Source organism: Amblyomma maculatum, chromosome 2, assembly GCF_055883805.1.
Source record: "Amblyomma maculatum isolate TAMU_Amacu chromosome 2, ASM5588380v1, whole genome shotgun sequence".
Taxonomy (NCBI): Eukaryota; Metazoa; Arthropoda; class Arachnida; order Ixodida; family Ixodidae; genus Amblyomma; species Amblyomma maculatum.
The window spans coordinates 40,130,626-40,274,804 of NC_139345.1; the positions used below are offsets into that span (position 1 = coordinate 40,130,626).

The following is a 144,179-nucleotide window of genomic DNA, read 5'->3' on the forward strand; positions in this document are numbered from 1 at the left end:
ACGTATCTGTGGTCATCTGAAGGAAGGCAATTCAAAGTAGCTTCGACGTCCTCGAGCCTTCTTTCGTCAACCAAACGGTCAAGCTCATCAATAGGATTTGAAAGAAGCTGGGTAGGTTTCTCGCTTGTACGGCTAATTCCAAGTAAGGCATTTACAATTTCAGCATAACAATTTCCTGTCTTTGGGGGCTTCGCTAAGTTGTAAAATGCCAGGGCATTAATTACTGTCACTAAAAAATTGAGCCGGCGTGGGATGATCGTTGCAGCCATTAAATTGCCTCACGATGCCGAAGAGGTTTTCTAGTTTGTCTTGGCTTAGTCTCGACGTGATAATATGTAAAGCCGCATTTTGCAGATAAGTATAGTCAGCGAGGTCGACTGTGGACTGCAAAGTTACCCGAAGGCCTTCCGCGGTGCTGTTGCTTAGGAAACCATGCTTTGAGTGTATTTCGAGAAGGGAAGGGTTCGAATAGGGAAGGCAGCAGAAAGAGCGCGCAATGAGCAAGAAGAAAGAACGAAAGGAAGGAAAAGAGCATTCAGTAAAAGAAGGGGGGGGGGGGGGGGGGAGTCATACGAGACGGACGTCGGAACTGTTACTGTGCTCTCTGCAAACATGTGTTTTCCTGCTTGACCAATCATCGCTATTCGCTCAACAACGTGCCATAGTACAACAGCCAGAGAAGCAACGCGATGCAACAAAATTCACGCAGGAAACGAGCCGCAGAAGCAGACGCCCCAAGCGTTTCCTCTGCGGCGCGCGCGCTTGTGATGCGCTCCTACGGCTGACAGCGCCACCTACGCTTTTCATCGCTCCGGCGACCACGTCGCTCCCATTGCCGCGCGCCGAAGACGGCACACTTCCCAATTCTAGAACACTATAATGACGTCGAAAGAAGGGGGACATTCAAACGACAAAAAAGTAAGATTAGCGGAATCAATCTTAATCCATTTTAACTCAGAAGAATTACCGGAAAGCATCATTTACTTCGGAATACTATTCCCAGTGATTCCGTTTGTACCCAAAGTCGAAGCATGTACTAACTGCAGAAGGGTCGGACACCGTAGAGACGTATGCCCGGAGCCCTGGAAGAATATCTGCCCCTATTGCGGAGAACCGCATTCGATGAAAACAAAATGCATCCCGGTCTGCATCATCTGCGGCGGAAAACATCAAAGCGGAGATCGCGAGTGTAAGAAAAGATTCGAAAAGAATCCGAGACACTACTGGAGCAGGAAAGAAAGGCAATCCAGATCCACTGCCAAGAGCGACGCGAAGTCACCGAGGGACCGTTCAGATTCGTTCCCACTTCCGGACCGAAACGGATCAACTAGCAACAGAGGCTGCAGCAACAGCAGCAGCAGCCACCGCGAAAGGACGCCTAGCCCGGGGGCAAGCATCCTTAAACAGGTGAGCTGGGCAAATACGGCCTCCCACAGTCAGTCAAACCAAAACCTAGCGCAAGAGCGGCAGGTCCTCCATTCTAAATTTAATGAACTTTCAAAGAAAATGAGCATAATTGAAAAAGAAAATATACGACTCAAAAAAGAAAATGACGGTCTTAGGAACGCTATGCAACAAAAAGGAAAGGCGTCTTAAAACACTAACGCGTCAGAGGAAACGATCACTCCAGTTCCCACTACGGAACAAGAGGGTCCAAACCCTAGACAGAAACGAGCAGTAGCTGGTCACCAGCCCACTGTCGCGGAAACTGTTGAGCAACCCACACTTCAGCGCTCTGAGAAACTAGAGGCAGTAACAAATAACCGCTTTGAAAAGTTATAAGCAATACTTGAGTCCATAATAACCACGCAAAAAGACTTAAACCAAAAATTCGCCATTATAGACAACATCCTGCAAGATATTCTCCCAAGAATTCCCCCAAAAGTTCAGAGGCAAACACCAGAGCTACAACAGCCTCATGGCCCCGCCTAACTATATAAGGGTATGAACTGCCGATCATTTTTCAAAAAGAAAGGCGAGTTACTTCTTCACATGCAAAAGACAGAGAAAACGCCAGATATTATCGCACTACAAGAATGCAGGTGCGATCGACCGTAGCTGCCGGGCTTTATAGGTCTTCAAACCGCTCCACGTCCAAAAGGACCCGTATACCGCCACGCTAGTCCACAGAAATTTAACGGTCATAAACCACAAGCTCGAAAACGTGGATATTGACTGCATACTGCTAGAAATTATCCCTTCGAAAAGGAACAAGGCGCCTTTATTCGTGCTTAATCTATACAGTAACCCAAGAGCTGGCTATCCACCAATTCAGAGAGTCATCGTTCAAGCCCTTAACATAGCCAAACACAACCCCTTAATCGTGGTGGGAGACTTTAATGCTCCCTATGTAGAATGGGGGCATGCCAAGACCACAGCTAAAGGGAGATCCTTAATGAACCTCTTCCAGCAACGAGGTTTCACACAATATACGGATGCCCTACAGCCTACTAGGATTGGAAACAGCGTCAACAGAGACATGTGTCCGGACATTACGGCCGGAAAAAACCTACCGAATGTTAGATGGTCTAACACTAGGCAAAATTTAGGAAGTGACCACTACATCATCGAATCGGAAATTCAGATTGGAAGTTTCAAAGGTCGACCTAAAAAGCATAAAATCACAGATTGGGACAAATTCAGAGAGCATAGGAAAAACTACGATTCTGATCCTATAAGTGACATCCAGGAATGGACATCCACTCTCCTAAAGGATGTAGGTACGAACACGACAGAAATAGAAAATGAACTCGAAGTAAGCAACATTGACAATCGCTTACTTCACATGTGGGAAGCTAGGCACAGTATGGAAAAGAGATGGGCTATGCAAAAACACAACAAAAAGCTTATAGGGTCAAAATAGCCAACCTAAACAAGAAAATTCAAGATCATGCGTCCCAGTTGGCTCAGAAACAGTGGCATCAAATATGCGACAACTTTAATGGAAACATGGGTACGCGAGATGCGTGGAATTTACTGCGACATCTTCTCGATCCCGAATCCAGCAAAGAAGTTAAGAAGCAAAAATACAAAGACTCCTTCACGTTAATGACCTCACGAACGAAGAAATCATTAACGCTCTTAAGGCTCGCTATTTCAACATCTCTCGTGACAAAGAACCCTTTCCGGAATATAAAGGCAACCCGAACCCTCAAACAGACTCCAACATAACGGAAGCGGAAGTTCGAGCAGCTATTCATAAAATCCGCACGCCCTCGGCACCCGGCGCGGATGGGGTCACAAATACTATGCTGAGAAACCTAGATGAAAACTCTATTTCCCAACTTACCAACTTCGCCAACGAATGTTGGAATAAAGGATCCTTACCGGAAACGCGGAAGCATGCCAAGGTAACTTTTATTCCGAAACCAGGGAAAAAACTTTCAACAGAAAACCTGAGACCGATATCTCTCACCTCGTGGCTAGGTAAATTATTCGAGCACGTAGCCCTGGCAAGGCTTCAGTCGTACATGGACGAGTGGGATCTGTACCCTCATACTATGTTGGGATACAGACCCCTTTTATACACACAGGACACAATGTTAAGGATTAAGCACGAAATCTTGGCACCTGAGATGAATAACAGATTAAGAGCCATATTAGCTCTTGACCTCACAAAAGCCTTCGATAATGTGAACCACAAAGCTATCATGGATGCCCTATCCGAGCTGCAGGTAGGCGCCAGGATGTATAATTATATCAAGGCCTTCTTAACATGTAGGACAGCAGAAATTCAATTAGGATCTATACATTCCAACAAATTCCAACTAGGGGACAGGGACACGCCGCAAGGTTCAGTACTGTCCCCATTTCTCTTTAATATCACTTTAATAAATTTGGCACGCAAATTGGAACAAATCCCAGATCTAGAACACTCTTTCTATCCCGACGATATTACTCTATGGACAACGAAGGGTCACGCCGGCACAATTGAGGACACGCTGCAGCAAGCAGCAGATGCGGTAGTGGAGGAGACTGAGAAAATTGGCTTGGAATGCTCATCTCAAAAATCGGAACATTTAGTCATTAAACCAAAACGATATACAAAAAACATTAACACAAACATCAATATATACATGGATGGTTTCACTATCCCGAGAGTAGAAAAGTTAACCATACTGAGTATGTACATTCAATCAAATGTCAAAAACACGAATTTAATCCAAAAAGTAATGGCAGAAACATGGATTTAATCCAAAAACTCCGAACGATAAGTAATCAAACATCTCGCCTTATTCGGAGGATATCAAACAAAGAAAGAGGGATGAAAGAAAGCGAGACACTAAAACTTGTGCAAGCATTCGTTCTCAGCCGCATTATATATTCCACGCCCTACTTATTCCTACAGGCCAAGGAAAAAGAAGCGATCGATTCCATTATTCGGCAGTCCTTCAAAACAGCACTCGGTCTGCCCATTTGCACGGCTACCGAGAAACTCATGCAACTGGGGATACGTAACACACTGGAAGAAATGATCGAAGCACACCTCACGGCGCAGTACGAGCGGTTGACCGCAACATCGACCGGAAGACAGATACTGCAAAAGACCGACATACACTACGAGGGCAGATACTCACAGGTAACGTCGGTTCCCCGTCCAATACACAAAATACTGGTAGTCCCTCCACTACCTAAGAACATGCACCCGGAGTTTCACCTGCAGCGTCGAGTAGCAAGAGCCCAATCATTAGAGAAATACTATTCCAGTCTACCAAATACGACATATGTTGACGCAGCAGAATACGGGAATAAGAGAGAATATGCCCTGGCACTAGTCGATCACAAGTATCGCTTACAAAATTCAGCGACGATAAAGGAAGTACGAACGCCAGAGGAGGAAGAAGAGGCGGCTGTCTCTGGCGATTGTCACGACGGACTCCAAACACATTTTTAGCGACTCAAAAACAGCCATTAGAAATTTCGCAAAAGGTAGAATTCATCAACCAGCAGCCAAAATTTTGAAATTTTTTGATTACTCTAAAAACGCACGTTCGATCAAAATTTTGTCGGTCCCCGCACACGCGGGTCATCCTGGAAACGAGGCGGCGCACCAGTATGCCCGAGGATTCTTCGTAGGCCAGGAGGTGCATTACCCCGAACTAAGATCGGCTCGCGAGAGAGACCCTACGTACAGAGGAATTACGAATTGGTATAAAAACAACAGACTGAAATATCCGGAGCCCCATTATACACTCAGCAAATCACAACAAACACTACTTAGAAAACTTCAAACAAATACGTGCTTTAATCCGTATAAGCTAGCACAATGATATCCAGGCGAATACAGCCCCTCATGTTCACTTTGCGGTGACCAGAGGGCAGATCTCGAACACATCATGTTTAAATGTGAAAGCATGCATCCGCCGGAGGGCCTGCAGATTACCAATTCGGAACAGTGGGAGGCCGCATTGCTTAGCTCTGATCCAAGCCGGCAACACGCCATCACGGCTTGGGCCAAGGAGGTCGTCGAGCGCCATCGGGCGATGATCACCCCTGGGGCGGCTTGAGGAGAAGCGAACTCCCACGAAGAAAGAATTTCCCAATTCTCCTCAATAAAGTTTCCTCCTCCTCCTCCTCCTCCAGCGGAAGAGAGAGAAATTTAATGACAAAATGCCCTGCTAAAAAAATAAAAAAAAAATAAAGAAAATTTCTGTAAGACAAACTGCAGTGAGCGAACTAAATTAAAGGATGAAGAGCAAAGAAAAGATAACGAGGGAGAATCGGGAGAAACCAGCCAGAATTATTTCATCAACACTAACGCCTAATTAATAAGTTATCTATAATACAGTCAAATCGACATTATCAATTGTATTATGTCACCTACAGTGAATTCTGGCCCATCCCCCACTGTGGGTATGTGCGATAGATAACGAAGGAGAAGAAGGAGAAGTTCCACGAGCTAAAGAAGAACCAGACAGAAGAAGCAAAACGCGACACGGAGAGAGACACCGGGCTTCACGAGCGCAGCATTCCTCGCACCGAGACAGCCTGCAAGCGACGCCGACTTGGAGGCGGACTTCGCGGACGACGGCAGGGCGTGGACGCCGCTAGCCGCATTGCGCCATGTCGCTGCCCGAAGATCGAGAGGAGTGGAAGACGCGAAACCAGTTCACCTTCACTCTGATCACCCTCGTTCTCGGCGCCAGCAACGTGTGCAGGTTTCCCTACCTGGTCTACGAGAACGGAGGACGTGAGCGAAGCACTCAATGTTGTGATTTTATAAGAGAATGCGCATGTCTGAATGAGCTCATATTCATGTCTTTTCGGCAGCCCACCACCCCTCAACCCTCATCTTCAATTTTTATTCTTCAAATGCCGCCACATTGCTGAAATTACAATAGCGTTGCCCATCTACAAGAGTGGGTAACATATTCTGGGAAACTTGCGAATTGAATATAGGAGACAACACCCCTCATCGTACTTTCTTCCGCATGCATATAATAGGTCTTTACAGCAGTAGCTGTATTAGGATGATGTTTGTCGTCGTTGCACATCGTAACTGAAACAATGGCATTTTCGGAGCCAATAATGGTGCTCTTTCTAACTGGGCGGCCCTGTGAGAACGTTGTCACGCGATAATTTGTGATTTGTGACAGTCTAGTACAGGCTGGCTTGGTAGTGGAGAATTTATATGTCAAACGGGAGAGTGGGTAAATATAGCAATTCATCATCATCAGCCTGATTATACCCACTGCAGGGCGAAGGCCTCTCCCATATTTCCCCACTTAACCCGGTTCTGTGCTAGCTGTATCCACTTGACCCCTGCGAACTTCTTAATCTCATCCGCCCACCTAACTTTCTGCCTCCCCCTGCTACGCTTTCCTTCCCTTGGAATCCAGTTTGTTACCCTCAGCGACCATCGGTTATTCTCTCTTCGCACTACATGTCCTGCCCATGTCCATTTCTTCTTCTTAATTTCCACTAGAATGTCGTTAACTTGAGTTATTTCTCTGACCCACTCTGCACGCTTTCTATCTCTTAATGTTACCCCTACCATTTTTCGTTCCATAGCCCTCTGGGTTGTCCTCAACTTAGGTAGAACTCTCTTGGTTAGCTTCCACGTTTCAGCCCCATAGGTGAGTACAGGCAAGATGCAACTGTTGTATACTTTCCTCTAGAGCGATACCGGTAAGCTGCTAGTCATAATCTATTAACCCTAAGTTAACAGTGCGATCTTCTGTTCTGGTCATCATCTAGTCCCTAGGTTATCTTTTTTTATACCCAGTTATGTCTTCACGTGAACATAAGGCATATTTATTTATTTATTTATTTATTTATTTATTTATTTATTTATTTATTTATTTATTTATTTATTTATTTATTTATTTATTTATTTATTTATTTATTTATTTATTTCCAATACCTTAAAGACCCCAGGAGTACGGGGTTTTACATGAGGGGTGGGCTTGACAGTATTGTCGAGATTAACAAAAAAATGTTTCAATGGTGATTCTGAAATGGCTTGGGTTAGAGTGAGCGACGATGTCAGCGGGAAGATCGTTCCAGTCAATGGCTGTCCTAACAAAAAATGAGTTGAGGTGCGTTGTCGTTCGGGCATATGGAGGATAAACAGCCAAGGTGTGGCTGATGCGACTGGATGTTCGATGAATCGGCATGATGACTGCTACGTGCTAGATGATAAGGCATGATAAAATTTATGAAATAAACAGAGTCTAGATATTTTGCGGCGTGCTTGCAAGCTTGGGAGACCGGCATTAGCTTTTAGATTAGTGGCGCTAGTATTACGAGAATATTCAGAGAAAATAAATCTAGCTGCACGGTTTTGTGTTAATTCAATGATAGATATCAAGTTTTGAAGATGCGGGTCCCATAATGCGCATGCGTACTCCAATTTGGGCCTTACAAGGGTTACATAAGCCAGATGTTTAACAGAAGAAGGTGCCTGAGCTAGGTTACGCCGAAGAAAGCCAAGTGTGCGGTTAGCATCGTTAGTAACGGATGTAACGTGAGAATGCCATGTAAGGTCACTGGAAATTGTGACACCTAAATATTTCAAAAAAAAAAGATACCGAGGAGATAGTAGTTCCGTTTAGTAAGTAGTTGTACGAAGAATAGTGTTGGCGTCTGTGGAAGGTAATTAGGGCCGTTTTGTTAACATTTAGGGTCATTAACCAATTTCGACACCATTGCTCGACTTTTGCCAGATCGGCCTGAAGAGCCAAATTATCAGTAGGGTTATGTATGGGACGGTAAATGACACAGTCATCGGCAAAAAGGCGGATATTAGAAGAGATGGAGTTGGGTAGGTCATTAATATAAATAAGGAAAAGAAGAGGACCAAGTACGGTACCTTGGGGTACACCGGAGAGAACAGGGGTGAGGCTGGAAGCGTAATCGTTAGCGAGAACAAACTGGGAGCGGTTAGTAAGGAAATCTTCGATACAAACAAATACAGATGCATTTAAGTTAATTCTTGACAGTTTTAGTAATAGTCGCTGGTGGGGAACCTTATCAAATGCTTTTTCGAAATCTAAGAAGAGTGCATCAGTAGGAATATTAAGGTCTAAGTTGGAACTAATGTCGTTTAAGAACAATGCAAGTTGCGTGCCACAAGAAAGGCCTTTCTGAAAACCGTGCTGATTGGGATGGAAAAATTTGATTCATGTTAGGAAGTTGACATGTGAGTAAATAACGTGTTCCATGATTTTAGAACATACGCTTGTGAGAGAAATGGGGCGAAAAGTGTTCAACATTCGCCCCCATTTCAACAAAACTTTCAACTAAAATAAATTATGCGTAATGTTAATGATGCTGTGGATGTGCACACGGTCTAGTGCAAGTCTATTGGAAGTCACAGCCATATACACTTAAATTTCTCAAAGAAGACCGCTTTGTTTCCGGAAAAGTAGATGTTACAGTATCTACTTTTCCAGTCAGGAGGGGCCTTTAATAAGCACCAGTAGAAGTGGCTCCCGGCAAGGTTCGGTGCAATGCTTGTCATCACTGACGCCACAGTAGTCCTGCCACAGCCCCTGCACTGTGTAACCTTGCGCATTTTCCAGAGTGCATTCTATGTCGGGGCCGGAGGCGGGAAACGCTTTTGTTCATCTGTGCCTCGCATTTGCCAGAGCGAGTACGCTGAGATCCCTTCTTCATCTCCGCAGTGATATTTGTGGTAGTGTACGCGTTCCTGGTGGCTGCGGTGGGAATGCCCATGCTTTACCTGGAGGTCTTCTTGGGCCAATTCTCCGGATGGTCTGTTCCCAAGAGCTTCGGTGGATTCCCCATGGCCAAAGGTGCGCCCTGTCAGCCCGGTTGCTTCTCTCCGACATATTCTGGGCAGCTTTCAACGTACATTTCTGACTCGTCTGGCTCCAGAATAATCACGCAAAAAACACAATGATAGCTTGCAGGACACTTATATGAGCGTGTGACTCGCATGTTGTGGTGTGAAGCTACTTTTTTCGCTGATACTATGTTCTTTAATTTTATCGCGAGGTCGAGCTAGTGAATGTAAATACGGACTTTCTCAGTATTGCAGTGATATTTTCAAGTGAACTTGTTTCGAAAGTGAACATTGGGTCATGAACTGTCGACGCACCGCGCGGTAAAAATGACACGCGTTGGACATCTCTACATGTTCAAGAGGGAAGGGCACTTTATTCTTGTATCTCTTTGGCGGTCTATCCGCACATCGTAACTCGTAATGCAATATCCTTCCGTCACTGTTACCATACTGTGGAACTTTGCCCGTGTTTGAAAGCTTCACCTTATAACAGAGTGTGTATTGAAAATATATGCAGCAACGAACTGTACATGAGCAGTGCACCCAGAAATGACCGCTTTTTCCTACCCTTAATTACTACTCTCGCCCACACTTGGGGTCTTCGAGCCCTCCTGTAATAAATTCATTCATTGGGGGCTATCCAGTGACCTGAAAGCATGCGAAATGGCTAGTATTTCGCAGATCCATTCCAATTGTGATGTAGTTGTGTACTCAAAAACAAATTTAACTCGAGTAAATCCAGTTTAGCGGCTGAATTTCTATGGCACTCTTTTTCTCTTTTAACTCGTTTCTTCTACATTTCCCACAGTTTTCTTTTTAACGCGATAGTGTTAAAGGTCCCGTTACTCAGAAAACCCGGTGTCGGCGTTATATGAGCGAAAATCACGGGCATGGCGTGGCAGGGAGTAGCTGGCATCAGACATGGCTATGCACTGATTCTTCGATGGTTTGTGTGACTTAACGAGACCGCATGATATCCGAAAGTTGGCAGGAGCTGCCAATTTGGGTTGAGTGCAGTTCCACTGCTCTCGGATGCCAAGTCAGGCGCCATAGCCTCTCCCCATTCATTCCCTGTACGCTTACCTCGTGCTCCTAGCGGCGGCTAGGCTGGGCTACAACTAATGAGGAAAGTTTAGCGTGAATTAAAAAGTAAAAAATCAACAACAGACAGACAGACAGACAGACAGACAGACAGACAGACAGACAGACAGACAGACAGACAGACAGACAGACAGACAGACAGACAGACAGACAGACAGACAGACAGACAGACAGACAGACAGACAGACAGACAGACAGACAGACAGACAGACAGACAGACAGACAGACAGACAGACAGACAGACAGACAGACAGACAGACAGACAGACAGACAGACAGACAGACAGACAGACAGACAGACAGACAGACAGACAGACAGACAGACAGACAGACAGACAGACAGACAGACAGACAGACAGACAGACAGACAGACAGACAGACAGACAGACAGACAGACAGACAGACAGACAGACAGACAGACAGACAGACAGACAGACAGACAGACAGACAGACAGACAGACAGACAGACAGACAGACAGACAGACAGACAGACAGACAGACAGACAGACAGACAGACAGACAGACAGACAGACAGACAGACAGGCAGGCAGGCAGGCAGGCAGGCAGGCAGGCAGGCAGGCAGGCAGGCAGGCAGGCAGGCAGGCAGGCAGAGTGATACAAAGAATTGTGATTTGCATTTTTTCTTTAGATTTATAGGATTCGGCTGAATTTCACTTCGCAAGTTCAGGTTGTTATCGTCTCTGAACAGGCGGTTCGAGGAAGCTGCATGATAATAGCAATGACTTAGAGCAATGATCCCCAATAAGACTGCCCGACCGCGGCCCTTTCGCTGTCGAAGCCTAGCACGAAACATGGCAGAACTGAGATTTTCTTGTAAAGCGCCCACTTTTTTTTTTGCCCTTGGGTGGTTGACTGACAAACATCCTTTTTTTACCACGCACCTAATTCCTCCTATAGTTCTTTAATTCCTAATAAGTGCGCATATCGACCAGGGGAAGCGATGTGGCCAGTCAAAACTCCTAACGGTACGGCGACGGGTGCAGGCATCGGCTGGACTATGGCGTACGTGGCGGTGCTGTCGAGCATTCGCAATACACCCATTGTGGCCTATACCCTCATCTACCTGACCGAATGCTTCTTGTATGAGCTTCCCTGGAACTCGTGTCCCGTTTCCGGAGTCGCTGTCCACCATACAACAACGAACACCTCCTCTCCATCATCGCCCTCCGGCACCCTCAGTACCGACGACAGCTGCTACGAGATGAGGCCAGGCCTGGTCAGTGACACCCTTGTAATATTTGATGTGCAGGCAGCCAGGGATCGCTGTAAAAGTAAGGGTACACCAAGCATGCATGGTACACCTCTGTACGCGTGGATATACACTTGCAACCTTTACTCACCGCAGTGATTCACTGGCTATTGCGTTCGGCAACGGTCATGGTTTCAATGCTGACCTCGGTGGCTTTATTTCGAGAAGAATGAAATACATAACGATCTTGAGCTGTGATTTTTGTGGATGTTAAAAGGCTCCAGGCAGTCGGAATGAATCCGAAGCACTCCACAATAGGGAGGACACAAATATGATCGATTGTTCAATCAATCAATCAATCAATCAATCAATCAATCAATCAATCAATCAATCAATCAATCAATCAATCAATCAATCAATCAATCAATACATCTATCATCATCTCTCAGACTATTCCCACTTGCAGGGCCAAGGCCCCTCCCATATTTCTCCTATTAGCTCGGTCCTGTCGTAGCTGCACCAAGCTTCTTACCTCGTTTTCCTTTTGTTGGAATCCAAACCGTTTACTTTAAGGTGGGTCACGGCCGGTCTCGAGGGAGAGCGCGTTTCTAAAGAGCGCGCGCTCTCTCCCTCAAGACCGGCCGTGGGTGGGTTCAGACGGGAGGACCGGAGCGCGGATGGTCCGCGCGCGTCATCGCTACCCGCGCCCCACGTGACGCCGACGTCACTGCTCTGAGCGACGGCGAAAGAGCGGCGTGGCCGTCCGGGGCCCCGGATCGCGGAGCGGACTGAATATGCCAACCGTCTCTTTCAGTCCGCGCGGACCGAGATTGTTTTCGCTCTTTTTACTTTATCACTGCCACCTCCGCGTTGCTATGCCCGCGCTTTTCGTCCCGTATTCAGTTCGAGCGGGGCATTGTTTGTTATGCATGATGCGCTGCGTCGTTCGCTCTGTGTTCGCTGCAGTGCATCGTTTTTTGTGCGTTTGTGCTTGTGGGTGTGCCAGAGTTGTAGCTTTACTCGGTTTTTAGAGCTGATTATGGGTAAAGTAGCGAAAAAAGTGCTCAGTGATGAAGCGACAGTCACGTTTTTAGCGCTCGTAGAGAGCTGCTCACCGATATGGAATATTGAGGATGCTTGCAATAAAGAACGCTTGCAATAAATGAACGCTTTTAACGCTTCCTCGTCGTCATGCACACTCCACGTAGAACAGCCAGAGCAGCGAGATGATGGTTTCGCTCGGCGTCCATGTTGAAACTCTCGGTAGAAAGGTATTCGGCAGCGCGCACGAACAGCGGGGGAGGAGGGTACACGCGGATAGTCCGCTGGCTCCGTGTGAATGCTCGACGGCCGGATGGACACGGTGACGCGTGGTCACGTGGCAGCAGATCCGTGCTGACGCGCGCGGACCGTTCGTGCTCCGGTCCTTTCCTCTGAACTATAGAGGAAGGAAAGTTGTTTCCTTCCTCCATGGTCTGAACCCACCTCAGACGGGAGGACCGGAGCGCGGATGGTCCGCGCGCGTCATCGCTACCCGCGCTCCACGTGACGCCGACGTCACTGCTCTGAGCGACGGCGGGCGAGCGGCGTGGCCGTCCGGGCGGCGCGGACTGAATATGCCAAGCGCCTTTTTCAGTCCGCGCGGACCGGGTGTCCGCCGAGGACCGAGATTGTTTTTGCTCTTTTTGCTTTATCGCTGCTACCTCCGCGTTGCTACGCCCGCGCTTTTCGTATCGTATTCAGTTCGAGCGGCGTATTGTTCGTTGTGCATGCGCTGCGTCGTTCGCTCTGTGTTCGCTGCAGTGCATCGTTTTTTGTGTTTGTGCTTGTGGGTGTGCCAGAGTTGTAGCTTTACTCAGCTTCTAGTGCTTTATTATGAGTGAAGTAGCGAAAAAAGCGCTCAGTGATGAAGCGACAGTCACGTCTTTAGCGCTCGTTGAGAGCTGCCCACCGATATAAAATATTGACGATGCTTGCAATAAATGAACGCTTTTTCGCTTCCTCTTCGTCCTCGCACACTTCACGTAGAACAGCCAGAGCAGCGAGACGACGGTTTCGCTCGGCGTCCATGTTGAAACTCGGTAGAAAGGTTATCGGCAGCGCGCCGCCACCGATGGGGAGGAGGGTACACGCGGATGGTCCGCTGGCTTCGTGTGAATGCTCGACGGCCGGATCGACGCACGGACGCGTGGTCACGTGGCACCAGATCCGTGCTGACGCGCGCGGACCATCCGCGCTCCGGTCCATTCGTCTGAACCCACCTCTAGCGACCATCGCCTATCCTCTCCTCGCACTACCTGTCCTGCCCATGCCCATTTCTTCTTGACTTCCACTAGAATGTCTAACTCGAGTTATTTCTCTGACCCACTCAAAACGCTTCCTATCTGTTAAAGTTACATCTACCATTTTTCTTTCTACAGTCATTGTTAGCTTCCATTTTTCAGCCCCATAGGTGAGTACCGGTAAGATGCAACCATCTATATATATATGGGACTGATCATTGGGTCCTTACTTTAAATACATGTAAGGCAAACACGGAGAAATAAACATTTGAATGCTCTGTTCAGCTACTGATCGAAATGCAGCCACCGCGGTCCGAATCAATCAATGTATCGATGCGATCAGTGAATGGATCGATTGACCGAAGCGTATATCCATATACCAATTGACCAGTTGACTGGCGGATTGCCCAAAGTGTGAATGGCTGACGTGGCTCGATCCCTGTCAAGGCAGCAAATAATATGGAGGGTGCTCTAGGCCGCTCCATCTTCGTCCTTCCCCGCCGGTGCAGTACCCGTGCGTGCGTTTGAACGCGACCTTGGCGAGGCGATACTCGTTGGCCAACTACACGGGCGAAGGTGCACTGGCCGTGCAAACGGATGGCGGCAAGGCGGTGGCCGTGCCCATGACCGAATACGAGGCGCTGCGCCACAACTGCACCAATGGCACCCTCTCGTCCCAAGAGTACCATTTCCGGTATGGCCCGCGTTCTAACAAAGTGTTAGGGCTGGATTGTGGCTGTGGCTCTTTGAAATTTCGTGTTCAGTGACGATGCTGATGAATGATGTATAATGGTTGAGAATCTCCAAGCTGCTGTTACACCAATTGACAACGGCCTTACGAACTGAAATTATTTTGCTTATAATTTAACCTGCTAGCACCAATATGTGGCTAGTTGCGCGAAATGCATAACGGCTTTGTTCATGGTGTCGTGACGCTGGGGCTACGTCGACCCGGCCTTCACTTGGTAGCGTGCAGAGACTCGGGGTTGAAGAAGGACTGAATCTTCGAAGTTGGTAAAATATATACAAGCAGGTTTAATGGCACTTTGAGAAAACTTATTTACAAGATTATTTACACGAAAAAGAAGGGTACATCAGCAATATGACAAGCGTTAAGAGTTCATAGCGAGAAGCGACTGGATGAGCCGTTTACCCAGGGCTCAGAGCGACATTTCGTGCTCTGCAGCGTCCTTAAAACCCCCTATGTCCAGCCCCTCTCTGAAGATGCTGACCAACCAAATCCAGGGCACGCCCCTCAGATATCGGCATCCAATCGAACACATCACTGCACTGATGGTCTGAAGCACTGACTGGTCCGGCATTAATTCGTTGGGCGTGATCACTTGTTGGCGGGAAAAGCTTGGGAACGGCGAGGAGAGGAGGTACATTTCTATTCTTCAGCAAAGAAACCACAGGCTGGTTCTGACAAGTGGGTTTACTTCTCAGAAACCCAAGTGCACGTGGGCGCCGCATACGCTCCCAGCATTGTCCGTTTTCGACAATTGCAAATCTTTCCTGCATTCCTGGGAAATCACTTAATGGCTGTATGCGTCATGCTCCTTTCTTGTCCTGCACGTCAGCGGACATGTCACTCTGTCGTCTCCTTTGGAAAGTAGACATTCCTCACTGGACGATAGGGCTTCTCGACTGGAAGGGTGAACAAAAGAAAGAAAGCACTTCCTGCATTTCCCGCAGGGGGACGTTTCTTTGTGTTTTTCCAGACGTTCTCTTGACAGGGTCAATTTGGCATTTGCAGGCCTCCACAAAGCAAAACAGGCTTACAAAACAGGATTCCTGGAAACAGGCTCACTTATAGAGCCATTGGACCATCACCACATATCCACAACACGTATCCATGCCCACAGGCGAACAATAGAGCGCGCAAATGCGGATGCACGGTCGTAACAGCCTCCTCCCCCGCCAGAAGAGTCACGGAGGGCAGCAGTCGCCGCTGCTGCATGAAGAGACGACTTAATGGCCTGCACGTGAACGCTTGAAGCTCGCTGTTGCTTGTCGCGTTGTCTTGATTGTTGTAGGCCAAATTGCTCGAGCTCTCTGAAACTCAACCACATGTCTAAACAAGCACTCGGCTCCCGTCTGAAGAGACCAGGTCAAAAGAAAACTGCCATTGTTGTTCGAGAAAAGCCCACTCTCAAGACGTTCAGGACCCACGTATTCCTAGAAAACCAAACGTGCTGCTTTACATAGCCACACATATACAAGCGCACGAAAAAAAAAAAAAAAAAACCTGATTATCAATTTGGATACATGGTGAGGAACATCTCGGACCGCTTAGAAACAGCGGCTAAGCGCGTCCGCATTCCCATTTAACTTCCCCTTTTTGTATCTTATTTCAAAATTGTACTGCTGTAAAATCAAGCTCCACCTAAGAAGGCGACTGTTCTTCGATGTCGCAGTTTGCAGCCAAGCCAGGGGACAATGGTCCGTCTCTACGGTGAATTTGGTCCCTCCAAGATAGCACTGCAATTTTTGAATGGCCCATACAATGCAAGCGCACTCTTTCTCTGACGCGCAATAAGCCCTCTCTCTAGAACTCAGTTTTCTGCTCAGGTAGAGCACTGGGTGCTCATTACCGTCGTCATCTCTCTGGCAGAGAACAGCACCTAGCCCTCGATCACTGGCATCACACTGGACCGTGAATTCTCGGTCATAGTCTGGAGCTCGCAATACCGGACGGCTAATCAGCACAGCCTTCAGGTTTACGAAGGAGGCTTCCTTTTGTTCGTCCCAGACTACATTTGTCGGTTCTGTCTTGCGGAGAGCGTCGGTCAGAGGGCTGGCCAAAGCTGAATAGTTAGGGATGTAGTGATTGTAGTACCCAGTCAGACCCAGGAATGCTCGAATTTCCGTCTTCGTGCTCGGCCGCGGGTAGTCTGCTACCGCAGAAATCTTAATCTCGCTGGGTTTCCTGAAACCTTGACCTACATTGTGACCCAAGTAGTCCACGGTCGCCCTTGCCAGGCAACATTTCTCGGCCTTTACGGTTAGTCCAGCTTGACGCAAAAGGCTCAGTACAGCTCTTAGATGTACCATATGGTCCGCCCATGAGTCGGAAAAAACCGCAATGTACTCTAAATAAGGCACCGCGAATGTTTCACACCCCTTTAAAACCCTATCCATGAGTCGGGAAAAACAAAATGGAGCATTTTTGAGCCCGAAACTCATCATTGTTGGCTGGTAGCTGCCCGTCGGAGTGACGAAAGCCGCGTATCTGCTGGCGCGTTCAGTGAGCGGTACTTGCCAGTATCCTCGAGTAAGGTCCAGCGTAGTCACATATGCCGCTCTACTGACCTGTTCTACTCTCTCCTCAATATTCGGAATAGGATACACTTGATCCCTGGTGAGAGAATTTAGCTTTCGGTAGTCTACCACAGGCCTAGGGTCTTTACCTGGAGCTTCTACTAAGATCATAGGCGAAGCATAATCGCTTTCCGAGTGTTTTATTACTCCCAATTCCAGCATGCGAGTTACTTCCCTATCCAGAATTTCTCTTTGCCTTGGAGAGAATCGGTAGCACCTTGATCGCACTGGCACGTCTGAAGTCAGCTCAATATCGTGCTCAGTCAAATCAGTCCTGCCTGGCCTGTCCACGAAGCAGGCCTCAAACTCTGTTATTATCTCGCCCAGATCGGACAGCTGGGATTTCTTTAGTTCTCCTATCTGCTCCGTCCTTTTGAGAAGCTCCTGTATCTTAGGATCATTGGCTTGCTCCATAGCTAAGTCCTCTCGAGTTCCACTTAAAAGTCTCGTGAGATTACTAGACACTGGCGGCAAGAGGTTACTTTCAAGAACGTCCTCATTCCGTGTCTTATCAAGCTCACTTTCATGTTGACTTATCTGAGATGCCTCGCTCTCAAAGTTTTCTGGCCCGCTATCTTCTACATCGACCACTGTTTTAACTGCCGTTTCCTCCACTGTGGAATTTTCTGGTATGAGCAGTGTAGCTAGTTCTCGCGCCTTTGAACGTGTTAAGGCTTGCACAACTCTGTCTCCGAACAGGATGCCCCTCTTTCGCAGTAGCATGTCCGATTTGTTGGAAAACAAATACGGATAGCTTTTAGGAAGCTTTCCTGAAACAGCAGCCTCGGTTGTTAACTCGCCGAAAGGGCCCTCGATGACCACGTTCGCGATTGGCAAGCACACACTCTGTTCCTCCACTACCTGGCGGATCCATGCACACTGTCCTGTATAGTCGGAAGGCGACACATACGCCGGATGGACAACATCCATCGTTGCGGCCGAATCGCGCAGTACCTTGCAAGGCTTCCCGTTGACTACTAGGTCATGCAGGTAGGGTTCCAAAAGCTGCATATTTTCATCGCAGTCACTGACATACGAGAAAACAATCTTTTCTTTCCGGCAGTTGACGGCAATGTGACCCTGCTCATTACACCTAAAGCATGTGAGCGGCTTCCTAGCCTCAAACTTTTTCTTTGTGTTCTGCGCGTTGGTCACTTCCCCATTTTTCTCACTGCCGTCCTTTCTAGGGCGTTTGCCTGAAGAAGCCTTCCTTTCTTCGTTTGCAAATCTAGCAAAGTGCCTTTTCTGACGGTTATTCACACTCAACTTGGGATTGCGGAGCCTATCCACTGCTGGGTTGCTGAATTGTCGGCGCGAAGCATACTCCTCAATGAGTTCGGCAGCTTCAGTTGCCGACTTAATGTCGCCTCGGTCCTGTAACCAATTTCTTTCTGTTTCTGGGAGGCAGTCATAAAACTGCTCCAAAAGAATTCGCTCGACTACAGCGTCCCTATCACTGTAGGAATCAGTGCTCTTTAGCCACTCGCCCAAATTGACTCTTAAATTGTACAGGAATTCAGGGTAACTCTCGTCCCTGGTCTTACAAGCTTTCCGAAAACGTTGTCTGAACGCCTCGGCGCTAAGCCTATACTTTCTCAGAAGGCAAGCTTTGACCTTCTCGTAGTTGTCCGCGTCCTCCTTGCTTAGCCGCGCGACAACCTCCGCTGCCTCGCAGGGCAGAACCGTCAATAATCTCTGAGACCAAGTGTCTCGCTGGAAGGACAGTTTTTCGCAGGTTCGCTCAAAGTTAGCCAGATACAGACCGATATCCCCTGATATCACATATGGCTGCATGTACTTTGACATCTTGAAATCTGCCTCCTTGTTGAGAAGAGGCACCGCTAGCTGGGGACAATTGCCCGACCTCTTGCTCAACTCTAGTTCTAATTTCCGGAGCTCAATTTCTAGCTCCAGCCTTTTTGCTTCTCTTTCAATTTCACGCTTCTTTTCCTCTTTTTCCCGCTCTTTCTGCTGTCTGAGCTGTTCCTTTTTTTGACCGATGAGGTTCCATGCTTCACTGAGCTCCTCATCATCGGCTCCCAAATCTGTGATTGCCTTTATAATCAAGGGTTTTCGTGCCAAACCACTTGTATCAATTCCCAATTCCTCACACAATTGCAACAGTTCCGGTTTCTGCAGCTTTTGTAGGTCCATGATCGCTCCGAGTGTCGGCTACTTCCAAAACAACTGTGCAAACTACCAAACCTAAAGGCGTTTCCACACTCTTTTTACCAGTTCTAAAATCTAACCCTGTTCTAGAACCTGGTCCACATCAGAAGAAAAGCCAAGCACTCACCCACACATGCGATCGATGTTCCGAGCTGCTCTCTTGTTGGCCGATTGTTGCGCCTGCTTGTTACTTGAGATGCCACCTCCGATCACCAGATGTTGTGGCTTGTAGATTCTGATCCACCTCGAATCACCAGATGTTGTAGCTTGTAGATCCAGATCCCACCTCCAGTCATCAGATGTTGTGGCTTGTAGATTCAGATCCCACCTCGAATCACCAGATGTTGTAGCTTGTAGATACAGATCCCACCGCTGCCACCAGTTGTCGTGACGCTGGGGCTACGTCGACCCGGCCTTCACTTGGTAGCGTGCAGAGACTCGGGGTTGAAGAAGGACTGAATCTTCGAAGTTGGTAAAATATATACAAGCATGTTTAATGGCACTTTGAGAAAACTTATTTACAAGATTATTTACACGAAAAAGAAGGGTACATCAGCAATATGACAAGCGTTAAGAGTTCATAGCGAGAAGCGACTGGATGAGCCGTTTACCCAGGGCTCAGAGCGACATTTCGTGCTCTGCAGCGTCCTTAAAACCCCCTATGTCCAGCCCCTCTCTGAAGATGCTGACCAACCAAATCCAGGGCACGCCCCTCAGATATCGGCATCCAATCGAACACATCACTGCACTGATGGTCTGAAGCACTGACTGGTCCGGCATTAATTCGTTGGGCGTGATCACTTGTTGGCGGGAAAAGCTTGGGAACGGCGAGGAGAGGAGGTACATTTCTATTCTTCAGCAAAGAAACCACAGGCTGGTTCTGACAAGTGGGTTTACTTCTCAGAAACCCAAGTGCACGTGGGCGCCGCATACGCTCCCAGCATTGTCCGTTTTCGACAATTGCAAATCTTTCCTGCATTCCTGGGAAATCACTTAATGGCTGTATGCGTCATGCTCCTTTCTTGTCCTGCACGTCAGCGGACATGTCACTCTGTCGTCTCCTTTGGAAAGTAGACATTCCTCACTGGACGATAGGGCTTCTCGACTGGAAGGGTGAACAAAAGAAAGAAAGCACTTCCTGCATTTCCCGCAGGGGGACGTTTCTTTGTGTTTTTCCAGACGTTCTCTTGACAGGGTCAATTTGGCATTTGCAGGCCTCCACAAAGCAAAACAGGCTTACAAAACAGGATTCCTGGAAACAGGCTCACTTATAGAGCCATTGGACCATCACCACATATCCACAACACGTATCCATGCCCACAGGCGAACAATAGAGCGCGCAAATGCGGATGCACGGTCGTAACAATGGTAAATATCTCTCGCAGCGTATGTGTAGCCTTCCTGTAAAGTAAACAGTTCAAGGCACTTGCTTCTAAGCATTTTAATGAGGTTCTTGTATCTTCCTTGGGAAGCCTAGCTGTGCAGGGGTTCCATTCAAAAGATATGGAACGCTGGGGATGCATAACGAGCCAGACAGCATGATCCAAAAGTAAAACCTTTGAATTCACTACTTTTGACAAAGGCTGCACAGTTTCCTCAGCACGAAGCCAGAATTCGTAACCTTTCAAGGCTAATCTGCTACCTATATAAGAAACACTTCTGCGGTATTGCTTGACGTGGTATATACACACATTCGACTTAAAGCAAAAAGACCGGGCTTTCGGTCTATTGTCTTGCTGCGAGATTCCACGTCTCATGTGATGAATTCAAGTATGAATATTCATCGCTATACAAATGCTCTAGACCTAAATGGCTAGGGAAGACGGGGACCTCATCCTCGTTTATTTGAAGCGTTTCGAAGTGCTTCCAAATTATAACACGCTGTTATCCATCAACCAATTATGATGATATAGCCAAGTTGTATGGACGCTCAGTTATTAACAGGCAGCTTTGCCCAGACTGCCTCATCTCTTTTTGAAACCGCTGGCTGAGCAGCTTAGTATACCTTTGTCGATGTTCCGGAGCTCTTACTCGCTTTACTTTAGTTTAGTGTATCCGTATACGCAATCTAATCTGTACTCTGACGAAAACCTTGCACGGCTGTGGTGGGCCTTCGTACTAGGTCAGTTCACCAAAGGTACTTGTGCGTTCTGCGGCAGGAAGGAGGTGCTGCGCCTGAGCTCCAGCATCGACGAGGCGGGCACTCTCCAAGCGGGCGTGGCTGTCGCCATGATTTTATGCGGGTTCTTTGTCTTCCTGGCCATTTCCAAGAGCCTACAATCTCTAGGAAAGGCAAGTGAAGATGTGCGCGCTCGCTTTCTTCGCCAGTGTTGAGATCCATGCGTAGAGCAGGAGTTCGTTGTCGCCTAGCATTGTGCCTGCATGCCTTTCTTTTGCCAGATCTTAGTACAGCTGTTTTTACATGTTCAAAAACCAGATAATCTGAAACCTCATAAAACGAACCATAAACCATTAATGACAGAGTGACACAGCAAATCAGTGTCTCCAACTGCTAGTCTTGGAGTCAATTAAGCAAAATTACAAAAAGCTTCCATATGCTTTTGCCCCACGCCACCGGCACAGTCTTGAACGAGGCTCCACACATTGTAGTGCTGCAGGTATCGCGGATTCATATAACAGTTTCCTCCCAAACGTCCAAAGATCGTGCCAGCAGATTTCATGGTGCAATAACCGAAATCTTTATTCTCAAAGCACGCGTATCGTGCAATTTTCGCCCTCCTTCCGACACCTGTATTCCGCACAAAACCAAACATGTCATCTGCTAAGGCTATTAATTTTCTGTGATACAGAGAAATGTTAATGGCTGATCATCTATACTTGCGCTTGTTTTACACGCTGATTCAAGCAAAAACCGCTGTACGCTGTTCCTTATCGGGGCGCATAACGCTTCGGTCGTTGATGCGTACACTGGGAATGAATGACTCTGCCGTTTTACCAACCTCTATAGCGCAAACGCACCGTCTCGCATCATGCAAACGTAACCTGCTGAGCAAGGGCTATAAGTGCAGTATTTTAGCTCTCATATTGCATGGTTTTTATACACATTTTGTGTCAGAATGCCCTGCCGGAAAGTATGCATGAGTTCATCTGTCCCTGTTTTAAGCTTGCTTATATTAAGTCATGAATCAGTCTGTCCAGAAGTTGGTCAGGTTCTCGAAAACGTTTAATTAGTTGTCCAATAGCAGATGATGAATTCGAGTCAAGTGGTTATAGTAAATTCAGGGTATATTAGTTAATCAAAAAACGAGCACCTGAATACTACAAAAATGGCAGTGGATACGCTAGTGGCACTGTCACATTTATTCTCTCTCTCTCTCTCTCTCTCGAGTCCTATACATAAAGAGGGCAGTGAAATTTATACTCGATTACTCACATGCCGCTCCATATAAGAAACATGCTTGAAAGCATCAGCCGGTGCCACAGAAAACGTGCAGTGCCTTAGACCTGCCCATAGGAACTGTATTATGTGGCACTGAAAGTGAACTTACTATATACGGCACTAAAATATTGAGCTCATTGCTGCGGGCTACACCGGGGATGGCAGATCATCGTAAATCCCCCACATTTACGGCGCCAGTCTAACGCAGCCCGATTCAAATTCAGTTGTCCCCCCCCACCCGCATGAATTCGCTTTAAGTCGTTATTCACTGCCGTCAACTTCCGAGACAGTGCAGAATTTGCAGATTCTGATCACACATAAAGACACTGCTAGAAGGTCATGCAACCACACATGAAACTCGGTCGACGTAAGGCGTTCAACGATTGCGGAATGAGAATGTCACGCGTTCATCCAGGAGGGACATTAATACTAAACACTTCGGCAAGAAGTGTATCCGAAAGGTGTATAGTCTAGCAGTACTGTGTTTACAGCGGTTCCCCGCACTACTATTGAACAGCCCCACATTCGGCAGCTCGCGTGTTTCCGGCACTTGCAGAGGTGTAGGACAATTATGAGGGACACTTAAGCTCCGCCTTTAAGGGTATGACGCGATAGCGTGTCTACTATAGCCCACATACAAAGCCCCGTTGTAGCCGAGCCGTGTGAACGTGCCTGCGTGGCCTAGGGGTAACTGCAAGGATCCTGACAAGCTTATTCTGATATCACCCTCGCGTATGAAAGGAAAGACCCGAGTTGGCCGCTCTTGCCAAACGTAACGTCAGACATCCTTACGTTCAGTCCGTGATCGGCCATGTCAGCTGCCAGCTACCAACTGCTAGCGCCATGATCGTGATTTTTCGCTCACAACAGCGATGCCGACGCCGGATTTTCTGGTTGACGGGCCTTTAAGGTTACGCGTTAAATTGCAAATGGTTTTATACCGAGGCGGGAAGGAACTCCTAACAGGTGGGAGCTTTACTAAACCTGCGAGCGTCCTATCTATATACATTTTGTCACTCCTCTGTCTCTCAGACTTGTCCGTCTAGGCTGCCCGGGCCTTGCCAAATGCCTATAGTCTTGGCGCGCGGACAGAGGCTCGACTCAGAGTAGCTTGTCCTATCTTCTTCCTTCGCAGCTGTCAATGGGTATCGTGTACTCGTCCGCTCTGCTGATGTGCGTGCTGTGCGCTGCCGCAATTGGCCAGGACGGTGCATCGCTCGGCCTGTGGGCCGGCTTCAAGCTGGACCCCTGGAAGCTCTTTGACGTCAAGGTGCGCGCCCTCAGTCAAATGCGATGCACTGCATGACTGTGTTAAATGTGCGGTGCAAGACCTGCAGTTTACATGAGCATAGGCAGACCAGCCCAAAATTTACTCTTGGTGTGTCTGCAATCAAGACGCAGCGGTGACTTTCGGCTACTACCTTCTCGAACGAGTCAAAGAAGGTAACGAAGATAACTGCGTGCACGCCATGTGGGCAGTACAAAGCAGCTAACCTCCGAAGCTATGCCTTCAAGACACTATTCTTTTGTTTCTCTTTTATAGCGGGGGTTCATTTCAATTTTTGCTGATGATTTCTGATGATTTTTGCTGATGATATATATTTGCTGATGATTTCAGCTGATTCTGAAGAAATGCAATGCACTGTACCTCACTGGGAGTTCCCTAAGGGCCAAGGATTTTACGCCTTCATCCTCGAGACATGAATTCGCCGACATTTCACCTCTAGAAATCCGTAGGAATCTTGCGCTTCTTTATTTCGTTTCTGAACAAATTCAGCAAACAACTAATCCCGAGCACCTAGCCTTGCGCAAAAATGATCAGCAATAGACTTGCACGTCGTTAGCAGATCGAATCACTCCTTACAACCGATCTTCGCAAATACAAAATGATTTGTGCAAAGGCTTTTACACCTACGATTCCTGATTGCAATGAGAAAGCGTTGTTAAATCCTGAAGCTTTGGCCAATCACTAAACCAATATCTGCTCGGTTTCATCACATGATACACTGATTTCTGGTGTGCTTGCTCCTTTTTAATGGTGTGTTGGTTACTTTGATGTATCAGATTATCAACTGTCAGCTAAAATTTCGTGATAAGGGAGTCGAAATTATACATTAACTGAAATGAAAATTTGTCAGACCCTCGTCCAAGAGGATGCAGTCGCGATGGGTTGGCCTTTGGGGCCTCGAAATCAAGAGGCTCGACACCAGAATTCGGCAGCTATTCCACGGATGTTCAACGTGTTCAGCCTGCTACGAACCGTGATTTGTCACGGATTTTTTAAAATACCTTGAAGCAGCATCGCACGATATCTGCATTTCGCAGCAACAGTGTGACGCATGCAGTACACTTTGTGCAGAATTCAAACCGTCCACATCCTTTTCAGCGAAGCGCGTTCTTCAGAGCGACCATGGCAATCTTCCGCCAGCGCACCACCCGCCCCTTTTGAACGCGCAGTTTTTACTTACATACTTCTACCCAACGACTAATGCTTCATATGACCGTCGACGCCTTTCCACTTCGCAGACTTGGCACTCGGCATCGCGGCAAATGTTCTACAGCTTGAGCCTCTCGATTGGCGCCGTTACGTGTTTTGCCAGCTATAGTGACTTCCAGGCCAACGTTTTCAAGTAAGAAACAGCGATGCAAACGAGTAGAACGTGTGATAAACTGGAATAGCGGAGCAATTATTTTTGGTATGCACTGAAGCGTAGCCATAAATACGGCTACAAAAAAAGAAAGAGCTATGCAACTTTCACGGCAACTTCAAAGTTGAAGAAAAATTCGTCCTCTTCCGGAGTTCGAATTAAGCCGGGACCACCGTTTCGCCGGGGCATTCGATCTACGAAGGGTTAGGTAAAGTGCATACCATTGCTGCAAAACCTTAAAAAGCATCTGTTTAGCAGTTAGTGATTAAATTTACCCATTTAAGCAGGCTCACCGAGGGCACACAGGGCAGACTACAAAGAGAGGCTCCAAAGGAATTATTTTTTGTTTTCAGTTTTTTTCTCCTAAGATTACAAGAAGGAGAGACCAGCTTCGCTTTCTTAAATCGGGCATGTTTCGCATAGTGAACAAAATTAAGGCGAGAGGAATGCCACTGTTATTGCCCTTACGAAAATGAGTTTTGAGCTTCTCGTTGGGTTCTAATTCTTTCTCAGCGAGGAGCGAGGAACTCATGACAAATACAACGCTCATACGTTTTATAAGTACATGCTTAATAGTTCCGAAACAACCGAGCTGTATGCACTAATTACAGACTCTTCATATAGAGTGGGGTTTATTTCTACTCCGTACTATATGGCCAGAAAAAGTAATGCTTCAATGGGCTTCCAAGCGATGCTTTAATTTAAGCTATAATTAGTTGTTTCTAGACATATGATTGGCACAAAAGTGAAGTGGTGCGACGAAGCGACGACGAAGTATACTGGCACCAGCTACAAGACAGGTTGTCGCCATTACCGTTATGTGTGTTTCGTCCTCGTTTCTGAGTTTTCGGTTCGTTTTTATGCAGGACAGAGACAAGATGGTGAGGGAGAAATCGTTTGGACGAGGCGGCGAATTCACGCGTGATCCATCACTGGGGATGAGCTCAGGAAAACAGTATACAATTGCGTAATTTAAAGCCGATATCGATTGCGTCATCCCAAAATGTTGCTCTGCATATTGAAATTTTTGTTATTTAGATTACATTTGGTCATTCTTAATTTGAAGCGTCTTGACTATGACGCAAAATACATAAACATAGAGAGCAGACAGCGTGTAACCTGCCCTCTTGCCCGGGTCCATGTCTTTTTGAGCTATAATCAAGATGACTTTGTATTGTAGGTATCACTGGCCGTACGTAAAGTGAGAATTTATTCACTCGCGTTTAGCGCACTGCGCGTTGAGACGCGCTCCAATAACGATGTCTCCTGGAATTTATTTTCTATGCGGCAACGAAAGCAACGCGGTGAAGGCCAGCCTGGCAGACTTTGGGTACAGCATGCTGGCCACCGTCTTCGTATTCTGCCTCTACGGCAGCCTGGCCCGGTCGTCCCACATGGAAATCGGCGACGTGGTCACCTACGGCGAGTGCACATATGAGTTTGGCACCATTTTAGCACGAATTACATGCGCGCAAAGTATCGCATTTAGGTCCCTAATTAGAGTAAAATAGCGCATTGCGGGGCATGAGCTATTGTTGGCGACTGATGTTTGTAAAAGTTATATAACTAGTATGTTATTATAACTTCCTTGGTTCTTTTGCGCTGGAATGACGGGCCTCTGCTTTAGAATCGGACATTCGATGCTGTGTATCTGTGGTATTTCTTTCTCCTACGTAAATGTGTTGCTTTTGTATCTTGGCTTTGAACAAAATTTGTGCTTATATTTTATGCGCTTAATTAAACTTGTAAAGTCAGTGCACAGAACAGTGCATACTCTTGTCTGTGGCCATGCTATACATATAACGGCATGTAAATAGATACCGCACCCTCCGGAGGTACAGCAAAGCGACGGTCAGCCTTTTTAATACTGACAACTGCCGTTTTATGGCGATTTATGATGTCACTATATGACTGTTACCCATTGACATCGCGAAGAGCGGTCTACTGCAGAACTTTTCAAAATCCTGAAGTATTTTACGCCGTAAGATAGCCTCAATAATTCGCTGATAGAAAAATAAACCTATTATAGGTGGCGCGCTTTGTTTACAGAAAGTAGCGATAGTGTTTTAAAGGACACGATTTTCGTATATACGTGGCTTGGGTGGTGCCTCTGAAAGAAGCTTCATTTTGGGTCATTAGGTAAGATTACGAAACATGATCAGAATTGAAAGCCGAACTTCCCATCTGCCTTCCGCTCTTCTGCGGCTTGGCTTGAAGGGCACAAACACAGGACAGACCAGTGCCTGATCTCTTCTTTCTGTCTTTTTACGAACATGGCCCCCAACGTGATTCCACGACGCAGGCCTTGACTTTGCTTTTGTCGGGTTCCCGGAGGCGATCAGCTCTCGGTCCAACCAGCGGCTCTGGTGCTTCACGTTCTACCTCGCGCTGCTCATCCTCAACGTGGGGTCGCAGGTATGCGCTGGCATGATCATGGGAAAGCCCCACAGGCTGTTGCATAAAAATGCATCTCGTTTAGTATTGTCGGAAAGATGTAGCGCGGTGTATAATTCCTATTTTAACAAATATATGAGCCTAGCTCGAGGGCTCCCCATTTTCGATCCTCATATCCCCCGTGAGCATAACACCCGCCCGTGATGGCATATCCTCAAGTGGCACATACCAGAGTACGGCCTTTCTCCGAATCGCACCATTTTCATGATCGTACCTAGCCGCATCCTTCGCCTAAGCGGGAGCTCCTAGAGGAGGTCCCAAACACCACCCACATTCTTTGTAGAAAACTGTCTGTACTTCTTAGCAGCACTTTTAGCTGGGCGAATTGGTGCATATTCGGGAAGACATATGAGCGCGAAAAAGGTATACGGACGTACAAAAGGACTAGACGAGTGCCAACTTTCGCGCGTTGTGTTACCTTTGTACGTCTGAGTGCCTTTCTGCGCTCCTTTCTGCGCACGGCATATGTCCCGAGGGCGACAGTTATACATGTCACGTTGGAATAGAGTAGAACGATTGTGAAGTTTTTTGACTGGTTTCATTTGTAACTTTGATTTAGCTGCACTGCCGAGGTATTTAGAAATGCGCTAGTAACCTGCTGCGCTCGTCGGCCATGGCAAGCAGCCGACTAGAACATACAAAATTTACAAGGGGAGGAAGAAAGGCACCCATAGCTATTGTTTTGACAAAATGACTTCTCTTCATCCAAACGAAGACTGAGGCTTTTCTTCCTTTGTTCTTTTCGTACTGCAGGTAATTCTGACACACCACTTCACTATTTTCGGATGTGGTTAATTAAGAACACGAGAGACATGCTGGTGGTATATATGGGAAGTTTGGCATCCAAGGTGCAGAAATAGTTACCGCCAAGCCATCGTACCACACGCGATATCATCAACCGCAACAGCCGCTACTATTTTTCATAACTGGAGCTTCAAAGCCTCATTGTATAATTTTGTGTAAGCAGGAACATCATTTATGTACTACCAATGATTATAGTGTGCTTTTTGCACCGTATTTGATTATATTTGCTTGTACTTAAACAAACCATTAGATAATAGTGCATAACTAGAAGTCATCTATTTCTGTAATGCCAATTGCTTTGCTCGACTGTTAATTTTTGCATTTTTTGATGCAACCACTCCCCTCTACACTGCCTCTGGTTCTGAGGTTGTACAAAAATATAAAATAAACTGCAAGAAAATTGCGTTAGGTTGGGTCAGACGCTCGCAAGAATGGTGCCCTGGAGACCTGGATACATTCAATACACGGCCGTACCAGCTTTGGAGGAATTTAGCTTCTGTAATTTCTGTTTAACAATGTTAGCTCTTCTGGCTAAATTCTCATAAATGTGGTACCAGCAGTGCAGCCTTCACAGCCTCTGGAATGCGTTCCATTGGGAGCACTTCTGCACGCCAAGGTTTATCGCTGTTATAGTGTCGATATCTGCAAGTCTACAGCGGGACGCTCATCGGTAAAAATGTCCTTCAAGTGTACTAACCTAGCACCTCCCACCACCACCAGCCCCTGCAGCGCCTTCCAAGTACCGGGTGAAGACTTTTACGAGCATAGGTAGCCTCGGCCGCCAGCTATTCAGAAACTAACGCGCGATCCCTCGCGTTGTTAACCCTTAACGGTGCTGAGATAATAATGCAAAATCATTTCTTGCCACGTGAGTGGAGCCATCGGAGTGCATCATCACGAGCTGTGGACAGGATGTGTAGATAGAGCGTGCCCATTTTCTGCTGTCAATAATTAATAAGAAAACAAATTGGCTCTGGTTTGACCAATGGACATCTCGAGTAGAATTGCGGAAGCAACATCTGCGGCGAACGCGGCGGCGGCACCTCGTGAGTCACCGCGCCGCGGAGAAGTCGGCGGTGGCCCCGGCGCGGCTCTCCAGCTGTGCTCTGTTTGACGTCACTCGCTCCTCGCGTATGCGCAGCTTGGCTCATCGGGGGCTCCGCGAAATGGCTCAGCGACCAGCGTAGTGTTGCTTCCGCAACAAAAAGTGTGTCCTCGCCAGGACTCGAACCACCATTCTTCCGTGCCCCAGTCGAGTGCGCTAACCAACCACTACTCTATGCCGACATCACACGAGTGTGTCCATACTCCTTGTCTAGCGTAAGGACTCTTTAAAACGTTGCGGGAAAGGGAAAAAGTATAAGGATGATAATAGGAGTAAAAGTGTGTACTTATGTAAAAAAAGAATAAAAAGTCAGGAACTAAAGTACAATAAAACAAAATATATAACAATAATAAACAAATACGAAGTGAACTAAAGATCAGAAATTGGGAAAAATTAAGAGCGCTAATTAAAAAGTAAAGTAAAGTAGAAGTAAATTGTACATGTCGGAAAAGCAACGAAATGAAGAACGAGTTCATAACGGGACCTAGCACGGAACCTTCAATGTCACATTTCCGCACATAAGGAGGCTTGAGTGCACCCCTGTAATTATTTTTTTTATCGTGCACTAACGCTAAATACCTCGCCAGCGAAAAAGCCGTAATGTGCGAGGATAAAGCCTCGTAGCAACAGTTCGGTGCTTCTGAGTGGAAATGAAGAAACCCAGGGGTAGTCAACTCGGGTAGCACTTTTGAGATGGGAGTTGAACCTAGTGGGACTTTTGGATCCCAAGTCAGACATGCTACTGTATAGTCCACGCAGGTGCGCTATATGGCTTGGTTAAAAGGGCTTGATGTTTGTGTCGGGTGGTAAAAATGTTTGTGTTGTGTGGGCCTTCACACAATGCGGTAGATTAGGACTGTATGCCTAATTTGCATTTGACTTCACCACGCTCGCTCTCCGGATTTTTTTAAAAGCGAAAAATTCACTACGCTATGTAAATGCAAGATCACCGTGCTTGGCCCAAGCCGCTACTGCGCATGTGCCGTAACAATGGCAGCCAGCTGCGCCGTTCCACGGACCACAGGTGCTCCGACGCTGCGCTCGCTGCTTATAGGAGGAGGAGGGTAGCGGCATCGCATGCAGATGCGTGCGCCGGCGCGGAGAGAAGGCTGTTTTCCGCACTGCGCATGCACACGCCTCCGCGTAAGCTGACCGAGTAGAGCAGGAAAGCGCCTGCCGGCATCGCATACGCAGGGCATAAAAGTGAATTTTGCCTACAACGGAGTAATTTTGACCACGATCTTAAACGTGCACCAATATCGCACAGAACACGGACGCCTCTCCATTTCGCCTCCATCGAAACGCAGCTGCCGGCGGTCGGCTTAGCAGACGGGTACTCTAGTTCCGCAGCCGCTTGCGCTCCACATTCGGTTCAGTAGAGTACCCATCTAATGTTTTTCGTTTGCTGCTATTTCTGCTGCCTTGGTTGATACTGTGCACCCTGCCTGTGAATAGCCGGCTTCGCACTTTGTGCTCAGGCTTGTGTGGTCGAGGGCTACCTGGGCAGCCTGAAGGACATCTACCCGTGGCTACGCCAGCGCTCGCTACTGGCGGCCCTGCTTGGCAGCGCAGGCTGCACCATGTTCGCAATGCCCATGGCTTTGCAGGTAGGTACGAGGCGCGAGTATGCAAATCCGCTCAACCGGTAGCGTGTACTCTCCAGATTACTCTAAAGTCGTGCACGACCTAAGCATACAAGTGCCACAGGAGCGATGTCAGGATGCTTTGTGGCAAGGAAAAGAGACGCGTAAATATGCAAAGCGAAAGGAACTGCTAGCAGATGTACACATAAAGACAAACGTTTGATTTTAAGAAAAATGAGTACACACTGCGCAAGCATTTAAGTGGCGAGTCGGGAGCAATGTGTTGCTTTTGACTATGTTTATGTGGTTTTGTTACCGCTACTTTGTGCCGTGCCTTCTTTAAAAGCCCGGTATTGTCGATTGGTTGTTGGACGCTTTGATAGTCTTGTAGAAGACATATCTTCGTTTCGCACCTTTCTTCAGGGTTGCTTTAGTGAGCGCTGAAGCGCGGTGATACATAGGTATATAGTAGACTGACCAGAAAAAAAATGTCCGATTTGAATAGTTCATCAAATATGAAGTAGGTGCGTAGCATCGCTTATCACCGCTACACACTTCATGCATTGGGCGCGACCAGGGCGTTAGTTTTCCTTCACTTAATGACGGCGCCGCAAAACATTATGCTGCAACAAAGCCTGCTCGGCGTTCTTGGCGCGGCGACGGCGATACTAAATTGTGTGTTAGTTTACGCTGTCTCGGCGAACCTGCTGCTGAACTTAGTGTTGCTTATACAAAGCGATTGATCGTGTCAGAGCGTAATAAACTCTGTACCTCGCCCTCTGTGTCTTTATCGCGTCTAGCACAGCGGCGCCAGCGGACGGAATTCTCAATGACTTGACAATATACGCACACGTTCCTGCGACCTTCGCAGACATGCTATTTCACACTTGGTCACGTTATAATGTTGTAACAGCACAGCACTGCACGTAGAACACGAATTGACCAAGATGGCCGGCGATTTACAAGAGCAGGCGCCCTGAAGTGTTCGCCGGTTCACCCACACACTTAATCTTTTCCCATCGATTGCGGACTAAAGTAATAAAGTGAGTGACAACACAATCACTGGTAGTACTGCTCTGAATAAAGATACCAAAGTCTTTCAGTTTTGCTTGCTTCAAAACATGTTAGATCCCTATATATATGCGGTCACTCGCCGTTCAGGCGGCGGAGGGGTCCGGCGGTCTGGAAGGAAGATGGCGGCCGCGGGCACCTTTGCAGTACTTTGAAAATTTTCCAGGGACTCTACCCCCGGTGTGCCAGCTGTGCACCTTGTGACGTCACTCCCTCCTGGCGCATGCGCAGCTGGCGCGGCGGCACCTCTGAATCACCCGCGCAGCGGAGGAGTCGGCGGCGGCTCCGACGCGGCTGTCCAGCTGTGCTCCGTGTGACGTCACTCGCTTCTCGCGCATCCGCACATTGGCTTATCGAGGGCTCCGCGAAATGGCTCACCGAGTAGCGTAATGTTGCTTGCGCATCAAAAAATTTCATCGAGAATCGCCATATTGGAATTGAATTACAAGCTGCACGAAGTGGCTCAGAAGCAGATCCCCTGGGATCTACACTTTTTGACAAAAACTGTACATAGACCAATGACGCACACACTCTTTCAACATTAACCTTTTATGTGGCTGCTTTGGCTTATCTCTCCGCATCAGTGCAGTCTTGGGAACGCTATAAGCGTGGCGCTAACCAAGCGCATTAGCTTCATCACCTGTAATCTCTATCTCGTTACCTTCTCATTGACTTCACCTGCCTTTTGACCACCAAGAATGGCACAATGGCAAAGTCTGAGTATAACGAACATTTGCCGTCAATACGACGGCTACGACCATCTCATTGAACTACAACGAACATAACCGCATAAGGAAAGGACACAGTGGAATATGAGCATAATCTGTCTTTCACAAAAATGGCACTTTCCAGGTAGGGCGCAAAACGTTTCGTCTGCTACCCATGAACAAAGCTGGTCAAAACAAACGTACGTGAGCAGCACGGGCGCGATCCGCTTCAACGAGGTGCCAACTGCGCATACGAAGTGGTAGGTGCGTGCTAAAAAGCTGCCCTTATCAATCACCTGCACAATTGTCATCATCATTATTTGCGCATGCGCACTATACAACCTATAACAAGTGGAGATTCGGAGAGGATAGGGGATATAGATGCCCACATGCGCGGAGCGGCGATGCGAAGAATGCGGGTTCATGTTTAAACGAAATCGATTGGTAAGAACAGCTTAGTAAGATCAGGCGATAACTTAGTCCAACTGTCAATATATTGAGGTTCTGTTTGCAAGTGATGGTCATGAGGGCGTCGCGCAGATGCCCGCAGAATACCTCTGATAAAGAGCTTTGCTTTAAGAACGCTGAAAATGTGATTCGCCTCATATTCTGGAGCTGAAAAGTGAGAAGGAGAGGTGTAGTCTGTTACGCTAGCTAATCTGCCTGCCTGTTTTTCCCCTTGATTCCTCAACATCTTAATTTGGTCGCCTGAGCTAACTTGACCTTTCTTTCCCAATCACGACAAAGTTCAGTTTGCCTCCTCCGTATTGCAGTGCGTGACAACATTTTGGACACTTCTGAGCACATAACAGCATCGATGAGAAGCGTCAGAATGCTGCGATATGTCACAGAACATATTGGTGCACTGGACATTTACGATGGCTTGCAGCTTTAAATGCTGCAGAAGTCAAAAGTTAAGGCAACTAGCATGCTATTTCATTTTAAAGAAAGTGCTATCGCTGTTTCGTTTTAGCCCGAACAGTTACAGAAAGAAACAAATTCCCGTAAGGTTCTGCCGTTGGAACGATACAGGGGCTTGAAGAATGTGGTGTATACTGGCGAAGTGGGAAGCAGCGGTTTTCAAGTGATGGCTAAAATTCGTTGCGAAGTTGTGTGCCCATAGTGTTCTACCCCGTCGGGGTAGCGCAGTGGTTACGGCGCTCGACTATTGTGATGAAGGATGCGGGATCGAATCCCTGCCTCGGTGCCCGCTTTTCGATAGAGGCGAAAAGCTAGGCGCACATGTGCTGCGCGATGTCAGTGGACGTTAAAGAACCCCAGGTGGTCGAACTTTCCAGAGCCCTCCACTATACAGCGTCGCTAATAACCTGTGCCGCTTTGGGACGTTAAACCCCAAAACCAAACCGTATAGTGTTCAGTTTCAGACCTGTGCACAGCACCATCATTGCTATGCTGCATTCACGAGCGGCAAGTGCTACAGCTGCCATACCCCACAATCAGGGACACTTCCCGAAAACCGCTGCACACGCTATCACAGCAGCTATAGCCTCAGCGTCGTTGTCGTCCAGCAAACGGCCGCTAAAAACTCCTTGTCGTTCCTCTACTACGCATCGTAATAATATCTTGCTCTTTCCGAGAGATAATGTCTTCATGCTGTTACTCTCAACTAATCATCTATCCCGCTCATGCCGTACTCAACTTGCGTTGCGGCTTTGTGATTGGCACTTCACCATATTTACAAAGCTCTTGATTGCGTTGGCCTTGGAATGAAAGTGTAAAAGGTTTTATTTCAGGGCTTATCAGCAGTGAATATTTTTGTTTTATTTTGCTTCATTGCCACCGATGGTCTTGCTTTTGGTGGATAGTCTGCGAGAGCTTAGCCTTAAACCTGCGTGGCATTCTGCTGTCGACAGCTTATGCTGCCACGTCGAGTACCAACTGGTCCAGACGCGAATGCACGTCTCGACTATTCGCAGGCTGGTCTCTACATTCTGGAGCTGATGGAGAGCATTGTTTACGGGGACCTGCTGCCTTGGGTCGGATTGGCGGAACTTACTGCCGTGGCGCATGGCTATGGTAAGCCTTCGTAGCCTTACGTCGTCTCTGCCTATCCTTTTTGGTCTCCCTAATCGTTGGAATTGGGGATATCTCAAACAGTGAGGGTGACACAAAGCAGTACAGCACAGCAAAGAGCAGAAGCAGAGCAGGGCAAAGCCCAACACAGCACAGCACAGCACAGCACAACACAACACAACACAACACAACACAACACAACACAACACAACACCACACAACACAACACAACACAACACAACACAACACAACACAAGACAGCACAGCACAGGACAGGACAGGACAGGACAGGACAGGACAGCACAGCCAGCACAGCCCAGCACAGCACAACACACCACACCATAGCACAACACAACGCAGCACAACACAACACAAACGCAACGCAACACAATGCTACACAACACAACAACACAGCAAACGCTTTTTGCACTGCGACGGTATACAGGGCCAGGTTACCAAAGGTTTCGAGCGCTCAGAGCAGGTCTGATACTGTCCGGTATCTTGGTTGGCATGCCGCTGTTGGCCGTGTTGGTAGGCCAGAATCGTATTTGGAGCGTTTTTGTGAATCTGGCTCCTCTGGCTACAACGACAACTTCTTTGCTACTATTTGGCAATAAAGCCTACCGACGGCGGCAAACGTCTTGAACAGGTACACTATTGCTTCATTTTTAGCTGATCTTTCAGTTCTGTCTAAGAAAGGTGGAGAAATCTCGCATCCCTAGGTCTCATGAATGCTGGCCTCTAATTTTCGTTCAACTACAGTCGACCTAGAGAAGGAAACGAATGTCGCGTAATGGTTGCTTATCCACATTGCCAGAAATTAACGCAAGCGTTCGCAAATGCATCAAACTTCTCATACTCTCTTACTCAAGCTTTTTTTTTTTAACAGCGGTGGAGCTGTGTCTGGAGAGTTACTGAATTTTGAAGACGCTAGTGGAATATTATACCGAATGTTTCAGCGAACACTTACAAAATTGTTAAATATAGTTCGTTTGGAACAGAAAAAAAATATTGGCAGGAACAAACTCTCAGGCGCGGCGCACACAATTTGCTGCAAAATTCTTAAGTAAAACATTATGTAAAGGCCCCGCCGGGTTGGTGCGGTGGTAAGACGCCCGACTACTGTGCCGGAGTTCCCGGGATCGAATCCCGGCCTCGGCGGCTGCGTTTCGATGGAGGCGAAACGAAGTGGCGTCCGTGTGCTGTGCGATGTCAGCGCACGTTAAAGATCCCCAGGTGGTCGAAATTACTCCGTAGCCCTCCACTACGGCCCCCCCTTTCTCTCTATCCACTTTCACTCCCACCTTCATCCCTTCCCTTACGGCGCGATTCAGGTGTCCACAGAGCAAGTGTGACAGATACTGCGCCTTTCCCTTCCTATGAACCAACCAACCAACATTATGTAAAGTAACTGAAACTCGCCAACTAATATCTTAATGATCGCATTTGGGTGATTAGCCTCAATGAAGAGTTAAAAGCCGTGAGCAAGACGATGTCATGTCAATTTTTCAAAGGAAAACACATTTTTAAACCCTGCAGTGCGAGGAAATTCGATGCCTTTTTTGTACGAAACCGAAATCGAGCGAAAAGGTCCGTTCGTTTCACCTGCACTACATGAACTGGTTCACGTGGTGCTGCACTTCACCATTCGTTTCAACGATTGAAGATGGCGCCCTTTGCACCACGCCATTCGTTTCGAAAAGTGCAGACGTCGGGCAGGTCGAGTTCACGAAAAGTTCAGCAAAACTGTGCACCTCCTCAGCAGTCAGTGCCGAAATGCTGCAGCTGCAACCGCTGCATGAAAGCAGACGACAGCTTGCGCGACGATGTCTTGCGTGCTGTGATAAACAGTGAAGCGACCCTTATTCCACTCGTCAACGAGAACAGTGCCTAGCTGTGTTTGCCAAAGAAACGACGACGCGTACTTCAAACCATGTCTACCAAGTAAGCACGTGCATGCATTATGGTTCATGCTGACTTCAATCATTATCGAAGTTTGTTTGCGCTTCGTGCCAGCTGCCGCATGGTGCGCATACAAATACATCGATCGAAGTTGGTTCATGTCAACGCTTCATTGCAATGTGCTGTTTGAAAATTGATCTTATTCGGCATTTTAGCGCCTGTTGATGTGAGTGGCAATATAATTCATAGATAGCCAACCACATATGCGGTCGGCTTTTGTACATATATGCATCGCATATTCATGAATGAATAAACAAACAATGAAGATTTTCAAGTATACCTCATCGCATTAAGTACGTCTTGTGCAAATGCATATAGATGCACCTTTTGCGGCTGCCGGCGATCGAAGCGCACATGGTCATGATCGAAATATATAATCCGCATGCATCACACCGCATGCGTGTGTCTACTTCTTGAGTATGCATAGCCGATACCTTTTGGCGAACTCGATCGTGTTCTCGTTGACAAGTGCCGTTTATTACAAAGCACAGGCCAAGAGCATTGGGCTGGATAATGTCAAAACTTCGTTGTCATGTGCTGTTTGAAAATTCATTAAGTTAACCGGAACGTTGGCGTCCGCTGTTGCACACAGCCGGCCGCAGCTTGGCGACGCCAAGGCTAGCTAGCAGACGGCCCGGCCTGCACTCTACCATACGTTTGTAAGTAGCTGGTGCCGATGCTGCACCTGAACTGCTGGAACTGGTGCTACACACTTGCGGCACCGCTGCAGAACTTTACGGAACTGGTGCAAAGAGTGCAGCTGAATCGAACAGACCTAAAGAGACACACAGGAAGCTCAGTGCAGACGCGACATCCGGTGATGACGTGCACAGTGTCTGCGGTGACAAATTCAAACTGCCTGCTGTACTGCGGTGTCATGCATTTATTTCGCCCTGTCGCCCTTAATGATAACGAACGCGCAGTTGCAAATGGCTGCCTTTTTTTCGCGCACCAAGATGCAAGCCAAAAGAATGTACATTACGTGGAACAATAGCGGCTGCAGTTCGAACTTACTTGCATTATCACATAGACGAATTGTCCGGGAGATAATCTCTCCCCTTTCAAAGTCTACCTTTCTCGATGTTCTGAAATACCGAAGAGCCCTCGGAAAGACTGCCAGCGGTTCTGTAACGGTCTACATGCATTTTGTAACGAAAGTTGCACTGGCCACGAACTTGAGATTTCGCTGTGGCGGTGCTCCGAGGAGCACAGAATGACCTTGAGCCGTTGCCTAGCAGCCAGCGTAGTTGGCGGACGCCGGCGCTCGCCTCATCGTTAAATTAAAATTAAATTAATGGTTCACAGGAAGGGAAAGGCGCAGTATCTGTCACACTTGTAGCTGTGGACACCTGAACCGCGCCGTAAGGGAAGGGAGGAAGGAGTGAATAGAGAGAAAGAGGAGCCGTAGTGGAGGGCTACGGAGTAATTTGGACCACCTGGGGATCTTTAACGTGCGCTGACATCGAACAGCACACGGACGCCTCTTCGTTTCGCCTCCATCGAAACGCAGCCGCCGAAGTCGGGATCGAACCCGGGTACTCCGGCACAGTAGTCGGACGTCTTACCACTGCACCACCCCGGCACTCGCCTTCTTTGCCCCGCCGAGGTGGTGCAGTGGTAAGACGCCCGACTACTGTGCCGGAGTTCCCGGGTTCGAACCCGACCACGGCGGCTGCGTTTCGATGGAGGCGAAACGAAGAGGCGTCCGTGTGCTGTGCGATGTCAGCGCACGTTAAAGATCCCCAGGTGGTCGAAATTACTCCGTAGCCCTCCACTACGGCTCCTCTTTCTCTCTTTCCACTTTCATTCCCACCTTCCTCCCTTCCCTTACGGCGCGGTCGGGTGTCTACAGAGCAAGTGTGACAGTTACTGCGCCTTTCCCTTCCTGTGAACCAATTTAACTTAACTTTTAACTCGCCTTCTCTCGCTTCGCCAGCTCTGTCGCATGCCTGATAACTGGTTCTAATTAGTGACGCGCCATCACATGGTGACGTCATCGGACACGACGTCATGACCGAATGTGACACCATCATGACATCACATCCGGCCATGTTTAAAACCGGAAGTGATAATGGCGTCACATCCGGTTATGACGTCACCAGGCGATTCACGCATGTACGAAACTGATCCCGCCGGGCATTCGATCCAGGCGTCCATGCGGCGCCTTTCATTTGGCGCTTCCTCGAACGCCGTACCACAGAGCATATAGAAATAAACGCAATAAAGCAGCCATCAGCGGTGTTTCAAATTTGTTGACAGCAAAGAGAAAGTGCAGTATCTGTCACAATTCTCCGCGGACACCTTAACTGAGCTCTAAAGAAAAGCAGGAAGGTGGCCGTGAAAACAGAGAAGGAGGTGCTGTAGTGGAAGGCTTCGGACCACTTCGCCACAGACGCTTTCGCCTCATCGCACTTTAGTAGTCCAAAGTGCCCCTAGAATTTTTTTCGCCACGTATACTGCCTAGTGGCACTAGGAACTTGTGTTCCAGCGATGTGAGCATTCGTACTATGTAAATGAAGGTGGAAAGCGCGTAACTTCAAGCAGTGCGTACGCAAATGAAATCAGAGGAGAGACCCGTACGTTAAAAATCACGTGACAGTTCTTCGACAAGACACAATGTCCGCCGAAGTAGACACGTACTGGACGTCACCTATTACAGAGTGCTGCTGTGTTCCGCCAGCAGTTTAGGCATGGCTATAGCCAGACAGCCGATGAGAAATATACCGTAGTTCAGAATTCACCCGCCTAGTGCTGTGTGCAGCGTTCAGGACGGCAGTCAGTGTTGAAAGGCAAAATATATGTAAACATAAAATATTTATAGAAACTGCATAAGCTAAAACCACAATACGCTCGCAAGGAAAGTGTTCCATTTGTATAAAACAATTAAACGGAAACGATTTGAGCATGCATTGCCTGCTTGTCCGTTCTTCCCCGCAGGTTGCGAGCGATTTGTGCACGACATAACCTTCACGTTCGAGTCACCTCCGCGGCGCTTCCTTCCCATCTGCTGGCGCTACCTTTGCCCGACCGTGTTGGGGGTGAGTTGCTGCATGAGTCACAGCGAAATGCGAAACCAGAGGGCTTCAGAGCGAACTTTCGAGAACGTCTCAGCGGCCAAGTTTCAAAGCAACTTCTCACTGTGATCTCTCTAAACTTCGGCTCACTGAATGCTCATCGCTGACCAGGAAGGATGAAAATATTGCCCATGATTACGTTACTTCCTAATGCGAAATTTGATCGCAGCTCATCAGCTGTTTCACCTTTTCGATAGATTTAGGCAAAGATTTCGAGCAAGACATGTATGTAGAATTACACACAACTTTTTAATTTTTCACACGTATTACTTCAAGAAACACTCCACTAACAGTGCTTGGCTGTCACGAAAGAAGTTTTGTGGTCGGAGAAATGAAGAGAGCAATTGAGTTATCGGGAGGTTGCGGGAGGCAGCGTGTGGGCCCATATTAAAGTTGTGCGAAGAAAAGATAGCAGCGACTGTCTGATGCGCTCACGCCGCTAGCGAGTGAAGCGAGTGAGAACGGGACGCACGCACCGTGATTCACTGATAGCGAGCCGGCGTTTCGGCAACCGCAGAGCACCCTCGCCGCCACGCAGGAAGAAGGGGGCTGGACCCCCTCCTCCTCTTTCTGAACGGCGGCGACGGTGTTCTACGCAGTCACGCCCCGCCGGGGTGGTGCAGTGGTAAGACGCCCGACTACTGTGCCGGAGTACCCGGGTTCGAACCCGACCTCGGCGGCTGCGTTTCGATGGAGGCGAAACGAAGAGGCGTCGTGTGCTGTGCGATGTGAGCGCACGCTAAAGATCCCCAGGTGGTCGAAATTACTCAGTAGCCCTCCACTACGGCTCCTCTTTCTCTCTTTCCACTTTCACTCACATCTTCCTCCCTTCCCTTACGGCGCGGTTGCGGTGTCCACAGAAATCAAGTGAGACAGTTACCGTGCCTTTCCCTTCCTATAAATAAATGAATGAATGAATAAATAAATAAATAAATAAATAAATAAATAAATAAATAAATAAATAAATAAATAAATAAATAAATAAATAAATAAATAAATCTATGCAGTCACGTTGTCTTCACTCGCCAGCGGTGTCAGCGGCATCAGTCAGTTGTTGCTAGCGCTGCCTCCGGCGATCCCCCCTCTCCCCTCCTTTCCTCATGTTCTCCGGTTGCTGCGCGCGCTCCTGCCCTTATCGTTCGCCGCTGAGTGTACCCCCCTCCACCTCTTCCTGCGAGGCTCCGGTTGCCGAAGCGCCGGCTCGAACTGGGGGGATGAAAGGGGGGCAGAGCTCGTTACGAGGCCGACGCGTCCGACGCCGACGACGACGCGAAACCTAGGAACGGGCGCCAAAGAGCTGCGCTCAAAAAAGCAGCGGTTGCTGATCTCACCACATCCCAGGGTAAAGGAAAGACGATGAAAGAACCAAAGTGACCAGATAGCTTGTCTACCGTATATACCGTGAATCTCCTGAGCTGGATGCCGTATATTGCTGAATGAAAGTTTCGTGTAGAACATTTTTAGACATTGTTTTAGCCTATATCTCCAGCAATAAGCAGCAAACACAGTGTTCTTACTTTCGGGAGCGATCAGTCGAAGAGTTCCTTTGCCGCATTGCCCTTTATCTCCTCGCTCATCCTCTCGACGACGGCGCACCGCTGCATGCAGGTCATCGCGCTGAGCTCATTCACGCTGACCGAGCGGCGCCAGTCGCGCTACCAGAACATGTTCCCAGCGTGGACTGGATTGTGCCAACTCTTAATCTTTGGCGTCGTCGTCGTGCTCATCGCCACCTTCGTCATCAGCACGCTCGAGCGCAACAAATACGTGAGATTACCCTTGAGCTCGCTCAACCTTGACATACATCTCTGTGCGAACGGAACCGAGCAAAGAAATGCTAACCAACCATCGGCTTAGCGCGACCCACGGCAAGCTTTGAACAGCCATCTTGTCAGTCGATATATGCATTATTTCTTTCATACGGGAATCGGAATTGAAAACGTTCTCGTACTAAGCGGGCGTGAGAGGGTGATAGTCCGTCACCTAGCTGGCCATTGTCGATGTGCCTGCACCCGTAACTCTACGAGATGGATCAGATTGTGGGGCCTCTTTTACTTTTTTTTTTTAAAGTATGGCGCATTACATGCGACATTTTCTTTTCTTGCCGTATAGACCAGGCTGTGGTGGCTCATTTAATGGCTACTGCGGTGTTGACCTTAAGGTCGCAGGATCGAATCTCGGCCGCGACGGCCCCATTTTGGTCGAGGCAAAGCGCTATAGACGCCCGCGTGCTGTATGTTGTTAATATTGGGCTCTCCATTACGGCGCCTATATAGCGGACGTGCAGCTTCGAGACTCTAAGCCCTGCCAGGCGTACTAGAGCGACCGCAGCGGTGGTATAATAGTATGACTGACCACCTGGCGCGCGGAATTTACGGATTTCGATTCCATGTGATGTCGGGTACCCACGGGTCATGCAATGCTTACAAGCTTTCTCGCTAGAACAGGTGCTCAGCTTAACTGGTACTGAACAGCTTGGCAAGTGGGTCTGTGACCCCACTTGGAGTAAAAAGAAGAAAATAGCACGTGCAATGCTAACCTTAGGCTGAAGCTGCCCGTTCACCGTAAAAAAATACATCATATCATCATCATTATTGCGAGACCGAAATACATCAGAAAATAAGTGTGATGAGGAGTGAATCCGACATGAATTTTGCACTTGCATCTTTCTACGTACTTACATACGGGACGAAGAACACCTGAAGTCAAATAAACAAATAAGAAGAGGCTTGAGACTAAAACTGAGGATTGCACAGCGAATTAAGGAATGGAAAATTCCAGTCAAGAGAGCGAATTGGCTAATATAAGAACAAACGCGGGTTGGTGACATTTTAGCAGAAACTAGTGTTGCCAAGTTAGTGGTTGTCCATCTAAATGTAGTCGGATTTTACACTGTTTAGCGACCAAAATTTTTTACGGTGGGAGCCGGGATTTTTAGCGGTTTTTAGGTCCTACTGGCTTTTTTTTTTATTGGTGGTTTTCATGGAGCTATGACTTCGTTTAACATAGTACAAGTTCTTTGATATTATATTCATTTGTGCAATGGAATATCGGTGTTGGCGCGTGATGTTACTGAGACCTCAACGTGGCGAATATTCGAACACGCCCAATTCGTCTTGTGATTCATGAGACATTTTAATGCAGTCGTAGAGTCTGCATGTCAGCCACGCGGTCCGGCGGACTGATACCTGTCAAGTAGAGTGCAGAAGCTTGGGAAAGAGTGGCTGCAGGACCCTAAGTTTCGAGGAGAAACGCTGCCATTGAACTGCGATGGAAGAGCCTACTTTCGTCAGCTTGAACAGCCATGGAACCGCAGCTGCATATTGAAATAAAGTGAACTAGTACAAGGATGATGCTTCTGGCAAAAAAAAAAAAAAAAAAGATCTCTTATAATGTCTCTAAGAGAACGGCGAAAGTCTAGTCATCGAAACCCTAGTTTTGTAGTCATGATGAGACATGCCTAGTCATTATAGTCATTACTACTTATAGCTAAGCATTTTTACTCATTTCCAATCAGCGGTGGTCATTACAATATTGGTAATTACAAGTAATTTTAGTCATTATTAATCAACATTAATAGTGACTAGTATTAGTAATTAACTCTTAGATATGTTTATAACCTTTATTCATTACTTATCACCGTCAATCGTTTTCATTCTTAATGTAGGCGGATTGCGAGGAAAGGCGAACGTGGGCTGTGTGTGTGTGTGGGGGGGGGGGGGGGGTAGTAGATATCCTGGTGGTGGACGGCGGGAATGAGATTTGGGAGTTTGAACGTAGCTGGAACAGACATTTGTGCTACAGTGGACGTCGTCAGGATGATGACGCTGACGACATCCGTACCTTCTCCTAGGACCTGTACTCTGCCCTGGAGCCCGAGGCCACGTATGGTCCCCGCGGACGTGCGGAGTTCATGCGCTACCAGATGTACCTCAGCGAGCGGAATGCGTTACCCTGCTCCATGCCGCTCGACAGCCGGCGTGACGTAATAGACATGCCAGGCGCGTCACCCGGCTCGAGCGCCAATGCCAGGCGTCACTCCTCTCGAACGGGGGGTGGGGTGGCCTCGCCGGCCATGTCGGATAAGCCGAAGCTCGTTGTGGTCAGCACGACGGGCCTTATTGAAGGCAGCGCAAATTCGGCGTTGGGCTCCGGTTACATCTTGATGACGCAGCCCTCTGGCTCTACCCGCAGCAGGGACAAAAACCAGGCGCGCAAGTAGCGCCTCTTGCGCCACACCGACAACACGGCGGCAACTGCGGCTGCTTCGGTGGCTGGTGTCTTTGCTTCTGTGCAAATGTGCAGCGCAGATGTTTTCCAACTGCGTCAACGATACTTTGGTTTAAAGGATGACTGGTGAAGAACAAGCCATAGGTCGTGACTGCTCAGTGTTTTGTTAGCCGCTTTACTTATGTATACATAGAACAGCACAGACAGCTTTTCACTCATGTGTGTACTGGCTCCAAGACGGAAGCTGCCGAGAGGGGGAGTAGAAAACTTCAAGTACACAGGCGCGAGATTAACTATAGTAAACGCATCAGTTAAGAGGAACGATGGAAGACAAGAGGGGTTACACAAACTGCGCCTGTATAACTCTGCGAATGTTCTTAAAATTCTGTTTGTCATCATTTTTTTTACAACTACCCCATTATATCGAAAGCTTTCGTCATATCCTGTGCCGGCACGATAACCTGTAAGCATCTTCGCTTTTCAAAGTGTTCTCCGCTGCCGCATGCATTTGACGACCAACTCTTTGTTATAATAGAATTGAAATTGCCGAAAATTTTATCGGCAGCAGTGGTAGTTCGTTTTTTTCTTTCTTTTCTTTTCTTTTTTTTTTAGAGGACGGCACTGTAATTGGTGCATTTAGTTAATAATAATCCAGCCAGAAACTGATATGCGTATGGTCGACAGTAATGGTGACGCACGTATCGCGTATCTGCAGCCATTTGTATGGCCAGCGACGACTTCAGTGGTCCAGTTTTCGGGATACATCAGCGTCAGAGAGTAGATTGAGGCCAAGGAGCAGGGCCTGCCACACATTCCACTAATGTATTGCGGGATGCATCAGTTCGGCACATTATGAGCTCATTTCTAGACGCCTAAAAGATATACATAAAAATGGATCATACGGCTGTAAAGTGTTTCCGTGGAGTGCATGACAACCTCGTTTACTTTGGCCGTAGCTGCGCACTTGTACTGACATTTCCGTGTTAACTGGGCAAATTTGAAACACGCGCCTCGTGTCGTTTAGTTTGAAAAAGAGTTTTCCATGCAGCTTTCGTACCGTGAGCTCCAGGCTCTGCACTCTTCATTTTGCGGCCCGCCTTTGAGCCTGCGTGGTTAAGGTGATCGTTTTCTGAGGTCGAGGACGCAGGTTCGATTCAGGCTGCGGCAGCCGTGTTTTGGTGGGAGCGAGACACGAAAGGCGATCTTGCATTGCGCTTAGTCATTGCAGGTTAGAGAACCCCGGGTGGTAGAAAATAAACCGGAGCACAACACTGCGGGTTCCCTCACAGGCACTGTTGCTCTGGAACGTTAAATCGTATGTCCAATCCAAACATACGTATTGTCCGCCGTGCGTACCCGTATTTTTGAGCACAAGATATAAGGAATCTGTTTGAAAGACCTATAGGCAGTGACAAATTGACTGAAACGTCGGACGTGAACGTACACTGTAAACACGAATAAACCTATAAGGGAGTAAAATAACGAGGGATTTTAGGCATGGCTTGAATATATGGTAATGCGAGCGAAAGCTGTGTTAAGTATGGTTTTGCATGGTTTAGCGAGGTTGGTTCGGCGGTTTGAAATAGAGAGCCGCTCGAGCTTCGCCACGAAAACGACGTGCAGCCCCTGTGATACAGCCTTTTCATTCCGCGATTGTTTTCATATTTTTTCTTTAACGTAGTTTGGAGGAACAAATAAGCAGTATCTCCCTCACTTTTGGGTGGGCACCTACACTTAATTATGTTAGTCACATCAACTTTTTTCATCCACGTTAATATGTCCAAATATTAAACAACGCACATCTGCAGGGTGGTTAGACTCGGCCTGGCGTCTTCCATTCACAGCGCAACGACTTGTACCTGCAACCGGTACTTCCGTAGATCTACGAAACACTTATCAGTGCCCCCCCCCCCCCTACCCCCCTACCCCCCCACACACACATACACACACGCACGCACACACGCGCACGCACACACCGTTTCCTGTCCACGCGCCTCAATACTGCTTACTCAGATTTCATTCTAGTGAAATTCCCATTAAACATCGCTCTGTAGCTCTTCCTGGTTAGGTTTTTTTTTTTTTTTGTCCAGATGCAAAATGAGCATTTGTCACTGAAAATAGATTGCATGTAAAACTTTCCCCGCTTCTTGTTTCAAACGTTTACATTGTAAACAAAAATCAACTCAGATGCGAGTATAAACGGCGTCCAGTTCTGGAACAAGAACCTTTGTGCTATCCACGTCATTGCACTTCCAAGAGCACGCGTACTACAAGGCCTCCCGACTAGACATTCGTAGTCCTAAACGAAGACCCAGTCGAATGCATTGTATCGATGTCGACGCATTGACATTGAGTTCCTCCTCTACCCTTGCTCAGTTGTTGTGCCCTCAGTTCTTTCATACTGTGTAGCCATCTTCTTCCTTTCGTTCTACCCTTCCAGTCACATCATAACGAAAAGGGCACCCCTGAACACTAACAAATCTCCACAGACTTTCCCATGTAGTACAGTTGCATAACTGCCTATGCAGATCAGTTAATGTACGGTGGAAAGAAATGCGAAGCTCTAGAAAAGACGTTCAGGAGAGTTTTTCTTTTTTGTGTAAGCCAAGTACCTAGTTGCCCAGCATGAGATCTGTGGACAACAGGAAGGGAAACTATGACATTGTATTCGACTAAAAGTTTTCGACGAAATCAAAATTGATGAAATTTTATTAAATAATTAGTGTTTGAAATTTGGTCTGGAATCCGCTTGGCCTGCTGCTTTTCCTCCGTCATGGCCGTTTGCCGCATACGCAGAATCCATGCAGCCTCCGGTACGCGATTGTCTGCCTGATACTTTCGTGGTCGTCCTCTCCTCTTGCGGGGATCAACCCCTACGGCATACACAAGCGGTGGAAGATTTTGGCTTCATACCAACCTGATGCGATGAGCTGTCTTAAGGCACATTTACAGGCACAAAGTGCCGCTGCCAACTCTGTCACGTGACAACCGTGCCTACCAACTCGACCGTGTCACGGGTTCTCATGATGTCATACATTCTACCGACAAAACAGCGCTCAGCCAAGTCACATCGTCTCGTGACCTCGCACGGTAACAACATCGGTGAATTCCGAAATCCGGCTGATTATAAAATGAATGAGTCCCGAATAATAGTTGCTAAATAAGATCCGTCGAAGATATCTCCTCGTGCCAGGCAGTAATGTTGCTCAGAATAAAAATGAGGTTGTACAACACATATAAGTGCTGTGGTCATTTTACTGCTTACAATAAACAACCGTTATAAATCACTGGCAGTCCACCGTCGAAATCCTGAGAGAAACGCAATTTGCGTGACCTCCGATCCATGAAATCGAATGAGTTTTTCTTTGTTATCTCTGTCACATAAGCTCGAATTATGTCGCCTTAATGTACAATAAATTGCAAGTGTTTGTTGGACGCACAAACACAATGAAAATAAGTTCGAAAACTGAGGAATCCAAAGACCCAACAAACGCACAATGAGGCCTGAGTGGGCACAATAGCCGCCTTATGGAGAAGTGTTCATGCGCTCTAAAGGTTTGCCCGGGCCACTTGCACGCTGCTCGGCGGAGATTGGGAAGAACCGCCGGAGCTTTTCACATTCTTCACTGCGCAAGTTCGGCATCCATGGAGAAAAATTCGTCGAAGCTGGAGACAGACCGAGGCTTACTTCTGCGGTGCCAGTATCGTTCGCAGGGTGAAGTTCTCTGCGAGTGAAGAAAAAACGGGAAGGTTCACGCATGTACTCGTTGTATTACTGCCATTTCTGTGAGGTCACGTACGAAAGGAATTCTCAGCCTTACAGACGCTTTGATGTGTCCATAACTAGAGTCGTAGTATACAACTGTGACGAGAAAGAAAAAAAATGATTTGAATGTCATCGTTTTTGGGCCCTTTTGCATACTACGTGATCTCTTGTCAAACTTTTTGAATTTAATACATAGTTCCTTTCCTGCTTAGGCTTGTGCGTGTGAACCTATTCCTGCACAGTTTTACAACGTTGCTATTGCTTAGAAAATCTTTTATGTTTTAAGAACTTTGGCGTGACGTGCCATGAAATGATTCCAACTCTGTGAAAAGAAACCCGGCTTGCCGATATCTTCGTAGTGGTTGAAGACCTGTTAAGCTTTTTCTTCCCGCTTGTTTTCATACCTACTAGCATTAGTGAATAAACCTTTGCTCGCTCTTAAATGGGTGCAATGTTCACCGGTGCACCCACTCTACAATTTGAATCTTTTATCGCTGTTTTAATTTTACAGGTCGCCGTAATTTTGTGCAGTAGGACAAGCTCCGACTGATTTTGAATGGGCGGGTAACTTCACGCTTCCCGCTTTCCTGAGCGAACGCTTTCATCTACTTATAAAGCAGATAAAGTCTTACCACAATGTTCACAAAAAAGGAAAAGATACGCCTCCAGAGCGACTATTCTTCCTGCGTGAAAGCGATGGCTGTGCACATATTTGTATTCTTATTATTTTAGACTTATTTGCAGCATTGTCCTCAGGAAGTCGGGCGCGCCGTTTAAGTTTTAGGTATATATTCTCGAAACCACACAGCCGTGAAGCGAATTCGCGAACACTGACCCGGTTTTGAAGAAGTGCGACATGACCGCAATCATGCGGTGGCTGAGCCTCTGCTCTTCGGGCGCGGCCGAAACGGCAGCGGCGACGCCGAACAACAGCCGAATTGCGTAACCTCGGGACGCACCGCTACCTTTCTTCGAATTGGTGCGATGCAGAACGTAGCCGTGAACCCTGTTGCCCAGCGCATGCAGCCGCTCTGCGAAGAATCGCACCGGGCATATGACCAACAGGTCAGAGGCGAGGTCTGTGGCCCAGCGATCTTCAGAGGCTTCCTGGACAGACAGCAATGCTCATTTGGTTTGTGGAGGATATCAACACGTTCGCTTTTGAGAGGGATGGAGGGAGGGATCAGGCATTGTTCGAATATCTTTGGGGCTGCATAGCGGTTTTCTCACGCGGAACAGACATCGCGAGTTTGCATGACTAAGAGAGCTCTTTAACTGGTGTAAATTGTTCTTTGCCGCCCCGCGCACGATCTTTCATAATGTCGTTAAGAAATTGACACAGAAGCAGGAACTACGTTTCCACAGCTCACAGCTCAACAGAAGAAAGGAGACAGTCACATCGACAACTTTTATTAATACATGCAGGTTTTAGTCAGATACAATGTGTGCATCTGTTCATTATTTTTTTCATAGATAGGTAGTTTCATGACTCAGAAAATAATTGAAGAGCTGTGCATTAAATTGATTGGGATGGGCTTCGCACATGTCGTTGATGACAGGTTGTACATTTCTCAAGGGTTCTCTGTCAGCATCTGGTCATGTGTGCAGTATGTCAGCGTCTGGTCAGTCAAGCTTACTGTTATGAGGCCTGAAATGTCGCAACTATAATTGCACCCGCTGCTCACCTCGGTGTAGTTTGTAAGAATTTCTTCTGCGTCCTCCTGCACAAATCCCAGCAGCGCGAGAAAGGAACTTATTGCTTTTCTTAAATCGTGCTGCTGGAGCCTGAAGTAGTTGCCGAAGGACTTGAGTAGCGCCGCCCCTTCGTCATCCGAGAAACCCATGAGCACTGAGAGGCCGGATACCTGAGTGGCGGCAGAGAGGATAAAACAGCGAAGGGATTGAGTGAAAACTACTTCATTCGCGTGACAGTGTATCAATAGTTATCTGTTTATTTGCTTGTCCACCAATTTTAGTTAAAGTTAGTACGAAGTTCTTGAGCGTTTTATCATTTTAGGAACGCAAAGTGCAAAACATTAAAAATGGGTGCAGATATCAGAAAGCACGGATAATGGACAAGTTGAATAATAGACGTGGGAATGATGACAGGACTGCAAGTACGAGAGCGCTTTGGCAGGCGAGAATCACAAATTAGAAATTTCCCGCTCACTGAGAACACCAGCGCAATGTTCGAGGTATGTATGATCTGTTTGAAGCGTTTGAAGACGTGGATTGAACGAAGCTAAGGTCGCAATGAAAATGTCGTTTTTAAAAATCGGCTTAAATGATAAAAAATTTAATGGTCAGCATTACAGAGAAATAAGGCACTGTATCCAACACAACACAGCGAAGATCTGTGTTAAGGGGCCGGGATTCGATGGGCTGGAAGGCAATGGAACGAAACACTTCTGTGTCGCACTCCATGTCTTTCTCCTCGTCAGATGCGCTTATTTATTTCGAACGCCAATTCCCTTCGAAGCCGCATAACTCTGTTCATTTAAAATCCTTGAAAGCTCTTGCTTTTGGGGAAATGAGTATTGGAGCTCTAAGCTGCATCAGATTAGGAATGCTGGCAATGTAAAACAAGGCACATAATATAGGACGTTATTTAAGAAAGTCGAAAATTATTGTAAAAGGTAACTTCCTTCAGATTTATTTTAGCCCTGGGGCTGTATTGGAGGCTAAGGTGGTCACCAGGTGAGATGCAAAATTCTAGAATTTGTTCTGTAATTAACTAAATATGTTATTTATATTGTGAGCACTGTGTGGCGCTTCTTCTTCCACACGGCTGAACGTGCTGCAGCCACCGTAGTGCTGCTTCATCTTCATCCTGCTCCCTCTTGTAGATACCCATCGTCATCGCGGAGTGTGTTTGGCTGCAGTGTGCGACCAAGGCTTCAGGTCTGCAATAAAGCCTGATTCCCCAAGTCCGACCTTCGCGTTACCTTACACGTGGTGGAGGTGCGCCTTGATTTCCCCGCTGCTTCGTCACCTGCATCCACCTGGAGCTTCGTTCTGGCCGCCGTTTGACCCCGACCACCATCGTCATGACTCAAGAGGGCCACTCCGCTACTTCGGCTTCTACCAACTCGACTCCAGCTCCCCTTGCCACTTGGACTGTCAGCAGCCGTCAGCGCGACCCGCAGATGTTCGCCGGTCTCCGAGGCGACGACGCTGATGACTGGCTCGACAGCTACGACCGGGTCAGTGCTTTCAACCGGTGGGACGATTCGCTTAAACTAATTAATGTGTCCTTTTATTTGACGGATGTGGCCAAAACGTGGTTCCTAAATCATGAATCGACGATTCCTGACTGGGCTACCTTTAAACAAAAGTTACGCCAGATTTTCTGCGCTCCTACTGTTCGCACGGAGTCCGCCAAGAAGAAGCTAGAAGCCCGACTTCAGCGGTCCAATGAGACCTATACCTCTTATATCGAAGATGTTCTAGCACTTTGTCGGCGCATAAATGACACCATGTCAGAGGCCGAGCGCGTTCGGCACGTCCTTAAAGGTATTGGGCCACTCGCCTATAACGCCCTGGCCGTGCAGAACCCTACCACAATTGACGCCATCATATCGACCTGTCAACGCCTTGACGAACTACAGTCAATACGCCTGCAGCCTGATCCCACTTCATTTGGTTTCACTGCCGAAGCTGACCTCCGTGCTCTTATTCGCGGATTAATTCGTGAAGAGCTCTCGGCTCAAGGTAATTTGTGCCGCCCTGCATCTGAGCCACATCCTTCAAGTGCCGGCCTGCGTAGCATTGTCAAAGAAGAGCTGGCCTCAATGACCTATTGCCCGCCAACATCGGTCGCTCCTACCATCTGTCAGGCGCCAACGTACGCCCAGGTCACATCCTTGCCGCCTGCAGTTGGAGCGCCTACGCCACCGGCGCCTACCACTGCTCATGTCGCTGCATTGGCACCACCTGCCGCGGCGCCGACATACTACCCTAACTGGCGCCCAGCCCGCCCTGTTTGTTATTACTGCGGGTACCGAGGCCATATTTCCCGCTTCTGTCGTCGCAGGCTCCAGAATGAACGCCGCGGCTACGAATCATTTGAAGCAGACTACCCTCCTCGCTTTTCCGGCTCTAACCACCGTTCATTCCCTGATTATCCCCGACGTTCATCACCCCCGCCAGAAAGCCCCGCTCCGCCTGCTGGTTACAGGCCTTCAAGACGCCGTTCTACTTCGCCTTTTCGCCGCTCAACCTCGCCTCTCCGTCAAGCTTCTCTGACGACCCCCCGCTTGTCGGAAAACTGACCACTGCAGTTTTAGGAGGGAAAACTGCACTCTTCGACCATCCCAAAAATCCTCCGGAACGTCCCTGGAATATTATTTTAGTGCGGGTTGAAGGTTTGTCTGTTGAGGCTTTGGTTGACACGGGCGCCGCTGTTTCTGTGATACACACTGACTTGTGCTCCCGCTTGCGAAAAGTGAAAACGCCTTATGATGGACCTGAACTCCGTGGAGCTAATGGTGCAATAATTCGGCCTTCTGCTAAGTGTACTGTGCGAGTTTTTGTTGATGGTGTCCGCCACCATGTACAATTTGCCGTGATGTCACCCTGCGCTCACCCAATTATTTTAGGCTGGGATTTTCTGTCTGCCGCATCAGCCAGCATTTCGTGTCGCGACAGGGTCATTTACATGACCGAGAGCGATCCGTCTTCTGAACCTCCCGAGCCCCGTTATCGCCTACTTGCCGCTACTGACTCAGTGTTGCCCCCTGGATGCGAACAACTTGTTGCGCTTACTGCTACTGACATTGATAACGGAGATGTGCTAATCGTGCCTTCTGATCGCCATCTGACCCGTGGAATCGCGCTACCACCAAGTCTTGTTCGGTTTGAGCATGGCACAGCGCTTGTCGCTGCTTCGAACACTTCGCCAGAGCCCATTGTGCTGACTAAAGGGACATGTTTTCCTTGTGCCCTGGACATTCACCCGGTGTCCCTCACCACCCTTACAGCCCCCTCTTCCTCACCAGCAGCTTCTTCTGATGCTTCTCTCTGTGTTCTCTTTGGCACCATCAATCCCGACCTTCCTGCGACTCACCGCCAAGCTTTGCAGGAATTACTTCGAAAACACCAAGCCTCCTTTGATGTCACTTCTCCGACCTTGGGCCGAACGTCTTCTGCACAGCACCGCATTACAGAAGGTACTTCTATTGTTAGCCGCCGCCCTTATCGTGTTTCCTTATCAGAACGTAAAATCATAGAAGATAATGTGAATGATATGCTCCGACGAGACATTATTCGGCCATCAGCTAGCCCCTGGTCATCTCCGGTCGTCTTGGTCAAAAAAAAGGATGGCTCCGTGCGTTTTTGCGTTGATTACCGCGCACTTAACAAAGTCACTCGCAAAGACGTTTACCCTATGCCACGAATTGACGACTCCCTCGACTGTCTTCAGGGCGCCGAATATTTCTCCACTTTGGATTTGCGTTCCGGTTACTGGCAGATACCGATGCACGAAGCCGACAAAGAAAAAACCGCATTCGCTACTCCCGATGGGCTTTACGAATTCAATGTCATGCCTTTTGGACTTTGTAATGCCCCCGCTACGTTTGAGCGCATGATTGACACTGTTCTTAGAGGACTTAAGTGGAAAACATGCTTGTGCTACCTGGACGACATAGTTATCTTCTCTGCGACTTTTTCTGATCATTTATGCCGCCTTGATCAAGTATTAACGTGCCTAGCATCCGCCGGTCTCCAGCTGAACACAAAAAAGTGTAATTTCGCCAAGAAAGAAATCAAGATCCTGGGCCACCTCGTCAGCCGCGATGGCATTCGACCCGACCCTGACAAGCTTGCTGCAGTTTTGAACTTTGCACGCCCTCAACGGACTAAGGAACTACGCAGTTTCCTTGGCCTGTCTTCGTACTTTCGCCGTTTCATTCGCAATTTCGCTACCATTGCTGCACCGCTCCACCGCCTCCTTACCGACAGTACTACTTTCAATTGGTCCGAAGAATGCGAAAAAGCTTTCCAAACCCTAAAGAATGCCCTCACTTCGGACCCTGTTCTCGCTCACTTCGACGACACTGCTGCTACCATTCTCCACACCGATGCCAGCGGCCTCGGTATCGGCGCCGTACTTCTGCAACGTGACACCGCTTCTCGGGAAAAAGTAATTGCGTTTGCCAGTCGAACTCTAACACCAGCGGAACGCAACTACACTATCACAGAGCAAGAGTGCCTCGCCGTCGTTTGGGCAGTTCAGAAATTCCGCCCCTACCTCTACGGCCGCCATTTCACGATCGTTACCGATCACCACGCTCTGTGCTGGTTATCAACCCTCAAAAATTTGACTGGACGCCTTGGCCGTTGGATTCTGCGTTTGCAGGAATACCACTTCGATGTCATATTCAAATCAGGTCGCAAACATCGAGATGCCGATGCTCTTTCCCGCTGCCCGCTCCCAGAATCACCACCTAGTGCTTCTTCGCGCCTTCCTGCGTGCACCCTCGGCGTCGCAATGTCGTCCAGAGCTCCAAACATCCCCTGTGCTACTCCTGCCGCTGCTCCAGATCGGTACGCCATTATTTCACACCAGCAAGCCGATCCCTACTGTCTTTCCCTAATCAACCTTCTCACCGGTGCTTCTCACCCTCCTACCGCTAGGATGCGCAGACAACTCCAAAATTTCAAACTTGACAACGGCGTGCTGTCCCGTTATATTTATTGCTCTGAAGGCACCCGTTGGGTCCCCGTTATTCCGAAAGCGCTTCGCACCCGTATCCTGGCGGCTTTCCACGATGATGCTACAGCCGGTCACTTAGGCTTTCATAAAACTTACCACCGCGTGAAAACCCGTTTCTTCTGGCCAGGCCTCGCCTCAAGTGTGGCAAAATACGTCGCCTCTTGTCTGCCATGTCAGAGCCGCAAACGGCCAACTTCTCCTCCTGCTGGCCTACTACAGCCGCTACCTTGCCCAGCTACTCCTTTTGCCGTTGTTGGCATAGACTTATACGGGCCACTTCCATTGTCCGCACGAGGTAATCGCTGGATCGTCACCGCCGTCGACCACCTAACACGCTACGCTGAGACCGCTGCCCTGCCTAATGGCTCAGCACATGAGGTCGCGACCTTCTTTTTGGAATCGCTCGTACTGCGTCATGGGGCCCCTCAAGTGCTTCTCAGCGATCGTGGTCGGACATTTCTGTCGACGATTGTAGCCGAAGTTATTGAGGCCTCAACCACACATCACAAATTGACCTCCAGCTATCACCCGCAGACCAATGGGTTGACTGAGCGGTTCCACCGCACGCTTTCTGACATGTTGTCTATGTACGTCGACCAGGACCACCGAAACTGGGACGTAATACTTCCTTTTGTTACGTTCGCCTACAATACGGCTGTACAGCGGACCACAGGTTACACCCCGTTTTTCCTCGTTTACGGCCGTTCTCCTGCTACCTTTCTTGACGCCTCTTTCCTTTCTACACATGCCAGTTCCTCGCCCTCTCTTCCTGACCAGTTCCTTTCCCGAGTGGCCAAATCTCGCCGGCTTGCTCGCGTCAACACGGAAGCCAGCCAGGAAGACCGCAAATGCCGCTATGATGCAACCCATCGCCAAGTTTCGTTCCGTCCCGGCGACGAGGTGTTACTTTGGACCCCATTACGCACTCCTGGTCTTTCTGACAAGTTACAGCACCGTTACATTGGTCCTTACACAGTTCTTGCAAAAACCTCCCCGGTCAACTATCGCGTCTCTCCTCTTCACCCTCCTCCGGACAGTCGTTACCGTGGCACTGAAGTTGTCCACGTTTCACGTATGAAACCTTTTATTCGGCGCAATCCTGCGGACTAACTGCGGCCAGGCTGGCCGCTCCAACTGCGCGGGCGAAATAGTGTGAGCACTGTGTGGCGCTTCTTCTTCCACACGGCTGAACGTGCTGCAGCCACCGTAGTGCTGCTTCATCTTCATCCTGCTCCCTCTTGTAGATACCCATCGTCATCGCGGAGTGTGTTTGGCTGCAGTGTGCGACCAAGGCTTCAGGTCTGCAATAAAGCCTGATTCCCCAAGTCCGACCTTCGCGTTACCTTACAATATTTAAATTGCTTATTTTAGGGGGTATACTGTATTTGTAACTAACTAAATATGTTATTTATATTTAAATTGTTTATTTTAGGGGGTATACTGTATTTGCAGAATGGAAACTCGTCCTGCAAATAGTATGTCGAGGAAAAAGAGCACTGCAGAATCTGCAGTGTAGTAATGCGAAAGCCTGAGCTTTGCTGCTGCACACGGTACATCGCGCAACCCTTGTCGAAAACAACCAGCATTCCGTCCAACGCATGAAAGTTCACCAGCGTTCTATAATTGGTTTACAGGGAGAGAAAAGCACAGTATCTGTCACTCCCAGAATCTCGCTCATACATGCATCTCGCGGACAAATCTCGTTGACGCGAGATTTTTACCGCGATCCTGGCTTTCGCTTTAAAAAGAACCGTTAGTGATAAGCGGCTTCTAACCCTAATATAGCGTCAGTGAGCGTGTCCGGCGTAGATCGCTCCGCATCTGCGCTTTGAGGTGGGACTGCGAGGAATATGACTGCGCACAATGGGTACCGACGCCGGCGTTTTCAGCGAGGCCGGGCTCCAAGCGAAATTGATGACAAACCACCGCGCGTCCTTGGAGCTCTCAAGTGGTGCCAGGCAGTGAAAAAATCTGATTGGAGTGATCTACGTCGCACTGGCAGGCTCTGATGTGATGCAGTGTGAAGCCATCTATCAGGGAGACATCTGGGGGCCTTGTAATTCGTGCTACGCTTTCTTTAAAATTTTTTTCTCGGCTGTTCTACTTGCAGAACAAGCTGCAATTCTGCAAATAAAACATACCTTTAAAATAAGTATTGAAATTTAGTTAACGTATTTTGTTTAAAGAAACGCCCTGTGCAGTTCCGTAGCACAGCTGTCGATTTGTATATTTTGACAAAGGTGGAATATATCAGATCGCCCTCAAGTCGCCATTGACCCTCACTTTAAAAGACACCTCGTGATGTATACTCTGAACACAGACAAGGTGGCACCTTCGACAGTACTACCTTGAGCATGTCCCAGCTGCGACGCTTCCACATGACCGGCAGCACGGGGAAGAACGTGGGCAAGCTCCGCAAGGCTCCAGGCGGTTCCTTGAGCAGCGCTGTGACTGGAAGGTTGCGGAGGCAGGCTAGCCTGGAGCTCGTGCCCGCGGCTCGTTCGCACACCAGTCGAGCCAGGATCGCTCTCTTTTGGTCCAGGGCGCGGTCGTAGATCGGGTACCTGGTGTAACAGCACACGAGAGAATGTGGCAGGTGCAGATGGAAATTGGCTTAGCACTAGCCATTAATATTGGTCCGGCTACACAATTCGGCACGGAAACGGTTGTGGCTCTACCTGTTTTGGCAGGACACATTCATTATCCAGAAGTTATTGACAAGGGATAGAGAAAGAAAGAGAGAGAGAGAGAGAAAGCGGGAAAGAAAAGAGAATATTTTTAACGGGATGTTGTTTATGAACGAAACTTTTCGGGCATCGTAAGGAAGTGCCATAAAATTGAACACAACTGCAGATCTCCCCTCGAGACGCTTGTAGTTTTCTGCTTTTTGGTAGATTTTACTTTGTCCGAACGAAGGACAAATTTTGAAAGCAAAATTTTGCTACGCATTGGGAGATTGGACCATTTCTATCAATGTGGCCCTAGTATTATTTCAAAACTTTCAGCAGTCGCTCGACGATAAAAAACATTGTCAAGGAAGCCGCATGTATGAGGCGATCATTATAAACTTCCTTTAGGTTTCCATTTGTTTGCTATTTGAGAGTGGTAGGAGATTGTTGCGACCCCCATGTAAACCACTGCACGAATGCCTGAATCATACACGAGCATTTCCTATAATCGCTCGTGTTAAATATAGCCACTCTCTTGAACAAGTGGACACCAAAAGGGATGATGAAAATGGCAATGCCTAAATTTCGCCACTACATCCCATGACGATTAATTGGTGGCCCTATTAATTCGCAGTGACACAGATGGCAATGAGACTGGACTAATACTCTCTGAGTAAAAATTGTCTTTGCACACTTATCACAATTTTGGGTTTCTGTATATCGTGTCTAGCAGGACTTCGACGCCTTATTCTAGGTGATTTGTACAAACTGTCCAGTGTTCCGTCTACTGGCTGGAACTGATTCGCTCGTGACAACTGCGACACTAAGCAGCTGCGATCACAATACAATCACATGAAGTCTGCTCAGTGCCCACCTGGTAAAGGGGCTCTCGCTCATGAAGACTAGCTTGCGGACGCCTGCGCGTAGGAACTCTTCAGCGAACAAGTGGTAGCCTATCGACGACGCTCCTGAGCCGTGTCCCACTACCACCACGTCCGAGGTGTTGCCGCCGAAAGCCCCACTGTGGCGCATGGTCCACCTGAGTGCCTCGGCCTGGTCCAGGAAACCGGCGTTCACTGGCGCATTCGGCAGCGCCGCATTGAGGAAGCCCAGCACTCCAAGCCGCCAGTTTGGAACTACCACCAGCACGTCACCCTCGGCCGCGAGAACCTGGCCGTCGTGGCTGGGGTCGTTATTGCTGCCGCTCTGCGAGAGAACGCAGGAAGCGCAAATGCTATATTGGCTTTCACGAGACCCCATGACAGAAAGCTGTCATTTTTCAGTTGTACTGCCGGGCTGTAGCACGGCTGCGCGACAAACTGTACCTAGAGATGCACCACATGCGCGAGTTCACCAGTGCGTCGTGGCCCACCGGTGTGCAGCCTTACATTTCCTGAAGTGCGACGCGTGAGCGAAGCTGCTATATAGACAGAGAAAGCTACTCCAGCTGACAACTTTTGACAACTGTCGGGTTCAGCATGCTCATGGAAATATTTTGAGGCGAAAGCAAGAAGGCTCAAGCACGATGTGTTATTACATTTTCGAAAAATGAAAACGTGTTCATTGGGTGGTTTCTCGCGCTTCATTTTCAGGGGAACGGGGAAAAATACAAAACACGCGAGACAGCTACCTCATGCATGTAAAATGTGAGGCTAAGTATCGGTGAACCAGGTAGCTAAGATTTTGAGATCGTTGTGTTTGTAGGTTGAAACATTCCAGCACTACCACGCATATTCACCTAAAGTAGTTTGGGACCCGATGACAGAAAGAAGCTGTGCACTCTTAGCACAGCGTGGTTTCTAATCCTTTTTTTAATGCACTGACATCAGCAGGGTTAGGACAAAAGCCTGCAGTCGGTGGTGGCGGTTTGAGGCCTCCGTGTAAGAAAGAGAAAAAAAAAAAAAAAACCCGGAAAGACAAGGTGCAGCGACTCTCACATCTCGTTGAACACATCGACCGTGCAGTGAGAGATGTGGCGGAGCCGGGAAAGAAATGCATTAGAAAGAAAGACTCCGCAATGGAGCATAAAAGTGAAAGAGATGAGAATAGTGGAGAGAGTAGTGCAGTTTCAAAAATTAGGGCAGTTGGGGGGCATTTATCGCTTCGCGGCAGTAGTCGTCATCGCTTAGGCGGATTGCTTCACTGCTCAACTACTTTCAATTTGTTTTCTTTGGGATTTATTTTTACCAGCAAAAACATTTGTGCACGCTGCAGTGACAGGGCCATTTGGAATAAGCGGACATACCCGTGCTCTTTCCCCTACTTTCTTGCTTTAATTTAGGCAGCAGCAGCATTAGCAGCAGCATTGCGGGCACGAACCAGTGTTGTCAATGGCGGAAATAACAAACGTTGAGCATATACGTTGCTATTGCTGAGGTCAAGAACGGTGGTGATCGCCGTCTACTTAGAGCTACCGTGGAAGAGGAAAGTTGATGGCTACTGGACATCTGATTTGAACTAATGGAGAGCACGCAAATAAATGATTTGTCGGATCGAAGCTTTAATTCTGATTGGTGGGGAGGAATGCAGTTTATCAATACATATGGTCGCGCATTTTGTGTCGAGAAGTCTCCACATCGTTCAAGAGAACATCTGCAAGTTTTTTTTTCTTTATATGGTGTTCTACACAGCTGGGCTGCTTATTTGATTGCAAGGAGGACACATAGGATCATGAAGATAAGAGGATGAGATATAATTCCCATCAACTTTCTTAGGCCAAAACACAATACAGCTTTTTTGGACATAACTATTATTTGTAAGGCAATCCAGTAATATTTTAAATACTCGTAAGCATATTAATGGAAATGGCGTAATCTTTTGATATGTAACAAATTTCTTCTTTTAAATTCTGTCCTGGTCTTCTACCGAGTAGTTAAACCTGATATAGAAAAGCAACCTTTAACAGTGATTAGCACAATGCTAAAGCGTCCTGCCCGAGGCTGCCTCGGTGGGTATTAACGAACGACAAAATTAAATATCGATTATGAGCTTCTTAATAATTATTCGCAATAATTTTCTAATAATAATAATTTTCCCAGAAATAAGAGCCAGTCAGTGGGTGATACAGCTGTGCTGACATCATGTTAGCAGGTTCTTTCGGGCTTGCGGAAGATCCTGAAATGTGTCGTGTAAACCATACAAGTGCGGTATTTCGGTCAACAATGGGCTGCATTCGTATCGCGAGAATTTCCCGAAGAAATAAATGATTTGAGAAAGCTGAATTTACGCACAGATGAAAAGTTAAATGAAGAAACTGATGATGGTGATAAAATTAGCTGATCCAAGGTCGGTAGCAACAAAAAGGCACAAATAACAAGGTGGAAGCTTACAACATCTATCTAAAATCCTACACCGGAGATCCTTTCTATAAAAAATCCTATTATTACAGTATGAAACACATAAGCCTTACGGGGGAGGTCCTCCGGGCAGTTTTCACTTCGGGACCTTCTTCTGTAATACTGATAACCATGTACATGTATCTAACAATAAATGTGTGATGATGATGATGATGAAAGCTAAGTGTGATTTACGCAATAATTAGGGAACTCAGAACATGCCATCCCTAAAAATTGGAGTCGAGTAGGAGGCCATAATGTGCTATAGTATTTACTGCCAAGAAACACTAGAGGCTGCGGAGGTTGTTTGAGCTGCAGTCTCGTTACACACCCCAACAAAAAAGCAAGGAGATTTAAGCTCTATGCACGCGTCAGGGCTTCTTCATCTATCGATAATCCGGATTATATATGTAATGTAGAATCACTTGGAAAAAACCGCCATGTATGAAGAAGACGACTGTCTTGTTTCCAGGGCAGAGGCGGGGACCGCACGACGGTGCCCAAATGTTCAGGCGCAGACAGTCTTCGGACGTGCTGGCGTCGATTCCACCTGAAAGAAGCCATAAGCAAATGGCGCAGTTTCACATAAAGTATAGGGTAGAACTTTTTTCGAGGCGAACGCCTCTCTTGGTTCATGCGCGCCGTGTACAGGAAGTGTGATCCGAAAACGTCTTTGAAACTGACACTTGAAAAAAAAAAAGTCGGTCATCTTTACCGAGAATCGAGCCTTGCAGTATTTTTCTGCTTTTCAACCATCACTGTTCCAATTGATTTTTCTAACTAATACCATAAATTCATTCACTCGACCGCAGGTGTGTCTAAACCTGTAAGGCCTGTAAGGCTATGCGCCTTCATTGAGATGCGCATTAGTTGTTTCTACGGATTTGCCGCACACCGCACATGTGTCATCTTCTTGGTTAAATTCCATTTTGTCGCAACGTGTTATAAGGCACCCAGATCTAAGTTCAAAAATAGGACACCGCCTATTGATTTGTCTAAGAAAATTCCTTCCTGACCGCCCCTTTTCGGATTCAATACATTTCTACACTCTGATTCTTTTTCATAAAATCTATCCAGTTGTTACCTTCTGTGTCTTTTATCTGTTGTTTAACCGTCGACAGGCACCGCTCGCCCAAGACTCAGTGCCGGAACAGACGTGCGCCCTTCCCAAGTTTTTTTTTTTTTTTTTTTATCCTTGATGCGACCATATCCCTTTCTGGTCTCCTCGTTTCCCTTAAGCCGCGTTTTCCCTTCTCACTTTCCTTTCAGTCCTCCCTTCCCGGTCTTCATACGGACGGTCCCTCCCGTTCTGCGGGCGCTGCCTACGTCGCATTATCGTCGCGTGGCGCGCTGAGGAATATAGGCCGGTTCATATTGAGACAGCCTCCAACGCCTCCTGAGAAGATGCTGTTGCGTTTCATGAGGCTTGTTATGCTCAGCGTGCTCTCGCTCCTTTACCGTTGCACGTGCATTCGAATTACCTTTCTCTCCTTCAAGCTAGCTGTCTATTCTCTTTCTACAAAAGACATCCGCATCCGAGAGATCAAGCGCATCCTTGCTACCATCTCACTCCATCGTCCTGACTTCTTATATCAGGTCCCTGTCCATTGTGGTGTCTGGGGCAACGAGCTTGCAGACAGGGTCACCTGTCTATCCTCAGCGAGTGGCCTGGCAGCTTGAAATCGGTGAGAAGCTGAAGTTACACTCACTGGACGTGAAGGCGGGCTGTGCGCAACCAGGCGCACGTGTCGTAGCGTCGTATTCCTGCACGTCGCCGTGCCAGGGAACCGGCGGTGCGAACCGCGCCGTGCTCGGCTCAGCGTAAGGAATGCCTAGAAAGACGCCGATAGTCACGCCGGCCACGACGGAGACGGTGCCGCGGTAGCTCCCGAAGGCGCCGGTAACAAGCACGTGGTTCTTGTCCTTTTCCCACCGCATGGCAGCAGAAAGCGCCATTAGACACAGTGCTAGCACCAGGATGCTAGCCACCACGCACGCCAGGTCCTTGGTTTGAAAGTCTCGCCTGGATCGAGAAGGTGGGAATTAGAAAGCGGGTGTTAGGCAGTAGTGGGGCCCCGAAATATTTGCACACCGGATAATTTATCTCAGCCCATATCCTCGTCTTACAGTTCCGAAGAAACAGGCAGTGCACACCGGCATTATGTATCTTTAACGGTTGTCGAAATTTACGATATATAATGCGACGACCAAAATGCTGTGGAGCACATTGTATCAATTCTTTAACAACAATACCATTGAGAAGTGCTGCACTCCGACGGAGGTACCGGAGAGGAGGAGCCGAGTAATTTGTCTTTTTTAGCTTTCTTTTTTTGCTAACAGCATTTTAATTGCAGAGCTCTGGAGTTATGTTTGGCCGTAGCGACACTGTACACAAGAAAAGGTGCTGACACAAGGTTGGCATAGTACCATGTGCGGATGAAAATCCGACAACGTGGAGTAGGTTTTAATGCGAGCGATTAATTATGCTAATCACTCTACAGCTAAGTGGAGCCGTCCGCTACAGATCAAAACTGCACAGCTGTCACAGCAGCTATTCGTAGTCGAGAAAACCTCATCCTGGTTCAAAGGTCGAACCAAGGATCACCTCAAGTTCTAGACAGCCATTTCTGGGGATAAGCTATCTAGCATGGCTAATAATGGTTGGCGGAGAGAAATAGGTTATCAGAAATGTGATTAGTCCTGAAAATATTTGAAATAAAGGAGTTATTATGTACTAGTATTTTAGAATGAATGGCGTCTTACAAACATACAAAAAGTAACTTTTATCCCGTGAGCTATCACCTTCGCTTTGCGTGCCTAATTAAAAAAAGGCAGCTGTACATGGGCTATGAGAGACGTAAAAGTGGAAGGCTCTGGAGTAATTTTGACCCCCTGAGAATATTTAATTCTCATCGACATCGCACAGTACACAGGTCGCCTTGAGAACTGAAAACATTAGTTGAGGTTTAACTCTGGTTAACCCTAGTTGAATTGCGATAGCAACGGCAGAAGCTTCTTTTGCCTGCTACATTATTCCCCTATCACGCCCTATCAGCGTAGGGTGGTATACATTACTGAGGACACTTACGCTTATGCTTTAAGAGTATGATGCTAGAGCGTAAGCTACCAGCCCACATATAAATGAGAAGGGTTCAATGCTGTTGAACCGAATGTGGAGCGAAAGCATTAGCTGCCGGTGACCGAACATTCTTCTTCTTCGTCTTCATCTTCTTCTTCATCCTCGTCATCATATTCATCTTCTCCTTCATCTTATTCTTCAGCTTCTTCATCATCATCATCACAACAACCATCATCATCATCATCATCATCATCATCATCACAATCTTCCTCATCTTCTGCTTCTTCGACTTCTGCTTCTCTCCAGTGAACTAGAATAGCTTCTCCTTCTGCTTCTTCTTCTTCCTCTTCTTCGCGGCTGTTCAAGGTCAACCGTGGCGACCGGTCGCGAGCTACACGACGGCTCCAAAACCTGGCGCAGTATTGCAATCGCAATAAAAGACAATCAAAATTGATGGTGTTGGTGACATCGATTCCACGGCGGGACAGTCTTCGCCGCAAACAGGACTTGGCTATAGCTTTTTATCACAGCAGATTGTGGCAAGCTCTCCAAGAGATGGGAGTTCCAATTCACCTCATCTGTCTCCTCAGGAACCTGTATGAAGGGCAAGAGGCCACAGTCAGAACTGGGCATGGTCTTACTGATTGGTTTCCGATTGAGAAAGGAGTGAGGCAAGGCTGCATACTGTCGCCCTGCCTATTTAACCTATATGCAGAGTGCATCATGAGGAAGGCTGGTCTGGACGAGTCTTCAGCTGGAGTGAAGATTGCTGGAAAACGTATCAACAACCTTAGATATGCGGATGATACCACTTTAATGGCAGAAAGTGAAGCGGAACTCAAGAGACTTCTGATGCGCGTACAAGAAGAGAGTGAGAAGTTTGGGCTTAAACTGAACATTAAAAAGACAAAGATCATGGCGTCTTGCCCTATCAAGTCCTGGAGCATCAAGGGACAAGAAGTGGAAGCTGTGACAGATTTTCTCTTCTTGGGCTCCAAGATTACCTCGGAAGGAGACTGCAGCCATGAAATTAGGAGACGCCTGCTTCTGGGAAAGAGAGCAATGGTTAGCCTTGACCGCCTAGTAAAGAGCAGAGACATTAGTCTGCCAACCAAGATCCGTATAACTCGTGCTATGGTCTTTCCAGTTGTGATGTATGGATGCGAGAGTTGGACTGTGAAAAAGGCTGACCGCCGAAGAATTGACGCGTTTGAATTGTGGTGCTGGCGAAGACTCTTGAGAGTTCCTTGGACTGCCAGAAGATCAAATCAGTCAATATTGTCGACCATAAACCCTGACTGCTCATTGGAGGGTCAAATTCTAAAGTTAAAGCTCAGCTACTTTGGTCATCTGATGAGAAGAGAGGAGTCGCTGGAGAAAGATTTGATGTTGGGCAAGGTTGAGGGTCGCCGGAGAAGGGGTAGGCAGCGAACGCGATGGTTAGATGGCATCCTCGAGGCACTGCAGATGAAGTTATGTGATGTTAGGAAGATAGTGAGAGACCGGAAAGCGTGGCGTGACATGGTCCATAGGGTCACGAAGAGTCGGACACGACTGAACGACTGAACTGTGAACTGTATAAAAGGGAAAGCATCAGAACCAATCCAATTTAATCCAATCCAAATGTATTTTTGTCTCGCCTGCACCCATCGGTGTTTCCAGCGGTTGTCATCTGATGATACTGTTATCTTGGGCTGGGTAACCGAAAACCGAAACCACTAAGCCATCGCGGCTCTCTATTGTAACCTTACGCATACTAGCCAAGCCTAATCCAGCCCCACCGTGGTGGTGCAGTGGTTAAGGCACTCGGCTACTGTGTCCAAGGATGCGGGATCGAATCTCTTCCACGGCGGCCACTGTTCGATGGAGGCGAAAAGCTATAGGCGGCAGTGTGCTGTGTGATGTCAGTGCACGTTAAAGAACCCCAGGTGGTCGAAATTTCCGGCGCCCTCCACTACGGCGTCTCTCATAGCCTGAGTTGCTTTGGGATGTAAAATCCCACAAAAACCAAACCAAGTCTATTTCAACTTCTATTACGTGCATTGTAGGTTATAAGGTGGGCTGTGGATATTATACTGCCCGGGAAACTCGGAAAGCGTGTTACCTAAGAAGCCTATATATACAAATGGGAAGACCTTGCGCCCAACACGCTAGAAGACAGGGTTGAAGTTCATCCCACGATGCCCCGGGGATCTTGTATTGATTTGGAATACAGCCGTCAGAGTCTTTATAAGAATGAAAATAAAAGGAGTTGTGGACCGGCCACTCACAGCAAGGTACGCGAGGGATGCATTCCCGAGCGCATGCTCCAGAATGAGTGGACACCTTCGGAGAATAGACCTAGCCTGGGGGACTGGTTGCTCTGGCGACGCGAGGAGGAACTCCTGCGGCGAGGGTGGCCTACAGAGGCGGCGCCCGGCGAGTTGCCCGGAGAAGGCTCGCAGGGCGAGGGCACACCCTGCGTTGTGTCAGAGGCGCTAAGTAAAGCCGTATGACGGTTGCTAACGGCACGCTCCTGTTAAAGCACATTGTATACAAAATCGTATACCTTTTCTGTGCCTAACACACCCTCCAGAAAGGGTGCATCAGTGATTTGTGCAGCTTTTCTGTAGCTTTCTGGAGGGTGTGTTATAGACACGAAAATGCACCTTTAAGTGTGCGATTTTGTTTAAAATGTATGCCCGATATAACTATCCATGAGCACTGTCGTTTATGTAGAAAAAAAAACAAACACACACGTAAGGACGGCACTAGAGAAGGTAAATACACGCAAGCATTCTTAGCGTAATATAGGCTGCTGCCTGTAAAAAAAGAGAAGGAAACAATAATTAGTGGTTGATAGGAGATGCTGCTGTACCCAGGTAGTACATAGCAGCGATCATGACTAATTGTTACAGTGTGCAAGTTCCCGTACATAGAGATCAGTGAAGTTCCAGGGAAGTATTGGGAAAATTACATTTCAGAAGCCGGGTTTAGGAATGCTAGTTTCCTCTTTGCCTTACCGACTTTGGGCAGCTCGACGACAAGGACGCTATGCTTTCTCTTTTCTCTCCGAGGAGTCTTCTCCACATGGCGTCGAAGGGGGCACCTGGTCGGGTTGACGACTGCCTTTGTTTCCCAAGCAAACAGGACCTAAAGTGGAGCTGGAACGACGCACGTACTGCTTCGGGCACTAAGGTTCTTCTTCTATGTCTTCCTCAGAAGTCTCGAGGGGTAATGCAGCTTCAGGGGTGCGAGCTCAATACTATTGTGAAGAAAAAAGAAGATCCTTAGGGGATTCATTCCTTAGTTCACAATGACTGAACCACACATTTAATAAATGAAAACCCTGCAGTTGCCAACCATTCTTAACAGAAAAAAAAAAATGTACATGAGCCGCTCGCTGTCGTTAAGCAGAGTTTGTGTTGGTGGCCGTTTTGCGCAAAACTGGCTACTTTATGACCCTGTTTGGCAATGAAGGTCGCTGAGAGTGACGCTCTTGAAGGCATCTATAGTCAGATACAGGTCAAGAAAAAAGCGGCATTCAGCTATCAAAGGACCCCCTTCCAACCAATAGCTGCCGGGCTATATCATGACATCACGGCCGACCGCCTTGCACCTACGAGTAGCGCTTGAAACGTGGTTTCTTGGAGTGAGTCCGTGCTGGCAAATAGTTCCTAAATGCTTCTTGAGTTCCAGCAAAAATACATACCTTTACTCAATTCGATCGATAGTTGTTTGCTCATCAGAGTACAACAGGTAAAACAAAGAATTCTGATATGTCAGCACCGTCGAGTTTTCACGAAACCGCTTCGTTGTTCTGCGCTTCACTGCTTCTCTTTTCCGCCATGGAGCTCTACGAGGCGACACCGCTGACGACACCGACCAGCGACTGCACCGACGGACGGACGCGACAACTAGAGGCGGCGATTTTGGCAAAAGTCCGCAAGCCCGTGAGCGCGGAAGAACACATTTTTCTTTTCCCGTTCGACATAGCCGCAGCGAAAAAAAAAAAAAAACACAATCACAGAAGGAAGACACGTACACAAGGACCAACGCTGCACTCACAACTGGTTTATTTCCGAGAAGAACGCGAAATATATTGCTTAGTACGCGCATGCGCGCAACAGGTATAACGAGAGAGACAGATAGAAAAAAAATATATATAAAAATAAAAAAACACATGTGCCAATGCCAAACGAAAACGAAGCTTGCACAGGAGAATACATTTCATCTGGCGCAGAAAAGCTCGTATTCAGACTTGTGCAAAACGATAGAAGCCACACTTATACAGTTGCCCCCCTTTTTTCTTATATAATACGACTCTAGCAGCTCACGTGCTGTTTGATTACTGCTTTTTCCTAGAATCTTTGCACTATCGAAAAGCGGCTTACAATGCATGCATGCCCTGCAGTGCTCAACCAGGTGCACATTCTCATTATTCTTTAAATTTAGGGCATGCTCCCTTAGCCGGTCGTTGACACAACGCCCAGTTTGGCCGACATAGGCTTTTCCACACGAGAGCGGGATCTCGTAAACCGCTCCAGAATTACAGTGCACGTATGGCCTGGCATGCTTTTTCTCGCAGCCATTTCTTCTGGTTTCAGTGCAGCGTTGGTCCTTGTGTACGTGTCTTCCTTCTGTGATTGTGTTTTTTTTCGCTGCGGCTATGTCGAATGTAAGCTACCAACTCGCCCAAAAGCTTGTTTTACTGAAGCATATTTCTTTTCCCGTGTGTGCCGCGACGTCACACATTTAGAACGATGCCACTGGCTGGAGGGGGGTCTTTTGAGGGCTGTTTGCCGCTTTTTTCTTGACCTGTATCCGACTAGCGTTCGCATAGGGCTTAGTGCTGACAATACACGATTTCCAATTCAAAAATTCAATTTAGCTCCCTGGCTACTTTCTGGCAACTGCGGACGTTTTTTTTTTTTGTCTATTCACTAGCCACTTTATAGCAGTAGGAGGTACTTTTGAAAGCAAAAAAAAAAAAAAAGAAAAAGAAAAAGTAGAGAGCTCTGCAGAACCTGTGCTGGGGAAATGCGAAAGCTTGAGCGTTGTTGCTGCTGTTGTCGCAGCACTAGACGCGTGTTTTTTAATTTTTTTCTGTTAAATTTAACATTAGGTTTTTTTATTTGTATTTTAAATACTATTTTATTGTTATTATTTTTCTTTTTATGTTTTTATTCCCTTATTTCCCTTAACAACGTTGAACGTCATTACGCTAAACAAGAATAATTATGAACACGTTCGCAGGCAGTCGGCGTAGAGCAGCGGTTACCGCCCTCGGTCGAGACTCGGAAGGATGGCGGTTCGATTCACGGCGTGTACAACATTTGTTTTCTTGAGTGTCAGTTGACGAGGACACGCTCGTGGTGACACGCTCTGATGACGCTAAAGGGGCTTTAGATGACGCGACTCATGAGGCAAGACATACTTTCGCATTAGTTAATGGCAACCCGTTATTAAGGCGAAAGCATTTATTGCCTCATCGTTGTCACCAGCAAGTGTCATACTTTTGCGGCGGCTCTGATTGGTCGAGACGGGATGACGTCATGGAGGTCTCGACCAATCACAGAGCACCACCACAGTATACGCGATTGCGTGCCCATATGCCAATAATTGATCAATTACTAATAATGATTAATTCATAAAGATTAAAAAGGGAAATTTGAGCAAATAAATAATTGGTACTAATTATTGTCACATTGTATGGCCATGTCAAAAATTATCAACTACTAATTAACAACTAATTAATTATAATGACTAATTAGTGCCGCGCACCCGGTAAAATCGCGTAGCAGAATGCAGTCCTCAGGCTTTCGCCTTTCATCACTTTAGTCGCCAAAGTGTCCGAATTTTTCCAAGCTTCGTTGTGGTAGACGACTCGCGTGCGTTGTTCCCTCCAGTGATGATGCGCATCGACGAAACCTTGCGCTCGCCTACAAAGCCTAGGGCTCCGCACTTTTGGCTGACGAGGTGAATAATGTGATGATAGAAGTAATTACTCCGTGAATATCATGCATGCTAATCGCAGTGACGGCACTAAGAGGCTACGAAGAATGTCAGCCATCCCAAAATTTTGTCGAGTCAAAGATAAATATGCACAGCGCTTTATACCGTACGCGTGATGACAAGACGGTTTCATATCGGGGAGCAGCCCTCATTTCCCCCATCTTGCATTGGTATACATGGCGCTCTCCTTACTGTCTTTTGTTCATTTATGCATATTGAGTGTGATGTGTACAGGAAGAAAGGCAACTTCACTGCCCGACACCGGGGCACTAGAGGAACCATGTTGGAGTTTGCATACACACAGCGGTATCGCACAATGACACTCGCGGTGAGTGCCATTTCCTCATCTGACGCAACGCGCACTGAAAATTTTGTTATTGCTATGTTCTTTCAGTTTGTTTCCTGAGCTCGTGTTCTCTTGTGTGAACTTTTGCCACCGATCCGGTGCTCTGATTGCCGCCGTACAGGGTGGTATTGGAGGAGGATAGAAGAGAGCCATTAGGTTATCGGGCCCATAGGAACGTTGCGCGGCGAAGAGATAGCAGCGACTGACTGATGCCGCTGACGCCGCTAGAGAGTCAAGTCAACGATGCTCTGCGTTTCGGCTTGGAATGCACGCACCGAGATCCGCTGATGCCGAGCCGGTGCTTCGGCAACCGGAGATTTATTTATAGGAAGGGAAAGGCGCGGTAACTGTCGCACTTTATCTGTGGTCACCTTAACCGCGCGGTAAGGGAAGGAAGGAAGGTGGGAGCGAAAGTTGAAAGAGAGAAAGAGGAGCCGTAGTGGAGGGCTACGGAGTAATTTCGACCACCTGGAGATCTTTAACGTGCGCTGACATCGCACAGCACACACACTCCTCTTCGTTTCGCTTCCATCGAAACGCAGCCGCCGAGGTCGGGTTCGAACCCGGGCACTCCGGCACAATAGTCGGGCGTCTTACCACTGCGCCACCGAGGCGGGGTGTGTGCCCCGCCTCGGTGTTACTCCCACGCTACTCCATGGAACGGCGGCACGTTCACACGGCTTGGTTAAGGCAGGGCTTTATACGTTGGGCGCGTTATACCCTTAGAGGCAGAGCTAGCCTATGTGTGCCCCGTAAGAGTTTAAAGCCCAGGTAATTTCTGTAGGAGTAATTAAAATGTTGGCTCCGACCTATATAATGATGTATCTTGTAAAATAGCTTCCCTCAAAATAAGCACACTGGGAAGCCTTCAAGATCGCCAGAATTGTTTCACTTTTCTCCGTAAATTTGAACGATCTTTGTACTACCGTGAGAATTTTCGACGGACAGATGCAGTCTTCATGACATTCTGGGGCAAAATGTTGAAAGCATACGTAGGACTTGTTTCTGGAGATCATTTGAAGCGGCAAACAGCCTTTCCCCGACAGCAGAGAATGTCCTAGTTCTTTGAAAAAAAAAAGAAAAAAAAAAAAAGAAAAAAAAAAGTGTACATCACGCCTGCCACTTAAACATTTGCATACACCGCAGCTCTGCACCAGTTCCTGTGGCCCACCACTTTGGCATATACATCACATCAACCAGAAAGCAGCAAGCCGAACTTGTGTGAGCGCGCCAAGATGCTGCGAAGTCGCTTGCCCAAGTGCGTCTGACCAACCGGTTGCGTCAGTTATTCAATTAAAAAAAATCTTTATTTTGTGGATGGCTCATTTGAGTGATCAATAGTGGCTTGCTATGTAGATGGACAATACCTCAGTAATCTGCGATTTGCTGATGACATTGCCTTGCTAAGCAACTCGGGGGATGAACTGCAAATAATGATTGATGACCTAGACAGGAAAAGTAGAAAGGTAGGCTTGAAAATCAATATGCAGAAGACTAAGGTAATGTTCAACAGCCTCGGGAAGGAACAGCAGTTTACATTAGGTAGCGAAATACTGGAAGTAGTAGGCGAATATGTCTACTTAGGACAGGTAGTAACCGCAGACCCGGACCACGAAAAGGAAATAACAAGAAGAATACGATTGGGATGGAGCGCATTTGGCAAGCATTCGCAGATTATGACTAGCAGCTTACCGGTATCGCTCAAGAGGAAAGTATACAACAGTTGCATCTTGCCTGTACTCACCTATGGGGCTGAAACGTGGAGGCTAACCAAGAGAGTTCTACTTAAGTTGAGGACAACCCAGAGGGCTATGGAACGAAAAATGGTAGGGGTAACATTAAGAGATAGAAAGCGTGCAGAGTGGGTCAGCGAAATAACTCAAGTTACCGACATTCTAGTAGAAATTAAGAAGAAGAAATGGACATGGGCAGGACATGTAGTGCGAAGAGAGGATAACCGATGGTCGCTTAGTGTAACAAACTGGATTCCAAGAGAAGGAAAGCGTAGCAGGGGGCGGCAGAAAGTTAGGTGGGCGGATGAGATTAAGAAGTTCGCAGGGGTCAAGTGGATGCAGCTAGCACAGAACCGGGTTAAGTGGAGAAATATGGGAGAGGCCTTCGCCCTGCAGTGGGTATAATCAGGCTGATGATGATGATGATGAGTGGCTTGCTATTACCGCCTCATGAAGCACCATGACAGGCCCAGTGTCTCTCCTTGTCGTCCGCGAAGCCGAATGGTTGGTTTAAATTATGAAGTTTAACCAGATCCGCCAATGTTGCCACTAGCTATACTTCTGAAGAGGATTCTTTGTATATTCTCTGAGTCTATGTATTGCAAGGGGTTGTGGGCCATTTCTAGTGCGATAGAGCTACCTTCTCATCAATCGATGATTTGTGATTCCTGACAGATATACCGTGTACCGTTTCAAGGTTTTCATGACTGCTATACTGGCGACCCCATTGATAGGTCTAGAAAAATAGACATACAAGGTCTCCTTTTGTCCTGGGAAATTGTTTGGATCGCTTTTTCTCTGGCCTTTCTTCTTAGATTCGCGCTAGTTTGGGAGCGTATTCCGAGGCAAGGGGAAAAGGAGGTACGCATTGCTCTCAATGCATTTTGAAAATCCTCTTTTCTGCCGACGCAATACTGGCCTTCTGTTGCGTAGCTTTTATAGAACCTATCGCCTGAAACGGTACATGCGAGGTTCTTCCTATAGAATGCTAGAAACGCTGGAAAGTGCTCCCTCATATGCGTCGTATAGCGCACCCATGTTTGGGCACTGAAATGGCAGTACCCGGCGAAGCCGATGCTTGTGCAACGAAGCAGACGGCGTGAAACCAAAGCATTTTAATCAGGCGAGGAGGGTTTGTTTTTATCTTGTTTCATTCCCATTATTAGAGCTTTCAAAAACAAAGATCTCTGTCGAAAACAAAACTTAGGCTGGCATGAAATGCACTCTTTTATTAGTCACGCACAACAAGAAAACTAAACATTGCGGCAGACTTCAAGATATGGTATGTACCAGTAGTAGCCGCATATGTAATTCATTGTTAAATAACCGTTGCTTTCACTCCGCGGTTACTCTGTGCTGATCCCTTTCTTAACTGGCAGCTAACGTGTTTTCTTTTTAAGACCATTTTAAACATGGTTTTCAGTTTTCCGAGAACAAGTCTGACCTTTCGTTTCGAAATTATGCTATATTTTTTATCCTTATCAATTTCAATCCCACGAGAGCGTCCATGAACGAGTTCCATAAATGCTTAATATCGGTTGGGTTAGAGATATTCACTTATTCTCGATGAATAGCCTGCGTTACTATATAAATGCTTATAAAAAGTAGCTCCCACAAGACCCATTATCAACAACGTGCCTTGCGCTACAATTTTATTACTGTGTATGCACTGTTTTATTCACTTTAAATTTTTTTTCCATGCGCGAAATAGGCCTAAATTATTATGCACAATTACAATGCCCAAAAAATGCGTTCAACAAAAGCTCTCAACTGTTCCAGGTATCTAAATTTGCGAGGGTGAGCACCCAGTTTGAATGTGGCCTAGTGGGTGTGATCCACGCAGGCGACCTTCCCATTTTCGTACATGACGGTCACCCGAAGCCCGGATAGTTCCCAGGAAAGTTTCTCGTCTCCTCTGGGCTCCAGGTTCCGCAGCTGCGTCAACACAGCGTCGAAGAGCGTCTCTCGGGTGCCGCATTCCGATGGGACGCGGAAAGCGTCCAGTCCCAGCTGCTTGAGTGCTACGCCCTGAAGACGGTGGGCCTTGACGAACTGCATCTGAAGGGTGGGAAGAGGGGAAAGGGGTCGCGGGTACGCGGAGTAATTGAAGGTAGTAAGACCGAGTCAGGAGTTTAACGTTAGATAGAATTCTGCTGAAACGCAAGACCGAGCCAGATGTTTTAGATAAAATTCTGCTTTCCTAGTTGTGAACGGAATATAAGATTCAGCAACACAACAGCCTCGGACATGCCGCGGCAAATGTAAAGTTGCAAGATCCCGACAAAGCAAGTAAGCATGAGCGGAGATTTTTGCGCCAGGCCAAAGAAATAAGGCTAAAGAAAACATGCTATTCAGGAAAGCAGTGCATAACAAGACGGCCACGGCGGCGCTTGTTCAGACACTGGAAAAGGCAGCTGCGTTCTGGCGCAAGGAGATTCGGTGAAACAGTCGCACTGTAGTTTGAAAATGCGATCTGAGTGTTTTGTATGATGCACATGTCAAATACTAAACGCGGTGCGATAAACAAGGGGTATAAACTTGGTTAAACTTAAGGTCGAGCCTCCTATATTCGGTAGTTCACTCCGGCGCAGCTGTTCAAGATTACCTGAAAAGCTCGCGTTGTTGGCGCCGTTTCCCGACGTCCGACAAAAATTAGTTGTTCGTCGCGATAAAGCGCATTTCGGCGATTAGTCGCGCGCATCTGTAAGAAACCCGCTTCATGCGCTGCTCTTTGTTCTTCGTGACAGTTTTAGCTTTCGATTCTTACGATGTGATTCGCGCGACTCATTGCATAGAAGCGCCTCACTCATTTAATCATCGCTGGTGGTTCGGTTAATGTTTGGTTTGTGGGGTTTAACGTCCCAAAAGCGACCCCGGCTTATGGAACGCTCCTGAAATCTCCGACCACCTGGGGTTCTTTAACGTGCACTGCCATTGCGCAGCACACGCGTGCCTTGCTTTTCGCCTCCTTCGAAAAGCGGCCGCCGCGGCTGGGATTCGATCCTGAATCCTTGGGCATAGTAGTCGAGCGCCCTAACCACTGCGACATCACCGCGGGGAATTCATCGCTGCGAAAACTTGTGTGGCTCTGTTAACAGACTCAAAGTGGTGCAACTCCCACTGGGGCTGCCTAACGCTCGGTAGAAGAGGTGATCCGAAATCGCCGCGAGGCGCATTCAGATTCTTATGCCCGGCACTGCTGCAATGAGCAGCACCATTACTGGAAGTAAATTTTTTTTTATACGGTAGCGTTTGGCACAATCCCTTACTTTGAAGCATATATCACGTTCGAGTGCTTTGAACGACTGTTCTTTCTTTTTTTTTTTTTATGCTGGAGGCACGTCATTTTATAGCCCCGAGCTACGAATACGTCTTCAGGAGGGCTGGAGAATGATGTCTTCCTTTGCAGAACACGCAGCCACGACTGCTGTAATATATAAAGTACTTCTTCTTCCTAGCGTGCACATAATTACGTTCTTCTTTCCGTAGACAAATACACAAAATATCCAAGACAGCGGGTCAAGGTACTAATCCGCAGTTGAAGCCGGAGAATGTGCGAATCGGTCCTGTACATCACTAGACATATGGTAGCTGAGTTACAGGTTGTACAACCAGGGATTGCTGTTAGTCACTAAACGGCTCTTTGTCAGACGAGACAATCTATATTACCGGTGTCTCCTGAGGTGCCATCTCCATCGCTTTTCAAGCAGATGACGCGTGCCTCTGCATTAGGAAAATAAGTAATTTTCACAATAGGAATTTGCACGAAAAATCCTACTTGCTTACAGTTAAATATTTAGGTAAGCAAAATAAGCGTATTTCAATGTTGCGGTGTTTTCTTGCTGACACATGTCACGCAATTTCAGCGCACTTGCAGTTTCCCCGTAGAAAGCTAGCAGAATCGGTGGAAATTTCAACTCCCTGAACAAAGTGCTGCCACTATTCTTCGGAGCACTATTCTTTCTACTACCGCGGCCCTGAACGAATGGTAGGCATACTTTGATCTCAACGCCTGTGACAAGGCATGTATAATATAGGAGGTTATGGTCGAGCGATAGCTCTTCGCGTATGTATTGTTTTTTGTTCGTTGGTGACATCAGATGCTTGGGCGCTGCTTGAGCGACGACTTCTGTATTTCTTTTGCTGCAGGTGCTTCGCCAATTCGTTTTCTCGACGAGTTATACCGCTGGCTGATCTGATTTCGGCATCAATTAGCGACGCTGACGTTTAGCGGCATTGCGAGCTTTACGATCCGACGTATTTGGCTCCTGATCCATGACTGGCGACACCTCATTATACGGGGCGATCACGCCAACTTGTGACGTTAGTATGCAGTCTTTAGCTACCACGGTGTCAAGTTACTAATCGTAAGCGACGACTGACATAGATATAATGCCCTGCTTTCACCAAGCCTTATGAAGTTGTCGCAATGACCTAGGAGTAGAGTGCTTGATTCGGGGCATCCAAGAGTTCCAGAAGGTATATTCCTATCCCACCTTCCCACACCAAATGAGCAAGTCGAGTTGGCAGCTCCTCCCACCTTGTGACAACACTCGGTATTGTCACGTCACACAATCACCCGTCGACTAGATCAGTCGTCGGCAATGTCATCTGCCAAATACAAGCTGGCAGGTGGCTCTGGCACTTCAGAAGGTCAAGGGTGAACACTGATGTTTAAAACTAGAAATGTTTGACCTTGAGGTTGGCTGAAGGCGAAATTCTTGGCACGACGTGAGACTCTGCTTTTGCATAGAGTAGAGAAAACGTCAGCCTGGGTGTTCACTCTAGCTTTCTAGTTCATATTGCTGCACTTCATGAACATAAAGCAGCCATTTGCGCAACTCATTCCGCAAAGTTTCCTTTCGTAATCTCTCCATCAGCCTGGACGTAATTACATTCAAAGCTTTTTTTTCTTTGTTAGTGCGAATGCACTACATAACGAGGTGAATCGGGAAAAGAAGAGGTATGTGTGAGGCCTTGGCTTTCGACCTTTAAACGCATAAAGATTTGACAGGCGCTGGCAACTTGGGCTTTGCCACTGAGATGGGAAAGTGAGATCGAAATGCAGCATTCCTGTACCTTTGGATCCCTAGTTAGACACGATACCCCGAAGCCATAGAGGCACGTTCGTGTGACTCGGTTAAAGTCAGAGTTTACGCCTGTTGGTTGGTTTGTGGGGTTTAGTACGTCCCAAAGCGACTCAGGCTATGAGAGACGCCGTATTGGAGGACTGCGGAAATTTGGACCACCTGTGGTTCTTTAACGTGCACTGACATCGCACAGCACACGGGCGCCTTGCTTGTCGCCTCCATCGAAAAGCGGCTGTCGAGGCCGGGATTTCGATGGAGGCGAAAAGCAAGGCGCCCGTGTGCTGTGCGATGTCAGTGCACGCATGTGTAAAGTGGTTTTTCATTAATTAATTAGTATGGCTGTTTATCAGTACTTATGCTAATCAGTACGTGTGGGATAATGGAGTCTAAAATTAAAAGATTAGTAGCAAAATTCATGCACGTTGGCTAATGGCTAATGGGAGACGTTAACGCGGAACGCTGTCGCTTCATGACCTTGAAGCAAAGCTTACAAGAGGACAACGACAACGTTATCGACACCTACTAATATAACAACGCCAACTAGCGCTTTTGCAAGTTATACTATGTTTAGCCACGTCAAAATTTCGAATTTTTTTATCTATCTGTCCGCATCGCACTGATTCGCTGGCTCTAGCTTTTTGCGGGCAGCCATTAAATGCTCTTGAGCCTTGAAAGGAGAGTGCAAATCGCACTCGACACAGACGTTACAAAGCATCATCTGAATGGCAACATAACTTTCAAATACCCACCAAAAAAAAAAAAAAGGCCCATTTTATGTAAACGTTCAAGTTTTCAGACCATCGTAGAGATGTAAAGATTGACAAGCATACACGCGGCTATGAGATGAGTTATATTTTGAAGTAATTCTTGGAGGGCCAGCCTAAATCTATAAGTATTGAGTCCTCCCCTCAGCGCTTTGCTGTGCGATGTAGTGCACGTTGAAGAAACCCAGGTGGTCGAAATTTTCGGAGCCCTCCACTACGGCATAGCCTGAGTCGCTTTGGGACGTTAAATCCTACAAACCAAACCAAACCAGATCAAACCAAATCAACACTTTACAGAAGCGCCGCTGCCAGCAGTTGGGGAAAGGGAAGGGTGCTCCACCCATCGAAGCCATGGAATTAACAGGTACTGAAAACTGTCTCTAATATAAACGATGTAAGATGACATGCGTGAGAGATTGTTGCACCGCTTTTGAAGGCTGCTCACGCAGTCCTGTGCTGGGTCCCCTAGGTTTACTGGAACAGTTATGCGGAGCCGGGAAATGAATCTCGCGAGCCTATGAAAAAGTTCATTGATCCCTTGCCTTGCAAGTGACGCTTTCCTTGCTTTCGACGACGATGAACCGCAGCTCCTTGGCCATCATGTACAGATACTCCTCTTCTTGCCAGGCTTTGAACCACGATGAATCATCTAACTTTTTACACACCTGCGGTACAGCGACAGGAATTGTACACGGGTACTAACACCTACCCACCGAAGAGGGCAAAGCTTTTTGACTCTGTGAATGCTGCAAAATTTTGATAAAACGCTTGAACAAATGTTAGACATATTCATGCAAACTTTATCTGTTTTTGTTTTATTTGCTGAGTACTACAGACATGCGTACTAAGCAGTGAGCACTTTGTATCGTGACATGTAAAAAGCGAACAGAATACAGAATATAAAATCACTGACACATTTATGCAACAAGGCGCGCAAAAAAGTTATACAATAGTAACAACACAAAATTAAGCCCTATATCGCTAAAGAGAAAATCTGCATTTTAAAATATAACTATCAAATAGCAGCATAATAAGAAAAAAGCTTGATCAGATGTTAAATCCTCTTAGTTATATCGATAGATTACTAACATGCTCAAAAACTGAATGCAGCCATCACGGAGGTTGTTCGAATTTGTTATCGGAAGAATATTGGAATAAATTCGCCCTGCAAATGTAAGCGAAAATGAAATAAGTAGGTCATGTATGTCTCAGTTTTGGCGGTATCTTCAGTGGTCGCACTGTGTGCATTGAAAACCATTGAAAAGAGTGAGTTCACAAGGACATTAGCGAAAACGCCTCTCCTGAGTACATGGGCATCGGACATCGATCAGGGGCTTTATTAAAAAACAACTAACGTAGACAAAACTGATTTAAACAAAGACACATCAGCTTCCCACAGCTGCCAGACACACAAAGGAATGCCACTATTAAATTTAAGGGAACATGGTTTCTTTCTTTACGGTGTGGCAGTTGGTTTCGCCGACGCCGGAAATCTAAGTCGCACCAGAAACATATTTGCAACTGAAGTCATGTTTGAAATGAGCACTGACCTCTCTTGAGATACGCCTACGAGCTTCGTCTTTTACATAGGATAATTTTGTTTACCTGATGAAAATTACTACACATCTCCAATTACTTTCAGCAATTTTTACAGCTATATACATATAAAAGGCAGCTGTCCGTCATGACTGACATGGGCGTGGCATGGGGCCAAAACTTCACTTGTCTCCCGAAGGTGGGTGCAATAAAACTTATCAGGCAAACAGTCTCACAAAATGTATAGTTTATGCCACAGATAAATACAATTTTACTATTTAGTCCGACAGCGACTAGTTCCGTTAATAAAATAGATGGCCCTCCCAAAACTTCCGAAATATTGAACAAATCAAGCTGAACATTTCGTTAGCCCTGTACACTTCGTGAGTTTATATTCTCAGTTTTACGCAGATTCTACGACACCATAACATTTAAGATGGGTTAAACAATCTTAAATAGGTTTTTTTTTTAACACCGTCTTTAACACCGTCAGCAAGAAAATGTGCTTTGATATTAAGGCCGCTTTGTGATAAAGGGGAAGGTTAAAAGCGCAGGCACCTCAAAGAAAGCCCTCGTTCCTGGCGTCGAGTGGTACTGCGTCCTGGCAGCCAGCCCACGGCAGGGAATTCCCGCGGCAACTTTGGGCGCACCTGGGGATGGCAGCAACTCGAACTCTCGCGACATGAACGGTACCACGGGCACCAGCCGAGAAAGAGTTCCAATGCGGGCGTACACCTCCCCTAGGCTGTAGTTCTGCTCAGAGAGAGCGTAATTCAGGAGTGAGGAGCCCGTATTTGAAGTTAGGTCGCGGTGATCGCGTGTCGCCCTTACCAGGCACCCGCTAAATGTACAACTGCTAGCAGTTCAACTGTGCACAATGATACACACTGCAAAGAAGTCATGAAGTGTATAAAAAGAAAGTGGCTGGCTCTTAGAAGGGAAAGGCGTTCTAAGGGTACATATATTAACACAACAGCGATGAAAGCCCCGTTCACACAAAATCCGGCGTTGGCGTTGTCAGCGAAACATCGCGATCATGACGCTGGCAGGCGGTAGCTGATAGATGACACGGCCGAGCACTAACGTGACTTAGTGTTGCCTGACATTACATTTGGCAGGAGCTACCAACTCGGGCATCTCCTTTCATATGCGAGGGCGATTTCAGAATCAGCCTACTAGCCTCCAGGCCCCTTGCATTCACGTTATCCCTAGGCCACGCAGACACGTTCAAAAAGCTTGGTTAAAGCTGGAATTTATATGTCGGCTGGTAGCCTACGCTGTCGAGTCACACCCTTAAAGGAGGAGCTTAAATGTCCCTATAAGTTTGTCACGTTTGTCGCAACTTGCAGCTCGGCCATTTCTCTGTAGCCTCTTGTTACAACTTGGAGGCGAAACGCAAGGTTCCCGCGCATTTTGCTTTTGTCAGTGGGCGTCAAAGGTACTTAGTTGGTCAAAATTATGCCGAGCATTCCAATAGGACGTCTCTCGTAGCCTGAGCCGCTTTTGAGCGTTATGTTCTCTAAATGGACCAACCTTTGAGCAATTGTGAAACGTCTCCAATTTGTATGCTCTCATTCATCGCAACATCTAGCTCGTATGGACCCGCAACGTCCTCTGTTCATTTCAAGACCTTTTTCAATCGCCGTCGCTGCTGTCAGTGTCAAAGATGGGGAGCAGAGAGGAATAGTAAAAAGAAAATATATAGTAAGCATTGCCAAGTGACAATCAGGATGACTTAACAAGCGTTACCGTCTTACAATTCTCTTATCGGCGCATTTTGATAATACTGTAAGATTTCTAGTGCTTAATTATTCGTAAAAGCTACTCCATTAATGATCATATCTATACTATCAACCATGTGATGCAAAAATGTTCAGAATATAACTAGCCTCTATACATAGCAATAACTGATTACGAAAAAGCATTTGACTCAGTAGAAACATCAGCGGTCATACAGACTGCGAAATCAGGTTGTATATTAGCCATATGTCAACTTGCCAGAAGATATCTATAGTGGTTGCACGTCAACCATTGTCCTTCACAATAAAAGTAGTCAAATACCCAGAATGAAAAGTGTTAATCAGGGAGATAAGATGTCCCCAGTGCTGTTAACCGCTTGCTTAGAATAACTATTCGGAGCGCTGTATTAGGGACATTTAAGGAAATGATTAATGAAGAATACCTGTATAATTTAAGATTGACTGATGACATTTACTTGCCGAGTATCTCAGATGACGAATCGCAAAAAATAATCAATGACCGAGATAGGCAAAACAGAATGATATGCCTGAAAATTAATATGCAGAAAAGTAAAGTAATGTTCAACAGCCTCGGAAAGGAACATCACTGTGCGATGGGTAGAGGAGCTGGAAGTGGTTAGGCAAAACGTCTACCATTAGGACAGGTAATAATTGAAAATCCGGGCTACGAAAAAGAAATAACTAGAAGGAATTGATTGGGCTGGAGCGCATTCGGCAAGTACTATCGAATCGTGAATGGCTGGTTACCAATATCCCTCAAGAGGAAATCATATAACAGCTGTATCTTACCGGTACTCACCTATGGGGCAGAAACGGGGGGGCTAACGAAAATACTTTAACATAAATTGAGGATTACTCAGAAATGTATAGAACGAAAAAATGCGAAAGGCAAGATTAGACAAGTTTGCTGGAATAAAACGGAGGCAGCTGGCACAAAGACGGGTTAATTGGATGGACATGAGGCAGGCATTTGACCTGCAGTGGATTTAGACATCCTGATAATGATGATGATAATTTTTTCATGCCGAAAGCCCATAGCAGGCGAATTCATCTCTTTGCTTGTGACGCGATCTGCGACTAGATTTGTCTCGAATGATGGCAGCCACGCGGGACTACTGCTACATTATTCACAGTTGCTGTGGCTGCTTTTTCGAGCTTCAGCCCAAACATTCTTTGTCAGCTCTACTGTGAGCGTGGTTCTGTTCTCCGACGACCGCAGAGCGCGTTCGTTGCTGTCATCGCTGCCGAATAGTCGTTTTTGTTCCCGTGACGCCACAGTGTGTCAGTTTGTGGTCTCTGACGTTGCTCCCACCAAGTGGTTATGCTACTATATATATATAAAAGATATCTTCACTGAAGTGGGGATATCAACGGACTTTCAGTAGTGAACTGATTTTACAGGATGGTATTTGATTTTGAACAGGGCAATATTTAACGGCGCTTATCTAGTAATGCAACATGCAGTTTCACTGTTGCCTTAGCGGTCCAACGAAGGTTTTCGAAGTAAACGGGTGAAGTAGAGAACTAAATCTGCTTCACAAAACCCACAGCACCCCATATGAAGTATACATTGAATACACTAAAATCACGCCGTAAAAAGCTCGTCAAGTTCTGTCTCTAAGCCACCAATGCACATTGTTTATGAGGCGCTAAATACAGGTGACCGTGACTTATGGTATGCGGAAACAGCTGCAATAGAACACCAGATGGCATTTAAGGAACAAAATATATTTCGAGGAAACAAGTAACTGCTCAAAATGACTTCTGCCCCGTACTTTTACGCAGTTCTACTATAAAAGTTCAAGCTCAGATGCTGTATCTGACAAGCGTCGACCTAACAAATACAGAAAATGAGATGCGAGTCATTGCTTAACATTTTTATCCACAGACGGCGAGACAGAGACCACAAGGCATCAGCCGTAGCACTTGGTAAATTTTCAATGCACCCTCCTTACCCACGAGTCCTTTCCGTAGAGAGGCGAATGAGCTGTAGTTACATCGTCACTTATCGATAGTTGTTGAGTGTTGAGGACCAGGAAGTCGGCGTCACTGCACAAGAAAAGATAATTAACTCTTGCATAGCCCATCTTCGCCGAAAGCCATCTTGTGCTACATCGAAGAATTGTCCGCGGTATGAACCCTGCCACTGAAATTAAATTCCTAAGATTGAAGGGCGTTCAGAAGGTTGCTTGCGTTGATCGTTGATCGTCTCTGACAATCTTATGAATGTTTTCGCACTAAATCATTTCGCACCGAGAGTAATAGAAGTGCACCCAGTGAACGCGTTGTGGCGTTGTGCCTTACTGATATGCGCTTGAGATGCGTGCTGATGCTACAGCAATAATAATTTTCAAAATTAAAATGCTTTACGGAAGAAAAATGTAAAACAGTTCGCTGAACGGAAAAGCTATATTGTGTCTACCCTTAAAGCGAAGCTTAAGCGTCCTCTTAATCTTGACTTTAATTCTGACAGAAAGGGTGTCTGACGCCCTCAGCACCTCTTCCGTCATTAGGAACGTTTGCCACAATTTCTTCGTGGTTTTTCTCCGAAATTCCAAAGGAAATAAGCTCTCGGCATTACGCACTAAATCTCCAGTCTAGAGCACACCGGCAGCCGAGCAACAGTGCGAATTTCATTCTCGTTTCAAAGTATGGTTGAAATTTGTAGCCTAAGTGTAATGCGGAAGGCGTTTACTGCTTAAAATCCACGTCATTATAGCGGGTAATTTGGGGCTTCACACGAAGAACGACGCGGTTGCTTGGCAGCATACTTGGGGGGCCACTTACCTGTGCAGCTGCTTCAAGTTGACATTATTTATGAAGCGTGACCTCATGTAGATGTTGGCGCTCAAGATCCAAGCTTGTGGCGAGCGAGTCATTTCCAGTGACACGGCCTGAAAGCCAAGCTCATATCACTGCAATAGTAAGCGCTAAAGTATGGCGCACGAGTGGGCAGCGGAAAAATACAAAATAGCGCGAAATAAGGCAAATTTGTTGCATTATGGGTGCAACTAGCCCAATAGTCCATGTTACTAGATCTAATTCTTTTCTCTGTTAAATCCTTTTTGATCGGTTTCGCATTCAGCGAGGCCGTGTGAACAAATGTGCATGTGTGCCATCTCATTGACAGCATGCAAACCACTCTTGCTGTCACATTGCATATAAAGTGTAATTCACCCTGTAGAGAAGTCAGCACAATATTCTAAAGTTTTGATAGAGGCACCGGATATGGATCTGCGCATCCTCACTTCAGAATATTGGAGAGTAGTGAGACGTCTGAAAGAATAGTTGAAGTCCAGAGCCCGCATGTGCCAGTCACCTCTTTCTTGTGTCCGCGTCGTTGAATTCGTTGCTGCCCCGTAAAGGCTCCATTCAAGAGCGTCCACATTACGAATGTTTGTGCTTCAAAATAGTTTTGCCCTAAAGCTGTTCACGTTCAGCGGCAACCCCACTACAGATATTCAAGGTAATAATAACTAACGCAAAACTCAAGCCTAAAGCATCGATGGCGGTATACCTGGACGAGCATATCGAACCCGCTGCCGCCGGTGCCCTTGTCGAGGTCGAGCTCTACGCCATCAAATGTGTGCCCCGCAGCCCAGTGAACTACAGTGACTGCGAAGTCGCCAGGAGCTTCAGATGCCTTGGGAACGTCCGGCACCAGCACCGACGCGAGGATTTTGAGTCCCGTACGCTTCAGCTGAAGGAAATCTGGCAGGAATTCTGCGCATAACAGAGAACCAGCATCTGCGAATATGTAGCTCTCCTGTGAGGCTAAAAGGTATCACAGCCTATATGTCACATATCCAGAACCCCCTTTTTTTGCTTGCCAAAGTAGATTAGATCGATATCTCTGGTTATGTTAGTGTTTCATTGGAAGCATTTTGCTAGCTGAAACAATCGGATGTAAAATTATTTGAACAACTTGAATCATTCTAGTCGCGCCAAACAAAATAAAGAAATAAATCGATGATAACCATTTGTAAGTGAACGGCTGTGTAGCTTACCTTCAAGGATCCATGCCCAAAACACTGTTGGATTTTGCTGCAGAACGTACGCCTGAGTTTAACCTTCCTATCTCTTCAAATTTGTGCTGCTGCGGCATCTGAGCTATAACAAAGCCTTGACCTTTATAAATGCGAAAATCTTTAAATTCTGGGAAACTGCAATCTGCTCTCGGTGCCTTTTTGACGCAGCTTACGCATAGTGAAGCTGCATATTTGTTATATAACTGAATTGGGTGCATTACCAAGAAGGCACTTGCTGCAAAGAGTTGTACAGTATGTGAGGTCTGTGTGCTCCACACGTCTCAGGGCATTGACGCTGGAGAAGTGCGGTCGAGAGGGCATGACAAGCTCTCGCTCCCCCCCTCTCTCTCTCTCTCTCTCTCTCTCTCTCTCTCACACACACACACACACACACACACACACACACACACACGCACACACACACGCGCACACACACACACACACACACACACACACACACACACACACACACACACACACACACACACACACACACACACACACACACACACACACACACACACACACACACACACACACACACACACACACACACACACACACACACACACACACACACACACACACACACACACACACACACACACACACACACACACACACACACACACACACACACACACACACACACACACACACACACACACACACACACACACACACACACACACACACACACACACACACACACACACACACAGAGCACAGCACATACCTTCGCATTCAGAACGCCGTGTCATTACTGAGCAGGTCAACGACATGCTGCAACGCGGTGTAATTCAGTCTTCTTCCAGTCTGTGCTGATTTCCCGTGGTGATCGTAAAAAGAAAAAGGGGGCTACATAAGATTATGTTTACTACCACCTTCCAAATTCTCCCAATGCAGTTTCTGCAGTGACCTCTAATTTTTTCCCCACAAATGAGCTATTTAACTTTAAAACTAGTCATTTTTTTTTAGCTTCCCACGCAATAGCTTTTCTGTTCAGCAGTATTGCCTTTGTATCGCTATATTTCGCAACTGTTGAACCTCGAAAAGGCACACTCTGGAGTAACACTCTGGTGTGCCTACTGTATGAAAGGAGGAATCAGCTGTAAAATATACGAACACCTGCGTTTTGCCGAGTTCATGTTTTACCCCTCTCAAATGAGATACGTTTGCTCTAAGTCCATGTGCTTACTGAGACTTGAATTATAGCGAGGTGTATTGAAAGCGGTTTTTGGTTGTACCCGATGCGTCAGGTGCGAGCAGGATGCCCTGGTAGCCGTACTGTGCGCCCACGAACACGGCGTGGGTGCACTGCTCGGTGGGGATGTGCTCGTTGATGTCGTAGACCCAGGCGCCCCGTTGGGAGGCATTGGACCATGCCGGATCGTAGTAGCAGCTCAGCATCGGCCGCGGCAGCACACTTCGCTGACGGATGGGTGCTTGCAAGCAATGAGCGGGCTTCTTGAACGTGGCAAGGATATTTACAAATAGGGGCGGGTGCATTCTCACCCTTTGCTGTGCTACGTCAGTAGAAAACTTGAGCGCAGAGTAGCCACATGTCAGTTATAAAGAGAAAAATTCACAGGCAATATTTATAGCTAATAAGAAACGACAATTTACAATAATGGAAACGATGGACAGATTATGCACAGTTGCACCACCGAGAATATACGTCACACATGTATTTCCGTGGCGCAGAAATTAGGCAGAAAATAAATGAGGACACAAAAAATAGGAGCGAGTCCACATGAGACAAATTGAATATTAAATTCGCGCATTAATGTAAAAAGCAAACAAACAAACAAACAAACAAACAAACAAACAAACAAACAAACAAACAAACAAACAAACAAACAAACAAACAAACAAACAGCCCCAACAAAGGAATGCAACTTTCAGAAAGCATTTTAGTTCTCTGGTTGCATCAAGTATCAATGTCTCCCGGAGCTGGGCGTTGAACCAAGATTGCAGCAACATTGTGTGAGCTATATTTAAGCTTTGCGGGAGATCAAAGTGCGATTCCCTTCAGCTCAGGCACGGAAGCGAAAATTTTTTAAGCGGAATTCGTCGAGCCATTCCGGACAGTTAGCCGACAGGGGCACCTCAGCCTAACTAGGGCACCTAAAGAAGACCAGTCACTTCAAATGCTCATCCAGGAGTCAAATGGAAGCCAGGATCCAGCCCTTCTCGAGCGATCGCCTCGCTGAAGTTTTAGAACCAACTCCCTTTAACACCATAACGTTAAACGTCCCGTTCTGCAGGTATACGGCATTGGCTTTGTGAGCGAAAAATCATATGTAGCAGGTGCTAGTTGGCAAGTGGCATCGCCGGACACTGAGAAAGCGGCGGGTTGGGTGACGTCATGAGATGATACGACACGGCAGAAGCTGTCGTAGGCAGCAGCTACAGGCAGTGGCCAGGCCGGTTAGCTTGGCTGCTGAGCTTGGCTGCTGCGTGTTCTCACGACGCCCGTTGCGGCTGGCACGTGTATCGTGCTCGTCCCAGTGCTCGCCTGGAAATCCTGTCCTGTTGGCACCTCAGCAGAAGCTGCCAACACGCCCGGCAGCTTTGAGGCAGGAGAGTGGTGGTGGTGAAAACATTTATTATCATAATACATATAGGTATGTACACTAGGTGGGATGCCTAGACAGGCACTCCATTGGCGTTTGCCGCAGCCCGGGCGCGCTGCGTTAAGACCTTTTGGGCCTCTATGGTGCAGCAGCCGGACAGGGTCGCCTCCCAGTTCTCTCGGGTGGGGTTGGGGATAGGGGGCAAAGATGGGGTTTTCTGGCAGGCCCACACCATGTGGTAGATGTCAGACACCTCCCCACAGTGCGAGCACAGCCCGTCGAATTGCGGATCAAAATGTTTTAGAGTAGCCGGGCACAACATTGTATTGGTGAGCAGGCGCAGGAGCACCCGTTCGTTAGCCTTCCCCAGCCCTTTTCACGGGGTGGGAAGAGTTTGGTGCGTAGATCTGTAATATTCACATATTTCTTTAAATTTGTACACTGGGCTGAAATCAAAATCCCGGTCCGCGTCGGGTCCCGTGGGAAATGCCCGGAGAGAAAGCGCGCGGGCGGCGGCGTCGGCTGCCTCATTCCCTTGGAGACCTTGGTGACCTGGAGCCCAAACGAGAGATCGGTACGCGGGATCCGAATCTCGACTGCAATTTTTGTATGTGCGGTAAGCTAGAGGGGCAGTCCACCCTTGCTGGACGTTCCGACAAGCCCCTCGCGAGTCGGTTATAGATGGCAATAAAACCCACCGAAATCATAATAATAATAATAATTGGTTCGCAGGAAGGGAAAGGCGCAGTATCTGTTACACACGCTCTGTGAACACCTGAACCGCGCCGTAAGGGTAGTGAGGAAGCTGGGAGTGAAAGTGAAAAGAGAGAAAAAGAAGCCGTAGTGGAGGGCTACGGAGTAATTTTGACCACCTGGGGATCTTTAACGTGCGCTGACATCGCACAGCACACGGACGCCACTTCGTTTCGCCTCCATCGAAACGCAGATGCCGTGGTCGGGTTCGAACCCGGGAACACCGGCACAGTCCACCGGATGTTTTGGATACCGACCCACACGCTACACGTTACCCCATGCAGGCATGCTCGTATACGGTTTGGTTAAGCGGAGTCTTTTTTTTTTTTTTTTTTAGTTATGCGAAATACCTTTCACATAGTGGAGTGACCTATGACTACATGTTGACGTGTATGAGCTAACAGAGGCGCACATTAAGGAGTTACTGCTCAGGTTAAGAGTCCGTGCACGCGTGCTAGTATCTGTAAAAGGAGCAAAGATAGGAGACACGGACGCTATCGCGTCACACTTTTAAAGGCAGGGGTTTAGTGTCTTCCCTTCTTCTATAATTATGTTCATCCCTGATGCAAAGAATGAACGCGCACAGTGAGCTGATTGGCTTTTTAACGATGACACTACGATGTGGGCTTGCTTTAGAAGGGAGTACAGCTACAAGACAATTTGATTAATAAGATTTAACCCAGAAATATGACACAGGAACTGATCACCTTACCTTTCCTTGTGACACTTGGTATGCTGCCTGCCAAAGTGCAATAACGGTGATAGACTGTCAGAACACAAACCTTTTGAATAGTGGTATTGCATTTGCGACAGCACAAGTAATAGTGCACACTGAAGAAAAGAATAAATTTTCGCCTAATTGTATTTTTAAAATGTTAAGTTTCCTCTGTGCATTTGTGTTATGTTACCTATTACAAGAAAACTATAACTATGCATCGGAAAGGAATAACAGAAAAGAACGAATATAAAGCCATCTGTACATATGTATGTGAATGTGTAACTTGTGTATTGCTTATCTCTTTTATCTCTATGCCTCACTCTGCTTCTATTTAGAAGGAAACACGAGTACGATTGCACTGGAAGATGAGTTATTTCGATTTTGATGTCAAATTTTTCTTATCTAAAAACTTTTAAAGGGGATTTACGGTGGCGGACCGAGAACGATCGTGTAATCACCTATGCCATCCTCCTACCCTCTTCTGAGATTAATTACTCTATCATAGAGCGACAGTGCTTATCCGAGGGTAGTACGGACTGTTGTGAAAATTCGACCTTACCTACAGGGCAGGCCATTCACGATTGGCAACGACCGTAATGCACTCTGTTGGCTTACTTCACTGAAAGATCGTACGTGTCACCCCAGTCGTTGGGCACTACGCTTCCAAGAATACGATTACGCTTAGCTCTACAAGTCTGGACGGTTACGCAAAAATGCCGCCTGCCTCTACCATTACCCTCTTTCACACGGGAATATTCTCGAGAAGATATGCGCTATTGATCTGTTCTCTCTTCTCTTTTACTGCTATGGGCGAGAAACTGCGCCCAGCTGCTGAGCTCGCCTCCATCATTGATTGCCTAATATGCATCGAACCGACCTTTCAGTGAGGCGCTTTGCACTCTGATGGCCTTTTATACCGTCGGAAACTGCAAACGATAGCCCTGATTATCTCGTCGTCGTTACCGAGCACTTGTGCAGGGCAGGTTTTTTAAGAAACAGAGGATCTCCCTCCCTACTGCTGGCCTTGTGGGTCTTTCGCTCAGCACGACCGTGCCAGAAGTTCTTGTGACCTGGTCTCTACCGCTCTGATTGCCGTTGTGTTAGTGTTTGCGATCAGCGCTACCATTGAAAGCGGCTTACAACTCTTCCAATTGGCCTTATTCAGCCCACCTACATCCACTCGCAGCCGTTTAACCATGTCGGATCGAATCTTCTGAAACCCTTTCCTGAGTTCACTTCTGGAAGCAGGTGGTATCGGTAGCCACAGATTATTTATTTATTTATTTATTACGTCACCCGATACGCAATAACGTACGCCCTTCCCATCAGTACTGCCACAGGTGTTGCCGACATCATTTTTCATGAAATTATTGGGTCATTCTCCGTGGCCGCACCTTTTTCAAGTAGCGGACTACATTATTCGCGCGTGCTCAACAAGCTGACCACCGCTTACCATTTGCAAACTAACGTCGTGACTGACTGTCTCAACCACATCCTCACTAACATATTCGCCATGCATTTAGCATATACCGCCACGGCACTGCCGGCTACTCAGCGTTTTACATTTTGTAAAGTGGTGACAACGCTCATCAATTCGCACGCTCCCGCCTGCGAGCCTGTCTCTCAACAGAAGCACTACAACAGCAGCCACCTCGTCACCAACTTAACCTGGGTTCCTTGTGTTGCTCTTGACGCTTTCTCGCCGTTCTGGGCTCAAAGAAAATCTGAACTGCTATTTTCGGCCCGTATCCTGTGCTACGCCAAGTCAAAGCCATTCACTATGAGATTTCGCCCACGTTTCCAGAGCCCATTTCCCACTTCGCACAGCCCGGTATCGTCCGCATCTCGCGCCACAACCGTACCACCTGCCATCGTATGGCAGTCTGTACTCCACACCGTGCTTGTCGGAACGTTGGCTCGGCTTGCGAACTGAGGCGCCCCCTCAACCCTTGTTAAGTGCTCTTTCATACTGTGTAGCTATCCGTTTTCTCTTTTTTTTTAACCCTTGTTGTCCTTGTGTGCGTTGTGTCTATGTCTTGTGTGATGTCTGCTTCTTTGCGTCACCACCTGATTTTTAAGTCGCCCGTGTTGATATGAAAGCACTTCTTGGCTCCTCAGTGGCGTAGAAAGAGCCTGTAACTATACCATGTCATCGAAACCTCTCATTAGAGCATGTCGGCACGAACTGACACTTAAGAAAAAATATCATGTCACTTCCGGTAATCGGACCCCCATCCGATAAGATCAGCTTCTTTGGCCCAAGCGCGAGTGCACTATACTAAAGCCGCAACTGATCACGCCTCGTTTAAAACTGCAACACACTCTCGCGCTGCGCAGTAAATATCGTCGCCTTTCTAAAGTTCAAAGTGCAAAATACTTTGGCGCTGTGCAGCGAACATATTCGACTTCATGAAGTTCCACATGCTCCGCTTCTTTCTTTAACGTACGTAAATACACCATACACATACGCCATATGGCCGAATGTGGCTAAGAGCGCAATGCTTTGGCATTACTGAACCTATACACGGACTCAAGGGCACCACTGGAAGCTTTCCACGCATTAGTTGCTAATACCCAGAGCGGATTCAGGCATGTTACTCTTATTATTTTTAAGCTTCAGACCCTTAAGGAGAACAACTTTGCTCGCTTAGATATTCGGATGGATGCTGGCGCATTCTGTATTAAACAAGTTTCATTGTTTCTACGGATTCCTCACACAGTGCACATGTGTCATTCTTTGGCTAAACTTATTTTAGTGCGTTAGTAGTAGGGCTCTCACTATATGATAATAAATCGTTGTTTGTGCGTCTCTCTGAGGTCAGCTAGATAAACCGGAATAAATAAAATAAATATGGCCAAACGGTTGGTTAAAATATTGTGGAATTATTCCGGCTAAGGAGTCTGACCTTTTGCACCATCACTAGCGAGCTTCTTACCTTTGGGTTTAATAGCCACCACTTCTAAAATAAACATATATATTTACTCGACCTACTTTTTGACGGCTGTTCCTGAGACCCTCTAAAGATTAAACGCAATATAAACTGAACTGCGAGCAGCTACATTAAACCAGGTGGGTTTTGCCTTTGGTGCTGCCCCTTAGTGATTTCCTGCTAGCTATGGTCGTTATGGAATATTTTGATTCAAGTGAACACTGCTAGTATTTGCAATGAATCAGACTGAAACCTTTTGAATTTCAGTAGAATCTTCGTCCCACCTGTACTTTTGACATTTCAGTAGAAATTGCGCTTTAGGTAGACGGATGTTATACTTACGTAATTTTTCGTCATCTGAAAAAAAAAAATATGCAATATCCATTCCTTTTTAACTTTTCCGCTTGGAACTACAATATCTTAAAAATGTGATTAAATTGGCGATGAGTCAATAAAACATCTGCGAAAAAAAAAATGTTTGTCACATCTCGGTTCGGCAGTGCCTCGCGCAAATTTGTGTGAAATTGTGGTGAACGCATATTTTTGGTTCGTAATCGCATGGTTACTCCTGAGTAATATTTAGTGGTTTAATCACAGCATTCGTTATAAGATTACAAACTGCACGCAGTGCATACGACCTTTACGCTTTTGAACCGTACAGTACAGTACAGTACAGTACAGTACAATACAGTACAGTACAAAACACACACACACACACACACACACACACACACACACACACACACACACACACACACACACACACACACACACACACACACACACACACACACACACACACACACACACACACACACACACACACACACACACACACACACGCACACGCACACGCACACACGCGCGCACACACACACACACACACACACACACACACACACACACACACACACACACACACACACACACACACACACACACACACACACACACACACACACACACACACACACACACACACACACACACACACACACACACACACACACACACACACACACACACACACACACACACACACACACACACACACACAAACGTGCACTTTGCAGGACATGTTTTGAAACTTTTTTTTACTAATACCGTAAAAAAGTACTCGTAGAAAAGCACCCGCATGATGAAATGAAAAAAAAAGTAGACTTATGGAGAAAAAAAAAATAACGTTTTTCCTTGTTTTCAAGCTCATGTAGTTGCTCATAAACGGCTGCTGAGGTCAATCGACACAACACGGAAGTGTCGCGGATACTCACCGTCGCTCGTGAAGACAAAGTAGAGAACTAGGACGAGCAGTAAGAACAGCCCCACCGCACCTCCAACGAAGAAGGGAAGCGCCCCTTGGTTTTGCACTTCGTACGCCCTGCGTACGCGCCATTGCAGGGCTGTCTAGTAAGTACCATGTATGAAAACTCTTGTAGCAAAAGCAAACAAGAACAAAAAAGAAAAGGAAATCGAACACTGAAAATGTGCTTACTTTCGCAGCGCAAATTCGAATAAGATCCTACAGAATTACTAATTCGATGCACTCGGGCCAGCCAGTTATCACGATGCTAAGTGCTTTACTGTTGTATTTCGTGAACATATATGAACGTCAAAATAACCAAGGTAGCCGAAAACAAGCCACAGCCAGATCCTCGCACATGATCGTAGCATTTCAAATTCGAGGGAGAAATGGGGTGCCGCCACAGTACAGGCCCCATATTCATTATAAGGACAACATAGCATCTGCAAAGTGTGTGGCGATCTTAAGTTTCGGTTCTAAGAGTGATACGCGCGAGTATTGGTTTCGACAAACCAAGAGCTCACCACCAGAGCTCCGAGCAACAGCGCATGCGCCGAGAGTAGAGTCTCCTCTCCAGTGTACATACCCATGTACCTCCTCAGTGTATCTCCAATAAACGAAAGTGACAGACGCATGTAACAAAGTGTTCGTGGCAGCGAAAGAAAGAAAAAGGCAGATGAGCGCGATGTTTCTGAAGGATTTGCTAGACTGCAGTTTTCGTGACCCGTTTTCGAGAACGCCGCCAGAGATTCAGAACCAATTATGCAGTTCAGACCCATTGCTATTTAACCAAAGCACTACAAAGACGTCGCTTGAGGTCCTCTGCAGTCCATTTCTCAGACAACGTGCAGCAGACATATGCTTTTGGATGTTGCCTCCATCGTGATGCACTTGACGCGCTCGAAATGTGATTAATTATATCATCATCATCATCATCGCCACCGCAGTCGTCGTCGTCAGCATCATCATCATCGTCAGCCAGACTATACCCACTGCAGGGCGAATGCCTCTCGCATTTTCCTCCAATTTACCCGGTCATGTGCTAGCTGCATCCACTTGACCCCAGCGAACTTCTTAAGCTCATCTACCACGTAGTAGGGGTCACCCCTTGCTACGCTTTGCTTCCTTTGGCATCTTGTTGGCTACTCTAAGTGACCATTGATTATCCCTTCTTCCCACTACTTGTCCTGCCTATACCCATTTCTTCTTGGTTTCAACTAGAATGCCATTACCTCGAGTTATCTCTATTACCCATTCTGCACGCTTCCTGTCTCATAACGTTATATCTATCATTTTCCACAGCTCTCTGCGTTGTCATATGCTATATAGATATATATTCCTTCAAGCTGTGTCAGAAATTGTAGTCCAAATCGTCTATTTCTCTTCGTTAACGCGGACGGTCGACCTCGAAACCTCCAAAAAAGAGGAGCTTGCACTGCGCCGTGAGTTTGTACCTGAAAGCATGTACATACCTCTCGACAATTGTGTACACAGGAGACTGAGCCGATGCGGTGCCGGGTGAATGGGCGCGGTCGAGGCTTGATGGCTCGCTCGAGAAAACGAAATCGTCACTGTAAAACAGAGTAACCGGAAGTAAAGTGAGTGAAGTTCGAGATAACTAGTGCATACATTGTGTTAACTAGACGGAACAAATGACGGGCAAGAAAGAGTTCCGCACAGCTATGGTTAAAATGCCGTGCCAACCTTGTTAATGAGAGCCAGGTGCACAAGAAGCTTGGTTCAATGGTTCTAAAAAAAATTCTATGCACAGCTATGCGCCATTTTTTACGCATATCCAGTACCACACTGAAGTTCTCTTTACTTAATTATACTACATGTATTTGCGTATCCGAACGTTGTTCATACGCCGCATAAAGTCTACTTTCTCGTAATGTATTCGGTCTGATTGCGACAGCTTGTGAACGCCCAGCCCATACAAACCAGTTAGGGCATCATTACCAGCAAAAAAGTTGAAGCCACCAAGATGAAGAATTTAACAAAAGTGTACAAATTCTAACCTGTGCGGCCAGGAATTAAACATCGGAAGAAGAAGAAGCTGCATATGACCTATACAGAAAGGAACTTCGAAACCGTACCAGAACAGGACACCGGCACAGTTCTCGAAAGGCTGCATTTTTTTTTTCTTTTTAAGAGCGCGTCCCGAGCAAATGCAGCGGGCAATATACATTGAGTGTTTCTCATTACTTTAATGACTACACATTCCTCTCTGGAAAAAGTTCAGGGTGACAATCGCTGATTAAGCATGACAGTGAAACAGCGTACAGCTTATAGTCAGCTCCTATGCCAGGTGCGAGATCTTCTACATGCCATATGGGTTGTGACGTCACGTTTTGTGTCCACCAGTGAGAGCGCGATACGAGGCCGACCCGTTCCATAGACACCTATGCATTTTCGATCGAAGGTTTGACAAGGTTTGACTTCCGCTTGATGGCGAACTCAAAATACGACCAGCGGTTCTATCCTATACCTCACAGAAAGCTTAACCACCGTGCCACAGCGGCGGGCCCATTTCTTGAAAATAATGCACCTCTAAAGAAACCTCTCAATTTTAAAATCTTATATCTCTTCCGCAGGCAGGAACGAAGACACACAACTACATTTGCTTCCCGTAATCTGAAGCCACTTTTAAATTCGTAAATTGTATTCAGAAAATATCTTTCATACTTTAAGATATATCTTAAAGGGTACAAATTCTCAGTGTAGTAATACGAACGTTTACTAAATCAGTAATCACTCAGCAGCTTTTTTTACCGCTTGTTAGCGTTTCTGTAACTTCCCCCGGCAGCGCGATTATATCTACCGAGCCTCTCAGGCTTGCATTACTGTGCTGCCCACGGGGTAGCGAAAGAGAGTTGTCGCTTTACCTTAATCAAATCGTACGCATCTGATTTCATGCGCTTCTTTCCTGCTTCGTCAACAACGCAGCCTTCATTGAAAAATAATGTGGTGACTGTATACTGTTCTGCAAGAAGACCTTCGAAACTGAAGTACAGAATCGCTCAGCATACGAGTCGAAGTCCTCTTCTCAGACCGTTCAAGTTCGCACTGCAAGCTCTTGTTAGGCGATGATAAGACTGCTCTTCACTACAATCTAAAATGCATAAGAGCTTACTGTGGGCTTTACGCTACGCTATCAACTGATAAAAAAAAATGTGCTGTTCTGAATAATCATTAAGGCGTTTCGGAAAGCAAAAACGTAATTTTAGCTCACCCCGCATCTGACGGTGATGCCATAATGCGGACTGTCCTCTTCCTTCTTCTCCTTCTTACTTCTGCACGAGCCAGAACACTGAGCCCCCATTTTGCCATGAAAGTGCTGCCATTTACTTACGACAAAAGCAGCCTGGCGAAGTCTTCAAATTTTTACTAATCTGAACTATTTGGATGCTGAAAAAGATACCTTAGATAAAAACTACGGAAAAATATAATGGAAAAAATAAAAAAAAAACGACATCAATTTCGAAATCTTCTACATTGTCACGCCCCGGATCGTGAAAATATCATTTAGTGCTCTGCACGGTAACACCTCGCTTGATCTCGAGTAGCTCACCATAGCAAGACCTATAGATCATGCATCACACAATAGATGCACAAATAATATATATCCTTCGCTGATAAACCTAAGAAACACACAGGAAACATGAAGCGACTTCAAACAAGACATGCTCATCGACATATCACAGTACGAGTGACGAGTCGGACAATCGACGCTTTGGCCGGCCGCTAGACCGTATACTGTGTGGGTGCTGGGGCGCTTGGCTACCCCCGAGAAGGAGCGCAAGCAAGTTTTAATCTTCGAGCAATAGAGACAGGTAGATGATCGGCTCAGAGTGAGAGACACGTTTTGAGTGTGGGTTTCTGATACGCATACTACTTATGCTGGAGCCCAGATGCCCAACAACTGGTCCCCTGTCAAACAGCAAACTTTGAAGAGAAAAAGCTGTACCAGGTGTTTTGGGCAATTAAACGCCACTGCTAATTGTAAAGAACCGGAATTTAAAGCCTGAGCGTTAGTAAACGCCCACGTAGGAAAAAAAATGTACGATGACGTCGCGGCATCGACATTCTGAATCCTCGCAGCCCGAAAAAGTTGAATATGCATAAGTGTGCCAACATTCTTTCTTACCATAACGCGGTCCCGGTAGAGATATATCTCGTATGCTACCGGTGCAGAAGAAAATAGCGTTTCGAAAGCCAGACAGCATCGGCGAGAAAGAAACATTACTTGCTCCCATTCTGGTTTGAAGGGACATTTTGCTTCTTTGTGCAGAAAGAAACCACCGCAACATCTACTGCACACGGAAGAAGGGGCATCCAAACGTCTTCCAATGCGCACTCAACTGTTTGAGTAGTCAAGGCAGCACAAGTGCACCAGGTTTAACTACACACTATTGTGTGTATGTGTGGGGGGAGGGGGGAGGGGTAAGCTTCTTAATTTAATAATGTAATCGGGCGTCACAGTAACAACAGTCAGCGATAACGACTGGAAAAGACTCGATGCTAGTAACCTGCCGTTTGGAAGGAAAATATATCCATATGCTTCTACAGCCCCGCTGTCAACATAAGGATAGTGAAAGACTACCGTTGTAGTTTCAAAACGGCGACAGACTGCAACGTTCGAAAAAGAGTGAGGAACCTAACTTACACTGCCGAGATGAGACACATCACGAGGACTTAAGTGTCTTGCACATCAGGTGAAATCAGACATGGCGTGTCAATGCGGCCCCTGGAGACACCCTAGCGGGGTTACACGTGAAACTGTGTAGGATGCTACAGAAGGTACCTACACGGAGATGCTTGTTTTTGAAATTTACTGGCCGCCTTACGCCTGGTATATAATGCGACAAATGGCCGACCAGCTTGACTGCATACGTGCCACTGGATTTTAAGATCACTATGGCCTGGAAGGTTATAGAGAGAAGTCTCGTAAAAAACCCGCACGGAAGGCGCCGAACGGGAAAAATGTTCTGTGCCGAGACATCTTCTCGCCTGCTAGTACCGCTTGCCTGGAGGCAAATGTGCTTCTTTAAAAAAAAAAAAAGAAGAAAAATGAGCTTCGAGCCTCACCTGTTGAGTTACAACCTTCAGAGACTTTGAACAACAGAAGTCTACTGTTGAAGCCGAACGACAGAAGGAGCGCCTTCAGCATTGCAGCGATTCGTGAACGTATTTGCCACGAAAGGGTGTGCTTTAAGAGATTGGCGTGCGACGAAAAAGCCGTCACTGTAGTATTGACGCCAGAATAAGAAAAGCGCGCAATGCATGCGGCTGGCCCTCAGTGATAGAATTTCAATGCACTGGACGACAATGACAACTTGCGTGGCAAAAGCGCTTTCAAGGTTAAGGATTTGGACACGCATTAATAGAGCATAAATCCATCATCATGCCGTTTAAGACGAGACTTATTCTGAAATTCAAAGGAAAAATCTGATAGATCTCTACATCAAGCGGATTGTTAACTTAGATAACAAGACACCCGAATTGTTTGCTGTAATTGCTAGTCTGGGTTAATTTTGTATACCTACGACAGCAGCATGATCGACTTCCTGGAACCAGTGACAGTCACTGATCACCGCGGCCGCAGAGACAATGGTGTGACGATGAAAAATACAAACTGCTGAATACACACGCAATGACTTGAAGGTGCAAAAGAAAAAGAAATCTGAGATTCAAAATAGTGAGTAGCTTGTGTATACTTGTACAGAATTAAGAGCCACCGAAAAATAAGTTGGTACCGATTATGTTTTGTCGCCTTTATGACGAGCGAATGAGGCTTTTTTTCACATTCATTCAGAAAAACAAGGAAACTGTTCCGAGACCGCTGGGACAAAGAGACAAAGTGGAAAGCGGCAGTCATCCGCTTTGGATGTCTCCCAATGTGCGGCCTTCTGTCTCTGGTATCAAAAGGACGGCGTTCGCCGCGATTAGGAGCACCATGATGCTGAGCGCCAACAAGGACGCCCTCTGGCTGAAGGTGTTGAGCACTTCCGTGTCGAAGTGAAGAAACACGAATGCCACCAGCCACCGTGACGCCCATATGAACGAGGAGGTCGGGTGGCGTAACTTTGCAGGCAGAAGCTCGCCAGTCAGCAGCGCCGGAAGGTGACAGAGGCCCACCGAGTAAGCCAGCACCAGCAAGGTGACCGAGAGCACGGCTGCCCAGCTGGTCACCAAGGGCTGCTCGTCCACGCTCCACTGACTGCGCAGAAGGTGCTTCGACATGAAATATCTGGCAGAGGGTCGTGCTCCTTACTGCTGGCGCTGGAGTTCTACCAGAGGACATGCTGAATTAAGAAATAGCGAGAAATGGGAGGTTACGAGTTGCAATAAGTAAATTTGAATAGTGCTGGCAAGTCTAGCCAGTAAGCCTGTTATTCACAGTCAGGCTGAGATCCAGGAGCTGGACTTCCTGTCAGAGAAATAAATTGGATCAGTTGCCAATTACTGAGGAATCACGATGGGAATAGCATACGCTGATTGAAAAGAGCAGATCATCTCCACCTCCCTCCCAATATAGCCGAAACTGTGCTCTGAAGGAGAAACGGTGGCAGCTGTGCGCTTACAGGGTCTAAGAAAGTGACAAGTACGAGCTCACTTGAAGTATAGGTACTCGAGCGGCCGGAAGATGAGCAGCGTGCCGGCTACCAGACCGGCCGAGGTGCCCAGCAGTCTGGAGCGTCCGGCGATGTTCGTCACGGCGGCGAACAAGGCGGTGAACCCAACGTGCAGTGTCACCACTAGCGCAGCAGCTGTCTGTGCTGGTATGTCTGCCACCGCAGCACCCACCACCTGCACCGCTCGCAGAAGGCACAGCTGGGCGCAGGACAGGTTCTGGAGGAGCTGTAGCAGCAAGCACGCGACCACCAACCTGTGGGCGCAGTGGCATTGCGCAAGGCGACAAACACAAAAACTGAAACGAATCTCACTTGTTCATCATCTCTTGAAAAAACAACGGGGTACTTATCAGACTGCTCACAAAAGCGACGTCGCTCTCTTTTCTTTGTCGTTAAATGTTTCTTCCCCAAAACTGTGCAGTCTTTGCACGTCATCGCATCGATCGATCAGGACATGATCCTACAAGAGCACCTGAAGAAATTTTACTTTAACTTCACATTTATATTATTTTTTCAGCGCCCCTTGCCTGAGGCCAAACTAAATAGGTTATCCATTTACCGAACATTCAATAGGTCATATAGATAAGGAACACCAAATAAGCAATACCACCTAGAATGTGAAAGCTCTCAAAAGGAAAGTTTCGATAGTAAATCTGCAGTATTGGTCCTGCCGCAAGCAAATTCATTTCAGAGGCTAAAAGAATGAAAACGTTTGCATATACTAAGTCAGCAATACCCATAATAAAGAAATTCGCTTACGATGAATGAGATTTATGTCGCTTATACGCGAGAGTCTCCTTTTCTACAGCACGATATACACGATTATGTTCCCTCTTAGGTGAACAACTGATTCAGACATCAGTGCTCGTTTCGGAATAATTTATTCTGCGATGGCAGTCCAATTTTAGGCCACCTATAAGATCACATGAGATGTCCTGTAGCCGTCTACATTTCTTTGAGATAAAGGTTTCGAGCGTATGCGGATTATCGTAACCTTGTGGTCAAAGGAGCAAGCATTCCCATGCCGCCTCATAGAGGCACGATCGCGATTTTTCGAGCCGGCGAGGCTTGAAATGGGGATGTAAGGGTCCCGTGTGTTTGATTCCTATCTGGCCCCTTCATATGAAAGCGGGTGCCTGAGTTGGCAGCTCCTTCTAGCTTGACCATGCCATCTGCTCTCGTAATATCACACAACACGCCGAGCAATTACACGACCGGTTACTTCTATGAGCGAAAGAGAAATGCACGCCGACTAGCTATTGCATCACCAACCTATCAGTGCCCACCAATGTCACTTGCCAACTCCCACCTATGAGATGGATGAGAGTAACGTTTCGAGGCTTCGAGGCTTTAAACTGTGGTGCATGGATCCGGGTGTTTGTCACCTGCCAACTACCACCTGCGCTAGGCATGCTTGTCATGTTTCCAGGCTGCGAGGCTCCAGCCTTCGGCGCTGACACCCCTCACAGCGATGGCGACGGAGGCGCAGTAACGCGCGGTAAAGTAAGTTTGACAGCACAGACAATGGCTCACCTCGCCTGCCTTGGCCAGTGAAGCTTAGCGGGATCCGGCTGCGCTGGGGGCGCCCCTTTTAGGTGCTGGGGTCGGAAATCCGGCGGTGGATCGACGCCGTACAGGCGCATCAAGGCTGTGTCGGCGTCCAGCTCACGCCCACGCATCTGCAGCCAGCGCGGGTTCTCGATGGCGTACTTGTGCAGCGCCAGCACGGGCATCGAGGCTAGCGCGCAACCGCCCGCCTGGAGCTGCCACGCCAGGCCACCCAGAAGGTAGGCGACCAGCACGCCCGCGCTCGTCGACATCTGCATCAAGCATATTCGGACATCGGGGCAGTGATGACTTGTCTTTCGGTGGGATCTAGACTCATTCTTTTTTTTTTTTTAATGTACGTCTCTATGATCCGAGATACGAAAAAGGAAGAGAAAAAAATGGGCACTGGTTTAGCTCTGGCTAAGCCTAGTAAATTGCGTTAGCAATGGCTGCATGGCTACGCTTGTGTGTTCGCTTGTGGCGTAAATTGTGTTGTTCGATAGTTTGCCTATAGAGTACACATGACACACAATGGTTACGACTGTTCTTCCGGTGATTCTTCGGCGCACGGCATTCGCTTGGTGGCATTACGGCGTTCCTCAGTAATGTGTTCATCAGTAGCCGACGAGGTGGAAGCACTCGGAGAACTAGAACGTAGTCGCCGAGCTTCATCTTGTGCACGACGCTTAGCACGACGTTGTTCACGTTCTTCCACTGTCTCTTGTGCACGTTGTTGCTTCCTTGTCACAGCTTGTCGTCGACACCTCTCTTTAGCAGCCTGCATAGCAAAGCAGTCACGGCTAGGCAGAAGCAACGGCGAGCCATCTGTTCGGCGCGGCAGCGGCGCCGCTGCAGCGCGCCGACGGTGCCGCCATCTGGCGGTGCTCGGCTGAAGCGGTTGCTGTTCAAGGTCAAGCGCGACGTCCCCCGGGGATACGCGACGGCTTGAAACCTGGCGCAGTATTGCTATCGCAATAAAAATTTGATGCCTGGCAGGGAGATGGTCGTCATATTGCTATGAAGGAACCCTCAGTGGTGTTTGAGGCAGCTCTGCTCTCTGTTGCATAATGACGCGGCACGGGTGGCCGCAAATCGGGCAACTGACGGTTCCGAAGAAGCACCTGTAGTCGAGGTGGTCGAGGCCGCGTAATTTATGAAGTGTCAATCAGCGCTTTCGTCAGGATATTACGTGCGTGTTATATATAATGGAAGCCGAGGTAACTGAGGGAAATGGAGGACAGGTTGATATCGCTAAAGAAACCTGGAGGGCACGCCACACGATGTTATTTTTGACTTTGCGCCGCATCAGGCTCATTTGATCGTTATGTTAGGGGGAGGGGGGGGGGGGGGAGAGCGGCGGGCACAGCGAACAGCAGAAAGGAAAAACAATGGGACTGACAAAAAAAAAAAAAGACGGATGATTTAGCGCGGTTAGGGCGAATGCGAATTAGGTGTGCTGGTGTTTTCAGCCACGGTTTTCCTTGGTGTACTGATTGTTGAGGTAGTTCTTTTGCTAGTTATGGCAAGGATTTGCATCGGGTGTGATGAATCGATCCCTTCCTCCATTGTACACACTTCCGCAGTTTGTTCAGTTTCTAGGCTATAGATCTTCCGTTAAGATTCACATTTAGGGTCGCTCGGCTCAAATTGCAGTTGCCTTCTTCGTAGTTGTTCCTTTCTGGGAACCTGGAGTTCCGCGCCAGATGACCTAGACGGCCGAGCTAGTACGTGGCTACACCTCACAACAGGACACAGCACGACCCACCGAGATAAGTGCACTTCTGGCAACTACTACAGACTGTTACTGTGAGCACTAGCGCTTCTCATCACTTAGCGCTCTAGCGCACGGTGGGCCTTGTTCAGCTTTTCTTTGTTTTTCGTAAAACACTAACGGCGCCAAGAAACAGCCAGAAGGACCTTCTGCTTTTTCAGCACAGACACGATCGCGACGCCCGAGCTTTCTGCCATGGGCTTCGGACAAGCAGTGGCGAAAGCGATGAGTAGGGCCCTTAGTGCCAGTGCAATAAAACGAAATCTGGTAACTGTTGAAGTGAAGCTGCCAGGCTGAGCAAGGAGCCCCAATCCTCAAGAATCGCCACCCACCAGACGCATCCCGACCTCTACCTTTCCGCTATGGGGTTGGACATAAACCTACTACTACCCTCGGTAACGTGCACTCCCCTATACACTTATCACCACCCACTTCCATCCACCTTCACCCCAACAAGCGCTATTTTTCACCAACCAGTCCAACTTTACCCCCCAGAAGCGGAAAAATTAAACTAGACAGTCAGGTAGGCCAGTCAAAAGAAGGTGACTTGGGGGTAATTGTGCTTCTTGGCCGCGGGTGAATGAAAAAAACACCCAGCACGCCTAGAAGACGCCGCGGTTCGGTGCACTTCCTGGCTCCCTGAGCGCGTGGACTGTGTCCGGAGGTGCGTCACAGAGCAGTTGTCATAGTCTACGAACACGGTTGCAGGAAGGCCCAGAATGGGCTCTGTTTAAAGGCTCTCGCCGTGAAGGAGAACGCAGAATCAAATTCAAAGGTGAAGCGAGAAGACCGCTGTCTTCCTAAAACATCAAACAACACCCCACCTCTCCCAATCGATATAAGTAGGGAATTTCCAACCATCGCCACCCTCAGCCCGCACTCTTCCACCTTTGTCTTTCAGAAAAAAAAAAAAAAAAAAGGCTATGGGTGATGAAGCATTCAATCACTGAAGACCGAAAATAGTGAGGACTTTAAATCGCAGCGTTCCTAATATCGGATGCGGTTTAGCGCATGCATCTAACTGACCTCAACAAGGCTCCCGTAGAAGGCCCTCTTGGCCGGAGGGCAGATGTCAGCGACGTAGAGGCACGCACAGTTGGTAAAGACGCCCAAGCACATGCCGCTGGCCACCCGTCCGACGATCATCAAGCTGACGCTGCTGGACACTCCCAGGAAGACCCAGAGGCCAGCCAGACCGCAAGACGACAGCAGCAGTATTCTCCGGTAACCCACCAGGTGCAATAGCAGGCCTGTTTCACGTAAGAAATTAAGTGAGTACGGGGGAAGTGAACCTCCTTCGCACAGGATTACAACTCAACGATGCTTCTCCTGTTCTTGAGCAGGAACAGAAAATCTGCTAGTAGATTTGGGTCTCTTGAGGATCATATACACCCGTTGTGATTGTAAAAGATGAACTTGGTCAAAGATATTGTGCAAATATTTTACCAAAAAAATCCCAGAAGCAGGCCGGGAGAAGCATATATTACTCAGTACAGAATAGTGGTGTGCATTAAATTGCACTGGACGTCGAATCCAGCTCCTCCATAATACGGGGCTAATTATTTGACCAATAGGCCGCCGCTTCAGTTATAACGCCTCTATCTATTGGAAAACTATGGAAAAATTGCAGAAAAGACATGTGCCCTCATGCATGCGCTCTATTTCAAACCTCTGTTCTAGTAAATTTCTGGACAAGAAATATGTTTAACGGCAGGTATAAGTCCAGGAAAGTTTACTCTCGAAATATGAGTACCGTCTGAACTCAGCTTCCAAGGAACAATAATGATTTGCTAGAGACTGGTCAACAGAGATTTACGCGCAAATAAAAACTTAACGAACTGCACGAAGCTCCTATAATAAGCCATTTTAAAGAAGGAAAGATGGTCTCCATGTGCTGCGCTCTCATACATCGCCGCACAGAGTACGCAAAGTGTAGAGATAGAGCAAGGTTCGTGGCCAGCGGTCAAAGCCAGATCACGTATGCATACTCACCGTGCGTTCTGAAACTGCATGAAACTGATCGACTCCGACGTTAATTATCGTCAGTGTTTATAACCCTCAAAGGCCCCATTAGGGGCATTACATGAGGGAGAGAGAATCAAATGAGTCACTATCTCACATGTAATGGAACAGCAAGCAAAATAATTAAAAAAGTTGGAGGGAGATCGAAGTCCCGCTTTTGAGGGTACAGACGTGGTAGCGTTAACGGTTCCCGCCTTCGATGCGTTCGCGTAAAGCACTTTGCTACTCGCTTATTCACCAATTCACTAATTTGAGCTTCTATCACACTGTGCTTCTATCCCGGTATTCATAGTCTTAAGCTGCTCAAGTGTGCGGGAGACTATCCGAAGTAGTCATATATGATAGATCGACAGATGGATTTATTGAAAGGAAAGGGCAGATAGGTTAGCCGGAATAATTCAAATCTGGCCTGCTACTCTGCACTGGGGAAGGGGAAGGAGCACCGCTTCCCCATATATATGAACATATTATATGAGCTTCCCCATTATAGGGGCATATATGAAGCACCGCTTTAACCAATCCGTACGGACGTCAATGCATTGCCCAAGAGTAGCGTTTCTTATCGCTTATAGTCTTGGAAAGTTCTCCCACCACACCCACTCATCTGAAAGTAGGAGCCTGAGCGGCAGCATTTGCCATTTCAATGGTCTTGTGACGTCACAAAAGCCAACGACCATATCAGTGTCTGACCGTGTCTGACATATCAGTGTCTGACCTGACAACAGCCACCTGCCAGAGCCATGCATGACTGTGATTTTTCGCTCACAAAGTCGACAGCGCTGACAACGCAGGATTTCTTGCAGAACAGGACCTTTTACGCTGCCGCGTTACATGTCAAGTACACCAGGCTATAATAAAGGGGCAAGATATTAATATTATGAACTGCCACGCAAAATGTCTCAACTATATATAACAATGGCGACAAAGAGCCAATCAGGGGTCGGATTTGAGAGAAGCGTAACGCTATCGTTGGTTTGGAAGATTCATTACGAAATGCCTAGATATGGAAAGAAATTATTTTCTGTGAAGCTTTTGGGGAGGGATATCACATATACTCTTCTATGCACTAGGAAGAAAAAATGTTCATGTCTTTGCTTGTATAATAGAAATGCTGACCGCTGAAGCAGGTAAATGAGTGGAGATATGACTGTGATGATTTTTCCAAAACGGTGGCAAGATAAGGAGTAACTATCACAAGGGATAAATACCTCACGATATCCTGCGCTGCGGTAATGCTTGAGACCCGAGAGGCGAGACCCGAGAGGCGAGACCCGAGAGACGACTCCGAGTAAGCCATTCAAGTATAGGCTTGTGGAGGACTCCATTCCGATTAGGTGTACCTTAACTTAAGCGCGAGTGTCCGTTTAGCATGCTGTTTCAGCAGCCAACTTATACTGACCCGAGAGAATCGCCCCTGTGGTGGCACCCAGGAACAAGCTGTCGGCGATCCAGCGGTTATGCGGCGGGGTGTTGGGCGTCACGTTGTACCAGGGCTGGTGCTCGATGGAGGCCATGGCGGGCGAAGCAAAGCCCAGGGCCGTGCCGGCACCAAGTGCTCCCCAACACGCGAGGAGCATGGAGTGCACGTGGTGCCCGAAAGGGAACGCACTGTCCGGGTCGGTGACGGGCGTGGCGCCCTTGGCCGGAGGCCGCATGCGCCGCAGCGCCTCCATGGCCGCGTTGAACGGCGGCGACTGCAAGTCCTCGGATGAGGTGTGCTGCAGTCCGTGCGCCGCATGCGACCCTGAGCGAGTGTAGTGACTTCCCCTCGAAAGCCTGCGAATGAGTGGAAGAACGGAGGATCATGCTAAGCTCCCAAACAGGTGTCCCATGAGGCTGAACAGAGTGGAACGCGACGGATGAGTTTGGACTCTGGTGCAATGTGATGAACTCAATGGTCAATTTTTCGCGCAGTTTTCGCGTTTCGCCTTTGCAGAACTGCGCCCGCGATGGCCTGGTTTGAATCGACAATATTTTTCTTATTAGCGCAAATTAAGGGTAAAATGTCCGTGACTGTAAAATCTATGCTGTGATAATGACAGGGCCCGAATGGCTACATTGCGCATGATAGGGCACTGACGGGGATTCACTGCAGTTGAAGAGAGTTGGGGCTAATCTTCAAGCTGCTGGGCTTGCGCGCGTTACGCAAAGCTAACTCATGAAAATCCAAAGTGACGAACGGTTGGAGAAGACTGTAGGGCTGCGTTTACTTGACACACAACGCGCAAAACGAGACCTTGTCAACTCGTTTTCGGGCCTTCTGCTTACTGCGATGGTGTTAGGTGTGTTAGGGAAGCGTTTCTATCGCCATGATGTGTCTCATGATTCCAGGCGAACGAACATCAAAATACATGAGAAGGAGCCTTCAACATCGAGTAATCTTTTGGCGGATTCTGCATAAGCATTGTGATCAGTCTGAGTGGTTCGATGTGATCGCTAAACCAGAAACGCCGGTATGCTGTAGATTATTGAAGCTAATTGACACTCCCTTCACTGATAACTATGAATGCGTGAGTTTTCCACATGTCACAATGAAGCATACGGTACATCTATATGTTTTTCAAGAGTAAAACATGAAAAGCGAGCGCCAGCCCTACATTAAGCCTTTGCAAAATTAACCAGTCATTAGAGATAGAACAAAAGGTATGATATTAACCACTGTAAATCGTTTGGCGTACCACCTGGCCGCTGTTGGCAAATACTCTTGGAAACATGTGCTCCGCGGGCAAAGTTAAGTGGTATATACGGTAGGAGCTTGCGACGAGAAGACGATCGCAGCTTGATTGCTTCTTTAAATGCTATGTCGAATGCTCTGCTAATTGTTAAGGTTCCTAATGATGAGCGGCAAACTATTGTGAATAATACACCGATGATGGAGTAGTAGCCAAAAGTTAACCTTTAAACCCTCATGTTATTTGGATGCCTTGGGAGCACCACGGTTAAATAATTGGTGCCAGCTTCTTGAGGACAACGTTGATGCAATGCTGAAGCGGGAGGTAGGCCGTTGGGCGATCACAATGGCAAGGGAAGATTTAAGAGTTGTTCTCAGAGGGGGCGATGTGAAGTGCGCTTACATTTGAGTTGTGTTTCTTAGGATTTTTTCGCCGAATAATGGGGTTCACATAGAGAATCGGTTGCTTATGTGAATGTTCTCGCTTTGAGGGGGAGAGGCCGCCTTCCCTTTCTGCCGTCTCACATCATATATCCGGTCCTGCATAAGCGAAATTGTTTTCAAAAGTCTTCGGTTTCCCACATACGAGTGCACTATCAGCGCGTCGAGCTGGCCGAGCGCTTTGAAAGCCTCAGGCCTAAAGGAAGTTAAGTTGATCGTAAGGCCTATGCATAGCAAAGATAAAACACCTCGGGGTTATAAGTAGGTGACCACACAGTGAACAATGAGGAAGGTGTTGCATTCCCAACGTTCGTATAACCAGGCGTACGTGTACCATCGGAGACGTTAGAACACTTTCTGCTTAGTGCTCTTTGTCAGGACGGGCCGACATTCGGGGGTCAGTGGATTAACATTTTCCCGAATTAAAATCCTCTGCGGACGCCTCTATGAAATAGTAAAGAGGGGTGGACTTTGGTAGTGGTGAAACATCTAGAAGGATACTTGCACGCTTAATTTCTTCCTGTGCGACATGACGGTAGTACTGTTGCTGTATGCCTCCGTGTTCTTCTTGCTCTTCTTCATGATGCTCGCGAAAAGGCTTGTGCGCACGTGATCACTTTTTCTTCGTCTCTTCGGTGTAGCCGCATAACTGGTCCTCATCCACACAAAGATACTGATCATGCGGATTCGCCAGGAAATATAACTGGTCTCTTTGGCTTGGATGTGATAGTGGCAGAGAGGTTTAATGTTTTCGTCGGGGTAATATAAGGTTAACAGTGGCGGAGGAGCTATAAGCAGTTTTGCTTATATAACGCTCATTGTATATGTTGATCAAGAAAACTATGGCCATGTTGAAGTTAGCAATCAAGAACAACTTAGTTACGGGATGAATGCTCGTCAAAAATGTGCTGTGTAAGATAATATGGTTCAAGCGCGTCTAGTACTTATCACTGAATGCTTTCAGAAGAATGATGGAAGGGAGTAAATGAAGCAAAAGTATTGGAGTTTGTTGTACGCCAGGAGTCCTTCAATACTCATACAAGGTTGCAGGGACGGCGCTTCTTGAGCGACACGAAGTACGCGGCCGTTGCTACATGTTTTGTTCGTTACAGACCTTCTGCAGGGACACTACGAGGGGGAGAGGAGTAGGACTGCCTTCCGAAACGAACGCCTGCGACAACTGCTCTCACTCACCTTCCTTTCTGTTCTTCCTGCGTCGGTCTCGAGTCCTTATTGGGAAACCTTCCGGCCACGTATTTTGTTGCTGCTTCGTCGCCAAGCCGCACGAGAAAGCGAACGGAAGACCGCTGTCGACAAAAGTAGCAACATGTTGCGTAGAGTTTTCTCTCCAAGTTTCCTGGCCCTTGCCAGGGGACCGCGTGTTCTGTTTGTAAATGTGTGCCGTGTATGCTTGCTCGAGTCCTAGTGTGAAAGGAATCATGCGCCCGCCTGTACGGGACCGACGCTCCTGTCGGGAGGGCCTGATTCAACACGGTTCTTAGTCACTGCCGGTCAGTACTGATGGTGATGCGTGATGAGCCCTTCTGGTGCGAACTGTGTCATCAAGATGTGTTCTGCGCATCCCTCACTTTCCTTTTCGATGCGTCACGCGCGGTTAACTATTTTGTTAGGCCATGCGGCCTGCGAACAATCTCATCTTCACCGCGAAGGTATGCGCAGCTTGCGCGGCTCCGCTTTCGGGCGCTGGGGTACGACTATGGGATGCAATGATGTCTGCGGAACTGTGTAGTGCACTCGTTAGTTCATACTGCTCACCAGTCACGTATGCTGTCATCATAGCAAAGTACGTGCCTCCCAGGGTGCGTCACCGTGCGAACAGAATATCGAAATTCAGCCAAATTCGCCTGCGTCGAACGCAATGGTGAACCCCAAATTTAGCGCACGCCAATCCCAAATTTGGTCGCCACCCCCAAAGTTACCTTCAGCCGATGTGGACCAAAGCCAATGTCAAACGTAATTTGACTGCGCCAAAAACACTGGCGCTTCGAAATTTGGCCTGGGTGAACTTCAAATTTGGGCCGGGCTGCCCTCAAAATTTCACTTCAGCCGATGTGGACCAAAATTGATTCTCAGCCTAGTTGACTATTGCAAACACAATGGTGACCTACAAATTTGAAGCTACCCAAATTTGATGTCGGTCCATTTGGATTAAGTTTGTGCTACATAGTGTGAAAATCATCATTAATAAACAGTTTGAACCAAGCAACCCACGCGTCTTCCCACATCGCTAATTAAGTGAGAGCTAACGCTAAATATTCGGTTTAGCAGTGTCGTACCACCACTGACTATATAATCCTGCTTTCTGTGCAATAGATAACTGTGCTCGTAACTTGCGCCTTCCTTCCAACACAGCGAGAGCGCAGGTGCGCAGTGATGCTACCTAGCTGTGCCTTCAGCTTGCTCTGGCCCGAAACGGCAGTATGTAGGGCGAGATGCCGCGTGATAACAGTTAAACTTTCAATCTTTTCCTACAATAATCTTGCCAGTTCCATCCTGTCTATCGGGATGGGAGCTTTTCATATCTTAATCAGATCTTTCCTCTCCTTAGATTGTTTGCCGTCATCTTGTTAGCTACATTACAATCTACTTCTACTGTGCAGCTTGTAACGATATTTCTCAAATTATTTTTATTTGCTTCTAAACAGACTTTCCTGTTCTGTTAAATCTGAATATTTGTTCTGAAGCGGGATCTTGAATTCCTGTACTTTCCCTTTTGCCGTTAATTGTTTGATGGGATTCTTTGTTATCGGTTTATTTCACCCTTTTTTCAACTCGACCTATTCGCGACCGCGCCATGGATCCCATGATCCCTGCATTGCACCTTTCAGATGACATCTAAATCCTACTTGTAAGGGTATGGTTCACGTTAGGCATATCATAATCAGAGAAGATAGCCACAAAATATCAACAATATTGTTCCTTGGTTTAATATATCTACATAATGACTGGCATAGCAGCCAGCAGCACCAAGGGACAATACCTCGTCGTCTACCTCTGCCTCTTCCGCGAGACCAAGGAGGAAAACACTTCGTCTTTGTTTTCTCCCAACATGACCGCCGGTGGTGAAAGCGCCGTCCTGGCGTTAAATTGGCAAAGAAGGAAGACTGATAGATGGGTTTATTGATAGGAAACGCAGAGAGGTTGGCCAGAATTATTAAAATTTGGCCTGCTACTTTGCACTGGGGAAGGGAAGGGGGAAGAAAGAGGATCATGATAGAGGACGATGTGGGAAAAGGCATATGACAATATATACAGGCACGGCAACTTGCGTTACAAGCGCGAGTCAAGTCCGGTGTCGTACTAAGAACGGCAAAGATCCCGCACTGCATGCCTGAACATCTTTCCCCTTGTACTGCCAAGCGCCCAATAACAACTCCTCCAACAGAGGGCAAATAAGGAACGCATTTCTGTGACTTAAGACGGGAAACATGTACAATGTCAGTGGCGGGGTGAGGGGACGAGGACGCATGCACAATAAGGGCAGGTTGATACGTAACATCAGTGACTTGGCTCGCCGCAAGATAAGGGCCACTGTAGGAGGAGAAAATTTTACCGTGAGACCCACGCGGCGTGCAGGGGACTACAGAAGAAGGGGGACCCACGCTCATAGGAGACACGGCTATGGCGGCTATTGTAGGTAGACTTCTGGGAAGTCTGAGAGACGAGGAGCGGGCTACGGGCTACTAGCGTGCTTCAGTGCTTGGGCAATGACATCATGTGCGTATGTGGCTATGGGGTGGCCAGAAGGCGGGTTCAGGGGCTCAAGTTTATGGTGGGGTGCCTACCAAAGGGAGAAGGATGAATCACCAATGGTGTCGCGCCTCGAAGAAATGTAGGCAAAGGCCACATATGGCAACGCGAGGTCCGAGTCTTGGTGATCAGGCGACATACAAAAATAACGCGTCCGCCAGCGTCCAGTAAGCCCGTTGGTTTGGTGATAGTACGCGGTCGCGAGCTTATGCTTCGTACAACATGAACGCAGTATGTGTTCAGTTACTCGGGACATAAAGTAGCTACCGTGGTCCGTGACTAAACTAAATGGCGAGGAGATGGTGAAGAAGGACGCTGTGTAATAGAAAATCAGTGACATCCGTAGTGCAGCAAGTTGGTAAAGCTTCTGTGATGGCGTAGCATAGCGCATAATCAGTTGTCACAGCAGTTCATTTATGACATGACCATGACGTCGGGAATGGGGCAAGAAAGTCGAACAAAATACGACAAAACAATTTTAGAAGCACGTCAGTAAGGGGAACAAGACGAGCTAGCGGCCTCGACGGTTTCTTCCTACGCTGCTACATGTCGAAGGTGGCGATGTAGCGCCGGATGCTGCGGTATAGTCGTGACCCGAAAGAAACGGCGTCGTACCTGGTCATAAGTGCGAGACACATCGAGGTGATGATGGGTCGTAAAGATGGGTAATTGCGCTGTTCGTAGTCGCCTTTGTTGACGATACTGAAGAGGGCGAATATGCAGGGGATGGCCTCTGTGTCTCCGAGATCAGGAGGTCCTATAGGGTAGCGAGACAGACAGTCGGCGTCTTGATGAAGATGCCTCGGCTTGCGCACTACGAGTATTCTTGAAGGCGCAGTGCCCAGCGACCAAGACGATCGGAGGGATATCTTAGCGATGGCAAGCAACAAAGTGTGGTATGGTCAAGTACAAATGAGGAAGAACGGTCGAATAAGTAAGATCTTTATTTAGCTAAAACCCATACAAGGATGAGGCGCTAGCATTCAGTAATGAAATAATTGCGTTCGGCGTTGGTGAGAAGGCGGCTATCATAGACGATGACGCGGTCTTCACGGCAGTGGCGTTGGGCCAGCATTGCACCGATCCCATACCCGCAGGTGTCTGTTCGAACTTGCGTAGAAGCTGTGGTATCTAAATGAGCCAAATGTGGGGCGGGGGGAGACGTCAGTGAGCTTATAAGCGCCGAAAACGCACCTTGCTGGGCAGAACTCCACATGAAAGCGGTGTCGGTCTTAAGAAGGTCGTTGAGAGGACGAGCGTGGGCAAAAGTTTTGATAAAACGATGAAAGTGAGAGCAGAGGCCAGCAAATCTGCGCATATCCTTGGAAGACTGGGGACGCGGGAAGTCTTTAATGACATAAATTTTAAATGCATCAAATCCTACTCCGGAGGCGTCAAGTATGCGTCCAAGAGTGGCCAATTGATGGCGGCGACCAAACAGGCATTTCGATGAATTGAGCTGGAGGTCGGCTGTTCGGAACACAGTGTGGATACTGTGAGGCATTCAAGGTGCGAAGTAGTCAGTAAAAAAACAGCGTCGTTGAGGTAGCACTGTCAGGTTGTCCGTTTAAATCTCCAAAGAAGGGAGTCCATCATTCGTTCAAAGATCGCCGGTGCATTGCAGAGAGAGAGATTCTCGCGGTACTTCTCATCAACAGCGATTGGCAATATCTTGACCGTAGCTCAATAGAAGAAAAGTATTTCGCTCCAGGGAGGTAGTCCATGCCTTAATTGATCTTGGAAAGGGCGCACACGTTTTCTTTAGTGATGCTGTTGAGGTGGCGGTAATCGACGCAGAAGCACCAGTTGGCGTCTTTACTTTTAACCAGCACGACTGGGGAAGCCCACGAGCTCGTCCATGGTACGATATCTTGAGCGAGCATCTTGTCAACCTTCTTTTTACTGCCGCGATTAATCGGGGACTTTATTGATTGGTTTTAACAGTCGCCAGCACGCAGCCTTATCACTGCTATTGTAACGCTCGAAACGACCTCGCTCATGCTCAGTGCCGCCGAGATGCGGCTTTATAATTTTCTTTGGCGTGCAAGATGTGCCGAGATGTACCTCAAACAATTTCTGCTGCTGGTGTCTTTTTCAACAATGTTCCAGGTAGTTCGCGTCATTTTTGCCTGTTTATCTAGGTGTTTTTTTGGCGACTTTAATTTTATCGCTGACGAATGCAACGGGCATTCCTATAGTTCGACGATCAGCGAGTGTCATTGCTGCTATCGCCACCACCGAGCTGGGTAATTCTTTTGCAGGCGCGAACTAACCCAAATAAAAAGTTTATTTCAGTGAAATCCAAGTCTTTTCGATTGCTGCCTGGTATTCGGCTTCACAAGCGATAAGGACGGCAGTGGATAGAATTGGCGTCGCCGGTGTGTATGCGATGGTGTACAAGAGCGGTTCGAGTCAAAGGGCGATGTTCAAAAAATGTCTCTGATAGAGGCCAGAAGGCGGTAAAGGGCGTGAGCTTGTGAAGAAGAAAGGTCCAAAGCGATCATTGTGGCTTGAAGGCTGGAAACGTCAGAGAGAGAGAGAGAGAGAGAGAGAGAGAGAGAGAGAGAGAGAGAGCATTTAGAGGAAGATGGTAGACAGGTACGTGGTCACAGCAGACAGATCGCATTCATTTACGGAGCGATGCTTTGAGGCAGGGACTGGACTTACGACGCCATATTCAAAACAGGTAGGCATGCTTAGTTTGCGGGATAGTGAAGACGGTATAAGCAAGGACAAAAATGCGTGCGAGGGGCGCATCAAGGATTCGAGTAGCGATCCTCGCCCATTGGGGACAGGGGGCACAGAGTATAATGAGACGGATAATTGCAGCTTTAGCTGGCAGGCGGACCGTGTCGACACTACAAAATTAGTGCTCCGTGGGAGAGGGCGTGTCGAAAAAAGAGAGGAGGTGAAGATCAACAACACTTGTGGCACAGTCTATGACGGCTGCTGGTCACAAAGAAAGTCAAGCCCAAGAATTACTTCGTGAGGGCAATGCTCCACAACTGTAAACAAAACGGCAGTATGGCGGCCAGATATCGTCACGTGAGCAGAGCGCAAGCCGACGACAGGAAGCGTTGAGCCATCTGTGATACGCGCAACATGTGTAGGGTCAGGGGTCATCCCTTTTCGCAAGCGACAGCCGAGTTCAGGGCTCAGTACAGAAACTTGCGCTCCCGTATATCAGGATGTCAGCGACTACTCCGTTGACGAGTACGGTGGGAAACTTACGGCGTGCACGAAGAGCTATAGGCAAGAATTTGTGATCATTGTTCCTACTGCAGCATCACCTCTACCGACACTGCAGCGCCTAGGTTTCCGCCAGGGAGCGGTCATAGGGAGTTGGTGAAGAAAAGCGATGGCTTTGCGAACAGGACTGCCGGTGCTGTGGGGAGGGCGAGCGGTTGAACTGGGATGATTTGGTATAAACGGCAGTGCTAGGATGTTCGTGACGAAGCGAGAAATGATGGAAAGATTACTGTAGGTGAAATAGGATGGAATGCGGGACCATTGTGACTAGAACGAGCTAGTGGTTTCTGCAAGAACGGGCGATATGGCCGGTGCAGGAGCAAGCAAAACAAATAGGATTCTTATCGGATGAGCTCCAGTCGTCTGGATTACGTCGACGCGGGGCGACTTAAGCTGGTCGGCCAGGATAAAATGCGTGAACGTCGGCGTCAAAAGCAGGCCGGGTAAAATAAACTTGGTGAACATCGGCGGCATTGGGTGGGCTTGACAGCAACAGTGTTTAGATCCAAGTTGGCGACCTGTTGGCGGACAACGGCCTGAATTAGGGGAACATCAGGGTGGTGGCTGTCGGCAAAGTGTATCGGCAAGGTAGCGATAGGATGGGCTTGAGCTCCCGCGGACAATATCGGTCACATGTTCTGTCGATATCGGCTGGTGTTCGATGGATAAGCCACGACACGAAGATGTCGGACCAGTATTAGGGAGGCGGCCGATTGACGATGTGATGAGACGAATTTTGGCGTCTTCAAAACGACAGCATTCTTTTATGATGGTATCAACCGTGCCGCAGTCTCTAAACACAAGGAAACTGAATGCATCGTTTACTATGTCCTTCAAGACGTGACCAACCCCGATTCCGACATTTTGCCATCACTTCGTGGCAAAGGGCAAGGACATCCTGAGTGTAGGCCACGTAAGATTCTGTAGATGTCTGGGCACAGGCAGTGAGGATTCTCTTTGCTTTAAGCTGTCGACCAAGCGGGTGGCCAAAGAGTTCGCGGAGCTTCTGGTTTCAAGTATCCCAGCTTGTCAACAGCTCTTCATGAGTCTCGTGCCAGCCTAGCGCCATTAAATCGAGGTAGAAGAAAACACTGGCTAGCATGAGAGCGTGAGTGTGGGTCCTTTCGACTGTATGTCCTGACACCTACGTCCGTACTTACGTAGCCATTGTTCGACGTCTGCGGCAGAGCCCGTACTAGCAAAACAGCCAGGCTTGCGGGGGTAGGTGAGGATGACCAATGGCAAGACCCTCTTGGCGCGGAGATGTTATCCTAATGTATCGTCGGGTAGCAAATCAGGAGCCCACTATGGAGTTCCGTCGTGTGGAGGCTGACGCCGGGATCAACGGCAACGTCTCCACCAAGATGTTACGTGAAGGTTTAATGTGCCTACATAATATTTACACAATGACTGGCATTGTAGTTGTTGTCGTTGTTGTTGTCTACCGAATAACATGTATACTGCATACGCACACAAGGGAATCGGCTAAGAATTGTGCACCATGATAGCTGGCACTGCAGCCAGCAGCCCAAAGGGACAGTTCCTCGTCGTCATCTACCTCTGCCTTCTCCGCAAGGCTATCGACGAAGAAAACACTTCGTCCTACTTCTCCAAATAAATTATTTTCATGTTTATGCCAGCCTGAATGCCTTTTTGTATTGAAACGTTTTAAACTTCGTGGATTTTGCGTGTAACAGCATTTATATCGTTTACAGGAAGCTGAGGGTTAGTGTTGCTTAGTCAAGAGTGATTTTTTGCGCAGTTCCCACATCGTCTGTTCGACGGGAGGCAATATTCGGAAGTATTCGTGTCCCAAGGATTGCAAGTCTTATTCGCAGCAATAAAAGTGCGTTAATTCTCGCATAGGGCTATTGAGGAACCCCTCACCCACCTTTTCCGAGTCGTCGAGGAAAATAATGAGAATGAGATGGTAAAATTCAACCCATGCCCCTTGTATTTTCAGCTGCGCAAATATTCCTGTAGGCGACATTGTAAAGGGCGCCTTGATCTACATCTGCGTCATATATCACTCCTGCTCTCGACCTGTACAGTCTGGCTTTAAATTATCGCTGGTGTAGCAGTCAGTACAACCTCACGTAAAATTGGCACCGAATGAAGGTGCAAAACGTAGTACATCACTTAGGGAAAATGAGCGCAATACCATTCGGGGTACTCTTAGTTTTTTCTCACTTGATTTTGACCGAAGTAACATGCGCTCGATTTGAAGTGTGTGGAAGAAGCCCCGGTAAGCGTGTCCTTTCTCTTCTTTTTATTTTTGACTGCCTGGCAGTAGGCAAAGAGCTCTTGCATGCATTTGCGGCATTAAGGCCAAGCACGGCAATATTGGACTGCAGGACAATCTCTCCGCTCTAAGAAAACAAACAGCCCCTTCCAGAAGTTACCTCGCGAGGTTCCCCAGGCGGCATCAATTCCAGGGAGCTTACAAAAATGCATGTAGGGTTTCTATAGAAATTCGAAAGCGTTGTGTCAATACACGCTGTTGAAAGTCTGTCGATAATCGGCAACATCTTGGATGATGCAGTGTTGACCTCTTGTTGAGCGCTTATGAAATAGTGGCCCATGTGTTTCTTAAGAGCGCTTTTGGAATTCGCGCAACTGAAATTTTGTTGATTTCAGGCTCAAATGCTTCAGAAACTCTGCAAGTGATGCTTTTTGATTTTCTGCTACCTTTCCACTCCTGAACAACAGAAAATAGTACACGACCATCGGTTTGCCAGGAGCAGACACGAGGTGATTTTCATTAATGCAAAAGTAGTACAGTACATCTCCTAGCGGCGATAAGTCGCCACATTCTATGTTCTGCCCGACCAATCAACAATCCTGTCTGATCAGTGCTGGTTAATGATAAGCATAGTGAGGCATAAAAGAACAAAACAGATCTTGATCTTTTAAGCCCCATTATACTTACTCACTCATTAACCTACACTAAACTGACTAAATTGTTGATTGGTCGAGCAGAACATAGAATGTGTTGACTGACCGCAGCAAGGATATGTGCTGTGCTACTTTTGCATTAATGTAAACCACCTCGTGCCTGCTTCTGGCTAACCGTTGATCACGCAGCATTTTCTGTTAATCCGCAGCGGAAAGGAAACACAAAATAAAAAATGCGCGTTAATGAGAAAGAAAAAATATGCATCTTTGGTGAACCCATAACATGAGCTGGGTTGTTTATTTGCTTTATTTCAATTCATGTGCAAGGTATGACGCCAGGCTGTTCTTTGCGTAAAACGCTGATACGTCCGGGAACTCCTCGCATGTGATGCTGAAATAAACAATATAAATCATAATTAAGCTGCGGTATATACTAACCTAAAAATAGAGCAAAGGCATTTGTGCGCTGCTCCACATCATAGCTCAAGAAATTTCTTGTCTACAATGAGTTGTCACTGTCTTTCACTGCTTAGACGGCATCGACCGCCGCCTCCACAGCTCGGCAGCCCTACCACATCGTTCATTTCTCCCTGATAAACAATATATGCTGCCGTCAAAGATCCCATTGTGAATATAAATAGCAAAGCGCAGGTCACAAGCATTACTACCCAGAAAACTTGAAGCAAAATTACCAACTATAGGCACTAAAATGAGTGGAAACAAAAACAAACACTGCAAAAATGGCGGAGCTGCACATATTCAATAATCCACAATGTGTGACAGAGGCATATTATGATCTCGATAATGTGTCCGTCTCAGCGCGAGTAGCGTATCGAAAGAGTACAGCACTGTGCCGAACAATCCGTCAAAAACGGTCACCGGTTAAAAAAAAGAAAGAAAATGTCGCCATTCCAGCTGGCGTTCCATCGGCCCCAGCGTCCGCGTAGAGACAAGCCTCGTTCTCTCTCTCTCCCCCTCCTTTTTTTTCCGACGAGGCTGGTTTGTCTGCTAGAAATATTTACATGCGGGCTTCACCTTGCAACACACACTGTACAAGACTGGCACAAACACGAACAGGAAAAAGTAAAACCCTCACCAAAGTGCAGACGCTCCCTCCGCCCGCGCCGGCTTTTCGCTTAGAATCCAAAATGCCTGCGACTGTTGAACTTCTTAAACACGTCCTCCTTGCGCAGAAGCTGCCGCCCAAGAGCGGAGTCCTCCGAAGACTTAAATTCGTACGTTCGCGCTCCAATTTGAACAAAACGATCTTCGTGATAATCACCAGCGAAAAACCTACATACGGTGCTTCGTTCACAGTGCAAGATGCGACCACGGTGGCGGGAAAACGCCAACTGAACTGGCACATCGCCGCACTCAGCGTACCCGCGTCTGCGTGCAAAGAAAACGGGGCGCAGAAGAACAGCTTCGGTGAAAAGCCGCCACCCCCACTGCGCGACTGCTGAAGCCAAGGTCATCTCCGTGAAAACAAACCACGGAGAAGGCACAGAGCGGTGACCAAGCGGGAGCAACCCCTCCTCCCTCCCCCCTTTTTCCCCCCAGCCGACAGGAAGCGACCCTCGACCTCTCCGGACATGCTGGCGCCGTTCGCGGGGCACGGGGGAAGTGGGATGCGGACAGAAGCAAGGCGGCGGCCGAATGCGTCCTTGAAAAGAAGAGTCGCCGTTAGAAGACGCATGCAATCTTGTTTTTTTCTTCTTTTTTTATTTCATACGCGAATGTTTTTGCTATGCGTGTTAACTCTATAGTATCCGTGGGATCAATCGGTGATTATTAGAACCCCTCAATGTTTAAAGTGACTTCATTTTAGCATGGTGTCCACTTTAAGAAAGGAAAGAAAAGAAAAAATTACAGTAAAACTCTCCAAAGACATAGAGCGGTGGAGGATTCCAATACAGACTGCACCTCATTTTGCGGCAATAAGCTACGGGCAAAAATACCTATGCTTGGGCAGAATGTCAGACCCTGAAGCACATATATAGTGAACTTTGGAACTGGTTTAAAAAAGCTCTGTCCTGCCCTACATGGTAGGTTCAATCTAGGATCCTGTTTGTTAGTATGATGACTCACTGAACTTGTTTTATGATAAATATAAAATATGTCCTACCACTAAAGTTACCTTCTGCGACATACAGAAGCTGATCCATTACGGATTCTGATTGACATTCAACGATGTATTTGCATTATTAGTGGAGGCTTTGCATCATGAAGTTTTTAGGGCATATTTTCACTGTGTTGCGAAGCTTGAGCTAAGTGTGCACCGTTAATATGTACTTTTATATAACATGAACGAGCACGCAACTGCATGCTGCTCTTATATTTCCCTTTGCAGAATGTGGCCAATAGTTGATTACAAGTGAGACCAAAAATTCATAACGAAATTGTCACATCATGTTCTTATCATTGGTGCCTAAAACTACTTAAAAACATGGGTCAGCATGAACAGTACACGCTAATTGTTCGTGAACGTTGAAAACTGACAACAAAAAGCACATAGAAAAAATTGCACAAAAAGTCTATTGGGTAGAACACAATGAAAATTCTGTTGGCGCTGTAAAGATTGCATTCAGCTGGGGTTGAATGTCTATCGAAATTCAATAAATTCAAAAGGCGGTCAATAGTCCAACAATAGAGTATCAAAACTCATTTTTGTAAGGGAGAGATACAGGGAAGAGCGTAGTTTCTGCAAAAAACCCTCAGTATCTGCATTGCCTATAGATATAGTAGATGATTTAATTTTTTTTTTCTGGAAGTATTCCTAGGCTGGTAAACGCAAGTTTCCTGAGTGGGAGTAGACTGCACTATGTGTGCCGTGGCTCAGCTGCATTTATAATTTTGGCCATGACAGCCTAGATTTTACCGGAGTCTCGATAGATCACATCCGCGTAGGGAATAAACTTCTGATCCGATGGATTGCTACCACATGAAAGGCACCGTCCAGCAGGTCTATATTTGCGCTTTGTTTAGGAACTGAGTAATCATTTTCACCGCACGGTAAAAACTAGGCTTGAGAAAGTGCGCTGGTACTCGGCTACAGAGGGACTTATGGTAGATCTCTGGGGTCCTTCTCTTCAGCGACGATTGAAGCACCTTAGCTTTTGCCGGCGATAGTCCGGTTAAGCAAATTTTTCACTGACTGATCATTAACCTTTAGTGCGCACACCCGATGTTGGCCATCAGCCATCTTCCTTGAGGTACTGCTAATAGGTCTACAGAAGGCCTCATCTGAACGACAATCCATAGTCAGCGATGAAAAAGTTAGTCGAAAATAAACAATCACACAGCATGGTACCAAATGTAAAAAAAAATAATTCTGATAAACAAGGGGAGAGATATTCATAGTATGGACGCAAGAAGTAGGTAAAACTGGGCTTCTCAGCAAATGTTCGGGAAGCTGTAATATGCTTTTCTATACTTTTTCCTCTCTTCGTTTGTGGAAGCCTTCTGCTTTGGGTAGGATTCCTTTTTTTTCTTATGTCCTGCTTAGCTGCTTTCCCTTACTGCCCCTGCTATATAGTTCTGTTTATGTCGTGTTGTCTAGACTTAATTAACCCTGCTACAACATTTGCGCTAGTGTGCGGTCTCCCTCGAATTTCTCTTTAAATGCGGTATGTAAATTGCACAAGTGCTGCAAAGTAGATGCCTGCCAAATGCCTTGTGTTGGACTGATTATGTTTGACCGTGCTGCCTCCATGAAAGCATGTTTGCACGCCGCCTTGCAGCCAAAATTGCGAATTCCCTGGAAACGCAGGCATAGTAGCCACTATGTTCTGTACTTATTTAGCGGCATGTGGTCATTTTTATTATCTCGGTAGCTCAGTGGTTAGGGCGCCTGACTGCTGAACCGAAGTAGTTGGGATCAAACCCCGGACGTGGCGGCCGCTTTTCGAAGGAGGCGAAACGCAAGGCGCCCGTGTGCTGTGCGATGTCAGTGCACGCTAAAAACCACAGGTGGTCGAAATTTCAGGAGCCTTCCGCTACGGCGTACCTCATAGCCTAAGCCGCTTCAGGGCGTCAGCCTCTATATACCAACACCGATCTGTGACGTAAGCAAGATGCTGTGGCGCTGCTGACGCCAGGCTGGACCGGCCGGGGATGAAAGAAGGTACGGCGCCCATATGAATGAAACCAAAAACTTTCAAAGCAGTTTTTTTATTCACAATGGGCCTATGATGACGTCATTTAGTGCAGTGTTACCATGGAGATTGTAGAATATATTATAAATAACGAAGTCTAGCCTGTTAGCTGCGTGATGTCACAACATGCAATTGTTGTTTCAGAACAGTTCATCAATAAATGTCGGTTATTCGGTATAGTCCGTTGTTCTCTTCCATTTTGAGATGAAAAGGTGGGATATTTGTGATGACATTAAGAGTAGCATTGAGTGACGACCTATATGCTTTCAAAATAGGTATTAGTATTGATTCTTATATTGCCTTAAGAATATTTATTTATAACTACTTTTTCACCGTACCGCAAGGGTGAGACGTAGCTAACAATGCATGCTGTTTCTCTTGGAAACCGCACGTTTCGGCGATTACGTTCCAAACTTCCTAAACGCGGGGATTTTGAACTAGAATTATATGTTTTCAGCAGCGAGTACTCAGCCACGGTGGTTTGCCTTTACATGGTCCAGTATATACTGGAACCAGAGTCGGTATGGTTTTTATAGACATCATTTGGAGAGGCCAAGCAGTAGGAGCCCTACATTGCAAGCTGTCTACACAGAGAGCGTAGAGCGGCCATGAATGTCGTCGTGGTAAATGCGAATACCTTGTCACCGTGATGAATGTGAATACTTTCTTCCTGGCGACAGAAAGAGTAATGATCAGCCTACGGAGTTCAGATATCGCAGCCTCTGAAATGAACTGAGTGCAGTAATAGTAAGTGAGCTTCATACAGCTCCAAACTTCGATTTCGCTCTTTCTTTCATTTGATAGACTCATAGTGCTTACGAAATTAGTGTGGGTCAGGTTCCCGGAATTCCCTACGCCGCAGTTTTACGCGTTCCGTATATCGTTCTCCTTCCGAGCGCTTGTCGTCTGCTAAGCTGCTGCTAAGTCTCTTCTGGCTATGTGGTCACGCATTGCATTGCTTTTAGCTGAATTTATTTTCTCCCTCCTTCCATGATGCAGCTTCTGCATACTATTCTGTCGAGCGCTATATCTTGAATGACGTCGATATGCTCTTGTTTACTTCGATTTTCTTGTCCCTCTGATATTTATTATCTGCTCTCCAGACGTTTCCTCTTACATAATGTATTGTTTTATTTAAAATTTTTATGTTCTTTTAATTTTCCATACCGGCTCGTACAAACGGTTAATGATCGGAACTACGGAGGGTGTTGCCATGACAGTCATGCTGTACGCTTCAGCTGAGGAAAAAAGGAGGGCGGAAGGCAAGGATGTTAACCAGGAATAATTCCGGTTGGGTACCCTGCACTCACATTGCTCGCCTTGTCCCTAATTGCATACATCTAGTTTTTGCCTATGCCCAATTTCTTCTTTACCGCTTTAAGGCTTCCCCCGTTCTTTACAGCATGCTCAATTTTCTCCATGTTATACTTTCTTATATCGGCCACCTTGCGCTTATTGATTAGCTTTGATATCTCGGCCAATATGATCTGGTCTGTTGTATTGGAAGCTTTCATACTCTGGCGTTTCTTAATCAAATCTTTCGTCTCCTTAGACAGCTTACCGTTATCCTCTCTAACTATCCCACCGCCTACTTCTACCGCACACTCAGTAATGATATCTCTGAAATAATTGTTCATTGCTTCTAGGGTAATGTCGCAATCCTCGGTTAGAGCTGAATATCTATTCTGTAGCGAGATCCCGAACTCTTCCACCCTCCCCCTCGCCGCTAATTCGTTGATGGGTTTCTTTCTTACTAATCTGTTGCGTTCCTTCTTCACATTTAGGCTAATTCGGGACCACACCATCCTGTGGTCACTGCATCGCACTTTCCCGGTTACCTCTACATCTTGCGCAGTGGCGGGGGTTGAACGCATTATGAAGTCAATTTCATTTTTAGCCTCCTAGTTGTCTCACCGGGGAAGGTGAACGAGGGGAATAAAGGAGGAGGGTAGAAGAGGAGAGTAGGTGAGAAAGTCACAGTCTGCCAATTAGGCTAGTCTCTCTTAAAAAGCGTAGAAGTGCCTTGTAGGCTTTGAGCGCAGATGACGTTTACGGCCATGGTCCCAAGATCTTGCCTTCCGTTAAGGGGTGAGAGTCCAGACGATCCAATGCAGTACGCAGCGTATGTCTTTCAGTTGCAAAAACAGGGCACTCACAAAGGAGGTGCTCAATCGTCGCCTCAAGGCATTGGACCCCAGTTTGCGCCTGCGTATTCCACACCATTGAACACGTCGTGAAACAATATTACTGTGTCGCCTATGGCTTGGCGTTGCTTTCCCAAACAAATAGGCCTTCCTGATCGGGATGACTGACAGCCCTGCTTGTGAACAATGTGGCGTTGACGCTTCAGCTGAAAAGTGTTTTTTTTTTTGGTTGTTTTGTTTTTCAAAAGGGCTGGTGACTGCATCTCGAGGCGCAGCCCTTGCGAGCAAGTATCTCCAAAAGTGCGGCAAGAATATCATTCTGGACTACCCTTGGACGACTCCTCTGATGATAAAGGTACTACCCGAATCACAGCACTGCCCGTTACCAAAGGGTCGCAGTTTTGCAGACACCATATATGACTGGGAAATAACCTTAGAATTGGTTTGCACACTAGAGCATAGGTGCGAAAATCAGGTTGCCCTTCCTGTTTTACAAAGAAAGTTGAAGCACGTAAAAACAGGTATGGCGATCCAGCGGTCCTGCCCTGTGATCGTTCATGAGCACACACAAGATTACCTGCTACAAATAAGCGAAATCACTTGGTAAAGCATCTTTCGCTCCTATAGGCATGCAAATTTATGTGAGCAGACAAATATATGCAAGGTATTAAGCAAACGTCGGTGAGTATCTTTTGGCACAAAACTGAAAAGCAGCAAGGAACGCCGACATAAGAGAAGCTACACATTCAGCTCATCATACTTTGGAGCTCACAATTATCTTTTAGTTAATGCCAAAGACCTTCTCTGCTTATTGTATTACGGCCCTAATATCTAGTTTATGATTCCAATATCTTATTTCGGCAGATTAACCGTAGGCTTTTCGTTATTTCTGTTGCTGGAATTATGAAAAAAAAAGGAAATATTTATTTCGTGCATTGTGAATGCATTGCAGGTGGCTGGAAAACTTTGCCTCGTGTTGCAGCTTTGCTACAGCCACAAGGAAGAAAAAAGGAAAGAGGTAAGCTGAACAAACGTGCAAATATATAATAACCAATGTTTAAGAGCTCAACGGAAGAATGGGAAAACAATTTCAAAATGATTGAAAATCATACGGAGAAATCGAAAGGAGCATGTCGAAACAGCTAAGAAGCTTGAAATGCTTTCTTAAAAAAGCTGGCTTTAAAGACCCTAACGGGACAAAGTTATGCGGTAAAGTATTGAACCTAATTGCTTGTTGACAATGAAATAGCTCTCTCTTTTTTTTTTCTTTTTTTTTTAAATTCCGAACACTGCATACTACTCGAGTAAAGATCACATTGACAACGTGATTTCAGAGCAGTACTATGCTCACAAAAATGTGGCATAGTAGTTTCAACCCATATTTACAATCCTTGTGGTACAGGGGTGTTCCCATTTGTTAATGAGTTTAGACTATTTCTGTTGGTGTTAAAATCGTCACGAAGAGTTACTTCTGTCAGCGAAAAGCAATTAAACTCTCTTCGCGCATTAAGAGCCCCCTGCATCGGGGTACATCTATATGTAAAAGGAAACATTTGCTGTTAATTTACTTGCTCAAGCAATTGTTAATGGGGAATAGGTGGTAGAATAGTTAGACAGTATATTGCCAAAGAATACCCCCATACAAATTGTATGACTAACAAAGACTAGAACATGAAAGTCACCAACCGAAAAACCGAATAGAACCCACATAGCTAAAAGGTCAGTTAATGGGCGTAACGTAACCGACATGAGAAATAATAATGTAAAAAAAGAAAAGAAAAGAAAAGAGAGTATCTTAAAGAACGGCGGTAACCTGAAGGCGCACAGAAGGGAACTATTCACACGTAAAAATGAGATGCATGCTCTTAGAGGTCAAGGGGCCAGTCGCTCTATACCAATTTCGGTTCGGTTCGTTCATAGGGTTTAACGCCCCAAAGTAATTCAGGTTATGAGAGGTGCCGTAGCGGGGCGTTCTTCTTCGTAACAATATCAACCGCACAGCACGCGGGCGCCTTGCTTTTCGCCTCCCTCAAAAAGTGGCTGCCGCGGACGGGATTCGATCCCGTATCCTTGGGAACAGTCGAGCGCCGTAACCAGTACACTACCGCTGCGGGGCACTCCTAAAGACCAAGAGGGTAGTCGAGGAGATAGCGAATGCGGCGCATGTGTCCTACCCAGATCTACGCAAGTAGACGAAGTAATGTGTATTTTAATCAGAGAGCCCGTGCAGCAGATCAACCAAGCATAATGCCAGTATTGGGCGCGAGCGCCACCACTGGAACGAACGGTGCTAGTGTCGACCTAGAGGAGCAAGTGGGATCACGTGACTCCTCTCACTGCTGCTATATCAGACCCTGGATTGATTTTGTGCGTTTTAAAAGCTGATAGTCGCATTTATTTCTATAGTTTTGGTTGATAATGAGTGCCAGCATTGCACGTTTTGATATTGTATGGTTACTGAGGGTACATGCAGAAGTTTATTTATCCTGTTGCGAAGGTCCGTTGCTGCTCTTTACCCGACGTAAGCCACAGAACCCGCGGTGTAAGCTCCCATTGCTACCAGAAAATTAAGCTCACAGTATCTTGCTTAACCAAGGTTTGAATGGGCAAAGGAGCGAGTGGTGATTCTCAGTTGTGCAGCAGACATTCTAGCGAGCAATATTTCGTCCATGGAGTTGGTGCTAAATAATTCGGTGAATGGCAGAAGGAACGGCGCGCGCACTTTATCTTAGCCTATCACTTGCTAAGCTAGCAATCCTATTGCTGTAATAATGGAAAAAGATGCTGGCTGCTTCACGCGGCAGTATCCTCTCAGAGAAAGGAAGAATTGTGCGAAAGCCAAAAGGTTTCAAATTCTTCTGAATGAACACGTTCACATGGAAGTTTTACTGAAGTGAACTGATTCTACCACCTCGAGCAGCTGTACATGCATGACGAGTTGTCTCAGTCAGCGGCTCCAGTACTGTGGTATTTAAAATGACGGAGTACGTGAATACACGACAGACCATTACATTCATGTTGTGATGTGCTGAGGTGTACGTAAAAAGATAAGAAAAAAATGCGTAGGGCGGGAAAACCAATATCCGCTTGAACCAAGAGTGACTATGGCGGTAGTCAGTGCGCAGAAATTCGCTGGGTGGAGCTCGTCTTCACACTTGCTATAAACATTAATCCAAATCATCCCTATAGTCAAACTTGCCTCTTCTACTTCGTTCAGTGGAGCAGGCGAACGGTGCTGCTTCCATCGGCGCTATGCGAAGGCGCTCAGCATCTGTCAGGCTCCTGACAGTCTGCTTGTTCTTGCAGAGGAATCCCATTACCTGTTCAGTGACCGCTAATTCCTGAGTGGTTGTGTGGCAGCTTCAGTTTTTTTTTCATGACATCAACAGTAATGCACGTAATCCTGCCGACAAACTTCTGGTGACATGACCTTGAAGACATACCCACTTAATGCTTACGCATTATAAATTGGACTAAAACATAGTGAATGTCTAGTTAGTTTTGCGTACTGGAGATTTCAGTATGGTAGTAACGCGAACGAGAGGAGAAGAACGCAAGTACAAACACACGCGCTAAAACTAGATGTCTGCGTTCTTATCGTATTAAGCAAAGTTGCCTTGACTTTCTCGTAATCGTCCGCCTCCTCTTTAGTAAGCCTCGCAAAGTAAAACTGTCAAAAGGTGGAACGCATAGGCACTAAGAACTGACCAAGGAGAGCCTGATAGCCTACCCCTTGTGAAAGCTGACACTAGGTCTTCCATTTGAGGCGTCTTGGATGTTTGATGGCTCGCAACTTGGTCGCATTCGCCAATTCTGCCTGCGCTTCCGCTAAAATCTCTTACAATTGCTTCCTTTATGATCACTTCTCCATTTTCCCTTTCCTTTTTCGTTCCTCTATTTCCTTTTTCGTTTTCCACTCCTTTTCTAGTTTATCTCTTCTAGCCATTCTCCAGTACCCTCTTCTTCAAAGCCATCGCTTTCGATCGCACTGCCAATCTGTTGCTTTTTCTCACTTTCCCACCATCAAGCCCCAATTTCTCACATATGAAGGTTAAACCCGTTATTCGCAGCTTTTGCGAGTTCATGACTGCCCTATTTGTGACCGTAAAGTCTTTCGGGAAGATGTTGGTGCAAAGTAATATTAAAACTCGAGCAGACTTCTACAACCAACCTTACCTGGAAGAACGACACCTTACGTTACGTCGGACAAAACTCAAGGTGAAAAGGCAATACTCTTACCAAACCAGGCCGATAACATCAAGCAGACCATCCCTGCGTTGCCAACAATCTGTCGCCATTTGAGTCCGAGTATCAAGGCCCCGAGTTCAGGAGACGTCAGCAAATGCGACTCTATACATTATTTAGAGTCATAATACAAAACAGAAAAAAACATCGGCACGGGGGCCGATAGCTACTGGCTACACGCGACTTTCTTCGAACAGCGACGGCTAGCGCGATTCCGCCGCATCCCTTGTGGGTGAGCAGCGCTGCACTCGGCGGACGCTCTCGACGGTCTCTCTCTCGCTCTTAGCGGCAGGACTCCTGCTTATATAGGCCAGGAAACCGTTGCTTCTTGAACTTTCCAATCCTGAGGCAGCAGTTGGTGGAGGCCCAAGAGGCGCTGGTCTCCTGCTTCGAATTCACTGCGGCGCGAGAGGGAGAGGAGGGACGCTTCCGCCGAGGCAGATGCATAGAGAAATATACGTAAGTATGCTTCTCTATGGCAGAGGCGCCACTCAGTCTGAGGCATGTTCCGGCTTGTGCGAAGACTAAGCGTCCTTTCGGTGCACCGCAGCCATACGGCGCAGCACGGGGCCTTGTCAAAGGGCGCTAGCCAGAAAGCTTGGCTTTCAGCGCTCGCCAGTAGCCGCGCGAACCACGGCTGGAACCCCGATCATAACACCGAGTTCTTTTTTTATTCGAAAAGTATGCCACAAGGCATAAGTTGAGAAAGGAGAAATGGGATGCAGGAAATAGAAAGTTAAAAGAAGGAGGGAAGTACAGTTGCACTTAGGTATTAACAGAGGTTGGCGGTGTAGTGGTTGTCCATTGTCAACTTCTCGTAATCACAATAGTGGTTCCACCGCAGGCCCACCTTCATGAGTAGCCATTGTTTAACTGGAGCCGTTGCTGGACACGTCCACAACAAGTGACGCACATCACAGATCTCAGGTGCAGTGTCACAGTGAGAGCACCTGTCAGTCACTGACAGATGTTTATCACTCCAACGATGACGTACAGATGGGGTCAGAACCACCCCTGCCCGAATCCGGATCACTGATACCTCCTCCGGTCGAGTAAGATTACGGGGGAGAGGGTGCGAACACGGAGGAATGAAAGCGCGTGTTCGCTGGCGCAGAACTTGAGAATTGGAAACGTGGGATAGGAACGGATCTGGGGGAAAATGGGAAGGTGGTGGATCGTCTGATGTGTTTATGTGCATAATAGCATCCGCTTGAATATTATGTGGATAACCCCGAGTTCGCCGCTGGCTAGGAGGGAGCGCGGGATGATCCCTGAAAAGCATAGAGGCCTTTTTATCTGTAAATGTGGTGTGCTTTAATTCTCCATATCTGTGCACATAGCCTTTCGATGTGATCTGGTATAATTACTGCCTAACTTCTTTAGCGGATAGAACTTCCTTTTGCCTCGCCAAGATCGACATGATCGTCGGCAGGAAAATGGCAGCAAAACAATATCACCACTTTGTTACATGATTTGTACTGATTTACTCAACTCGCTGCTTCGAGATTTCATGGAACTTTGTTACAGGACTATCAATCTTGTTTCTTCAGTTTGAAATGTTGGATTGTAAGTCATCTCTGTGGGACAATCTTTCATGCAGGGCGACGCCTCCTTTAGAAAAGCTATTCGAAACTGCACATTAACCATGGTACGCTCATTCCACTCCTTCAACCCCGTAAGTATATGTGACTCTGATTGACCTTATTAGTCTAAAGGCTACACTTTGGTATAACCCCAATATGTCTTGGTGGACGTTTACTAATATATTAGCTCAGAAAGCAGCAGTAATTTCCCCCTTCATTAGCTGAATACAGTTTTTCTTGCATGGAGTGACTAGCAATGGGGCAAGCACACGATCGTGTCTAAGAAAAAAATTACATTTTGTTCACGATTTTTGTCCGGCAGTGCAGTAAATTATAATGAACTTCCTGTTGTATGAATATTCTTTTAAAGCCTATCATTTCGCTAGAACGCATGAAATCTTGGTAAAAAAGAGACCCCTGGCTGTTGTTGTTTCCCAAATAGCATAATGGGTTAACCGAGCCTGTATTCTCGCTCACTGTGTTTGTTGTCAACTACTGTACGTGACCCCCTTTTCCCGGCATGGTAACAGAAATAAAAATGTCGACGAGCATCATATATGGAACTGACATAGACATGGCATCAGGACCAAAAAGTTGGGGCCTATGTTATGCACTCTTTACATTTTTGTTTACCGTTAGGCTAAGCCTCTTAACAACAACCTCTCGTAGCCCATCGCGATGGCTCAGTCGTTCGGGCGCTCGACTGAACTGAGTCGCTGAGCCGGGTTTCATTCTCGGCTATGGCGGCTGCGTTTATTATTGGCGAGAAGCAAGGCGCCCGTGTGCTGTCCGATGTGAGTTGAGGCTAAAAAGCCACAGGCGGTATAAATTATCCGGTTCCCGCCATTATGGCGTTCCTCATATCCCGAGGTGCTTTGTCAGTCCCAGGTTGGCGACTCCTTTTCTTGCACCGGAGTAGGTTAAAAGCACGTTTATTGTCCCATCAACCCTGAACGATGGGCCGACTCGGCGCCGAAACATCGATTATCGGTTATCTCATAAGTCTTTAGTGCACAGTACCACGTTCTAATCGATACATTGTCTATGAGAGGCATCATAGCGAATGACCGAATTAATTTCAGCTACTTATTATTTAGCGTCCCTCGCAATATTCAGTAGGGCTTTCATTGTGAATGAAATTTGCACTAGATGTTTTAACTGTAAATTTGCAACTTATGTTTTGTTCGGTGCCTATATTGCGGGCAGGCAGGTGTAAACGGTGCTTTACGTTTAATATTGATTTCTCTGACTTTTAAGGCGAAAGCTTTTAAGCTCTCATAGTTGTCAGCAGCAGCTGTCGGCAGAGGGTGTCACGCTTTCGAGAGCGAGAGTTAAAAATTAATTAATAAACCTTGTCTCCACCGGGAATGGAACCTCCATTGCTTGGACCTTCAGCCGAATGCTTTACCAATTGCGCCACGACGCGGATCGTGAAGCGCTGTTCATAATCCCCTTGTCTACCGTGAGGATGAAAGCAGGATTTTACGAGTGACAGATACTGCGCCTTTCCTTTCCTGTGAATGAATTATAGAACGCCAGAGAACTTTGATGCGTTCAATGGAATGCTGGTTGTGTTCGACAAGGGGCGCGCGACGTACCGTAACGACAGGTCGTGACGTCATCAGGCGATTCATGCATACACGAAGCTCACACCGCCTGGCGTCCACTCCAGGCGTCCGTGCGGTGCCTTTCATTTGCCGCTTCCTTGAATGTCGCACCACACAGCAAACAGAAGCAGACTCTGATGTCTCACATGTACCACGCCGTAAAGAATGGGAGGAAGTTGAGAGTGAAATAGGAGAGGCAGATATAGGTGCCTTAGCGGAGGGCTACGATCCACCGTGCTCTAATGACTTTCGCCTCGTCGAACTTCAGTAGTCCAAAATGCCCTCTACAATTTTTTACTTACGGTGCATAAATTTTAAACAGGAAGATGAGCTTCAAAGCAGCCGCACCGCGAGCCCACAGAGCCTGACGAATTGTTCGCGCAAAAGCCTAGGACAGTCGCTTCTGTGAGGTCGCTCTCGGGTCCCCTTCGTTACAAGAAGGGTCAACTCAGCACGCTCCAACAATGAATGTAACGAGGAAATATTTTTCTCGGCGTTGTAAAATGCTGAATATAATGTATTATATCTATTTAACTTCAAAATGTTATTTAACTTCAAAGATCTCCAGCAACCGCATGGTTTGCTACAATCTTATTAACAATTTTTGTTTTGCTGGCTTCTAATATTTCTTAGGAAATTTACTTCTTCACGAAGGATGAGATAGAGTCCATGATACAACGATATAATGTGAGCAAACAAACCTTTTCTTTTTTTATCTGCACCGAAGAAGTAATGCGTGTACACCGAGATTGTGTGATCCAATAGAAAATTTGCAATTAGATACTGGTGAAGGGTAGACAATATTAGCGCGAAAATGTATACGACTTTCTACGTTTTCAAATCCCACTTCTCATATTCTATGTAATGCCGCTTTCTCCCTACTTCGTACATGGACAAAGCTTCAATGGCCCATTGTGTGGTCGGCCTCCATCTCGGCAGCGACAGAGTTTGTACTTTGCCTCCTTTTGCTACCGGAAAAGCAAAGCGGAACCGAGCGAGTAGCCGAAAGGCTACTCGCTCCCCGCCAAGGCCAGGATCCCCGCCAAGGCCAGGATCCCCGCCAAGGCCAGGATCCCCGCCAAGGCCAGGATCCCCGCCAAGGCTAGGATTTCAACCTGCGACCTGCTTTCATCCGCGAGTCTTCCCGCGCTTGCATAGCATTTGTACTAGATCATCTACCCTCCATTCTACGCTCGCACTCATACCGTATGCGCTGCATTTAGTAGTGCTTATTGTAAATTGCTTACAAGGACAAATTACACGCGATTCACTATTTGTCTTCCTAATATTAGGCCAGTACAACCACAAATGCGCTCATTAAGACCACTTAAGATGCGAAGGGCAATAAAATTTAGTGTGGAGCAAATTTGTACTCCTAGATTCATGATATAATAAAGCTAAGTATCTGAAAGAACCTGGAATACTGGCTTTGATACAGAAGCTCTGCCACCAATTTGTTGCCCATTAGCAATATAACCTTGCTATTTCGGCGACATGACAGCTTTGGTTGACAGCTAAGGAAGGCTACACGGTTTGAAAGTTAGTAACTGTCCTTTCGCAAAATAGGCAACATGACGGTGCGCTTAGCCATCCTGGCTAAACTTCGTAGTCTGGACGCTTCGGGTCTCTCTCTCCTGCTGTAACCATTCATTCCATCGCTTAAGCAGCTGGCGCCATCTATTGAAATTTATCTTAAAATGCAGGCATAATATGTTTGTTGGACTACAAAATTTCCTTGTTGTTTCCACCGTTTACAGATATATAGGCCGACGTTTGAGTAATATGCCGTAGAATAACAAATATCATAATAGTATGTTTTAAGAGCAGACTAATTATTGCAATTAGGGACTAAATTCGCATTGAGTAGAAGGAGGTGGCGTGTTCCGGCTCCGTAGCTTCCGTTGTAATGACAGAAAACATTGTCGTGAAGCACAGCCTTATTTTTACATTGTATAGGAGGGTGAGTACCCTGTCGTTATGGGATATAATCAGCACTACACCTACCGGTCCGTGCTCTCAAGGACAGCGTCGCGCTATTTTGTGCTCACCGCAAATTGACGTAGTTAGCGGAGACCTACTTGCTATCTCTATAGGAACGCCTTCCCAAAACAACCACTGGTGGAGTTTTGTGACCAAGCTGGATATCTGAATAATGGAAAATAACCACACCATGCTTCCAGTGTATATCTGGCCGTCCTAACTAAATTCACATACAGCCACCCTAAAATAACTCATACACACAGAACACCACAAAAAGATTAGAGTTTCTACCTGAAAGGACTGCATCGGCATTACTCTCCCTTGTTGGAGGCCGCCCATAAAGACACGTCCAAGAACCCCGCCAACTACCCATTCACAGCGGCAGTAGTAAATTATTAAGGCAAAAGTCTACTCGTCGTATCTAACACTATAGCCGAACGGGCGAGTTGGTGGAACTTATTGGATGGAAAAACAGCGCGACAGATGAACACAACAGCAAAGGACAGTCGTCGTCGTCGTCGTCACGACAGTCGTCGTATCTGTCCGTTTCAGTACCAATGAAAATGAACGTACATCACCATAGCCTTTGACATCGCTCACACCCACGCAATACGTTTTCTCCGATAGCAAAACCACCATTAGAAGCTTTAACACAGGCCGGGTCCATTGTCCATCTTTGTCATCCTTCATTCCTTTCGAAGTTTCGCGGATTGCCTCATTGGGCTGATATGAGTTCCTGCGCACTCACCGCATGCAGCGCTACGTGACCCCACCCTGGAGCGACAGCTTTAGGTCATGGGATGCGCTTCTGACGTCTACTTCTGCTAGCGGCTGGACTAATACAGCGAGTCCTTGGCAGCCAATGAGGGCTAAAGCGTTTGCAAACGTTAGCGGAATAAAATTGTTCCTCCTCTTGTCTTATTGCTGCACCCATTTGGGCCCAGCGCCACATAAATTGTGATTGGTTCGCAATATCGGGGCTATCTACATCTTGCACGAAAACACCTGCACCTTTTCAGCATGCAACTTGAAAGCTGGAGTAATTTTTTTTTTCTGGGCACTAATTCATTCATTGATCGCAAAGGAACCTCATCGCTTACTACCTCCTGTTTGTTTCGTGCGAGTGTTGATCGCAATAGCTAACGGGGCATGAATTGCTTGCGTTTTTGCTTTTTTAATTCGTAGCTATTTTCTCCTCTCTTAAGATATGCCTTGGAGGTGACTTGCTGCCGATGGATCCTTCGATAGCTCAAGCAGCAATACGCTACGTCTTGAAGAGTTTCAGCATGCTTGGTCCTCGTCAGTAAAGCACATGAAAGCATCAGTTGGCAGCCCGATTCCCATGACAGTTTCTACCAGTCAGACAACAAAGAAGTCTGAGTGGATGCTACAGAAATACAGACAACGTAGTTAATATCAAAGCAGCATCAGCGCGACCGGAGGAACCAAGAGTGCAATGTTTGTAATTACATAAAAATTAATAATTAAATACCCCATTTCTTGTCTTGTACGTCTATGGACTATGGTTGCTGTGCAGCCACTATATATCTTCCAGCACTTTCGCGTACGGCTCGCCTACCCCCTGATTTCGCAATGCCTGCATCACCGCCGAGGTTTCAACTGAGTCAAATGCTTTTTTGTAATCAATGAATGCTATGTATAAGGGCTGGTTATATTCCGAGCATTTTTCTATCACCTGATTGATGGTATGAATATGATCGATAGTAGAGTACCGTTTCCGAAACCCTGCTTGATCCTTTGCTTGATTGCAGTCTAAGGTTGTCCTGATTTTATTAGCGATTACCTTAGTAAATACCTTATACGTAACAGACAGTAAGCTGATTGGTCTGTAATTTTTAAGGTCCTTAGAGTCCCCTTTCTTGTGAATGAGGATAATGTTTGCATTCTTCCATGGTTCCGGTATCGTCGATGACACCAGGCACTGCGTATACAGGGTGGCCAGTTTTTCTAGCACGATATCCCCCCCGTCCTTCAGCAAATCTGTAGTTATCTGATCCTCTCCAACTGATTTCCCCCTTTTCATAGTTTCTAGTGCTTTCTTGACCTCGTCCTTCGTCACTGGTGGAACGTCTGACTGTTTTTCCCTACCGCCAATCTCATTATGGTCCTGACTACTTTGGCTACTGTAGAGATCTGTATAGAACTCCTCGGCTACTTTGACTATCTTTTCCATATTAGTGATGACGTTGCCCGCCTTGTCCCTTATCGCGTACATCTGGTTTTTGCCTATGCCCAATTTCTTCTTTACCGCTTTAAGGCGTCCCCCGTTCTTTACAGCATGCTCAATTTTCTCCATGTTATACTTCCTTATATCGGCCACCTTGCGCTATTGATTAGCTTTGATATCTCGGCCAATTCGATCTGGTCTGTTGGATTGGAAGCTTTCATACTCTGGCGTTTCTTAATCAAATCTTTCGACTCCTTAGACAGCTTGCAGGTATCCTCTCTAACTATCCTACCGCCTACTTCTACCGCGCACTCAGTAATGATATCTCTGAAATTATTGTTCCTTGCCTCTAGGGTAATGTCGCCATCCTCAGTTAGAGCTGAAAACCTATTCCGTAGCGAGATCCTGAACTCTTCTGCCCTCCCCCTCACCGCTAATTCGTTTATGGGTTTCTTTCTTACTAATGTGTTGCGTTTCTTCTTCAGATTTAGGCTAATTCGGGACCTCACCATTCGGTGGTCACTGCATCGCACTTTCCCGGTTACCTCTACATCTTGCATAATGGCGGGGGTTGAACACATTATGAAGTCGATTTCATTTTTAGTCTCCCCGTTAGGACTTTTCCATGTCCATTTCCGGTTCTTCCGTTTGCTGCATAAAGAAAGTAACAAAATTCCCATAAAGAAAGGTGTTAGACAAGGAGACACAATCTCCCCAGTACTATTCATAGCTTGTTTAGAGGAAGTATTCAGAGACTTGGAATGGGAGCAGTTAGGGATAAGGGTAGATGGAGAATACCTCAGTAATCTGCGATTTGCTGATGACATTGCCTTGCTAAGCAACTCGGGGGATGAACTGCAAATAATGATCGACAACCTAGACAGGAAAAGTAGAAAGGTAGGCTTGAAAATCAATATGCAGGAGACTAAGGTAATGTTCAACAGCCTCGGGAAGGAACAGCAGTTTACATTAGGTAGCGAAATACTGGAAGTAGTAGGCGAATATGTCTACTTAGGACAGGTAGTAACCGCAGATCCGGACCACGAAAAGGAGATAACAAGAAGAATACGATTGGGATGGAGCGCATTTGGCAAGCACTCGCAGATTATGACAGCAGCTTACCGGTATCGCTCAAGAGGAAAGTATACAACAGTTGCATCTTGCCTGTACTCACCTATGGGGCTGAAACGTGGAGGCTAACCAAGAGAGTTCTACTTAAGTTGAGAACAACCCAGAGGGCTATGGAACGAAAAATGGTAGGGGTAACATTAAGAGATAGAAAGCGTGCAGAGTGGGTCAGAGAAATAACTCAAGTTACCGACATTCTAGTAGAAATTAAGAAGAAGAAATGGACATGGGCAGGACATGTAGTGCGAGGAGAGGATAACCGATGGTCGCTGAGGGTAACAAACTGGATTCCAAGGGAAGGAAACATAGCAGGGGGCGGCAGAAAGTTAGGTGGGTGGATGAGATTAAGAAGTTCGCAGGGGCCAAGTGGATGCAGCTAGCACAGAACCGGGTTAAGTGGAGAAATATGGGAGAGGCCTTCGCCCTGCAGTGGGTATAATCAGGCTGATGATGATGATGACGTCTATGGAAGAGTGGATGTATTTTAATAATATTCTTTATGACCTAGCGGGTTGTTAGCATCCTCTTGTCTAGGTAAGTTAACCGGCAACTTTATTTATTTTCGGCTTTTATTAACTCTCTACATCTAATTGCGAAACCCTACTGCTGATTCGCCCCCCCCCCCCACACACACGCACTCACTCACGCACGCACGCACGCACGCACACACACATCTATGAAGTTATATGCGTGATCAAAATACCTCGACGGCCACCTTATAAAAGAATAGCTAACACAGAGTAGAGCATAACATAGAGTAGAGTCATAGATAATTTCCTATATTAGCTGCGCATTGCTATTGGTGAGCGCAAAATCAAGCCGCCTCAATGCAGTAACCGGGCGGGACAGCAAAGTCGACAAAAGTTAGTCTATACAGCTCAGTCTAAGAGGAACAGAAGTAAAGATGCGATAATTCCACACGAAGAAACATCAGTGCGGTGCGGTTAAGGTAAGACACGAAGACGTTGTGAACCACACAGGTAGTGAACATTATACACCCTCTATTTCGCGAGAATTCCACTCTCCGGGGAAAAAAAACCCCTTCAAGACTTCCTTACCAGGGATAGCGAAATATCCCAAAGAAGTCATGGCCGAGAAAAATGTAGGTCATTTTAGCGTTATAGCAGGAACCGAACTCTCTGCAGAAATAATAAAGGAACTCGACGTCTGGCAGGCATACGTCTTCGTGAGAAGCATGAGCAGCATAAAGCGATATACTTAAAAATGCAGATTTTTATTTCAGCTGTTCAAATACTCTGGTAGTAGTAATTATAAACTGCCTCATATGTCACTTGTCCCTTGCATCCTTGCAGTTGTGGCGCAATGAGCAGCGGCATGTCTCGTCATTCGTCCCTGCTGCAGACAACGAAGATATATGCGTGGTCAGAATACCTCGACGACCACCTTGTGAAATATTAACTAACACAGAGTAGAGTATATGCCCTTGTATTTCGCCAGAACAAAGAACTTTTCCAAGAGCATTAAATATCTTTGTGGAATCGGTAGTTTGGGGTGGCTGTCGTGATTCCTGAGTCGTTCGACTTGATATTGCCTTTGCGGTCGCTTGACGGTGCTAGCACTCATGTGCGCTGTATCTTTGCAGAATTCATGGCCGAAGAAGGCATGGCCGACGAAAAAATATAGCCCATTTTGGCGTTATCACAGGAACCGAACTCTGTGCAGAAATAATAAGCGACCCGACGTGTGACAGGCAGAAGTCTTCGTGAGAAAAATGAGCAGCATAAGGCGATATGCTTAAAAATGCAGATTTTTCCTTCAGCTGTCCAAATAAACTGGTAGTGGCTATTAGAAACTGCCTCATATGTCACTTGCCCCTTGTAGTTTCGGAGTAATGAGCAGCTGCATGATGCGTCGTTCGTCCCTGCTGCAGTCAGTAATTGTGGCGGCAGTCAGTACAGCTTGATGTGATGAGCCACTGGAAAAGATACCGGAAAGAAGTATACTGCTAAAGGAAACATGGCAACATTACTGCTGTGGACATTCCCCGTTTTCTTACAACTGTCTGTCTGGATGGTTACATGCGATAAATTCGAAGTGTGCGGAAAAAAGCCTGGTAAGTACGCTTTGTCTCCCTCTGCACTTTAAGCTTCTCAGTAGGAAGCTATGGAAGATGACTGGTCAGATATTGTGAAAACCAATTTGACAATGACAAAAACGAGAGCAAGGGAAATAAGCTTTGCATATGAAACGATCTTCGCGTAAAAAGGAAAACAGGAAAGGCACCTCAAGCAGCACCAGTAACTAGATACGGGTAAGGAGTCCTCTTGAAAGAAGAAACTACTGTTGCAGTCGACAAGACTGCTCATTTTTTAACTGCGTATGGTTAGCGACATTATACAAAGTGGAATCGAAGGAATGATAGCCCCTAATCCCTGTGTGCATTCAGACTCGGTCAAGGGTGTAGTCCGACTTTTCGTTGCGCCAGTTGAGGTACCTATCTATAGAGCCTGCGATTCAGGGCCTGCGGAAACGATGTGTGGTTTCAAAATAATCCCAAACCTTAAACTCTCGAAATAACCTCAAAAACACGCTCAAACGGCCCATCAACCAGCCGTGACAGATGCACACAGCGTATGAGCTCAGGTGGGTGTCAGCAGGATATAAGAGAGAGAGAGAGAGAGAGAGAGAGAGAGAGAGAGAGAGAGAGAGAGAGAGAGAGAGAGAGAGAGGAAACTTTTAGTAATCAGTAACTTTTAGAAATCAGTAATCAGTAACTTTTAGTAATCAGTAACTTTTAGAAATCGGTAAGAATTCACAGGAGCTGGGTGGTCGGTGCCCTTAGTCCAGGGCTCCGCTGGCAGCAGCTGACTTGCGGACTAGTTGGATAATCCAGGCTTGCTGGTCCAGGTTGTCGCTGGTCAGGGCCGCCTCCCACTGCTCCTGTGTCGGGCATGGCACTAGTAACGTTGGGTCAGGTTTGTCCTGGCATTCCCAAGAGATGTGATAGAGTGTGGGGCTTGCACCGCACCAAGGACAGTAACTCGTGTATTTTGTTGGGCTTATCTTATTTAAAATGTGAAGATTAGGGAATGTGTTTGTTTGTATTTTTCTCCAGTCTATAGCGTCCGAGGAAGGAAGTTGTTCGTGTGGTGGTGAGAAAATTCTTCTTTCTAACCGTAGGTGCTCCAGCCTGTCGCCGTAGGGTCCTAGGAGAGGGGTGGGGTAGGGATGGGGATCCGCCCGGTTTGTGAGAGCTTGGGCTAGGATATAAGAAAACAAAAAAACACACCAATTAACCATCGCAGCATGGCTAATTCCTTCCTCAGCCTTCTACGCCCTGCACGTTTCAACCACCGAAAAGCCATCTTCTCCAAAAAGGCCATAAAATTCACGCGAACAATGCACCGGGGAGCACGCCACATTCGTTTAGAATGAAAACTGCAGTAACAGAGATTGCTACTGGTATAGCCGCTTAATCGTCTACACGTATAATCTTATATGTTAGAAAAGAAATAACTAAAATAAGAAATAATCATTTGCAGCGTCACAAAAAAAATTCAGTAAAAATTGTGCCCCACCAGGGTGTCTCAATATTGCTCGTCCGGACGCGGAATCCCGGCTGCGGCAGCCGCTTTTCGATGGAAGCGGAAAGCAAGGCGCACGTGTGCCGTGCAATGCCAGACCCATAGAATTTCTCTCTTTCCTAGAGGGAAAGCTGGAGGCGCTGCACTTCAGCCATCATGGGCACGCTAAGCATCATAGGCCGGTGCGCTACGCTTTTGGAAAACAGAGTGCCGTTACTAAACTTTCTCATCACGATCATCATCATTATCTAGAGGCGCGTATGTAGAGCGCAAAAGCCATAGTAGCGAAGACGCAAAAGCAGACGATGCCAACAAAATGTTTTTTGTTTTCCAAAATGACATTAAGAACTCCCCAAAGTGATTGAGCAACCGTATATATTTTTAAAACACTTTTTTCTATTTAAAATGTGCGTAATTGGTGCGAAATATTGGTTTCTGTACCACTCAATACTTAGCCAATAGGAGAAAGAGCCATCGCTTACTTTGGACAATTTTTACAATTACATGCTGTTTCGCTCGCTTTTTGCGTTTTGTAGTCACAATATTGAATGTTGAGAAATTTTTTTTATTGTAGAAAAACATTTATTTCTGTATTATTTTTGGCCAAAAGCTGGTAACTCTCCGCCCCCATTGTGCTTTGGGCGGCCTTGGTGGCTGAACTGGTCGTTGGGAATTTCCATGCGAATCCCATAAATTGCGGCACAGCTTTCCCTCTAGGTAAGAGTAAGAAACTCTATGGTCAGGCCACGTTAAAGAACCCCTGGTTGTCAAAACTTCTGCATCGCTCCACTACGGCGTCTCTCATGGACTCAGTCGCTTCGGGACCTAAAACCTACAAACCAAACCAAATAATTAAAATTGGGGGACACTTAAGCTCCATCTTGAAGGGTATGATGAGACAGAATTAATGCCTGCCATCTGCTGGCTCCCATCGCGGATCCTCGTTTGTGAGCATGGTATCTGCTGCTCCTTTAATTACTAAGCTCTAATTTATTCCTCTCCTATCTCACACCCTTATTAGCATGTGGTATTTCAAACCTCCCAGATCCCATGCATTACGAGTCACGCGTGGTATGCCCCAATGCCTCGCAGGACCTTTCTACGACTTGGCTGAGTGTGGCTTTATGTCTGGTGGCCTTTCATTTAATATGACCGCTTATGACTGTATGCGTAAGATCGTATGTGTTACATAATAACTGTCTAGTTAAGGGACTGGCGACAAAGCGGGAGGCGGATTGCGTTTACGCTAGAGGGATAAACAAGCGGAGACTCGGAGCGCATGGAAGCCGTTAACGCTGTCACACCATACCTTCAAAGACGGATCTTTGTGCACTCCCCACCGATCAACTCTGCGGCTTCGACACCTCAGCTAACAAGAAAGCCGTGAGAATTTTTCTTTTTGCCAGAGACTGTCGGTTAATTGAATATTGTTTTCTCCTTTGTTTAAGCATTGATCTGACTTAGTATTTTTTTTTTTTTTGCTGCGTTTTCTGTGTCACTCTTGCTCTTACTTACTGTATCTGAATACTTGCTTTGTTATCTTTAGAGTCTTCTTTTATCGCAATGTTTTGTTCATTGTCGGGTTTTTCCACTTGTCATTTACCCAGTCGTTTATTATCACTTTCGTGTCGTGGCGTTTCTTTTATTATTTTTTTATTTTTTTAATGCATTTATGCAGTGAAATTTGGACTACAATCAATAAATATTCAATTGTTTGTTAAAGAAAGGGACTTTATTGAACTTAATACTCAATCACACCGACACATGTACTTCACTGGTTGACCGGCCTAACATTTTACTGTGTTCTCAAACCTCGTAGAGGGACGACGGGTAACCTTAAAGGACATCCCGCGCTTGACCGTAAAGGCAGGGGTTTGTGACAGGCGCCCTTGTTTACTTGAATACCCCTATACGTCTGAAATAAGAAGATTAATGATTTATGCGTTGTTCAGTAATGTTGGCTTTAAAGGAGCTCCTTGTTTCCAAATGTATGTGCAACAGTAGTACACATAGCATTATATTCATGGAACGCCACAATAACGAGTCGATAGTTAAAGAAGCATAGCGATAGCAAGCCATTTTTCTCCTGAAATAATAATAAAATTTCGTGAATATTTTCGTAACAAAATAGACGTTTTGCTTGCTTCAATTAGTCAAAACTATGCTTTTAATGCACCTGCGGGAAATACGACAGGATAATGGAGCCCGTGCATACGTGTGTGTGTGTGTGTGTGTGTGTGTGTGTGTGTGTGTGTGTGTGTGTGTGTGTGTGTGTGTGTGAGTGTGTGTGTGAGTGTGTGTGTGTGTGTGTGTGTGTGTGTGTGTGTGTGTGTGTGTGTGTGTGTGTGTGTGTGTGTGTGTGTGTGTGTGTGTGTGTGTGTGTGTGTAACAGATAATGCATATGGTTATACCTCACCAACTTATTCCGCACCACAGTTTCACTACAGAAGCTAGGAAAAAGGAAACATCCAGTCTAGTCACTTTTTATTACCCTGCTATAAAGTGGAACCTCAGGTAAAATTAATCTATTACAGCGGCACCGAATTTGTGTGTTTGCACTTAGCGGGATACCGAAAAATTCCGTTTTGTAACAGTACACTGCCTAAAGGTTTCGATCTCTGGACAAACTTGCACACGTATCAGTGTTACGCACATGTGGCCCCACCGTGGTGGTGCAGTGGTTAGGGTGCTCAATGGTTGTGCCTAAAAATGCGGGATTCAATCCCGGTCACGGCGGCTGCTTTTCAATGAAGGCGAACAGCAAGGCGCCGTGTGCTGTGCATGTTGCATGTTGTGCATGTGTGTGTGCATGTAGAAGAAACCAAGGTTGTCGAAATTGCCGCAGCCCTCCACAACGGCGTCTCTCAGTTTGAGTCGCTTTTGGACAGTAAATCACATGAGACAAACCAAACCGCTTAACCCATGCGTTTACGTCTTTCTGGTTTAGTTTTTCTGATGATTTTAGAATGACATGACCAACTTGTCGTTCATCTGTTTATGTTTGTTCATCGGCAAGTAAGGTTACCAACTGCGATGCGAAGAGCCGATTTAAATGGAATTGTGGCTGGCGCTACAGCTGAATTACTTCTTTCAACAGGAATCTTGACAA

General features: G+C 46.9%; 5 protein-coding genes across 5 annotated transcripts; 2 read left to right on the plus strand and 3 right to left on the minus strand.

Moving 5' to 3' along the window:
* The first annotated feature begins 6,063 nt into the window (after positions 1-6,063).
* On the plus strand, positions 6,064-21,663 carry LOC146198461 (sodium- and chloride-dependent neutral and basic amino acid transporter B(0+)-like). Its single transcript, XM_084591901.1, has 5 exons — positions 6,064-6,190; positions 9,126-9,257; positions 11,352-11,584; positions 14,349-14,533; positions 21,489-21,663. Exons 1-5 carry the CDS (start codon positions 6,064-6,066, stop codon positions 21,661-21,663), a joined length of 852 nt encoding a protein of 283 aa, XP_084448027.1.
* A 2,207-nt stretch (positions 21,664-23,870) lies between these two features.
* Positions 23,871-44,393, plus strand: LOC146198462 (sodium- and chloride-dependent glycine transporter 1-like). The gene is made up of 10 exons (XM_084591903.1): positions 23,871-23,999; positions 25,256-25,359; positions 26,675-26,799; positions 27,680-27,792; positions 29,337-29,403; positions 31,196-31,347; positions 35,039-35,138; positions 40,035-40,135; positions 41,780-41,938; positions 44,025-44,393. The coding sequence occupies exons 1-10, from the start codon at positions 23,871-23,873 to the stop codon at positions 44,391-44,393; spliced, it is 1,419 nt and encodes a 472-aa protein (XP_084448029.1).
* A 3,692-nt stretch (positions 44,394-48,085) lies between these two features.
* LOC146198463 (cholinesterase-like) lies at positions 48,086-75,734 on the minus strand. The gene is made up of 10 exons (XM_084591904.1): positions 75,708-75,734; positions 73,914-74,096; positions 66,236-66,423; positions 62,596-62,909; positions 61,312-61,436; positions 58,426-58,757; positions 57,215-57,446; positions 49,853-50,032; positions 49,133-49,274; positions 48,086-48,126 (listed from the first exon to the last, which is right to left on the minus strand). Exons 1-10 carry the CDS (start codon positions 75,732-75,734, stop codon positions 48,086-48,088), a joined length of 1,764 nt encoding a protein of 587 aa, XP_084448030.1.
* A 7,391-nt stretch (positions 75,735-83,125) lies between these two features.
* Positions 83,126-93,567, minus strand: LOC146198464 (uncharacterized). The gene is made up of 7 exons (XM_084591905.1): positions 93,465-93,567; positions 92,536-92,550; positions 89,258-89,284; positions 86,464-86,661; positions 84,706-84,911; positions 83,976-84,082; positions 83,126-83,237 (listed from the first exon to the last, which is right to left on the minus strand). Exons 4-7 carry the CDS (start codon positions 86,624-86,626, stop codon positions 83,126-83,128), a joined length of 588 nt encoding a protein of 195 aa, XP_084448031.1. The 5' UTR covers positions 86,627-86,661; positions 89,258-89,284; positions 92,536-92,550; positions 93,465-93,567.
* A 5,596-nt stretch (positions 93,568-99,163) lies between these two features.
* Positions 99,164-101,959, minus strand: LOC146198465 (solute carrier family 2, facilitated glucose transporter member 6-like). Its single transcript, XM_084592593.1, has 3 exons — positions 101,662-101,959; positions 100,110-100,382; positions 99,164-99,713 (listed from the first exon to the last, which is right to left on the minus strand). Exons 1-3 carry the CDS (start codon positions 101,952-101,954, stop codon positions 99,368-99,370), a joined length of 912 nt encoding a protein of 303 aa, XP_084448719.1. The 5' UTR covers positions 101,955-101,959; the 3' UTR covers positions 99,164-99,367.
* Positions 101,960-144,179: the final 42,220 nt, after the last annotated feature.

Coding starts and splice junctions, on each gene's coding strand:
- LOC146198463 (XM_084591904.1), bottom strand. CDS start 75,734: ATGGAGATGGCACCTCAGGAGACACCG. Junction 74,097..75,707: donor TGGCACCTCAGGAGACACCG/GTAATATAGATT, acceptor CCCACCCTTCAG/ATGCAGTTCGTCAAGGCCCA. Junction 57,447..58,425: donor AGCGAGAGCCCCTTTACCAG/GTGGGCACTGAG, acceptor CTGTTACACCAG/GTACCCGATCTACGACCGCG.
- LOC146198461 (XM_084591901.1), top strand. CDS start 6,064: ATGTCGCTGCCCGAAGATCGAGAGGAGTGGAAGACGCGAAACCAGTTC. Junction 11,585..14,348: donor ACGAGATGAGGCCAGGCCTG/GTCAGTGACACC, acceptor CCGCCGGTGCAG/TACCCGTGCGTGCGTTTGAA. Junction 14,534..21,488: donor TCCCAAGAGTACCATTTCCG/GTATGGCCCGCG, acceptor GTTCTGCGGCAG/GAAGGAGGTGCTGCGCCTGA.
- LOC146198462 (XM_084591903.1), top strand. CDS start 23,871: ATGGGTATCGTGTACTCGTCCGCTCTGCTGATGTGCGTGCTGTGCGCT. Junction 27,793..29,336: donor TCCTCAACGTGGGGTCGCAG/GTATGCGCTGGC, acceptor GTACTAACCTAG/CACCTCCCACCACCACCAGC. Junction 29,404..31,195: donor GAAGACTTTTACGAGCATAG/GTAGCCTCGGCC, acceptor GCCTGTGAATAG/CCGGCTTCGCACTTTGTGCT.
- LOC146198465 (XM_084592593.1), bottom strand. CDS start 101,954: ATGCAGATGTCGACGAGCGCGGGCGTGCTGGTCGCCTACCTTCTGGGT. Junction 100,383..101,661: donor CACTGGCCAAGGCAGGCGAG/GTGAGCCATTGT, acceptor CTGCGCCCACAG/GTTGGTGGTCGCGTGCTTGC. Junction 99,714..100,109: donor CTCGAGTACCTATACTTCAA/GTGAGCTCGTAC, acceptor CCTTCTGCGCAG/TCAGTGGAGCGTGGACGAGC.
- LOC146198464 (XM_084591905.1), bottom strand. CDS start 86,626: ATGCTGAGCTGCTACTACGATCCGGCATGGTCCAATGCCTCCCAACGG. Junction 84,083..84,705: donor GGTTCGATATGCTCGTCCAG/GTATACCGCCAT, acceptor CTTGGCTTTCAG/GCCGTGTCACTGGAAATGAC. Junction 83,238..83,975: donor AACTTGAAGCAGCTGCACAG/GTAAGTGGCCCC, acceptor TTTCTTGTGCAG/TGACGCCGACTTCCTGGTCC.